Source organism: Calidris pugnax, unplaced genomic scaffold, assembly GCF_001431845.1.
Source record: "Calidris pugnax isolate Ruff unplaced genomic scaffold, ASM143184v1 scaffold4, whole genome shotgun sequence".
NCBI classification, from domain to species: domain Eukaryota; kingdom Metazoa; phylum Chordata; class Aves; order Charadriiformes; family Scolopacidae; genus Calidris; species Calidris pugnax.
The window spans coordinates 8,291,841-8,436,019 of NW_015090781.1; the positions used below are offsets into that span (position 1 = coordinate 8,291,841).

At 40.5% G+C, this 144,179-nt stretch overlaps 4 protein-coding genes across 6 annotated transcripts; 3 read left to right on the top strand and 1 right to left on the bottom strand.

Annotated features, from left to right (window-relative positions):
* The first annotated feature begins 3,501 nt into the window (after positions 1–3,501).
* On the top strand, positions 3,502–25,992 carry CASP7 (caspase 7). The gene is made up of 7 exons (XM_014958567.1): positions 3,502–3,738; positions 6,037–6,149; positions 20,320–20,468; positions 21,336–21,464; positions 21,971–22,146; positions 23,775–23,913; positions 24,545–25,992. Exons 2-7 carry the CDS (start codon positions 6,037–6,039, stop codon positions 24,766–24,768), a joined length of 930 nt encoding a protein of 309 aa, XP_014814053.1. The 5' UTR covers positions 3,502–3,738; the 3' UTR covers positions 24,769–25,992.
* A 1,669-nt stretch (positions 25,993–27,661) lies between these two features.
* PLEKHS1 (pleckstrin homology domain containing S1) lies at positions 27,662–46,764 on the top strand. 3 transcript variants are annotated; one of them, XM_014957341.1, is made up of 15 exons: positions 27,662–27,748; positions 29,695–29,831; positions 30,874–30,965; positions 31,071–31,177; positions 32,515–32,649; positions 34,284–34,359; positions 35,024–35,131; positions 35,791–35,874; positions 39,132–39,242; positions 40,255–40,370; positions 41,523–41,732; positions 41,843–41,944; positions 42,914–43,049; positions 43,830–43,918; positions 45,569–46,764. In XM_014957341.1, exons 2-14 carry the CDS (start codon positions 29,801–29,803, stop codon positions 43,896–43,898), a joined length of 1,377 nt encoding a protein of 458 aa, XP_014812827.1. In that variant the 5' UTR covers positions 27,662–27,748; positions 29,695–29,800; the 3' UTR covers positions 43,899–43,918; positions 45,569–46,764. The 3 variants fall into 3 exon arrangements, with proteins under 3 accessions (XP_014812827.1, XP_014812836.1, XP_014812840.1); XM_014957350.1 differs by having other exon boundaries at positions 41,526–41,732; XM_014957354.1 differs by lacking the exon at positions 41,843–41,944.
* Positions 46,765–57,318: 10,554 nt separating this feature from the next.
* On the bottom strand, positions 57,319–75,427 carry DCLRE1A (DNA cross-link repair 1A). The gene is made up of 9 exons (XM_014960231.1): positions 74,367–75,427; positions 70,831–72,396; positions 70,368–70,501; positions 69,123–69,241; positions 67,272–67,415; positions 66,236–66,381; positions 65,021–65,175; positions 58,751–58,892; positions 57,319–58,094 (listed from the first exon to the last, which is right to left on the bottom strand). Exons 1-9 carry the CDS (start codon positions 74,785–74,787, stop codon positions 57,928–57,930), a joined length of 2,994 nt encoding a protein of 997 aa, XP_014815717.1. The 5' UTR covers positions 74,788–75,427; the 3' UTR covers positions 57,319–57,927.
* A 319-nt stretch (positions 75,428–75,746) lies between these two features.
* NHLRC2 (NHL repeat containing 2) lies at positions 75,747–110,348 on the top strand. The gene is made up of 11 exons (XM_014959060.1): positions 75,747–76,040; positions 78,578–78,730; positions 83,155–83,610; positions 85,950–86,071; positions 87,631–87,760; positions 98,033–98,132; positions 98,610–98,841; positions 99,297–99,419; positions 100,487–100,696; positions 101,822–102,047; positions 104,841–110,348. Exons 1-11 carry the CDS (start codon positions 75,878–75,880, stop codon positions 105,104–105,106), a joined length of 2,181 nt encoding a protein of 726 aa, XP_014814546.1. The 5' UTR covers positions 75,747–75,877; the 3' UTR covers positions 105,107–110,348.
* Positions 110,349–144,179: the final 33,831 nt, after the last annotated feature.

Sequence of the window (144,179 nt, forward strand, 5' to 3'; positions counted from 1 at the left end):
TGGCTTGGCTGGAAGTCATCAAACACATTTTCCAAGTTCTCCTGCTTCTCCCATGTTACAGCATGTTCAAGAAAAGAAGCCACAATGCCCTATACAGCTACTCTCTTTCCCAACCACGCTACTTCCCTCACATCCATTGTGCACCAGTTCTGCTGGAGTCTATTGAAGACTTCCCCACTTCCAAGCACCTCAAAACTGTCCTGTTGCATGGTTTGTTCTTCACCACCCTGGATTAAAACTGAGTTGCTAATAGAAAAGAGAGTTTATTGAAAAACAAGCATTGTATGGTCTCATTACAAAGTACCCACTGCATTTTGATCTTGCAAGGAATTAAATCACAAAACCAGCACAAGTTTGTTATCTTGACAAATCTTAGCAAGACATTTTCTCTTCAGTTAAAAGCTCATTGTGGCTTTTTTCCTCCTTTAGTAAGGCCCTATAAAGGCTTTTTGATATCAATGAAATTCTTAAAAGGCTTTACTTAACAGTAGAACCTTAATCAATGTGGTTTAAAAGTACTGCAGTTACTTGTAAAGTACAAGGAGACAGTACCTTGAAAGTGCAAATTAGTAGGAAGAAACATTGTTACCTCTCCAACCTCCTTAAATTCATTGAATTAACTGCATAGAAAACTTGGAGCGTGTCTGCATCCTGAATGTGAATCTAAAAGGCACGCATTAGTTACACAAAGTAACCTCTTAACAGACATTCAAGTCAGGCCCACCTTATCTGTCGCTGCTGAATAGCGGCTGTGCCCTCCCAGCCACATGAAGAGGGGGAAGCCAGACACTGCAAATTATGGCAACCCTATCTTCCCTCTGTTTGCCAAAAAATGGTGCTGTTTCACTACACAGACTGGGAGTGTTATCCACTGTTAAAATCTACCTGTAAAAGTTCAAACACCAGACCAGCCTCATCATGACCTCCTCTGAACCAGGTGGCTAATTAGTTACCCGGGCTGAGGGCCTTTTGTCTCAGCTGGCCTCTCTGTGCTAATCAAATGTAGCATAGTAGCAAATTCAGCTTGCAAAAATATCAAAAGCTGGAAAAGGATCAACTCCATCAACTCCAACATCAACTCCAGGATGTCCCAGGACATGAGGAGAAACCTCTAAGGGGCTTTGCTTTCCAAACTTGTACAGTAGCTTTTTACATTTTTGCTGTTTTGGAAACCAACCAAAAACTGTTCACATTTCCTGAGTAAAAGGATTTGTGGTTACACTTTCCCTTTGTTGTCAGTGTCAGGAAAACTTGACAGTGTAAGGATTTTGTAAACGTTTCTGATAGAGCAAGAGAAAGCAAGAGAGGGAAGAGAGAGAAATAAAGAACCATCAGGTCAAGAAGGCATCACTGTTACAGAGCAGAGAAAGAACCGGTGAGGATGTGCTACAATTTAAGCTGAAAGCTTGAAGAAATGTGTGCAAATCATGCACAGCACAGCCCATGTGCATACAATGAGACCTCCAGTGTCCAAATGTTGCCATTTACCACGTATTATAACCTAAAAATGACCCAAGTTTAAAACTCGTAAAACATGGCATGTGCAACAGATCATCCCTGCCTGATTACAAAGAAATCCCACCCAAACACAGACACTAAGCTGAACTGAGATGCATTATTCTACCGAATTCCATAAAGTTGTGGTGTGCCAAATCAGACAGCCATATTCCCCACAGCGTATCAAACCCATCCATCCTTTCTTGCAAAATATGTAAAATTCTAACAGCTGTCATTTAGGAGGGAACACCTTGCGAGTCACTCAAATTCTCCAGCCTGAAAGTATCCCCACACCTGCCTCCCAGCTCTCAGCCAAGCCCCATCCTTGTTTTCACAGATGTTGTGCAGAACACAGCACACAGTTATTATTCCAGACAGGTACTATTTAGTTGCCTCAAGCCTTCTAGTTTGTACCTGCCATCTACCTTTCAATTTCCCAAAGGCAGGCTCCATTGTCATCCTGCAGCTGCTTACTGGGTAGTTAAACACTTATTTTCTACATTGCAAATATCCAGTCAAAGGCTTCATTGTTAATGTTTTTAGGGAGCAGAGTAAGTCTCCGGGGAGAGAAAAGGAATGCTGATGCTATAGGTATCACACTGCTGGCTCTTCCCCCTTCCCAGTAATGCATACAGCCAGATGTGCAATATTATATATGAGAAATTTTTTCCTTCCTGACCCTTCCCCAGGCAGCAATCACTCCATGCCCTGAAGCAAGATACTTCCTTCTACTTCTACTATCTTTTTAATTTCTCCCTTACTCATTACTGAAAGCAAGCAAGATTTTCGGAAAAAATCTAGCACCTTATACATCATTAAAATTGGTTAATCTAACATGTAGTTAAGAAAGGTATTGCAGGACACTGAGGAATCAACCTTTCTGTTTGTCAACGCCAGAAACCAACATGAAAAGAAAATAGAAATAGAGGTTTCATCAACAGTTTGAGTCAGAAATTCCCCATACATAAATCTATTAGTAATCTCTTGAAAACTGGCAAGCATTATCAGATATAGTACCACTTTTTCAACTGCAGTACAATGACTTTTAGAAAAAAAAAGCCATTTCTAGGTCTGCTAATTTGGCTGTGGGGACCAGGTGGCAGTGGATAAACTTTTTCATCAAGATACAGAAAGTCACAGCTGGCAAATAGCTTCTGGATTTCCTAGGTAACTCCCATGCACAACATCAGGAAAGCACATTTGGATGTCCTGAAGTTCAGGTGCCACTGCCACCCATTGCTGGTGATGGCACAGTCTCTCTCATCTCCTCTCCATGCATTTACTTGAAGATCTAAACATTTCCAGTATCTCTGTTGTCCACAACGATCCATTATGGATTTGGAAGTGGTGCTGGCTTCTTGAATAGAAGCAGCCTAGCAGACGGCAAGAGAGGAACCGTGGGATTCTGTTAGTTTGACTTTCAGGAGAAAATTTTGGCTACATATCCAACCAGGAGCTACAGGCATAATCCCAGGAAGCAGAGACCAGCCCTGTTGGCAGCACGCAGACACACGGCAAGGGCCACGGCGCCGTTCAGACGCTCCTCCATCACATGGAAGCAGTGACCTGTCGGGAAGCAAAAGGCTGTTTTGTTACCGTGTCTGTGTTTGGTGCCAATTATGAGGCAGTTGCACTGGAAAAATGTCGCTTTGATGTAAATCTCTTCAGGTAGTGAATGTTAAACACCGCGCACTGCTGGGGAGGTGTATGATTTTGCAGGATCGGAGCCCGCATCCAGGAGTAATTAGCAAGACTGTGCCAATCTTCAGTCCGTGTACTGGACTGCTGGGCCTGATGCGGCGGCTACACAGTAGGATATCGTAATTAGCAGAGATGCAACACACTGAATAATTGGAAAGATAAGGAAATGCCACTGAAGTTTATACACGGGGAAAAAATTTCCTTAGATCTAGACAATCTCGTGTCACCATGAAACTTGAGGCTCTTTTTTTTCGCGGGGGTGTGCCCCAGCACAGCCATTAAAACGTGGCCATTTCCTTTTCGCCGCGATGAAGCCGCCGTTACCCGGGAAGCGAGGGGAGGCCCCGGGGGAAGGGCCCAAGGCCCCGGGGACCGGCCCGAGATCCCGGGGAGCGGCCCGGCAGGGCCCCTCGCTTCCCCCAACCCCTCCGGGCGAAGGCCGAGGCCGAGCCCTTCCCGCTCCGGGGGACGGGCCCGGAGCCCGGCCCACCCCGCCGCTTTCGCTTTCCCTTCGACCTCTCTCCGGAGCCCAGCGTCAAGGCAAGCCCTGGCCCCTTCCCCTCCGCGACCCGCTGCTCGCCCTCCCTTTCTCCCTCCTTCTCTCCCTCCCTCTCTCCCCGCTCGCCTCAGGCTGCCCGCTCCGCTCCCCGCAGCCCACCGCCGCCTTCCCGCCCTCCCCGCAGCCCACCGCCGCCTTCCCGCCCTCCCCGCAGCCCACCGCCGCCTTCCCGCTTCCCCGCGCCTTCTCCTCCCCCGTCCCCTCCGGCCGGCGGGCCCGGGACTCGGCCCGCCGATCTCACCTGAATCCCGGGGTCAGAGGGGTGGAAGGAGGCGGCGGCTCTCCCTCCGCACTGCACCTGTGGGCCCTTCGGGCGGCCGCACTCGCTCCCCAGCCATGTCCTGAGGGAGGGCAGAAGCGCCGGCGGTGGGGTGTCCCTCGGTGGGGGTGGCTTCCCCCATGGCCCCCCTCGGTGTGGGGCAGCCTCTCACACTGCCTGCCTGCGGCCTCCTCCACTCTTACATTTATTTTTTTTTTTAAGATGACCAAAAAAAATGTGTTTGTTTGCCAAAGCCCAATCTAGGCTCCAGCTTTCAGGAGCTGCTGTTGCTCTCGGGGAGCACAAAAACCCGGGCCGGTGTCCCGGACCCGGGCAGGGGTAATGCTGGTGGCCATGTAGCCACAGGGCATGGCAGGCGGCCTCAGCTGCTGCTGCCAGGTCACCAGGGTGGTTTACAATCTAGATGTAAAGATATCTACTCTGCTGAGCGCAAGTTTCTCAGCACAAGGACGTGGACCTCTTGGAGCAAGTCCAGAGGAGGGCTATAAAGATGATCTGAGGGCTGGAGCACCTCTCCTGTGAGGACAGGCTGAGAGAGTTGGGGTTGTTCAGCTTGGAGAAGGCCCCAGGCCCTTCCAGTCACTAAAAGGGACCTACAGGAGACATGGGGAGGGACTCCTTATCAGGGAGTGCAGCAATAGGAGGAGGGGTAATGGTTTTAAACTGAAAGAGGGGAGATTTAGATTAGGTATTTGGAAGAAATTCTTTGCTCTGAGGGTGGTGAGACACTGGCCTAGGTTGCCCAGAGAAGCTGTGGCTGCCCCATCCCTGAAGGCCAGGTTCAAGGCCAGGTTCTGGCGAGGTTCAAGGCCAGGCTGGATGGGGCTTGGAGCAACCTGGTCTGGTGGGAGGTGTCTCTGCCCATGGCAGGGGGTTGGACCTAGATGATCTTTAGGGTCCTTTCCAACCCAAACCATTCCATGATTCTGTGTATTAATAAAAGCAAGTTTGATCTGCCTAAATATGGGGAAGGGGGTGCTTTTCCTGAAAACCTGGGGCTGGAGTTGGACAAAGTGGCTCAGTGCACCCCACCATGAGAGAGGGTGGGAGTCCCACACTGCCTTCTTGCCCCACTCTGGGCTTGTGCAGATCACTGCGCTGTTAGGAAAAATGACTCATTTCTCCCTGTAGTTTTCTGCCAGCTTAATGATCTAAGTAGCCTTCCTGAGTGGGCAACTCAGTACAATGGAGGAAAAGGAGAGAGAGACCATTTTTATCATCACAAAAAAGTCATTAGATCAGCTCAGCCTTGTTGTCTAGTGGTGCCCTGTGTTGCTTTTGAGATGAGTGAAGATGTTCCAAGCTTACATTAGAGTAGTGGGAAAAAAAATTGGCTGAAATACAGCAATTTGTTGAAGAGGCTGCTTTATGTAATGAAAATACCTTTTAATTTGCAAGAAACACTTCACAACTGTTTTTTTTCCTAACAACTGTACACATGTGTTAATTAATCATTAGAAGAATATAAAATTTGTATTGTGTTGATACAGACAAAACAGAGAAATGAAAGCCTAAGGTCCCATCCATAGAAGATAATCCTTTTCTTTTTTCCTCTTATGTACATTTGACTGTGTATACGCAAGTAAAAAACAGAAGATCTCTGGGTGTCTTAGTAGTGGATAGGATTGCAGTTACAAATATTTTGATGTTAGTTGTCCTTGCTTTCTTCCCAACATACTTCTTTCCAGACCATGAACATTTTTCTAGGAATTACTCGTAAGATATTTCACTGTAAAATGATTTTTAGTTTTGCTCTTATCTGCATTTTTGAGAGTGATATAGACAAGTCACTTTTGGTAACACTGACAGCTAAACGTGTGCAATGTCACGTTAATTCAGAGCCAGAAGTCTGTAGCCACTCTCACTTGGTGAAGTAGTATACAGTGCAACTGACTAACAACCTCACAGGTATCTGGTGTAACTGTTTGGTTTATGGAAGTATTTACAAAATGATAGTGTTCATTGAGGAACAGTTACGTTCTTGTACCTTTATTTGTAGATGTTGGGAGATGAGCGTGTTGATCACTCTACTGAAGAGATGGCTGATGAAGTCCAAGATGATGATGTTGACGCAAGGCCAGACAGGAGTAGCAGATTGTCACTTTTTGGAAAGTAAGTAACTATTTTTATTCCTGTTATTGTTGTATGAGCTGTGATAATACCCTTCTAATAGAATTTTGGTGTTTAGTTTGCCATATCCACAATGTCATAGGTGGTCTGGATAGGGAGATAGTTTATGTTGTATAGGTTTAATGTATCTAGTCTGTACCATCTTGCTATACTATCTTACTATAGGGGGACCTATAGTATCTCCCATAAGCTTTATTTGGTAGTCAAGAGACCACTAAGTTCATTTAGCATCAATTACAGTCCTTCATCTTAAACATTGCCCTTTGGTGGAGCGGGGAATTCAATATGCCATTAATTATCTATTTTACTGCATTCAGCTCAGCTAATCTCCTGCATCATTGGAATCCCCTGCTGACTATTTAAGTTAGTTTAAAGCCTGGATGTGCCATCTAGGTTGTAGCACAAAGAACCCTCACTGAGTCTAGACATGTAACCCATGACAGAATAAATTAAAAGCCTTTCATTTTGAAACATAGTAGTCTCACTGAAGCACAAGCTTACTTTAATTAAATGTATAGGAAGCAAGAACTATGTACTGCTTGTCTGTATATTTGAAAACACTAGATAAATGTGATTGAAAATGCAAAAGATAAAAAATGAATGTGCAAAATTTACAAATACTGTTGAACATCAGCAAATGGCTTCTTCACATTGTGAACTTCATGGATTTAGAAATATTTTATTAAAGGTGTTTATTACAGAGACTATTGTATTTACAGAGAGGTTTTGATTATATTTTTTTTTTACTATTGGACATTCATATTCAAGTGAACAGTATAATCCAGAGAAAGTACATGGAGGATATAATTTTATTTTTGCTGCTTATTGTATGAGTCTAATGGAGGTAACAAATGTGTGAGAGAAGTGAAGATGCTTTAGTCTTAGAAGACTTTTGATGTGCTGTTAAGCAAATCACTTTACTTTTATTTTCTCATTCTTCAGATATGTTTTATGATGTGTATGTGTATTATTAATTTTAACAGAATCACGTCATGCAAAATAGACAATGTAACATCTGTTTCTAAATCTTGCCAAACACTTTGGAAAGGTTTCTTTTAAACTTAATAAAATGTTTGTTTTAATATCTGGATTGGTCTTCTACTATTAGTACTGTTACTAATTTATTCTAATTGCCTATACTGATGCTATTAGTATTAGTAATACTAATGCTAATACTAGTATTAAATTATGCAACTCAAAGTAAATCATTCCTGAAGGAAAGGCTATAATCAGCATTTCTGTCACTTTTTTCCTATAAGAAAATTTTCAAATATTTTGGCCATGCATCAGTGTGAGGCATTCATCTTTTGGGAAGTCCTTGAAAATACAATTTGAAACATTTTCCTTTAGAAGTAAAAAATCGCTCAGATTAAATGTGAGGTAATTGAGAAGAGTCAACTTAGATTAAGAAAAAAAAAAATAAGTCTGAGGAATCTATCAGAGTTTGTTGAAGAAGGTGATGACTGCAAAGAGGAGTGAGCTGGTTGACAGCGAAGTTCTTAAAAATGCAAGCACAGTGATGAGATCTTTGTCTTACAGAAATTAAAGCTCTTTGGCCTGAAAGAAGATAGGACAGGAATGTGAGAGGATAAAGGAAGGTGGGATATGATCTAAAATCATGATGTAACGGAGGAGAAAGCGAATAAAGAATGATCATTTGTTGTGTCTCACAGGAAATCTAGGGGTCATCCAATGAAAAGTTCATGCAGTAGGTTTAAAACAATTCATTCATCAGTAAGATGTATTTTCACATAGTTCACAGAATGCAATTGTAGAACTTAAAAGTCACAAGATATGCAATGACAAGTTTTTACATGAGTTCAGAAGAAATCAATTGTATTTGTGGAAGAAAAGTCCAGTGAGAATATTGTTGTTAAAATCTTTGGTGCAAGATGTTCCTAAATCAGATTTTGTGAGAATGTATCCTGTATCCAATTTCTTTTGTTCATTTCCTTAAAACTCAGTACTAGTCAAGTACCAGATACTAGCCTAGATGTACTTTTAGCTGGAACCAGCATGGCTCTATGCCTTGATTGCCAAGGCTTCATTTTGGCAACATGAAATTAATACTTGTAAAATAAGATGTCCAGAAAGCTTTAGATTGACTAGTTTTATACTGTAGTCCCTCTCCCTATAAACGAGTCCCTCGTTTTGCTTTAGCAACCCAGTTTTTACCAGCTATGCAGTACTTTCAATGAAATTCTACATAGTATTTCATTTATTTTAGCTTAAAATATATGAGCTCAATAGGAAAACAAGTAATTTGTATTTTTAAATAAGCACATCTATTTTACGAGAACAGAGCAGTGAGAAACTAAATTCAAAGCCATGCAGAAAGACCTGCTGTTTCCAGTAGCTTCACAGCTCCAATTCACCGTTCTCTGGCTGTGACTGGAGATTTGTCTAACAAGAGCAGTAAGCAGATGTAAGGGAAAATCTTCTTCACTTTAGCATATTTCTGTACAAGTCTGTGAGCCTGCTTTACCATGGAGGCCACGAGGCTCAGAACAAGCCACAGAGTGGGCAGGTTCTTCTAGCTGCACCACAGTTTAGGGGAATTATCTTCTATGTATTTCCTTTTCTTTGAAAATTACTTAGTTAATTTTGGGGGGCAAAAGCTGTTCACTGAGCAAAAAAGTTGAAAGAAATAAGTTATGAATTAATAGCTACCAGTTGTGTTTGGTGCAGGGGTTTTTTTAGCCACTAGATGGCAGGAAGGTATTAATTTTGTTTACTGCAAAAAATGTGGGCAGAAAATTAGAGCGCGTTACAGTTGAGCAGAAATAGCTGGATACACTCTGGCAAGGCTGTGTGCAATACAGTTTTAAAAAATGATTAAGCAAAGATTGAGCTGAGGATTCCAAACGTGCATTTGAATTCTTTATGTGATTGTTAGAAACTAATAATTTTTTTTCCATAGAAATTTTTCTTTTTCCATGCTGTATGTGCTCCTCAAGGTTTTAAAAATAGTCTCACTTCTCCACAGGATAATTTATCTTCGTTTGGCATCTTTTGTCTTTTATTGGAGAACTCTATTAGGGAGTTTGATAGCAGATTTCCAGAGTTGCCCATTTTGTACTTTTTGGGCCTTTTGAGAACACTGAGCCTGATCTTATAAATTGCTTTCTTTGTAGAAAAAGTGCTACTGCTGGCTTATGAAGAAACTGTATTGGCCTCCACTGTCTGAATTCAGCTGTTCTGCCTTGAAATTAATGTGTTCAAATCCAGATGATGCTTTGAATTATACTTCATCTTTTTTATCGTAACTTTTACAGTTTTAAAATAAAAAATGCAGTTCTGTTACAGGTTTTTCAGCAACAGAATGTTAAAGTAAAGTAAAGTAAATACTGCTAAGAAAAGTATGTCATTTGTCCTCAAATTAGGTAGAATAAAAAATAGTAAGTTACTTTAAAACAAATAACAGCTGATGAATCATCTGAAGTTATGCTCTAGGCTGCAACTCAGAGGTTTGAACTGAGCTCGTGGTTCAGCCTCAGGTTTCCTTTATATCTATAATCAAATTACTGTGCACCTTAGTCTATCCTGTAAATGGATTATGATCTTTCCTTTTACTCTCCTAATTCCCAAGTCACAATATAATTTTGTTTGGAGTTTGTGGATACTGGTTTGCACAAGCTAAATATCAGTGTATTTTTTCCCCCAAAGTGCTGAACATAAAATTTCAGAAGCAATAGGTTCTGGCATCTATAGTCTGTTAATGTTAATTCCTACAAAGACAAAGAGATTTTAACATAGTGCAATAGGGATGTTCATCATTACTGTCTTTTAAGCTAGAGGTGTTTTTTTTTATTTTTTGTTAGATCCAGAACTCAGCTTCTGAAGAACATTGTTGGATTATTTAGCAATTAGTGAAAATTGTCAGTGCTTGTACTTTCCCTTGGACACTTACTGGAAGTACCACATAGGAAATTCCCAGGTATCTTGAAATAGTATCTGACCTAAAGTGTAAAAGTCATTAATTCACAGTCAGTGTTTGTTTCCAGTCTCTTTAGAGACTTTATCTTGTGAAGCACAGGAAATACTGGGTTATCCATGAACTGTATCTGTAGCAATCACAACTGTGAGGCAATATTCCTTTGTAGTGTAGTAATTTGTTTCCTTCGTTACAACAAACTCTGGGCTGTCATCATACAAAATTTGGAGGAAAGCTATTATATAGTGTCATTTTTAGGCTTTCAAAGGAATCGAAACCAAATTAAGCCAAATTTACAATCATAGAATCATAGAATTGTCTAGGTTGAAAGGGATCTTGCAGATCATTGAGTCCAACCATCAAAAACCATCACTAAACCATATCGCTAAGCAACCATATCACTAATCATAAACCAAAACTGTTCAAGAGTAAATTTATAGGAAATAGTTCCATGGATTAGAATACAAAGAGGTTTTGTAAACTGTGCATGTTAATTTGCATTATTATCTTAGAAATATTCATTGTGCAAATACTGTAGTCATGGTTTTGAGAGAAAGAAGAAAGATGCGTTAAGAAGTGAAGTCTGCTGTTCCATCTCAAGATCTGTGGTGTTTTCCTATGCTCTTACACAGGAACAGTGACAGAATCAGAGCGATGGGAGCCTGTTTTCTGCTCGTCAGCAAAGGTAGATCAGGCCTGCATGACCTCAGCTTGCAGGGTGATAGCTGTGAGGGTTTGAATAGCCCCATAGAAAAGTCCAGCGTGACCCACTGCTGACACATGCGAATCTGTGGGCCTGAGCAGAGGGAGCATCCTGTTCCACTCTCCGATGTAGCCCTGAGCATGGTGGGCCCCTAGCATTAGCAAAGACTATTAGACTTGCTCTTGAGGACAAGCTGAAGCTCTTTTCAGATGCAGTGTGGAGTACTGTTTGATGATGAGCCAAGGTACTGTAGAACATTATTTATCTCCTTCCTTCTCTGCCACCTGTTTGGAAATCTCATGAATGAATGCCCTGAACGAGTTTGGTTTCAGTGCTTATTTCCAGCTAATTATAACTCTACTGGCATTTTGCAGTTGCTAATCCTAGCCACAGTGTTCACTGAGAAACAGTATTTGGGGAGGGGGGGTGGTTTATTTTGACTCATTTTCCAAGCAGTCTATATAGCAACCTGTTAATTGTCTCTTAGTACCTATGATAGATAAGAGAGGCTTAATCTTTTTTTCATATAATTGGCAGTTGACTATGTACATTATACTGCCTGGGACATGCTCATGCAAGATTTAAATTTCCAGAACACCCATGGAAGGTGTGTACGTGCAGGTTTTCCAGAAATGAGCAGAAAGCCTTTCAGCAAGCAATATTCTTTATTTGTAAAATTTTGCCTTTTGAATGTTAATGTTTCAATATTGTGTTGCATACAATATTGTGAGGCCTGCACAGCAGATACCATGCAGCTAATTAGGAAGCTGAAGTACAAATTGATGGTTGAGAGTTTAGAACTTGCTCTGTTTTGGTCCTCTCTGCCGCAAGCATTACACCACAAAATTGTCGTGTAGGCCATAAATGATACTTAAAATATTAAGTTCACAAAGACTGTTGTGAAATGTGGATAATATTAGACATAATAGTCTGTGTTGAAACTTTTTTTTATGAAGTGTAGCTGGCGTAGCCCCAGTGCACTTCATCTGCTTCATTTGTATGTAATAAATAGAATTGCAGCCAGGGTTTTGATTTGAATTGCACTAAGGCCATTGCTAACACACAGTTAAAAGGAGAGGATGACATATTTCGATGTAACTATTAGAACTCCAAAGATGTATAATTTACGAAGTAGAATCATAGAATAGTTTGGGTTGGAAGGGACCTTTAAAAGTCATGTAGTCCAACCCCCAGTGCCCAAAGTTGTACTCTGAGGCTGGCTCTTTCAAACAGCTCAACTCCTTTCCCTACGCAGTGACTTACCCATTGTCCTGGACTGGCTTTCTCTGTTTTCCAAGTTCTTAGGGAAGATTCTCCCTCCTAATTGGAGAAGGGTCTGAAACTAAAATGGGACAAAAAAGCTACAAGAGTAGGCTCAGGGTCTGAAAAATGTCTTATAATGAGGGATTTAAAATGTATTTAGTTTCTCTGACTAAAGTTGAAAGATAATTTGCTTGTATTGTACAAATACATAGTGTACTACATACTGGAAAGAAGCCATGAGATCTGCAATTGTTTTAAGAAATAGGTTTGTTTAGCCTCCATTTTGTAATGGGAAAACTAAGACCAAGAGATGCGGAGTTACTTTCCCAAAGTTATTCCATCACAGAAGCAGAATTCACACCTGGTTTTCCATCCAAACCACAACTAAGTGGCTCTTAGTGGATGACAGCACACACTCCCTACCTCCCAACTGAGCATTTTGGTTTGTTTAATACTTTTCGTCAAGTTAACTGAGCAAAGCATAGCTAGCATATAAATAAATATAAATATTTTAATAAATATGTTTATGGCTTATGTTCTGCTGTTAGAGCTGATACAGCATGCCACAGGAAACAGGGAAATGCCAGGATTTCTTTAAAGGAATTCTAGCATTCTATTTTGCAAATTTCCAGCAAAATCTGTAGCAGTAGTGGTTCATATGTCACAGTAAGAACAAAAGCAGGTTTTTATTATGAAGAAGAATTATTATAAGAAGCTGAAGGCTAAATAATAACTATGGCCCGATCTTGAGAACAGTTACAAACAGGCATTTATGGTACTGCCTGACTGGTCCTCTTGCTTTTATTAGGTCAGTTCCCAGTCGGAAAGTGGGGCGTATTTATTATGGGCTGTGGTGTTCAAGTAAGGACACTTGCCATTTCCCTTTACTCCATCCACCCCTTCCCAAAAATTACTTTCAAGGTTTAGGCACTTTGGCAGAGTAGTATATGAAGATGCAAGGGTTGCACATAATTTATGTCATTGATAAATATGAACTGTAGACTCCGGTATAGTCAATTTGGAATGTTTTACCTCAACTTAATATTTCTTTAACAGACAAAACAAGACCATTAGAGGCAACAGGTATTTAAGACCACTTCTGTGTTTTAGAGTTTGTGGGGAGAGGGCTGTATTGTGTTTGTTTGCTATTCTAAATTGCAGCTTTCAGTTTTCATGCCTTTTGTGTAAGACACCTCTTTGCCATAGTAAGTAGGATAGGTGAAATAATGTTTAGATGCTTTAGGTGGAACTTTTATGTTCATTTTTGTAGGATCAACTTTCTTCTCTCTTCTAAATGAAGACTTTCTGTTATGACAGTCTGACTTGAATATTAGAAATTTTTAAAATTTTCTTTTGACATTTATTTGTAGCATATTTTTTAAAATAGCCTTCTAAGGACTGGTTGTTTTGGTCATGCTAGTCTATCAAAGTCATCAGGCATTTGCTAATCACTTTCAGTAGGGAAACTGAAAGTATGCAATTTACTTGAACTTCCTCCTATATAGTTAGTATTGTTTAGTTATTGTTTGACTGAGGGTGGATCTGATCAACACCTATAAATATTTAAAGGGTGGGTGTCAGGAGGATGGGGCCAGTCTTTTTTCAGTGGTGCCCAGTGATAGGACAAGAGGTAACAGGCACAGACTTGAACATAGGAAAATCCATCTAAACATGAGGAGGAACTTCTTTACTTTGAGGGTGGCAGAATCCTGGAACAGGCTGCCCAGGGAGGTGGTGGAGTCTGTGTCTCTGGAGATATTTAAACCCGTCTGGACACGTTCCTGTGCAACCTGCTCTGGGTGGACCTGCTCTGGCAGGGGGGTTGGACTAGATGATCTCCAGAGGTCCCTTCCAACCCCATATCATTCTGTGATTCTAGGATGGTGCTTTCTTAGTGTATGACCCAGGATCACACCATCAAATGCAGTGTAATACAATTTTAGTATGTGGTCTAGCTCTGCTTAATGCTTAGTCCTTTCCCATATAATTTATGCTTTCTGATTTTTAGCAGAAAAATAATATTCATTTTTATAAAGGACAATTCAAGTAGTGACACATTCTTCTTGTCCAGAAATGTTGCTGCTCTGCCAACCTGATGCAGTATTAATGAGAAAAGGCAACAGGATAATCTATTATTTGCATGCAGCTTTAAATCTGCATGACACGTTACCAAAACAGATCTGACAAAGAACAAAGAGTCTGCCTTAAAGAACTTAAGATCTAAAAAGCTCTAGTCGGGTTTAACAAGTGTCTTTTGCTTCTTATTGCCAATAGGTTTCAAGAGAAAAAAAATACAAAGAGGGGAGAGTGTACAGTAATTAGAGGTGTACTAAATATGGTGGAATTAGACTGGATAAAAGTATTAAAGCTGGCAGTTTGGAGAGAAGGTTATATAGGAGTGAGACATATTAATGCATGATCATCAGAAAAGATCAGACATATGAATAGACCACTAATTATTGAGACTAAGGTAGAAACACAGAACACAATACCGAACCTTGATATGTCTAATTTATGACTTCTGTTTTCTGTTCACTTCTTTTGGAAGAATAACCCTGAATTGGTCTCCAGCACACTCAGTTTTACAACACGTAGCTTGGTGATGCCTTGTGAATTCAAACACAATCCTCTTTGCATTTTCATTGTTCCTGACTGTCACCTAACTACCTATTAAAAAAAAAAAATAATCCAGTCCAGGGTTTTTTTCCAGGAGAGCAAATGTAGCACTTATGTTTGTGACTACTGCTCATCACCCTTTATACTGTGCATGCACTAATGGAAGGAGTGGGTTTTTTTAGTCAGAAAGTGCAGCATAGAACCACACAAACTGCATAAAATTAAATCAGCAATATAGGCCACGTAAGTTTCTTCAGCGGTCTTAAAACTAATGTATTGTCCCCTACACTTTCCCCACAGTATTTTAACTCAATGGAGAATTTGTTCAAATGAAGCCTTTAAAGAGATCCCCAAATTTAATAGTCATGAGGGGAGGGAAGCATCTCAGTTGTTTGCAATAGAATAAAGAGCACTGCAGTTTTGAGATGCCTTGCATCCCACAACGTTAAGTTTGTTAAAGTTCCAGGAGATGTCGATGTGTTACCTGAGAAGATTCGTAATGTGGACTTTGTTTCTGTAGCACTGCTATAATCTTCTTTCCTGGACTCAATGTGATGGAAACTAGAATAAAACTATTCTCCAGTGCCGAAAAGCACTCCAGCAGGGATCCTGAGATGTTGTGTTCTGTAAAGATAGCATGTTTTTTTAGGCAAGTTTTCTTTTTAACAGAAACCAGTCATTCAAAAATTATATATGATTGTACATTGAATTAAAGAAGCGTGCCAGAGTAAAAGCTATCACAATGTCCTGTGATATTCCATATCAAGTAAAGCCCAAATTTACTGAACTTCATAGAGCAAGACAGAGTTCTCTTCTTCTCTGTGTGTACTTTGAATAGAAATTAATGTAATCAGTTTAGCCTTTTCCACTCACCTCTGCATGTCTACTTCCTTAAATTGAATAGTATCGTAATTGTAGAATATTTAATCTCCTTACATTTTTTTAATACAGCAACAAAAGTCCCAAACTTTCCTGAGAGAGAAAGGGACTATAGTTCTTTTCAAAACCTGGATATCCCTCTAGAGTTCATTTTGATTAACAAATTAATTTCCTTGTAGAAAAGCAAACAAACAGGAAAAAAAACACCAAAACAAACAAGAAATGGATCCCATCCTATGAATGGGAAGTGATGATGGTGAAATTTGTCTATATTAATCTAATCCTGTAAGGCGATTTAAGTGACTGTTCTTTTCCAGGAAGAGCTGTTTCTTCTATGTGCTCCGTGTCATATTGCTTTTAAGGCCGAGCAGCTCATGTTTTCAGAAGAGCTCTACTTCTGTCAGTTGCTATCATTCTCTTTTTAATCAATGTTCATGTTGAGTTTCAGTAAGTGGATTGGTGTAACAGTTTCTACCCTAGAGATTGTGTGCTTTCTTCTTAATGTTTCCATTTAATCCACTCTTCTCTTGAGAACTTGCCCTGCATCATGCTGGTACTGTTCAGATAGTTACAGCAGACCAACTTTCTTAGAGCAGATGGTCCTTTCACAGTCGCTGGCCTTTACACCTTGCACAAAGGTAGGCAATACCAGACTACACAGCTGCCATTAATTATGGAATGTGATGGAAAGGGAAGACTCTCCCCATGGAAATATGTCACGCTACATGTGAAGTAAAGCAGCTGGTTCTCACTGAAACACTTACTGCTCTGGAGGGCTGGCAGAGCTGAGCCCCAGAGCCTGGCTGTAGCAGGTGGGAGAAATGATGAGAGACTGCAACACTTACAGAAACTGTTCTCCTGCACATGGATTCTTGGTACATCGGTGTGTTATGTACGGTAGCAAAGAAGATACAGGGAGATGCCAATGGAAAGGAAGCCAAAAGAGAGGAAATCTCAGCTGCTAGGAGGCACTGTTTTCAGTAAAACTGTTATTGAAAGTAATCTTTAGGTATAGTCAAATGTTAACAGTGATATTTTTATCCTTAAATCTTTATATCTGTATATACTGAAAACATAATTTACCCACAGTGTAACAGAAAAGAAAGTTTGTTGTGGTAAGTAGCAGTCCTTTAGACGATCAAATTCACTACTGGTGCAAGTGATGCATCTCCATTGACTTTGACAGAATTTCAACCGCTCGCGGTGATAAGAAATTTGGGCTTTACTTTGTTCAATAACAAAATAATAAATGGTATGGGTAACTTTCATTTTATATTTGAAAAGTGGGAAGTTGATAATAATAATTTTCCCAGGGTTGACACCGATTGAGTCTAGACTTGGTGAAATCACATTCCCAGACATACTGTTGTCAACCCCATGGCCTGGATTTAGAGACACAGTAAGGGTGAAAATGTGCAAGCTGTGTGAGGGTGCCAGAGTGGAGGTTCAGTTTTCCTGAACTCTTGACCGAGGGGAGAGAACATGAAATACGTGAGAGCACTGATAGGAAGACTATTTCTGCCTAAGGGAAAGATCAGAGACCATTAGTGGAGTGAGGACTTACATCACAGTTGTAATTAAAAGCTGAAGAAAGAATAAACAGTCATAAAATTCAAGTTTCTATTTAATCTGGGCAAGTTGGAAACCCAGAAGAGGGAAATTAAAAATGCTGGATGTCAGAGAAGCAGAATGAAATAAAACTGAGGGCAAGCAGTTTAAAACATTTTATAACAGCACATAAGTAACCTGTGGAAACCCTTTCAGAAAATACTGCGATTAGAAAACTTAGTAGGAGCAACAGCAGTAAACATTTATTTTAGTGTGTCCATTCAAAGCTTGGAAAACAAAAATTTAGCTGGAAAGCTTTTGGCTTTTGGTTGTAAGCCAGCCTGTCACTGACAAGGCCTTTTCCTATAGGACTGATGATTGCATATTTATTACTTTATTAGTCATTACTACAAGGATTGATTTAGCTTGTTGGAACTGCTGAGTTGGACCTTGTACTGTCAGTTTAGTCCAGCCAGGCAATTCCCATATTGCCTGCTGCTATGTTGGCACAGAAAATAATCTTTAAAACCAATTTCTCTTTGGACTGCAGGCCCAGGATACGCATACTCCACAACCTTTGCTTCCTTATTTGTTCAGTTTGGACGGATACCAAAAGATTTCTGGAACTTTTTGTTGTCTGCCAGTAAAGAAATGATAGGTGTAACCCCACAAAGCATGCTGTGGTTGCTTAGTATCTCGTTGGCCTGTTCAGCATGGAAGGAATCCTTAGAACAAAACCACACAACCCTCTGTAAAAGAATGGGGAAATGGTAGAGTTCTGTGTGGTACCGCACTGGCAAGGCTGGTCTGGGACACTTCACATTGACCAGCACTGGGCTTCTGGGGTACTTTTGGGAATACCAGCAGAAGTAGCTTGATCCCTGAAACTCCCGAGTATTTCTGCATGAATGAGTGCAAACTATTGAACTGGGAAGTGAAGTGGTTTCAATGAAGTGGTGTGGCTACGTTATTATGCCACTTGACCCCCAGCTGCTATTTCCAGTGAGGCTTTTTGTGGGGTAATGTGGCCGCGTGACTTCTGGACTAGAATTAGATCACTTCCAGCATTTTAGGAGAGCAGACAGTGCAAACACCATACCCTGCTGCTCGTGTGGATCCGTCCTGAGCGTTCACGACTGTTTATGGGTTGGACATAAACAGAAAGTTGTGTACAATCACCTTGAAAATATGCTATTGTGTGTACTATCTGCTGTTAGTCATATGGCTTTTTCAGGAAGTCAGTGAAACCCGATAAATCTGTAGAAACTTGAATCCAGTGTGGACTGAGGAAATTAGCCTCTTCATCCACCAGAATGGTTATTTGTTGTTTTGAAATATCTTTTTTTCTCTCTTTGCCAGAGAACTGTCTAATGATGTAGGACCAGGGGGAATTTTAGGCTAAAATAAGAATCCAAGATCTCTTTGAAAGTCAAATGTAATATTAACACCATCTAGCTGTGGATAATTCTTTAAAATGGCTAAAATCTTTTCTTGAGGCAAAGCGTATTTAATTATTGCTCCCAGAGCCCTCGAGAAGCAGGATGCAAGGAGAATACCAATACTTGCAATTTGCCAGGAAAAGACCTGTGCTTCCAGAGTATCAGACAAAATCCTCAAGCAGCTCCAATTCAATATCTTGTTTTGTAGTCTCTAAGTCTAAGAGAGGAGATGAAATGAGGATGGTCACGTGTAAAAAGTCCAGAGAAAGCCCGCCAGGTGCAGCTGTTTAATTTGGCCCTTTAGAACAGAACATGAGGACACTCAAAGATAAGAAGCTGTTTGAAAATTGAATTGCAGTAGCATTTAGACACGATGCATCACCTACAGAAGCTTTGTCACAGTTTCCAATTAGTCTTGTCCTCCAGTAATCAAAAAGAGGATACTTAAAGCTAAAAGAGAACAATTGTTAAATCAGCAAGGTAAGAAAGTAGATTATCTAGGCAACATTTAATCAATTCACAGCAATCTCATATCTACAGGCTATTATTGAAGCAAATAGCTTAGTAATTCTTCAGAAAGATGTCCAAGGGAGAATAGTGAAAGTACTTAAATTAATTGAGATTATGGGGAAAATCTAATTTTCTTAAAACCAAACTGTATTATACAATTATTTGTGCTGCGAAAGTAGGTTATATTTTCCTCTCAGACATCAGCAATAAATACTATTTGAAGCAGGATGCTGGACCAAGTAAGTGAGAGGTGCTGATAACTTCTTCTGCCTTTTCCTGAGCATTGCTTCCAGCTGGGCTTGCTCCAAAGCTTGTTTGTAGTTCTGAGGTTGAATCAGACCCTTCATAGGCTCCCACTGGCTTCGGTTCTGCTTCAGGGGATCTTACCAACATCTAAAGCCACCTGCTTGGACCCAAAAAAAGCAAGTACTAAAAGCAAGTACTACTGAGTTCCTCGTGCTTATAGTTCAGGTGTGCATGCTGGCTGTAATTGATTTCTTCTTAATATTTCATTTAGAGTAAATTGGTGAGTGATGTCTGTGCTATCAATTTCCATCTCTTTCAAATCCAATGTAAGACGCCTGCACATAGCAGAAAGATCAGTGCACAGTCATATTAACAGAGAACATTTCTAGCTCATTTTGGTATTGGTTTTGTTTGTTTTTTGAAGTGAGGTTCAGATGATTACACTAAAATGTGCTTAGTTTTTTGCATAGGTTCAGACTGCAGTTGGTCAGACCAAATTAACATACAACCTTTATCAGTAGAAACTACTTAGTGCTCGGTCTTAATCTTTAGGGTATTTAGGGGTGATGGTGATTGAATAAACAAATCCTGTCACACCATTGGGTGAACTGCCTATCTTCTTGTGCTTGAAAAAGCTATGAAGGAAGATCTGTCTGTCCTTCCATGAATTGTTTATAGTAAAATATGTCCAGAACCATAGTTTGCAAAAGGTTACTGGCAGCCTGGCTTCGTGTTTAGGCCATTTGTTTTATCTGTGGGTCAGGATCTGCATATACTGCTGCTGGCTGCAGTTTGCTCTAGAGTCGTTTTACCATCATTGGAATCTTATCGCCTCTGGTAATCACTTCAGAGAAATCACAAGATCCTTATGCCTTGATCTGGAATACTAAGGAAGAAAACAAACATTAGAGAAGAAAAAACGTTGGGTAGGGCTGCCTGAACGGCTTGAATTAAGATTAATCGGCACACTGCATGTGACTGGCCACTAACAATAGTTTCATTTGGTTCACCTAGAAAAAAGAAAAATGGAGAAGAAGAACAGCCAAAGTCCTCTCTCAGTAATCAGTACCGAATTGTTACACCCACGTTCCAGTATAATATGGACTACAAGAAAGTTGGCAAATGCATTATTATAAACAACAAAAATTTTGAAGACAAAACAGGTAACGTTCTTCTTTTGATGATACTCATTACAGACTTTGGAATTTTTATACTTTCATTAATCAGTAAGCATTTTATTTTTAGGACATGGAATTTTAATGAATATATTTATCTTTTTTGAGAAATAGTTGTTCCTACAATTTATTCCTGTTCTTTAACACTATTATTAGGGCAGCTTTTTGCAGCTTCTTTGCAGTATATGTTTCAAAGAGCATGTCACCTTGCTCTACCAACTTCAAACTGAACCTTTGTCCCAGAATTTAAGGCTGTGTTCTTGAAATTTGAACTTTGGCATTTGCAGCCTGCTTGACAACTTCTGTGTCCCTGAGCTACAGCTATGAGCTACAAAAGCTAGTACCTATAGCTGTGCTGTTCACACTCCTGCGTTTAACTTTTCAGACCATGTACGGTTTCAAAGCAGACAGATCCTTGTGTTATAGTCAACCTTATAGGTCTTTTCCTATACACTTGGCAAAGACACGAAATGAAGTGTTTACTCCGAAGAATTTCTTTTATGTGGGATTCTTTTCAACAGTTTTTCCATGGGGTGCTTTAGGCATGTGTTACACTGCATAACCAAGAGGAGATAGGATCATCCATAGAGGTCCCATGCTACACGGTGCTGGAGACAAGCCAACATTTTTCAGGATAAAAATACATATTAGCATTGAACCTTGCATTGTTTTGCATTAAACCAAATCTCACAATTTCTCAACGCTGAGCATGCTGTTAGAGGATTGTTTTTAAAATCATGTCACCGTGACATTGTTTAGGTTTATCAATTATAAACCTAAAAATTTACTTTTGAACATGTGAGTTATTTTGAATTGTGTAGTGTGCAATCATCAACGTTCTTTGTTTTCTGGCAGGAATGGGGACACGCAATGGCACTGATAAAGATGCTGGAGATCTAGCTAAGAGTTTTAGATTCTTAGGCTTTGATGTTCACACGTACAATGACCGAAGCCGTGATGATATGGAAAAATTACTGAAGAAAGGTAAAAATTTAGAATGATAGACTAACTTAGAGTGGAAAAGACCTCTCATAGTCACTGAAACTACTCCGTGCTCAAAGTAGGTCAAATTAGAACAGTTTGCTTAGGCCCCACTACATGCTATTTTCTATATAAAATGATTCGCTTTCTGAATGGATTAGGCCTAATTCCCCACCTCTTCCTCCAACCTCAGTTCAGAAATACACAGTTTTCTTGTCATATTAGGTGAAGCGCCTGTCCTGGGTATTAGGTGAAGAGCCTTGTCATGCTAGATAGAGTCCAGCCTGTTGACTCCAGTGGGCTGGGCTCGAAGTCAAGTGAAGGATGCACTCGTGTTCAAGGTACTTATCACATTACTAACAAGTGGGTTGTGTCATCTTTATCTGCTCCTTCTTATGCCTTCCAGTAGAGGCCCAATGTATATTTAGTCTCAGAAAAATGTGTTTGCTAAATATAATTTACTTTTAAAATGTTGCTTCCTTTTGACTAAGAAGTTATTTGGTTTGTAGCTGCTGAGGAGAATCACAGTGATGCCGCTTGCTTTGCCTGTATCCTTCTGAGCCATGGGGAAGAAGGCCTCATCTATGGCACTGATGGACCCATGGCTATCAAGAGCCTGACTGCACTATTCAGAGGAGACAAGTGTAAAAGCCTTGTAGGCAAACCCAAGTTATTTTTCATTCAGGTAATAGCCCTAAAGTAAATACAGTATTCTACTGTTGCAGCAGGGAACACGTGCTCGGTTGGTTGTCTGCTCCAAAAGAGCCTTGTAGGTTAACTTCCTGAATTTTGCTGGAGGTTTTATGAAAAAATGTGTTGAGAGAAGTTGAATATGGGTGACTTGTATTGTTTGTTTTTAAAAGATGATTTATATACAGGATTCAAAGATGTATAGAATACCCAGAGAAGCTGTGGATGTACCGTCCCTGGAAGTGTTCAAGGCCAGGCTGGATGGGGCTTTGAGCAACTTGGTCTGGTGGGAAGTGTCCCCTGCCCATAGCAGGGGGGTTGGAACTTGATGATCTTTAAGGTCCCTTCCAACTCTAACCATTCTATGATTCTATACTGTCATTGTGATTTTGTATATGGTTTGTCTTTGTGCTTAGTCATATATGAACTTCAAAGCAGAAAGATAAACTCCCTTGTGTGCAGACAGAGCTGAGGACAGTACATGATTATCAATAGAAATGATACTGTCCAGGTCTCTCTGAATAAAGGCTGTCTCTACAAATTACTGCATTCTGCTAAAAGAAATATTTTTTTCTCTCCCTCAGTAGCCTAAAAATGTATATTGCCTTACTGCATTAACAAATAATTAATTGTATATTACTTAAGCTTTTGAAGATATCTGTTTCAAACATTATTAACTGGCATACCATGGGTCTGAATTCTCTTTTTTATCATGGTATTATGTACGTATGGGAGTTGCAGCAGATGTGGTTTTCCCTAGGCTGTTCCACCAATTAATCCTCAACCTCAAAGTGAAAACTGTGCCTATTTTAGACTCTTCATACTACTGAAGAGATATTTCTTTTAATTATAAGTCTGGAATGGGTACTTTGTTGCCTTTAAAATTATCTTATTAAAGGCTCCCAACTCCTGTTACATAAGCTATTTTTTTGCAAAAGCTGCCAGTCAAAGCTACTGATGAAGAACTGAAACTCTCCAACCTGGACTGTGGTCCCAGTGTGCCCTTTTGCTAAACCACACAATTAAGAGGAAATTAAGAATAAAAGAGAAATGAAAAAATGTTAAAAATGCAATATACTTGAAATGGGTGGTCAACCACTGGAACAGGTTGCCCAGATTGTAGAGTCTCCATCTGTGGAGATATTCCAAACCCAACTGGACACAGTCCTGGACAACTGCTGTAGCCATCCCTGCTTGAGGAGGGGGGTTGGACTGGATGATCTCAGGATGTGATTTGTTATTCTGTGGACTGCAGTGCTACGGCAGTGCATGGCAGGAACCAAAGAGAATGTGGAGTCCAGTCTAATGAAAACATCCAGAAATCATGATACAGAAGACATTCTGTCATAATTGAGTGCTGAGGATGACTCTAGGCTGGTAAAATTAATCATGGTTAGAATAAGCTGATGCTGACTTTACAGTATGGGATGTATGTTTTAAAATGGGAAAGCTAGTAGCTTTATCATTGAACAATTAGATGTCCCCAGAAGGCGATTTCCGCTTCTAAGATGTGCAAAGTACTGCTTAAAACTGTCTCCATTAAAAAATGTTAACGAATACTTATTTTTATAACACCTTGTTTCTCCTTATTGGATGAGTTCTCTTTGCCTTCACTGCTTTCAGGCGTGCAGAGGCTCTGAATTTGATGATGGTATACAAACTGACTCTGGACCTGCAAATGACTCTCTGGAAACAGATGCCAATCCAAGATACAAAATCCCAGTAGAAGCAGATTTTCTATTTGCGTATTCCACAGTGCCAGGTAAAGAAAAGGGGGTCAGAGTGGGGACAGAAGCCTAAAAATTTATCACCCATATTGACTTGATCGTAGACTGACCTTCATTAATGATACATTGTACATTGGTGAACAAAACACTAAGGCCCAGCGGAGCCAAGTGTGTTGTATCACCCCTTCTACAGCAGCTACAGCAGAAACAGGGGAAAGCCCAGATTTGGCAGGTGAGAAGACACAGACATTACAGATGGTGGAGGCAGTAGTGTTTTCTGAGAATCCTGCCCTTCCATGCTCCACTTTAGCGAGTATGTGGAATATGTGATGAAGGCAGGAAGAGGAACAGTTGTAGCATGGAACTTATTCGAGGGGAAAAACATGAGATCTTCTTGCAGTTTCCCAAATGTAAAAGTATAGAATGGTTCTACGGTAGCGTGAGGTTTGGACAGTTAACACACATTATTCTACACTTCAATGAAGTAGGATATGTGACACAAGTAAAAAGAATTAAACTTTCTCTGTGTGCATTGTTAACTTTTTGCCCAGAATCTTTCACACGAATTGGTACGTATCTCTCTGCAATTCCATGCTTCAGCACAAGATAATAAGAAAAAAGTGGAAGGATAACCCTATATACTTTCTTATCTGTCTTTCCTGTAAGGTTATTACTCCTGGAGGAATCCTGGAAGAGGCTCCTGGTTTGTGCAATCTCTGTGCTCTGTGCTGAACGAGCATGGCAAACAACTAGAGATCATGCAGATCCTCACACGGGTCAACTACGTGGTTGCCACAAATTTTGAATCCCAGTCTGATGATCCACGCTTCAGTGAGAAGAAGCAGATTCCCTGCGTGGTCTCTATGCTCACCAAGGAACTTTACTTCTGAAAGTGTATTTTAATGCAGCCAGTGATGAAAGATCAGGATATGGTTTTGGGTGGAGATTTGATTATAAACTGGAGTAACACATTTTTAATAACAGAACTGTAATTACACTAGATTTTGTATTGTATAAGCTGGGGTATCTGATGGATGGACGATATGCAAGATTTCAAAGAAGAAATAAATGCTGTGGGGTGACCTGACAGCTCATATTAATTACTGTATCTTGATTTCCCTTAGTGTGGCTGTCATGATTTATGGCTACTGAAGATGTTCTGAGAGTCAGCTACCTGACCCATAAAGGTTTATTCCAGAAAACAGATTGTAAATTAAGAACAAAATAATTAAATTGTGAGACTCCATCTTTTCTTTCACTGCTAGCTCATGGAACCATAACCTTCTCAGAAATTTCCAAAGACCATCATATTATGGGTATGTCCAGTGATGAAAAAGTTTGTAGCTATTTAAAAGGGTATTTCTTAGTCTAATATATTCATTTCCTTTTATGAACATTATTGAGATGATTATTAATGGTTGCTCTGTGCTTAATCTGGAAGTCAATTTACTTAGTTATCACTCTAGCATAAGATGGGTAAATTAAAAAAAATCAATATTTGTAGATGATTTACATGAATAGTATGTAAATGTAACAAAGAGAAAAATCGAAATGAAAAACTTTGTAAAAGATTGGCAAACAGTAATTGGATGATGCTTTTATTAAAGCACCATTGTAAAGATTTTTGCCTTGCAAGTTACAATTAACTGATAGAATGGCCTGAAACAGTGGTATTGCAGTTTTTCTCCTTGCAGAAATAAAAACGTCTGGTTGTTGATTCACAAGTTTTGAACCAACAGAAAGTTAAAGCCAAGGCTTTGTTATAAAACACTAAAATTTAATGTTGAAATTATAAAATTATATGTTCCAGTAACTTAGCTTCTATTTGTGAGGAATTTTGCCAAGAATGGAAATACTTGCTTGAATCGGAAACCAGAAGTGCCTTTTTATTTACTGTACAGTCTTGGATTTGTATTTTGGAGTTATGTCAGTGATGTTTATATTCCTACTTTCTATAGCCTATATCAAAGTTGGTAGCTAGCTCAAAAAAGTAAGTTTAATTACTTAGTTAAGCTGATAAATGATTAGTTGTAAACCCTTTTCCCAGTTAATGTACTCTTTTGAAATCTTCTAAGAAAATAAGTGCATACTATTAAAGCTAAGTTATCAAATTAGTAAGTTTATTTTCTTACAAATACTGTGACATAGTGAGGAATATATTTTTTTCATAAGTCAAATTTACAGCTGTTTGAATTAAATAAATTGTGTTATGGATGTATGAAATCAATAAAGACCATTTTTTAATTTTCCTATGAATAACTGCATGTTTGTCCCTCAATCTGGTGAAGTGGAAACCAACCAAAATACATCCCAAAACCTTTCTCAGGCAAGAATGCAGATGGTCTTCGGAATCTTTTCAACATGAGTTTACAGTGTCAGTTGAAAAGTAGTTTAGATATTCAGATACATGGTAGCTCTGAAGCCAGAGCCTTGGGAACAAAAAATCAGCAAGTTTCAGGCTCTGAAACAGATAATTTAAAGTTTTTAAAATAATGCTAAGGAATGTAACAGCATAACAGGTAAGGAGAACATTTCCTCTTGCACAGTGTGTTTTTCTTTAAGGTTGAGAATGATATTTTATCTAAACAAAATAGCTACAGCAAATTTATCTTCGCTTAGAAGCATTGGGAAAATAGAAAAATTGCTAGGAACAGTCCCTGGTCCAGCCTGTGAGGGACTGCTGAGAAAGAGTTGGAGGGGTCAATATTGATGTGTTTCCTCTAGGAATAGGAAACGCTATTTGCCCTGTGGGACATAATGTCTAAAAGAAAAAAAAGGTGGATGAAGTGGGTCTTTATCAGATTTTGTTGGTTTTTTACCATGACAGAATCTAAATAAGGACAGCTTGGGAATTTTCAGTGAGTAGGTGAAATGGTAGCTGTCTGTCTAAGAAAAAAGGCCAAGTAATAGGGTTATTTGAAGCTCTTCAGTGCTCTAACACTGCAAACAAGGCGCACTCTGCTCTTGCAAGAGGTCTCCTGGTAGACCTGGGGTTTCCCAGGAAAAGGGGACAGTATGGCACAAAGAAGCATGGGAATTCTCCCTGCTGACTTCCAAGGCAAGGAAGGTGAGGTTGAACCTCCACCAACCTTTGCACTCGTTCTGATCTGTGAAATATCCAGAGATCAGCATAAAATACCTGCAGGAACTGCCAGGGAGGGAAGGTAACTTCCAGAGGCAGCAGAAGAGAGAGAAAAGACAGTCCCTTGTGCTGGGACCAGTGTCTCTGCTGGACACAACATTACTTTAGATCACCTCCAAAAAGCATTAATATTATATAACATATAACAGAATCCAAACTATTCACCTACAAACGAGACAGACATTGACCCTACAATGACAGTACGTTGTCAATACGTAGGTGGCATAAGAAATCCTGCTTCAGCATTGGATGCTTTAGTAAATGCTGTTCTTTAAATCTGGGCCTGGGGAAGTTTTATGGCACTTTACGATCTTTTAGGGTTCTTAATGTTGCTTTATCTTCTGGTCACGGATATGATGTTTCAGACACAGCTCGGGGGAAATAAAGGGACTGTTCAGAAAGCTGAACCAACAAAAACAAGCAGTCTCCGGGCTTTTTTTCTGCAGGGGAGGCGTTTGTGGCTGCCTTAAATGTGCATATTTTTTCGATTGCTTGTAAGTGAATATTAATCTTCTGGATTTCCCCTTTCAGAACGGTCTTTCATTTGCTTCCCGTGGCAGAAACAGGAATTTCCTTGTGGGTCATATTTCAAGGTGTTTGTTTTTATACAGGGACTATAAGAAGGCAGTCACAACGCAGGGCAGGGACACACCGTGTTTTGCTGCAGGAAGGAACCCAGGGCATCTGGAAATAATTCAAGGTGCATTTCTCTAAGACCTTCTACACCTGTAAGTATTAACACACTTTGTTTTCTTTACCTTGGTATTATATTTTTGTAAGTTTTATAATAGCCTTCATCTTAATCATTTGCAGCATTTTATTTGCATTTTGACTGAAGTTGCTTTCAAAAGGTTGAAAGCAATCAAGTCTTTTAATACCAGGCATACAAAAATCTGAGGAGGTGTAATCATGGAATTGGCATTGTGTGTTCTGAATTAGACATGATCTCTTTAAAATGTTGCTTTCCATCGGAGAGAAAAGACAATGAAATGCAACAATTAAAAACTTTTTCCCAAAATGCAGAGTGAGGTAGCACAACTGTAATCTCAAGGGGGTTTGTCTTCCCACCTGCAAATCTTGACTTTTACTGAAACCTGGAAGAGACTTTTCTCCTGTCATGGGCTCTTGGAACATTGTTTTGCCAGAATTGCATCGTTTGCCAGTCATGGTGGTTCTGTCAGTCACATTCAAAAGAATATTACATTGCCTTTCATTGCAACCCCAGGCAACTATTGACACTAAAATATTGACTTTGTGTGCAGTCATTTTTTGTTTCAGAAATTGCTTTTTTTGTCCTTTTTTTTTTTTTTGGTAGGCAATAGATGAAAACCCTAGCAGCAAATTTTGTACCAGTCTGTCACAGTGTTTCTACAGCAAATCTGTCTCCCAAAAAGGCAAAATCACAAAAGATTCCCCCCCCAAAAAAACCCCATTCTCATTTACAGCGTGGTGCAGCCTGGAACAGGAGGTGTGGAAGGCTGTAGTTTTAGGTGTGTGTCAGAGGTAAAATGTTGTGTGTAACCCACCCCATATCAGGGGAGTGAGGCCAGAACGTAGCCAACCATTTCTGACCACCACTCCTGACCATTACTTCTGGCACCATGGAGTAAATTGCTGCAGAAACAGAAGCAAAGGAAACCCCTTAAATCTCTCCCTCCGGTCAGGGAGCTCAGCAAAGCGCTAGAGAGCAGCACTTGGAATCCTTCAATGTTCCTGGTTTGTTCCTGGTTCCTGCTTTGCAGCTTCAGGTGGGACACAGGTTGGAGACTGTGACCTTGTCGTAGCTAACAGACAACTTCGAGCCAAGTTACTAAAAGGAAGGGATTTGATTTTGCAAGGAATGAGAGTTTTGGGGTAAGGCAAAGGGAAACTCTTGAAAAGTTTCCTAAACAGTGTTACAAACAGACTTGGTATTACAAATTGGAAATGCAAACATAGGAGAGAAACTAGATCTGATTTTAAATAGACAAGGAAGCAACTGTGAGATGATAAAAACCTGCTCAGTGTGCAAAATGTAGCGCTGTGTATGTGATTGATTGGGAGGAGTACAGATTCCCATTTCCCTGGCAATATTGGAGGAGACAGTGCAAAAATAAGCTGACATAAATAAAAACAGATACTCTCTGTTTAACCCTCTGAAAAATCGTAATACCAATCTACCTCTTAGAAAAAAGGTGGAGTTTATTTCATCTCTGTTTATAAATTGCTCTGAAGGCATTGTATTAATGAATGCTACAGACTTGCTAATTATTGTAGTAACTATAGAATTATGATGGGATTTTCTCACTAGATTTTAACTTCTTTAGGCCAAGCTATGCCTATTTTATGCAAGGCTGATCACACTGCTAAGGCAGTGTCAGAAACATCAGGAACATATATGGGATGCAATATTCCTAGGTTACAGATGCTGGCAGGTCTCACCACTTCCTCAGCAAATCAGCTCTTACTAGTCACAATTTTATAATTTAATTATAGTAGAATAGATATAATATTACAGCATATAATGTATAATTTACTTTATAATATAAAATATTATGATGTGTAATAATATGCTTAAATGAGTAATAAGTGTAATTATTTATATAGTTTATTGTAGATTGTTCTATGTTTATATTACATAATTCTATCATCACTATGAAAATAAAAACTTGTGAGATATTTGTTATATTCTCAGGCCGCCACGCATGCAGTGAAATGCTGCTCAGCAGCAAGCACAGCAAAAGGAATTAGCTTCAAGGTTTTTTACTGTCTTAACTATCAGAGTGGAAAAAACAATCAGGATGGCTTCGACAAGTAAAAGAAATTCTGCAGGTACAAAACTTCGTTTATTAAGACTTATCACTAGTAAGGTTGAATCAGGTTTTAATCCATTCTTATAAATTATCCATTATCAATATATGGTACTGTTCTCCTTGCCCTCCACCTGCCAAGGATACTGTAGTAAACAACAGGTGAAAACCAGGGGAAAATAGCAAACTGAAAAATTTTCAGATCTCATCTGGGCTCACGCTGGGTGTTAATTCTGCCCCTTTGCTTCCTTCCTGAAAGAATCTGTCCTAAATACAACATTTCCCTTTATAGCAGAATTTTTCTTGTCCCTGACATGGGGGTTAAACTGTCATTTGTAAAAAATGTTAAAACTGTGCTCCCTTCAGGCACTGGATTCTTAAAAAAATCTTAATTTCCCATACACATTTTATAGCTTCAAAAATGGAGTGAGATCACCAGTCCTTTCATTGGGTGTTGAAGTGCATTAATAAAACTGAGATTATGATCAGAAATCCACCAGTGATTATTAAATGTGAATCTTAAACTACAGCTGGACACAGAGTACACAGGGTTGCGAATAAATACATTCAGGTATTTCCCCATCCCCCCCCCACCCCGAAGGTTTTAGCTCATATTTTACGTGTAAGAGCTTTTCCTCTTGTCTCATTATGACTCACAGTATAAGATGATCTCTCCTTAAATGCGTTTGCAACCTATCCAAATCTGCAGATATCATCAGCGGGCTGTTTACTGGCTTTCAGATCACTAATTGTGAAGTTAAATAAGACCAGTTAAATAAAGCAGGGGCTCACAATACCTTTTGAGCCCTCTACATACATAAGCACTATTATTTGTTTACAGTTTGGGCCAGTTGTCAGGAGTGACTTTGCCATCAGGGCAGCACGACCTGGCCCTATAATTTATAGCCTTGATTTGTGTTTGTCTTCTCTAATTGTGATGTGCTTTATGGCCATTTAAGCTCAGAAACCCAGTGTTCAGCAACAATTTCCAGTTGAAGCAGGTCTCTGGAAGAGATTAATTGGCAACAGATTAAGTAATGGCACTGTTTATTTCTCTTTGATAGTGACAACTCAAAAGACGTTTCTCCCCGAGGGTGGAGTCTGCAAGCACGGATTCCTCATCAAATCACCACCTCTCCAGCTTTTCAACTCACAGGTATGCTAGCACGGATTAGTCATATTCCAGCAATCCCTCAACAAGCATCTGCTATTTCTTCTATCCTGAATTTCGATGACAGATAAATTACTTTCTCTTCGGCAGAATTCCTGGAAAAGGCGGTTTTTCATCCTGTGCAAATCCAGCAAGGGCAATTACATCCTGAAGTACCTAAAAGGCCAGAACATAAAAGGCTCCATAGCTGTTGACCAGTAAGTAATTCAAATGCTTCACCTTTTTATCTTAAGTGGTGTATCAGCACCCTTAAATGGCCACTGATTGTATCAACAATTGCTCCTGACTGAGCTTCTTGATCCAAATCCTGCCGAAGCCCAGAAAAGAGTCCTTTGAGCTTTGGTAGGCTTTGGAGGCAACTTACAGTGTATGATGTATGTAGAAGTGAAAATTCTAAATTGCTTAGATGAAATTTGACACGTTTATGTGAGTAACTGTGGTGATGTGGGATCTGCAAACCAGACTCCTTGGCTCAGAGATCCCAAAAGCTGCATTCCTGGAGTAGAAGGTGTTTTATCTCCTGTGAGGACGGTGCTATGCATTCACTCACACGTGAGGATGGGCTATGCCACTCTTAACTCTGATACATAACCTTTCTCACCTTATGGCTTTACAAAGTGCTTTGGAAGTTGTGCTGAGGTCTCCTGGCTTTGGGGCAGCCCTTTGGGCTGGTGCTGGCTGCCCCACTGCCTCTTACTCCAACGAGAAAATGCTCTGCTTGGCTCATTTGGGTTGGTCATTTCATTCCACTGCAACAAGTCTGGGTGTCACTGGCTTTGTACCAGCACCCTTTGCCATGTCACATGTGGTATGAGATACATAGAAAGGAAACAGTAAACATAAAGGGAAATGTAAAGATTTTACCAGTCAGACCTGGAGCTTAACACTCCAGCCTCCTGGAATGGTTAGGCACGGAGGTCACTGGACTCATTCTTCTATTAAAAGAATTTACATTGTAAAGCCTTGGAAAAAAACTTCCAGCTTGCTCAATGGTATGTGGTTATGATATTACCATCATTATTGTTGTTATTATTTTTACTAATTTAACTTCTTGGAAGTTAGTGGAAGAAGTGCTTCCATTTAAGTATCCATTAAGAGTACTTCTTGTCTGTTCCTCTTCCCCTCATTAAAACACTGTTAATACACAATTATTTTCAGGTCAGATGTATTATTCTGTAGTGGTTCAAAAACACATGCCAGGCATTTTTCTTACCATCATTTTTCTTCTGGATTCTGTCTTAGACCAACAATCCCTTTTTTCAGAAATGAGGGTCCAAAGCCTGTACACGAGTCTTTGCAAAAGTCAATTTTATTTTATTGCTTGGAAGTTTTCTTCATTGAAGGACCATCTGGTTCAAATGTGTGCATTTCTTGAGAATTTTTTCTGTGGAAAAATGTTTACCTTTTCCCCTGCAGATCTCATCATACTGTGCTGTGCTTGGAGTAAATTACCCACATACACATATGTGTGTGTATATGTTTGCGTGTGTTAATGTATAGTCACACAGGACGTTTCGTGTGGTTGTTTTAACAGAATCATAAATATCGAAGTTGGCATAAGCAATTCTGAAATTATGGAAACGGTGAGGAAGATGTTCAAATGCCTTCCTGAACAGGTGATGTCTGTCAGCACTGGAAACAGACGTTACTACCTCATTGGGAGCAGCAGGTGGGCACAGTGGGCTGTGGGAACACAATATGACATTACAGTTGAGGCTCAAGGCAAGGTCCTGCTCCTCCACAGCCGCTCCCATCCCTTCCTGCATCCCAGCTACTGATGGCACAGCCCTGGGATGAAACTGGTTGATCCAATGGAAAACTGCTCTTTCCCATGTTGGTTTTTTTCACCCCTGTGGCCAAGTTAATTTTTGTCAGTTCAGGCTACAACGTCCAACATGTGGAAGTGGTGGGAGCATGCAGCTGGGGGCAGGAATGGCAGCGGCAGCACATCAGCCTGGTGGTACCATGTCAAGCCATGCCAGTTAAGGGTCAAGGAAGAGCAGGGAGCTTTGTCTTCTCACCCAGTGGCTCCTGGGAATTAGGAAAGCTGCTTCTCCTTCTGGATAAATCACAGGAAATAACCTTGCCCTGGAAAGTAGGCTGCTAATCAAGGGAAGCAGATTTAAGGAGAAAATTCCCCCGAGGGAGAACCGGTCCCAGAAGGAATGCCTGGGGCAGGGTGCTGTGCTCCCTGCTCGCCCCGGCTGCAATCCTGTCCTCAGCCAGGGCAGAAGAGACCATCAGCCAAAGCTGGGTTAGGTGAGGGAGGACATTTGGCACAGTGCTCCCCTGCTGCTTCTTCCCAGCTTCTCCTCTTGGGTTTCCCAGCCTCAGGCATGTTGGGTTTTTTTTTTTCTGCCTTTAGGCAGAAGAGCAGCTGATGTGTGAAACGCTGATAAGCGCAGAAGAAAAACACATACCTCTGTGTTACTTGAGCGTGCCACCCCCTTCCAGAACGAACCCAACTCCACCGCAGGCATAAAACAGGGCTTCAGGAGCCCTTTCATGGGGTGCTTAGAATCACAGAATCATAGAATCATCTAGGTTGGAAGAGACCCTTGGGATCATCGAGTCCAACCATCTCCCCTACTCTACAAAGTCCTCCCCTACACCATGTCCCTCAGCACTGCATCTAAACGGCCCTTAAACACAGCCAGGGATGGTGACTCCACCACCTCCCTGGGCAGCCTGTTCCAATGCCCTATCACTTTTTCAGTGAAAAATTCTTTCCTAATGTTCAATCTAAACCTACCCTGTTGGAGCTTGAAGCCATTCCCTCTCGTTCTGTCACTAATTACCTGTGAGAAGAGACCAGCACCAACCTCTCTACAGTGTCCTTTCAAGTAGTTGTAGAGAGTGATGAGGTCTCCCCTCAGCCTCTTCTTCCTCATACTAAACAGTCCCAACTCCCTCAGCTTCTCCTCCTGCTTCCCAAGCCTCCTTAGCTCTCTTTATGGCCGGACTGGGCAGAGCAGCATCACACACAGAAAATGAAGCAGAAGGCACCGTCCCACCTCTCCGTCTCTCTCTCCCTCTCCATGTCTCTTGCACACACACACACCCACAAAACCCCCTGCACACCTTTTAGCTCCCAGTCCTGGGCTACACCCCTCTGGGGTCAAACTTTGCCATGGGGCTCAGGCCACCCCAGCACTCTCTCTTGAAAGGAAGGTGCAGATTTCCCCCGTTGATTTCAGGGAGTGTTATTTTGGGCCCCATGGGAAGAAACAGGCAGGCAAAGGAGGTTTTTCTCTTGTGTTTTACCTGGGAGTAGGTTTTCATGTCTGTTGTTCCAACCCACAGGCAGGAAACAGAGGACTGGGTCACTGCGATATCTTCAATCTGCAGGGAGGCCAGAGGAGGTGGATGCTGCCCTCAGGTGACACGTTACTGCACTTGTTTGTAGAAAGAAAGAAGTTGGTAATTTCATTAGAAACCTGTGCAAAGGAATTATCCTGATTTCCTGATTCTGGCCTTGCAAGTTGGCTCTTGCCTCAGTTAATCAGAAATTAATTTTCCATATGAATCCTGTACCCTGGCTTTATGCACTAAGCAGGCATTGCACAGTCTGTCTGTGCTGGGATTGATTTTTACGTTGAAGGAGTCTCTTTGAAGAGTAAGCCACATGGAAATTAGGAGATGATTGACATTATGCTGCAATGAATTGCACCTTTGATGCCTCAGAATGAAAACTGGTGTGTTATCCTTTCTGTGTGCTGTTTGGTTATATTTACATGCTGTTTTACAAACTGATCCACCTCTAATCTGTCAATGTAGGAGCAGCTGAAGCTCTGGTAGGTGAAGCTCAGGCCCAAGTTTGTCACTTTGTCAGCCAGCCAGGCCTGCTCATTCAGCCTCAGCACTAGGCTACTTCCATCCCTACTGCTTCTACTTGGCTCAGAGTGCAAGCAGGACAATTTATGAAAAAATGCCATGTAGACAACCTCTCTGAGCCATTCCAAGTAAAATATGGACAAATAGGATGTGTTGGTATGTGCCCATCAGGTGCTTGTCTTCTTATGCTGCTGTCATCTTATTTCTAGACGCAAGATCTTCCAAATCCAGAAGTCAGAGGCCGACCCTCCTCTTTGCCACTATTCTTGAATCCCGTAGATTCAACCAATTTGCAGGAAAGGCAAAGCTACCAGAAGGTAAAGAGATTCACCATCCTTACTAATGAGTTTGCTCCTAGGGCAAACAATGACTGTGAAGTTCGGTTTGTCCAGTTGTTTTTTTTTGTATCAAAAGTTCTTAGAGCTTGTGCAATGGGTGTCCGGTCTGTTCTGCTCCCTGGTGGGATTCTGAGCAGGACCTGGGTGATACCACCAGAGAGTCCCCACAATGGAAAGGCGTTTGAGTAAAGTCTGCATGTAAGTAGAGGCAGGTGTTGATGGCAATAAGCAACCATACTCATTAGCTGTCTCGACTGACTGGCAAAGATTAGTGGGCATGAAATAAGCCCCTGCAGATTGGCTTTGACATGCCTTGGCAAAGCCACGCGGTGATTGTTTTGGCAGCTGCCTCCTGCATTCCTCCTGGCTTGTGACTCTGCTTTTCTTTGTCTCTCTCAGCTCGAGAGGGGTTCACGTCCAGTTCTGCTGTGCCTTCCAGATCTTCCCCCTCAATACTTAAATAGAAAGGAAGGAGGGCATTGCTGCTGTCCCCGAGCAGTTGCAGTCCCTGCCCCTGGTGACAGGCTGAACGGCAGCCAAGGGGGTGTTGGTTTCCTCTGGTCACAAAGCCGTGTGTGAATGGCCCAGCTTCAGGAACCTGAACGCAGGTGAAGTCAACGTTTTTCTTTTGCACACAGGAGGATGGTCCCTCAGAAGACAAGAACAGGCCCAGTTCAGACCCTGGCCCTCACTGGGCTCCGAGGGGAGGTTTTCCAAGCCAGGTGAGCAGAACAAATCAAACGGCTCTTGACTTGTTCAGTCCACAGAAGTGACTGTTGGCTCCCTTCTCACCCGAGTATCTGTGACTATACATTGTTCACCTGCTTTCCCAGCACGCTGAGTTGGTTTTAGCTATGAAAGTTTCCTAAATATGGTTATTCTGTTGCCTCTTTTAGCACTGAAAATAACTGTCTAAGAATTTGCTTGGAATGCCCTTTGTTTCTTAGAGGCGGATCCTGAGAACTTCTGTGCAGTCGATGCACTTGTAGCAAGTTGCACTTGATCAAGAAAACTCTGATGATTGACTCCTCCCATCACATTTCTCAGCTGTGCCACATTCTTCCTAAATGTTTTCTTTTTCTCCAGCCTCTGCCCGCAGCAATGGAATGAATGTATCTGAGTTACAGAACAAGGGCTTGTTAAATTGGGGCACACCTCGGGCCTGACCTTCTGTCAGCATAAACATAACTTCAAGTAAATTAGCTTCCATATCTGGCAGGAAGGGTTTAAAAAGATTGCAGTGATGGATGTTATCATGGATTGTTGGCTAAGTGTTCTGACCTGGGCTGCCTGAACAAACACCTGCAGCAGTTTCAGATGGTTTCCACCATTGCTCTGCCCTGGATCACTGCCTTTGCAGCAGAAACAAAAGACCAGAAGGCACAACCAAGGCCCTACCACACCAGCACACAGTTTGGCAGCTGAGTTTAAACCCATCTTTGTTAACAGTTTCTGCATTGGACTATGACCTGGAGTGGCTGAGAAACATGGAAAAGACTTTGCCCTGCTATCACAGCTAACAGGGTGGTAAATCATGGGCTGCAGTCACCATCCACGTATAGAGGCTGGCAGCAAGTATGAGATAATACAACTAAATTTAGCGGAAAGTAGTAAAAAATAGTTGAAAGTAGGCTGCAGTGCTATGGGCAGTTGGCACAGTTCAGCTGATGCACAGTGCTTTATGAAGCTGCAATAATTCCGTTGTGAGTCTGACCTCTGAAATGCATCAAGTCTGATTTTAACTAGTGCTGCTCTGGACACATACCAGGGCTCTCCTTCTGCCTCTTTCTTACACATGCCTTTTCTGTCTCATACATTAACTCTTCTCATACTTACGATGCCTCAGAGATCATGTATTACATGCAGCTGTTGGGAGTAGGACAGACTGACCATGAGGGTTAAACAATAAGGAAATTGGATTTTACCTCTCTAGCCTGAAGCAGAGGGAATAGCAGGAAGCTCATATTTCTGCTTCAGCAGGTGTGAAAACAAAAACATTTGCCATACAGCTAACAAGAAACCAAAATGTTTGTTCATTCGATAAAAATATTTCACTTGCCTCATAAGTTTAGCATCTGCAACATCTCCAGATCTATTCTCTGCTCAGTGATACCTACACAGCTGACTTCCAGATTAATCCCTTGTATTTCCTTCCTGTAGAGGTATGACTCCACATTTCTAGTATCTGATTCATTTTGCTTTTTATCAGCAGTTCCCTCATCCAGGCCCAGATCTTGGAAACGCTTTGGTCCGTGAGCGTCACTGATGCAAACAGACTTATGAGCATCAGCTGAGTCTCATCATTCAGGCAGGGACCCTGAAGGGCTCTGGGGACCTGGCTCCCTCTCAGCCCACGTTTTGGAGCTACCAAACCACATCTGACTCAGCAGCTCAATATCAGCTATTTTGACACACGGCTTTCAATACCTGAAATACATCAAAATAAGGAGCCCTGACTGGCATCACCCCTCAGTGCTCATTACTGCATTGCAGACACCTAGGCATCCTCGCCAGGGGTCTGTCTTCAATAACTGTTACACACACCTGATATTTTGAAAGAGAAGTTCCTCTGTCCAAGGGCAACACACAACTTTCCCAAAGGAGTCTGTAACTAACAATTTCTCAGTTGTTCTCCAGGTATCATTTCCATCTTGTTCTACAGCCAATTTCTTCTACAGCCATAATCTCTTCCTCTCTGATGAAGATCCACACCGTGGTTCGACAGATGCTTTAGGTGCTCATTTAACTGTATGTCTGAGAGTAATTATACACCAAGGTTAACTGCACTGCGCCTGGAGGATCAGAGATGTTGGCAAAGTTCTTTAGAGAAACACAGTGCTTCAGGACAACCTTCTCCTTCCCACTGTCCCCAGTATATGGGATGGTGCCAAGTGAGAAACCCAGCATTTGTCAAAAGGCAGCCACTGTCAGTGACTAAGGCTCTGTTTGGGAAGCTGATGAGTGTTCATCTGCTCTCTGAGATGCCCTAGGAGACTGAGGATCTCAAAACTTCATAAAATCAGCTCCTCTTCCCCCTTTTCCCCAAGTGTTTACTTGTTTGGTTGATCCAAACCCCCTGAAAAGTCCCTAGGAAATTCATTCATGGTTTTAGACCGTGACCACAGAGCCGAGCTCGCTCCTGCTCTGGTTTTTTTTTGCAATTCTTGGAAGGACCATTTGCAGGGTTGCTCCAACTCCTACAGCATGAGCTGCTTTTTATGTCATTTACACTAACAAGGAACAAAAATACATTCATCATCTTTAATTTTTATTCAATGCCAGTTCCTTCTCTTTACATGTAAGAAAGTAATTAGTTTAATTTACTTTACCTTGAAAATGGTAATATATTCTGTGGCATATTTAGCAATTATTAAAATGATTACCATGGAAACCAAGGATATTAAAGCGGAGAGATAAAAAACAGTTGCAAACTGCAAACTGCAAACTGCAAACAAACATGGCATGGAGGATTGCATTGGGAGGCAGCTAAATACTCATTACCATACTCTTCATTATAGTGAAGTCAACAAGGAGACATAAAATTAAATAATTTAGATTTGTGACTTAGAAAGGTAAACCTAGTGGAGCAAGTAATTTCTCCTTGTCATACCAAATTGCCACAAACTAAGGATTTCAGGTATTTATGAAGGCAGAATATCACTCAGAGGACAAAGAATTCAATGTCTCATCTCCAGCCCTCCAGAGAGAGGTTCTTGATCGTGGAGAGTTGTGAGTTAATAGAATTCTTGTCCGTCAGGGAAGTCCCAAATTCATTCTGTACTTGGTAGCAGGTAAAAGGTGCATAAAAAGGACAAATATATTCTGATCCTCTTCTAGATTTCCTACAGATGTTTTTCCTAGTGTAAGGACTTTAGAACTGAGCCCAAATAAAAAGTCTTTTCCGCGCAAGTGACCCTTTATTTTTCCATGTAAATCTGCATAACTGAACTTGTTAAGTACAAACCCATTCTTTTAACAGGATGACAATGTGGGAAAGAGTGAGGAAAATCTGCTGTCGTCAGATACAGATGAAGAAGCCAAAAAGGATGAAGAAGACTATTACCAAACTCCCAGCAGTATTTTAGCAAAGGTGGGTTATCGGTTGTGGGTTCTGCTGGTTTGTTGGGAGCTCCAAGGAGACAGGAGACATTTAATGAGCCAAAAAGGAACCAGTATGAGGAACCACTAGTACCTTGCAAAAGGACTAGGTAGATAAAGCAGGAAATAATAGAGCTTTCAGTTGTACAAGAAAAAATACACTAGAGTCATCCAAAGGATCTTTCTGGTGGAAAGCGGCATTTTGACAAAAACATTGTTGGTTTTGTTGAAATTCCCCAAATTGACTGTTTCTTTGTAAATGGCTTTTGCTTATTGTATCACAGGGTTGGGTGTTGGTTGGTTGTTTTTTTTTTACAAAAGTGAAAGCTTCATTTACAAAATGTGGCTGTATATTATTTTTATATACTTTAAAATGTAATTCTGTTGAAGCACCATTAAGCTGCATAAAACCAAGCAGTAATTTCAAAATGCTGTGAAATGTTTTGGTATCTGCATTTCAGTGTGAAACAAGGGAACAGGAGGAATCATACTGGTTATTTTAAACAAAATTTGGCACCTCGTTTGGGAGGCTAATTTCTCTTGGCTTCCCATACAGTGGTCAGGAGAAGCTAAGTCAGGCTTCTGCAGAAGTCACAACTTCTCCCAAAAGACAGTACAGCTAACTGAAGGACATTAGCAATGTGATTTTGTCATATAATCTAAGTGCTTTAAGTTAAGCACACCCAAAATACAAGACTCTTCAAACTGCTTAAATTAAAACATAACAAAATTTTTGTGATAGTATTTTCAAATATAGCTGGAAATGTCCCGAACTGAAAGGTAAGGAAATGGTAGCATCTGTAACACCAGATAACATTAACTTGTAAGTTTGAACCACCTTTCTAGTTCACGGTTTCTGGGAAGGGAGTTATTTGGGAAAAGCCAAGGTACATTAGCCAATGTGTTTAAAAAGCAAAGGAATGAACAAAATAAGGAAGTTAAGATTTTTTTCTCTAGGTAGGGCAAGGATATTTTTGTCTTATGTTGTCATGTGTTTCCAACAGTGCACTTCTGAAGTATCAAAGCCCGACCATACAGCGGAGTCTGATGTCTCTCTGCAAGAGAAGCCTGTGCAGAAGAACCCAGCAAAGGAGAACATTTATATGTCAATGAAATCACTGTAAGTAACAACTTTATTAAGGTTTGCAAATTTAAAGTGATGTAATGGTACAGATAGAGCCATCATCTATGGTATAACAATACCCAGAGGCTGCATCTTGTTTGAATGAGTTTTGAATGAGTCCTTCTTTGGTCTTGGTTCAGAAAGTTCAGAACTCACAGAAATACCAGAGTGAAATTCAAACTCATCAAAGTGAAATTTAAACTCACATTGAAAACTCACACATTTATACAGGCTCTGACTGAAGAATACAGCACTTTTTGTTTATTAACACTTGTTATAGGTTTTCATGAGTAGGTCACCTCCTTCCTTCCCTTTCCCATCCAACAAATGGGTTTGATGCCCTGTACTTTGAAGGCTCAGTGTTTGGCTTGAGACAAAGAAAGACCTGAACTTTTTACGACAGTTGTAGGGACACAGGGAAACTTCACAACCTCCACGATACAGTACATTTTACTGAAGAGAAGTGTGCCTACATGGTATAAGTCTACCTCCTGAGCCCCAGGAGTGCTCCTTGGCCATTAGCTATAGCCTGCCAGCCACAGACAGTCAGGTCTTATGCCACACAGTGGGAGGCAATTAGAAATGCAGACCAACAAAACAGCCTATTCTGGTAGAATTTTTCAAGCTCATCTGTGTCTGGGAGCCCTTGGGGAGAATTATTGTAGAAACCTCACAAGCCTGTGCCACCTGAGTTAAAATGTACCACGAGTAGCTTTTGCTACTAACCCCAGTCTTGTTTGGGGCGTGGAGGGGAGTTGCCCCCAGCATTATATGGCTCAACCAAATAAAAAGCATTCAAGCACATCTGAGCTCTTGTATCTCCCAGAGAACAGCATTACATCTTTGCAGAAGCCAGTACAGCCAAGGCCAACAATCTGTACTCAGTTTCTTTGTCAAGGCATGTTGTTAGGCAGAATGTTTTCTGGCTTAATAAATAGTCTTTAAATACAGAAAACGTTTATTTTGGGCTTTATGGTCCATTTTTAGAAGGACTGTTTATTTTACTTAGCTGTAATTTTGTCTACTGCATATTCTACAAGAACTTGTTATTCTTTGCTTCACTGACGGCTATTTGATCCAGTTTCAAACACAGCAAGAGCACCTGGAACAGCCAAACCAGTTCATTTTTTTACCACCATTCCTCTTCAGTAGGCTGCTGGATGAGAGTTGCCAGTTGATGTGCAGACGCAATGAGCTCCTGTCTCCTCCCAAATGCCAAAACAACGGCGCGTGTCCAAGAGACTTGGAAGCAAACAGAGACCTAGAACTCCCAGAAAGCAGCACCAGCCAGCAGCCAGCCCTCCAGAGAAGACAAAACTCATTACCACTTTCGGTGGTTCAGTTGTCGATACTTCTCGGGTAAGTGTCCTCTCCATTTTTCATTGCAGAGAAGACAGATGTGTCTTCTTTGTGGGTTTCAGTTGAGGTACTGGTAGAGTGTGCCTGGTCTCTGATGTTTTCTCTCACAGTCAAGTTAAAGACGAGACCCAACTGCAGAAGTTGGATATCTCCATCCCCCTGGCTGATATTAACAGTTATCTAAAACTTACTGAAGCAGCAGGACAAATATGGTAAGTCCTAGATGTCTTCTGATGGTGCTTGTCAGATGTGAATGAGAGACAATCAGTGTAGGTACTGAAGTGAACAACACCACACACCCACGTGCAGTTTTGGCTGTGCAGGACAGGGCAGGTCAGTGTGTGCTGGAACTTCAGTGATTCCTTTCTGCTCTTTCTAACTCTTCATGTACTGGAGTTTCTATTTCAACTGCTGTTGAAAAGGGCTATAGAGAATCGACGCCTTACCATGCTGTGTAATGATTTGTGATGAAGTCCCACCCCAAAAGCTAATCTTCTGACGTTGATGTGAAATCACCTAATCGCTGCTAGCCAGTTTCACCTGCCATTTGGTGGACCCTAATGATGGTGTGTCTCAGAGATACAGTGAAGAGATGTATCTTGTGAGGATAAATAGGGCCTTTAGACCAAAAATCTTGCAGGCTTTGGTATAGGTGGCTAATGACTCTTTGTTATTGATGATAAAGCCAAAAATTAGGAAGCACATACAAGGGATAGAACTTCAAGTGCCACTTATTTGACTTCTGTACCCCCTTATGTATACTTAACTCCTATGAGTTAAGTAGATAAAACACATGATCCTAAGTTTTAATTTTGTTCATTTGGGATGACTTTGGAAATCATCTAAGTCAAGCATCGCACTAAAACATCTGCAGTGCATCTGGCCTGCTGCTTTCGGACTGGAATCCCCAGCTTTCACCGGTGACATTGCTATCACCAATCCCCCTTGTTAACCTGCTGCAACGTCAGTGTCACGTGCACTTTTAGGAGGACACGTTGGGATGGATGAAGCAGCTTGGTTTCGGTTAGAACCAAATCAAAAAGTTGTGAAGTCACTCAACCTGTGTGTTATTTCCAGAGGGCAGCACTGTAAATGCAATCCTGTTGGACCATTGCCATTCTGTTGGCAGTAACTGGGTATCCCATGTGTTTCCTTTATTGTCTGTCCTCCAAATACCCTAGCGTGTCACAGTGGACTGGTCCTCATCAGCTGGGATGCTTGTTTAACCACGGAGACCATATAGTGGCTGTGAATGATCTGCAGCCCCAGGACGTGGAGGAGGCTTACTTCTTCATCAGCAGGTCCACAAGAAAGGAGGTAAGCCTGACAGACCTGAAGGTGACAGTCAAATGAATCAAGCCAAACGAGAAAGTAAGTTGCCTCTTGCTTTTCAAGTGGCCCCATCCAAACCAGTTTACCCTGGTTTCAGTTTGGCATGAATAGCTTCAGTACCAAATAGCTCCTCAGCATCATTCTGATGTGGCACCTCTTGTTGCTGGGCTATTTGGGGAATGCAAGATCAGCGCTGCTGTGTTTAAGGACTTGATCTCAAAGAGTCAGAGCAATCCCAAGAAGTACTACTGGGCAACCATAAATTAGAATTACTTAGTATTTTTTTGCTAAGGCACATGATTGCAAACTTTGGGAAATAAACAATTGCCTCCAGCAGGTGTGTAGCTGCTTACAGTGGTTTTAGGTATGGAGGCTAGAGCCCTCCTGGGAGAGCCCTCCTCAAGCACCACCCATCTCCTTGTGTGATACCACTTTTTTTTTTTTTGAAGAATGTGGGAGATTTCCAAGTGGTGCCTTAACACCCCTGTGATCTGCTACACATTGACACATAAGTTCCTCATATTTCAGTATCCCTGACCCATACCTGAACACATTCCTGTTTAAGTTCTGCTGAGAAAGTCGAGGTTATCAGATGATGTTGCAATCTAAGGAAAAGAAAGCCAGTCTCAGCAAGAAAAAAATACTCATCTCTTAACAGGGTATTTGTATTTAGCTAGTTAAAATACAAAAGTCAGACGGTAGCGCAAATGTTGGTCAGATATAACAAGCTTTGAAAGTTTCTCTTATTTTTTTTCTTTTTTTAAGGTGAAACTTACTGTATGTAGGATTCCACATTCGGGTGTCTTCCATGTTAAAGGCTGCTCGTGTTCCTGAAAAAAGACCTCAATGATTAAGTAAGTGCCAAAGTTCAAGAGAAAAGATCAGGGAGACTAATGTGATATATAGTGTATGGAGGCAATCTTTATCTTCTAGAGCTGCCAGATATCTTTTGTTGCTGAAGTACAAAGAATAGAGAATGTGGATTTAATTTTCATTGTATGTCCTAATAACTTGTTTTTGTTGACATGAATGGCACATGTTTGGCTTCTATTTCATGTTGGCATGTATTTCAGTTACATGAAAAAACCTGCAGGCCAAATCATTTCCTTGGCACTGTGTATACTCTGTACTTGAGTAGAAAGCCTCAGAGAGAGTTCACGCCTCTGCTCACCTCTTTACATTGAGTACATTGATTTATACTGAACTCCTCATCAGTTAGGGGTGTGGAAACAACTTATATTTGGAACGAAGCCAAATATATTCCCCTGCTTCCCCTTAGCTGTGGTATTGGAAGGGAGGCTGGTGAATAGTGTTGTGTAGTGATTCAGGGGGGCCTCCTTTTGTGTTATGTCATTTTTGTGTTACAACCACAAAAATACATTCAAGGGATGACAGGAAAAAGATCAGGCTGGAGAAAAGAAATGTGTCTGGAGCACCCTTGGTTTCATAGGCAGCCAAAAGAAACCCTCAGTGAAGACTGAATGAATGGATTTGTGAGAGAGGAGGGCTGGCCTGCTCTGTGAAAGTGCTACTGGTAAAGATAGCTGGGAAAACTGGGGAGAGAAACGCTGTAGAGGACGGTGTGTGCACTCAGCCCAGAGCAAACAGAATTCAGTGGAAGAGTTTTGATGCTACCACGGGGATGTCACCACTACCACAGCATTTCCAGAGCCAGTGCTCTTTTTTTTTCCCAAACAAGGACATGTCCTGTAAATATTTGTTTGTGGATCTCTCTGACTTCCGTTGCTATCACACAAACATGGCTGATTTTCAGCTAATATCACACCAAAAGGTGTTGGTGCCTGATACAGAACTGCCTGCAGGGGTGCCTTTCCTGGATGCCAAAGGGGAGCTTTGTCCTGTACGACAGTGACCTCTGTTGCTCACAGAAACATGGTGTGACACTGCTTGTATGCAGAACACACACCTGTTCTCTATATGGATATGTACATGTTTGTGTGGGGGCATATTTACATACATATATATTGCTGCAAAGTAGACTGTATTAATATTCAATGATGTGGCAATCAACCGAGTCACTGGTTTTGAGTACAGATAATTTCATCTTGCCAGATACAACCAAAATAACTACTGGGTTTAGCAGGCATAGGATTACTGATATTAAGAGATTTATATAAGCTTTGATTAAGGTGGATTTGGCCCAAAGAAGGTATTTGTCCAGCTTCCAATTGAATTAGGCCAAGTCAGTTACTACAGCAGCGTAGTAGTAACTCCCTAAAATCAGCGTTGGTGCCACTTGCACCAGTAGAAAAATTGACAAATGTGGTTTGTATACATCCTTTAAAATCCAGGCTGGACTTTAAAAAAAAATCATTATAAATACAAATATTTATACAGTCTATTCAGACTCAGCTCCTATTCAAAAGATTAATTTCCAGATTGAACATTTCCACAGCCTGTCTCTTCTGGTTTTGAGATATGAGTGTTTGGAGCGTGTATTTTGCAAGGTGGGAAAGGATTACTTTTAGATATTTCTGTTTCAGTTTTGTTCAGAGACCTGTTCATGCTGAAATCTGCATAAAGACAGAGGGAAACCCCAGTTCTGGAACTACAGAGGCTGAAAATGGAAGAAAAGACGTTCCTTGGGAGCTCTCCTCCAAAGCTGCTATGGGACTCCTTTGCTCTGCGCTGCCCCTTTGAGCTCAACGAATCCTTTGCTGCCTGAGGAGTCTCTGAGGGGTGGGGTGGCTGGTCATCATCACACAAGGGTTATTCCAGCTCCACGACTGTGTCAGCCTCTAGGCCTGAATCCTAAAATCACAGATCATCTCCTTCAAGAGTATCCACTGTAGATGTCACCCTCGACCTTTCCTGCCCAAGGCTTGCCCAAGCTCTTCTTCAGAAGTTTAAGAAAGGGAAGTCCAAACCTTCTTGTGTTGTTCAAAGACTCATCTCTCTGTATAATTAGGAAGTTTTTTTCTAATACTTATCCTAGATGGTCTTTTTAGACAATGAACCTGTTTTTTTTCTTGCCCTGTTTTCAGTGGGCACGGGGAATGCTTGATTTCCACTGCCTCTGGAGAAATCTTCACTCCAAAAGGTATTTTTTTCTGCCTGTTCTTCCTTCTCTTTTTTTTTTTTTTAGACCAAACATCCTGCATTCTTTCAACATTTCCTGAAAGTGGTCATAAGTCACTGAACCATGAGATAAATACCTCATTTTCCAGTTATGGGCAAGCAAAAGAGGTGAGATGGCTGTAAAGCAGTTTCCTGAAACTTCATAGAGACACATTTCCAAAAAGAGGGGAACTAGCCAAGAAGCTGTGACCCCTACATGGTGGTGGGAGGAGACCCACCACGGTGGCACCTGCACGTGGCATTGCCCATGAAGCAGAGGTTGCACAATGCATCCTGCACCTCTCTGCCGTGGAAGAACATTACCTTTGGACAAAACCAGGATTTGGGTAGATATATACAGCCTGCACAGCATAATTCCACAACATTTCAGAAGACTGGGGGACTCATTCTATACGTCGGTAAACAGTTACTGATGTGTTACCCCATAATTGATCATTATGTCAGTTTACACAGGGATAAATGCAGATAATTAATGTCACATATTGGCTGATTCATAACACTTAGACAAATACAATATGGAATTGACATCGGTACAGTAAATTCTGGTGGGGTGTGTGAAGTTGTCTGCCCACATACGATTAATAAATGCCTTAACACTTTACAACACATTGTATTCTGCAAATGTCTCACTGTCTCCTGACACAGCCCCTCCTCATTCTCCAAAAACTACCTGTAGTTGCCCAGTAACCTGCAGCTGAGTCACAAAAACAGCCCTTTTAAAAAAAGCTACCCTTAAAAAACCAAGATAAATCTCATTCTGCAACATTTGTCCCAACGTAAAAATTTTACCTTGCTTCAGATGAGCAAATTCTGCTGAACCTCTGGGCTGCTTCTAGAAGCAACAGCAAAGGGAGATGGCCACATGGAGGGTATTACCCAGTGCTCATTTTTAGACCTGAAGGGAATGTCCTTACACCCATGATGTCTGAGGGGCAAGAGGTAATTTTTTGGATCACCTACCAGTATTGTAAACGTATGGTGTAAACACACACTCTTAAAGAACATAGGTGATATCATAGCTTCTTGTTGCAGTGTGCTCTCTGGTGTCAAAATCCTTTCTTAGCTGGTGTCCAGGTGAGTTTTGGACTAGGGAGGGTTCCTGACACAGATGCTTAAATTCAGGTTTCCCAGGGAAGGAAGGTTGCCCAGAGAAGCTGTGGCTGCCCCATCCCTGGAGGGGTTCAAGGCCAGGCTGGATGGGGCTTTGAGCAACCTGGTCTGGTGGGAGGTGTCCCTGCCCATGGCAAGGGGGTAGGACCTAGATGATCTTCAAGGTCCCTTCCAACCCAAACCATTCTGATTCTATGACATGAGGATCATGTCTGTGGATTCACTGAGTGATTTACATAGACGTACCAGTCTGTGGATACACTGAGTGAATTCACTGGTAAATCTACGTAAATCACAGCCGGAAGAAGGCTGCAGATCCTGAAACCTTCTTGCACCGCTGACCCCATGAAGTCACCTGCTTGGCAGCAGGGGCCAATGCCAGCTGCAACACACACCACTTTGAATCACTCAGCACCTGCCAGCCTGGTGTATGGGAGAGAAAGCCCAAAGAGCAGCAACACGGATTACCTGATTAGCTAATGATTAACATGCTCCTCGCTATTTTATTTCCTGTCATTGATCACAATCAGCACCTTTAGGTTGTTTCCCTGGCTGCTAATTCACAGCACATTCCCATGCTGCACTCACGCATTAGTGGATGTTAATTTCCCCCCCACACACATTCCCAAATGTGTATCATGCTCTTTCTACCACCCTAGTACCCTTCTCCAGCCAGAAAATGGCAATCGTCCAGGAGAAAAGCAAGTTCCAGAACAGAGAGGAAGCGTTGGTAGGAGAAGTCTCCCAATCGGTGTGAGGTCACTGAAGTTAATTAAAATAAAAAGCCCATTGTATGGCAAACACAAACCAGACCACACAACCCCCACACTTCCTCTCAAGGGCAACGCTACCAAGAACTGGGCTTGGAGTCATGCACTGACCGAGAGAGAGAGCAGGAGTCCTGCAAGAGGAGAAGTCCAGTCAGGAAAGGTTGTATCTGTGCTGTCTGTGTCCATCCTGGACCGAGGTGGAGACCAGCTCTGTGCAGTGTCAGGCCTGGAGGTTATTGAGAGGTTGGAGGGACAGCCCAGACAGGCTTCGCTGTGGCTGGACCTTCAGCAAGCGGAGTCCATAGAGGAGCAGCTGCAATAGAGGAGAGCAATGTCACCTCACACACCAAGGAGTGGATCAGAGCTGGGGACACCAGGTGCTTAATCTATGTTTTGCCCCAAATTTTCTGGAGACCTCAGGAGAGCCATTTCCTCGCACACACATGGTAAAATTCCACAAGTGTTTTCAGACACATTCGGGTGGTGCTGTCTCTTACAATGAATGCCATCTCCAGCATCACATTCAACACTGGGAACTGCTGTCCCTCCCAGAACATCTGCTGGAAACACCTCCTGCAGACTTCTACTCTACAGCTGGGGGGGGGGTTGGTTCCTCAATGCCCCATGCTATGGAGAGATGCTGATGTGCCCATCCAGTGCTAAGGGAGAAGCCATCCTTAATGCCCTGCAGACACACAGCTTACCCTCCATCACCCTTCAGACAGCACCAGCACCAGAAATCATTAGGTGATGCTCCCCCTTCCCTGCAGGGAACTGGCTCACCCCCGTTGGGTGCTGCTCACAGGGAGCTGCACCGAGCAGGGTCTATAGAAATCTCCTCATAGAATGGTTCGGGTTGGAAGGGACCTTAAAGATCATTGAGTTCCAACCCCCCCGCAATGGATTCATCCAGTATTTCAAGCCCCATGAGGGAAAATACTAATATCTACAAGGGTATTTGCTTGCTGGTGCTCACTTTGCCAGTTCAGGGGCTAGAAGGAGAGCGTACTCACCTTCTGCAGAAAGCCTTCACCACGGGACCGTCTACCTTCGCCTCTGGGGAGCTGACAATGTACCCTGAGATGTTCTGAGGGCTTTCTTGGTTTGTTTCCCAGAGAGGAACAGTCGTCCCACGTACGTGCCTCACCACAGCCAGCTGCTTCCCTCCTGCGAGGAGCTTGGAGCGTGCCGGGCAGTTCCTAGAAACTCCACTGGAATTTTAAATGTTGCCTCTGGCCCCTTATCACTTTCTAATTTATTGCATCATTTAAAGAAGAGGAGAGGCCAGCCAAGGTTGATACAAATCTTTCATTCAGCAAAAACACCTGAAGAGAAACAGGGAGGGTACTCAGGGGCCAGGAGCCCTTCCCTTGCTGCCAACAGCTGCTTGGGGACTCAGCCATCCCAGCTCTTCAGGGGCCACCAAGCCACTGCGGTGGGAGCAGGACTGGACTTACAGCAGTAAATGTCTGGCCCTGCTGAGTTTTCCCTCCTGGGGTGCCTGGGTCACTCTGTGCCAGGGAACTGGGTTCTTTTATAAGCCAGCACCAGAAGGTGAAGTTAAACACCCGGTGGGCGTGCTGGGACCATGGCTATCAGTGGTGCTAATCTTGTGGTTTAGAATCAGAATGGTTTGGGTTGGAAGGGACCTTAAAGATCATTGAGTTCCAACCCCCCTGCCCTGGGCAGGGACACCTCCCACCAGACCAGGTTACTCAAAGCCCCATCCAGCCTGACCTTGAACACCTCCAGGGATGGGGCAGCCACAGCTTCTCTGGGCAACCTGTTCCAGTGTCTCGCCACCCTCACAGCAAAGAATTTCTTCCTAATATCTAATCTAAATGTACCTTTTTTCAGTTTAAAACCATTACCCCTCCTCCTATTGCTGCACTCCCTGATCAATAGTCCCTCCCCATCTCTCCTGTGGGCCCCTTCAGGTACTGGAAGGCCTTTATAAGGTCTCCCCGGAGCCTTCTCCAGGCTGAACCCCAACTCTCTCAGCCTGTCTTTCATAGGAGAGGTGCTCCAGCCCTCTGATCATTTTTGTGGACCTACGCTGGATCTGTTCCAACAGGTCCATGTCCGATGCTGAATGTTTGCTATTATCATCATTCAAGAGTTGCTCCAGAGCCTTAGTCACAGGCCACCAGCCTAGGGGTCTCCTCCCTGAAAAATTCAAGACAGAACTCACCAAAGCAAGCAAACCCTCTGCACAGGACCGGTCTGCAAGGTCTTCTTAGACTCTCCTTCCCAGTTCAGTTCAGTTCTTTCATCGTGGTGAGGAAACGGAGTTGACAAAGCTGATTAAAGGAGAAAAGAGCCAAGAATAAAGTCTGGCAAGCGGTTCCCAGGTGGCCAGAGAGCAGATGAGCCACCCACACGCCTGCTCCACCTCCGGCCCTGACACTTGCAGCGACAGAAGCCATCAATGCTGATCGTGCCAGACCAACTGCTGCTATAAAATGCAGTTCTAAGCGTATATAATCCCAGGCAGTGCTGCAGGATAATTACATGGTTTATAATTGTAGGCTGAAAATCTGAGACAGCTGCTGCCGTGAACACTCAGGGTGCTGCTGCCTCTTCCAGCAGTGTTAGAGCAAGGATTGGCCAAACAGCTAGAGATGGAGACCATCTCCCCTGGGACCCCACTCCTGCTTTAGCTCTGCTCTAGACAGCATCTACCTGGAATCACCATGGCATGGTGCAGGCCTGGCTCCCATGGCCCTGGGAACTGGAAAAACAACACGCACAAAAAAAAAACCCAAACACAAAAACCCAAAGCAAAAAGGATTCTGACCTTTCTCCACAGGACAGAAGTTGCTTGTACAAGTGAAATCCCCAAGTTCTTGCTCCAGAGGAGAAAAACAAATCAATCTGAGCCTCCATCTCTTGTAATCCCAGAAGAAAAATGGGACAAGGGGAAAAAAATCTTGGAGGAGTTAGACATGTGACTTGTCTGCCCTCACTTTTCTGTGAAAAGCGCCAAATTATTAGTTGTATGCTGAGAAACCCGTTTGGAAAAGGCCCACTACGTGTTCACATTTCTCAAACATGTCCTTTCCCACCTGGAAATGTTATTCTGGCAGACTGAAAGGATCTTGTACAGTTGCCCAGGATTTCTGGGCACTTGAACATCCCAAACCTGTGTCCAGACCAGCTCCAGGGCTGTAGGAAGCATCCCTCCCGGCGTGTCTGTGCTGTGTAGAGACATAAGAACCAGCAGAGCCCAGGGGGATGTCCACCAACACGTTCCTGTGCAAATACTCCTGGCTGGGGAACCCCCACCTGAAACTCCCAGCTTCCAAGTCACTGAGAGGAGAGGTAAATTCGGTGAGGTGATGGTTTGAAGCAGCGCTGGAGGCGGAGGGTGCAGGGATGGGAAGGAAAGCAGACAGCACACAGCCCAGCAATGCTGCTGCTGTTTGCACTGCAGGACAGAGGGAGGGAGCTGCAGGTTTTGTGCAGCAGAACAGACATCAAAACGCCACAGAACATCCTCCTGAAGCCCAGACAACCACGGCGAGTCATCACCGTGCCCTTCAAGAGAGCTACAGCCATCCTTTTTCCTGTCCCCCTAAGTTTTCTCATGAAATCTCTTTCTGTCTGTGCCTACAAAATGCAGCTTAAACCCATGATTTATGCCTCCCCGAGGGCTGTTGGAAGGATACTGCCACCAGCAGCCATGAAGGTGACACAATATTTTCACCCAAGAGCTGGTGAAAACTGATCAATTGCACATTCCACACCAGGACTCATTTTGCCAAACTAACCTAATTTGCATGCTAAATGCCATCAAACTAATTAAATGCCCTCCAGGAATTCTGGCCTTCTGCCCTCCAATTTGCCCTTCTTCTACTTTATTCCATGTCCAACGCCCACGTCGTTCTTCTTAGTTGTCATTTTGCTTCCAAGTGAATGTCCTTGTGGTCCGATTTCTATGAATAAAGGTGAATTCTGACAGCATAATGTTTCTGAGAAATCCCCAGTAGTGGAAAGGTAGCTGGAGGGGGGGGAGAACAGAGAGGAAGGAAAACTGAGTCATGAGGAATAGTTATAAACAGCAAGAGGGACCGGGGTTAGGAAAAAAAAATCCAGTCAAAGACAGTAAAACTGGAATTCTGTGCTGGAAATATATTTTTGCTATATTTGGTGATTCAAAAAAAAAAAAAAAAGTAATTCAGCTTAAGGTTATTCTGTAGCATCAGACAAGTGGCAGCAGTACCTGCTCTTCAAGGTCAGCTAAAGCACTGAAATAACTCTGGGTAAATGTGTGTCTGGTCTCTCTGGCTCTGTGCTGGAACATCCACCGCTCCATGGTCCTGGCACCCAGCTATAAGTGATCCTGCTTTGGCAGCAGGGCTGGACTAGATGATCTCTGAAGGTACCTTCCAACCCCTACCATTCTGTGATCTCAGCAAGGGGTGGTCCTGGCTGATGGGCTCCTGCTCACCTTCACCTCCTTGTGTTGGTTCTTGGTGCTTCCTGATGAACAGCCCAAGGTCACAGCCAAATCTGTAGCAGGCAGAGGTAAGATGTTTGCTGTCCCCAGCAGGCACAGGAATCAGGCTGCTCGTTTGAATGAGCATCACAGGAGCAAACTGGAAGGCACCAAACAGGGACATGAGAGCCCAAACACCTGCTGGCTTCAAATGAAGTCACTCATTATTCATTTCTGCCACTGTGTAATGCCCTGAGGGCACCAACAGACAGTAAAAGCCCTGCACAGCTCTTCCAGGGTGTCCCCTGTGGCCCAGGACCCCATTTCTGCTCCCCCAGGGCCGTCAGTCCCTGCCCCAAGTGATGCCATGGGATGCAGCTCCCCCCTGCCCGGCCATGGGTCCCACCAACCCCATCCCTGGGGAAGAGCTGGGAGGAATGAGCTGTTCTGAGAGCACCCATGGAGGTGTTAGAGAAAAAACAGAGCTCAGTTCCTCGGATGGTCGCTGGGGAGCAGCACGAAAAACCAAATTAACAGCTTCACCTCCCTTGTTCCACCAACAGCTGCCGGAGAGGAGGGCAGAGCACCAAGCCAGCAGCACAGCTCCGGGACCAGGTGAAATCCAACCTGCCTTTGGCTGATTGAGGAAGCCCTGCTGGGAGGAACGCCCCAACATGTCTCTTCTCCAAAACAGGAGCTGGAAAGTGGGTTAGATCCTGCTGCCAGCAGAGCCGCATTCGAGAAGGTCTCTGCTAGAAGGTGACAAATGACTGGAGATCAGAAAAAATAAATGTTGCTTCTCGCAGCAGATTTCACCGAAATCTCTGTCTCCCCATGCGGAGGAAGGGGGTGGGAGGCAGTGGGAGTTGGTACAGGCAGAACCCCACAGCCAGCCTGGGTCTTGCTGAACTCAGCTCCAAAGTCACCCTTGGTCATATCTGTGTCCTTGTGTCACCTTTTCCTCGGGGGCACTGCTGCTATCTTTTCCCCTGGGATAGTGAATTTTTTTCCTCTTCCATCCCTACCAACCCACACAACGCACAGAAGGGAAGGTGAACACAGCTAAAAATTCAAACGCCAAATGGGAAAGCTCAGAGGTTTTAAAAAACTATTTGTTTTATGTAAGTACTTATTGGAAACTGGCACAAACAAGTCACTATCTGCTCCGAGATACCAGAGCAGATGTGACAGAGTGGAAAAGCCTCTTCCCTGCCAAGGTATTTGCTAGAGATTGGATAACAAGGTGCCGTCGTACAGCAGCGGGTAAAGGTTCAGAGTAGAAAGGGGAGAGAGAAGGCACCCGGGGGAGGAGGGCTCTGCCTGCCCGGGCTGCAGCTCCTGCCCACGGAGAGCAGGGCAGGCTGGGTTGGACCCAGCAGGAAGGCAGCTGGCTCCTCTGAGCTGCTGTCCCTACCTCCTAACACTGACAGCCCGTCTTGTCCCCTTCATTTCCTTAAATCCAGGACTCCAAATGAACATTTAAAATCTGAACCAGCATCTGAAACTTAAGCACGAGAGCTCCAAATTCCTAATGTTTGTATTGACAAACTTCCAAGGATTCCTGTGAAATGCATTCATTCCTGCCATCTTTCCCCCTAGATACCAACAGTCAGGTTGGAATGGCAGGTACCGAACACAGTTTCAACTTGCATCACAATAAATCCTGAAGACAAAAAGCAGCCTGTGCCCCACCCTTGAAAAATGCTCTTATTTGTTTCAATTCTGAAATGAGAAGCTGCTGCTTTTCTGTAGCTAAGGGAGGATGGGGAAGTTTGGGCTGCATTCTTTTGTTCTCAGAACTCACCTGCTTTTTGTCCCCTACCAAAAAAAAAAAAAAACCTCACCAAAAATTATTCAATAGACAGAGAAAACACATCAAAGCAGTAACTGTATCTTCAGCCTGACATGGTAAGAATTCTCCTGCAGAGTCCCCCTACGTAGTCTCCAAATTCAAAACACAGTCTCAGTGAAAATCAATCCCAAATTGTTGAGGGTGTATCTGAAGCCACGTTATCTTAAAAAGCAAACTTAAATGGCAACTTATCCTAATAGCCTTTCCTAAGCTCGTATAAGCAGACAGGTTTGATCAGATAAGAGAAATGCTTTAACCATCCCAATGACACCTCAGCTCCTTTCTCCGTTCCACGTTACTGTCAATTGTTATTTCACATCAAGATTTAAAAAGATACCCCGCACCTTGAAGCTCTCTTTCATCACCTGTATGCTTTTATTTTGCAATGTCTTTGGACTTGCCTTCCCAGAAGCCTCCTCAGAGGCCACCGTGGGCCATGGGCACATGTCACTGATTTATCACAGCCTGCAACTGGCTGCCTGAGTCAGCACAGCCAGCGAGCTGCTCCCCCCCTCTCCCCCCTTTGCAAACAGGGTTGCTTTTAGCTCATTTATCTGCCTATTGGGGCGATATGTAATCAGAGCAGGAGTCCTGATGGGAAATACAAAGTGATTCTTTGGAGTGGTTGGCTTTGAAAACCATTCTGGGCGCTGATCAAGCGAGTGTCACAGCTGCCCCTTTCCTTTGCTTTGCCTTCTGCCCTCAGCCTGTCAGCACCAAAAACACCAGAAGAGCCTTCAGGATGTCCACAGGCCCATCTTGCTTTACTGAAATCTGGTATTATTTATGTCAGCAGGTGACACCCATTTGATGTCAAAGGACACGGACCGACTCATCCACCCCACTGTCCAGGGGACCCTGGTCCAGTATTTCTGAAGTGCAATGGAGACGTAAAATCCTTGCCTACTGACTTCAAAAAAGTGGTACTTTCGATGTAGTTACAACCCCAACTCTAAACCAAAATAATGAATGCTTTCACTCCCCTATCTATAGTGCTAACGCCACCCAAAGACTGAAAAGAACATTCACTCCTTCATTATGAGAAGCGGAGCCAATCCCAAAGTCCTAATAATTACACCAGCTGAAACCAGGTTTATCATAGGTCTGTCCTCCAACCTGCTGTGATCAGAGCGCCATCCCTTGGAACAACCTAGACAAGGAAGAGAAAAGGTCCTGCTATAAATCTTCCCACAAAATTCCTGTTTAACTAAATGGTTTCCCGTATCTGCTTATTATACTCTCCCTAGGTAATCTAAGCAATCTAATCCTGTCATTCTTCCTTTACAATATGGAGAACAAAAATAATAATTTCTTCCCAAGTTTGGATTCTGAAAAGACCTTTTTCCACACGAAGGAGGCCACCTAACTGGGTAACATGAACATCTCCTAACATGAAGGTGGATGAAATGCTGCAGAATTCGAGTCTACCCACAAAAATCAGCCAAGAGAAGTGCAAATACCACCCATAAGGAGGGAGGAATGAAAGCACCCAGCGGGCTGAGGCAGGAATACCTACAGCAGTGCAGGAAACTGGAACCAGACCCCAGCACAGAGAGAGACCAAGAAGGAACCCGGCCCAAAAGCCATTCTGCTTTGCCAGCTGAAGCGAGCCCATCAGCATCTGTTCCAAATCAGGACAACATTAACTGGGTCACTCTACCAGATGCCAACGTCAGTGTCTTCCAAGATACATCATTTATTGTGGTTAGTTTCAGAAATGAGTTTGCTTTTAAAAGAAAAAAAAAAAACAAAAAAACCAAACACAAAACCAATCCTTCACTCTGGGTAACAGGGTGGAAAGTGAGGAGCCCCAGAGGCAGCAGGTGCCTCACACCCACCAGCTGCAGGGCAAGAGCAGCAGCGTGTTGAGAGCCTGCACACCGACTCATTCCAGCAGGAATATTCCTTCTTGAAAACACAACTACGGAACAAGAGGATGTCAGAATCGCCATTAAGATCTCTGTCTTTGGGGTGCTTAACCAGCCCCTCATACCTGGTGCCAAATTAGTCAAGAAAAAGATTTGGAAGGCCAAAAACCCATGCGTAATGCCTTAACGATTCACCTGCTTGAGGCATTTGCCTGCCAAACAGAACGCTCAAATTTGCTCTGACTTGTACAAGGCATTAATTCAGGTTTGGTGTTTTCAAGAGCTGTAAAAGATACTTTTTCACACACCTACTTCAAAAAGTTGTGGAATCTTAGGAATGAGCACAGACAAGTTAGCAGCTCTTGCAGTAAAGAGAGCTATTGTAATGCATTATGCAAAATAAAACCAATGCCATTATTTCAGAGAACGTACTGAAAGAATTGTGAATCAGTATAAAAATTTGTTTGCATCAGAGTTTGAGACAGTTATTTCTCTTAGAAGACAGAAATAAAACAAAGTGACTTCACATTACAGAGCTCATCACTCAAAGACAAGAATCTGTTTATACTTACACTAATGGTTAAAGAAATGTTTTCCCGACAAAAAAATGGCACTGAAGTTTTCAGATGAGATATTCTGGGAGGTTTAGAGATGATTCTTTATGCATGATGCAACTTCTGTACGTCCTAGAAGTTTGGAATGGTTTTTATTTTAGTGCTTATAATTATACTAGTGCCTGCCTGCAACCACGTACTTCAGTATCATAAATACCAAGCTGATACAGAAAAAGCAGCACTGATAATCTGGTAGGATTCAGGAGAAAAAAATGCAAAATGAAACTTACCTTTCTGCTGCCAGTACTAATATTTGCCTTTGTTCTTCCAGAATTCAAGTACACACAACCCTGCAAACCCAAGTGCATCGTAGGAGAGGAGAGGAACCATTTCTGGGCTTTAACCACCTGCTGAGAATTTGCACCACCAGGATGCAAGAGCAAATCTATACAAGCAACATAGACAGAACGTTCACCAGGGGTATTTCAGTAGGTTCCTCAGATTAGCAACTACACTACTGAAAAGAAATGTATTTTGCTTAGAAAAAACACACAGGCTTCATGTAGGTTCTTTATTTATTTTTTTAAAAAAAGTATCAGAAAATCTTGAGCGGAATGTGGGTAGCACTGTCTTTTATAAAAATCATCCTCCAAAGTATGTACCCTGCAAGAGCCCCGGCCAACCCTCCTCACAAAGTCAATTTTGTTTACAAGGTTTAAATCACAATACCCAGTTCTGCCTCCTGACACAAGCTTCTCTGAAGCCTGAATTGACAGCATGTGACATAAACTTAGCATTATCTCATTTATTACTGTAACTTCTTTTCAGAAATGATTATCCTGGAGGTGGCTTCTCCCCCAGCATTATACATCTGGGCATCTCCATAATCTGAAGAAAATTAAGAATGAGTAAAAAGGAGCAAGACAAAAACAACCTGGAATACGCATTTGCAAAAAAGTTACTAAGTCATGGGGAAAAAATAGGCAGTAGGTATATGAACAAACAAGGTGCTTTTTCTCTTTTTTTTTTTTTTTTTTTTTTTTTTAAATTCAGCTCTCTCAGGAGAATAGCAGCTTGGTTTCCCCCAAAGATAGCTCTGTGGAAAAAGGAGTTAAATGAAACTCACTCCCACTCCAGCCAACCTCCTTTGAAATATACATTCTTCCTTATATTTATTTACGATTACTGCCCTCAATCATCCAGTCTCTAAAATGCTTCTCCATCAAGCTTCTGGCTCTCCAGTCACCAACATTTACAGTGGGGATGATTTTCTGTGGCTTCAACCATTGAACAAAACGCTTCATTTCCAGGTAACTGCTGTGTTCACTGTAAGGAATCCCTGAAATGAAACAAATCACAGCGATCTGTCAGTCTACTTACCTTCTTGCCAAAATACTTCTGCAAGCCTTCCAGCTAAGAAACATTTTAGATAATATTTTTTTTAAAAATTCATATTGGAGATCTAAAGTTTATAGCTAATGTAAAACGAAAACCCAGATTTTCCTTCTGGAAAAATTACCTTGCGTTAAGTTACCAAGTCATTCATCAGTGCAAACTGAGTAACACCAAGCACTTGGTTAAACAAACGTTAAAATTTTAAGAGATTCAATTCCAGCCACCAATAAGAACTAAGAGGAAGAGGAAAACCCACAGACTCTCTTATGAGTGAAGTATGGAATGAAATATCGGTGCTGGAATTGAACTGCCACCAGGATCAGTCAGGCCAAGATTTCACCCCTGAAGCCTCTACATATATCAGGTAAAAGCCTTGATTTGCAAGAAGAGGACAGGAGTAAAATGTAGGTAAAAATCTGCATTTACAGTGTTCCTGATTACTCAGTTCACAGATCTCTCCTGGAGAGCTCCATCTGTTTGGTTTATCAACAAATTATCAGAAAAAGCATTGGTTGCAATGAACAGTAGAAGTTTCCAGAATAAAAATATGAAAAGCATCCATATAAAACTAAATGCACTGAATCTTTACCACTCTCATACCATATATGGTGATCTTTCCTCTTGTCTGAGGTTTGATATCCAGCAGAGAAAGGCATGAATCAGAGAAGGTCCACCCAGTAGGTTTGAAAGCCAGAACTTGATCAAAATTCTCAGAAAACTTATTCAAGTGATCTTGCAAGCCCTGTGAGAAGAATATTGTGCACACTTAATCCCATTAAATAGCTCATTAGTCTAAAGGTTGGAGATTTCATGATGGAGAAACTTTGGACTAAATTTTATTTTCGTGGTTTGATATGAACTTTTTTATTTTAAATACCATCTGCCTTGAAATTATTAATGATAAATACTTCCATTTGCAGAGCACCTTGTGCCTTCAGATCTCAACTGCTTCATCTGAGTAAGCACACGTTAACAGCTACCCATCACAGATCAGAACACATACAACACAAGCACTTTTTCTTACAGATTTTGCCCCCCAAGTCACTCATTTCCTCCTCTCTGCTGGAGGTCACCACTCCTGCAGCTGAGTGGTGATAAAAGATGGTGAAAACCTGCTTCGGTGCAAAATCATCTGCTTAATTTAAAGTGCCACTGACATCTGCTTATGCCCAGAAGCGCTCACAGTTAATTAACTAAACTATTGAAAATATTGCAGCAAGCCAGTGCATGAGTTGAGTATTGCTCTGCACACTAAACCACGTATTACCACATCTCCATTGGCGATAGGAGGGAAACTATTTCTCGTCTCTTTCCTCTAAAAAAAAAAAAATTAAAAAAAAAAATTAACTTGGAAAAGTTTCCAAGTTGGCTAAGTTAGCCCTCAATGTTGTTTAAGCTAGGATTGGGAAAAGGATGAGAGGGAAGTATAAGGAATGTACAATCCTATTCCTGGATAAAGTGAAGTCAGTATTATTTTGAATCAAAACCAGAAAATCAGTTTCATGTGTCCTGTATAAAATCTCAAAGGTATATTCTCCATTTGAAAGCCCTACAATATTATAGAACTCAAAATCCTAAATTTTTTATCAGCAGCAGGAAGAGGAAAAAAAAAAAAAGGACTGATTTTAAAAAAAGGTGGGGTTAGGGGAATAGATCCGCTGTGATAAAACACTAACTAACCTGTCAGATACCTGATAACTATTAAGCAGGAAAGCGGAAAGCTGCCTGTGACACTGACAGTTTAAGTAGCACCTTCAGCACAATGTCCAGCAGGAACATACAGAATCCATCAAATTAGGCACATAAAAGAACAAAAAAAAAACACCAACCCTACCACAACACACATTTCATTCAGCAACAGGGATTATGGCCAGCTGCCATGACTCTCAATACACTGCAAACGTTCAGTCCTCACTAGATTAAAGCTGTAACTGTAGCAGTCTAATTCTCCTTCACTTTTCATTTTAGGAAGATTAACACATCTTAAGGTAGTAATTCACATATTTGCTCCCCTTGCTTTAATGAAATCTAAATACAGTACTTCAAATACAGTGATTATTATATTAAGCAATGTTAATCTGTCTTCAAATTTTTTTATGAATCAAGCGTGCAACATTCACATTAAGGGTGCCATTTCAATCTCATCAACAAATTATTTGTGCAGTTCAGTCAGAGGCACTTTTGAAAATCCCACCTCAGTGCTAGTACAAGGTATTACTGAGCCAAGCAACAGGAGAGGTGCACACACCTGAACACCCCAGGTCTCTGCAAATCCTCCACTGCATATTCAAGTACCAGAAGCCTCAATTTTTGACTGTTGCAAAAAATTGTTTGTTGCAAAAGAACCATCCATGCATTTTAGAAAAGATGGCATCTTTCAACAAAATAAATTACCAGTGTTTATTTATAACAAGTCCACTTTAAATTCCCATTCCAATTTCCCTTTTTATTGCTGTAGCCACCGCTGTTCTAAACCTTCATCCTTTTAAAATGGAAAATACATTTCATTGCTAAATCAACTTTCTCCTATCACCATGACAGCCTGTTATCTACAGTGTCGCTGAAGTCAGCAGCGCAGGCAAACAGATTCCATAGGGTACGAGAAGACTCAAACATGATTAAATATTTAATTTACAATCAGCCCTAACACCACTGAAACTCATCTGGCTTATTCACAAACAGCTATTCATCAGTACACACAGCAATCCCTGTATTTTACTCACTAAACCCAAGTATTGCAGTGAAGTACCATATCTACGTCAAGTACACTTGCAATATTGCAGCAATTCACATTTTATTTTTATAAATATTAAGATTTAAAAATCAATCATATTAAAAATAGATTTTTAATTTTTTTTTTAATTTATGTAAGTGTTATAGATTAAGGCTATCCAGAATATTAATCTAGAGCATGTCATCTCACTTGTGACCCACGCAGCACCTGAAAAAAGTTTGATACCAACTGCTAATAAATAAACTCAAGAAAGCCAGAGCTACACCTAGGGAAAAAAAACCCCAAATGAACAAAAAGAACCCCACCCAGTCCAACAGTAATACAAGGCCACAAAAAGCTTATTCCTCTGCCACTGCATTTTCACTACCTCTGATCCCCTTTGGCTTGTTCCTTCTAGTTTTACCCTTCTAACCTCACACAACTTAGGCAAACACTCAAGTCCTGGTTCTGTTCAAAGGGGCAGTCATAAGGGCTGGGTAAAATACATCAAGTCTGGTGGTATCTGGCCAGGTATTCAATATTATAACGGGACTGCTTTCATCCTAACTACAGATGGAAATTATCTATATGCATTTATAAAGCAGAAAATACATGCTTTCTTCTCAAATTTGAACTTGTTTCTTCAACAGGTTTTTGGGACAGTGATGCAACTGCTGATGCAGAGATAGAAGTCACCCAGAATTCAATATTCAAATATACATTTGAAGATAAGAAGCGATGGAAACGTTCAAGCCAGGAAGCACAGTTTCCCTCTGGCTGCATTTGTACAGAAACTTGCATCTTGACACAAGACAGTTCAAGCAGAAAAGGGAAACACACCACACAATATTGTCACCAAGTCTTTGGCCAAGTGAAGATCTAGAGTATAGAAGATATTCTGAGGCTGCTGTGGGTTTACAAAAATCATCCTTTCAGTCTGTCAAAAAACCATTCACTGTTTCACCTGTTTTTCATAGTAAATTTAACACAAGTATGGTCACTATTTGTTTTTGTTTCCTTCAGTTCTAGGTAGAAGGTACCAACATTAGTCTTTAAACTCTAGTAACTAAGGGAAAGACAGAGAGATATTTCTGTACTTTTCTAAGTGCCTGGGGCTTTTACGACGCTCTCTGCTGAGTCAATAGTGTTTATAAAACATACACGAACAGCTAAGCTAGTTCTTCACAAATATTAAAACAGCTGACTCCCAAATGAAAAGAAATGTGTTTGACATTACTCCTGAAAATCAACATGGAGAAAAGATAGATTTCAGAAAGTCCCAAAACTGGAATTAAACAGCTGGACAATGCCACCAAAAGGAAAAAATATTCACAGCACAGACACTGTAAAAATACTTCTAAAATTCATGAATACGCATTCAAAAAACCACCAGTTTTATTAAAAAAAAATATTCCAATATTTTCCAGCAATCTGGAGATTCCATGATCAGGGAAAAAAAAAAAAAAAAAATCACAGCAGAAAGCCTGTGAACAAGGAAGCATATGCAGGAGCATCTCAAAACGATTTCCTTTTCTACTGAGGGTAGAAAGGAAAGCTGTGGGCATCCAGATTGAGTCCTGGGAGCTGTCAGCTCTGGAAACATGGAAGCTTTCCTTGGGCAAGTACGGTTGGATCAACAGTTACTGCAAACCAGGCTTCAGCTGTGGTAAGCACATGCAGCTTATGCAGCTTTTTTTTTTGTTCTTTATCTAGAAATAGACCAGAGAAGTTTTTCAACGATAAAAGGCAGAATAATCATGCTACAGTTCTTAAAACTATCAAGCCTAGAGCACAGACAGGTTTGGTTTATCTTTCTATCAATAAACAGCAGAACAAGCAAAAAAATGATACCAAACTGGGATATACTATAATATACCATCGGGGTTTGGCTATTTGCATTCCACTAAAAAGACAACTGATGGACAAGACCACAGATGTACTCAACTTACTAAATAAGGACTGAATCTGAGCTTTTGACTGAGACTACTCCCATAAGGATTTCATGGATTTGTAGGTTCGCAGCTGAAACTACAGAAGCAGGAAATTAGACAAAATTAAGAAGCAGGATTGTGTTTCTGAGTGGGGCTAGGGGTCAAATAAAACAGAAGTGGTAGCAGAGACCCAGAAGATAATGAAGACATTGGCATTCAGTGATGAGGATCACTAAAAAATCCTGGCTTTCCCAGTAATTCAGGACAATGAGCCAGTAATTCAGGACAAAACCTGTATAATCCAGCAGAAGGCAAAAACACTCAACTGGAGATGACGACATCAACATTTACATAGTCTGTAAAAACAGGATGATAACATTCATCGTTCTTTAAAACAAGATTGCAAGTGATCAGATAATTTATTCTTAAAAATATTGTCTTTTCTGAGGTCATGTTTACTGATTCTGCTGAAGGAGAAATAGCATAGGAGGTCATATTAACTCATCTTCAAGCATTTAACATCCTCCCCATTTCACTGATACTACATTCCACCTGAGCATTCATGGAGCTACTGACCTCATGGGATGTCTAGCCCTCTGGAACTCTACCTCATGGGCCTGACTTACATGGACACACAACTACTAATGACAGCATGAGACCACATTCCAACAACTTCACATATGAAGTCAAAGCCCCAGTACCAGAAGGACACAACTGTTACACTCTTGTCCACTACATCACTGTGCCCTTAATCTTTCCCAGCCTTTTCCAGGGTGCAGGCATTGCTTCTGGCATGCTGTGGATTTACCCAGAAACTCCTGTTCTCCAAGATGAGACCCTGCACGTGATGAGACTGCTTCTCTCCGAGAAGTAACGCTGTCTAGACATCCTTGTGGTACAATGGCATCCTCTGCCTGAAAGTCCAGCTACGTGACCATGCCATACACGCTGGGACATGACAGCCAAATCACATAACAACCCAAAAATATGCAGAAGAAACTAAAATATATTACCGTTGAAGACAACACAACGCATTAAAAATAAATCCATACACATTTCCATTACTCATTTTCTGCCCCACCGTGGAAAAGATTATACAACACTAAAACATGAAGATATGAAGTTCTATCTCCTGCAGCTCCCATCCAAATCATATAACCTCTTTTTCTCCTTTTTAGGTCAACTCTGACCTTGACTGGTCCTGGAGCTAAATACCATCTTGCTCTGAAGGATTTGCTTGAGATGGCACAGCAGGCCTGAAGCAAAGCAGGAAAATGAATCCAAGTCCATAAGGCCGTAAACGACCACTGTTTTTCTTCCAGGTTACCTTTAATCTCAAGCTTGAGGCTTTGTCTTAATGCCATTGTGTATTTTGTAGTCTATTTAGAAAAACTTTCTCCCCGCCCCCCTGCAGGAATAAGCCACCTTTCCTAAGTGAGAAATCCCCACAATAACTCTTAAAATCCTAAACCCACTGTCTCAAATCTTGACTGAAATGTGCATTTGAAGTCAACTTAAATGAAACAACATCTTAAACTGCGTTACTTGTTTTTGCTATGAGTATTAAAGAAGATTGTGTGGAAAAACATGTACATATGAGGTGTCCTTCAATTAACTCAATGGGTCGTTTGTTTATGCATGAGTTTTTCTTGATTTTTCAAGTATCTTTATCTCCATGTAAATCTTCAGAAGGGGAGAAAATATTCTTTTAAAAGATGAAACTATGGTGATAAACACATGGAACTGAGAGGAACACAGGGAACCCTATTCCTTTTTTATCAAACACCATGCTCCCAGGCTGCCTCAAAACAGAGGCCCACAGGCAGAAAAACCTTTGTCTTTTCCTACATCACACCAGGTAAAAGACAGGCTGAAAACAGGGACTCCATGTCACAACATATTAATTGCTAATAGGACAGATCCTGCAGTTATTACATAAATCTACTTCAAAAAGGCCCACAAAGAGCAAGCCTTTGAACAAACCTCAACTTATCTTGTACAAGCACCGCATTGAAGTGAAATTACACTTTCTGTGCATCATGCTTGGAGATAGACATTAATGTTTAATTGCATTTCATTTTCAACGTATTGCTACGTGTCAAAACTTTAGTAAATAAATATGATCTGACAAGAGGTTAAAAAGCGCCAAACACAACACTGGTTGGGAGGAGACAACAGTATGATTAGCCAGCAGGTTAATTGCCAGACTATATTTTCTGAACTTACCTTAAAATTAATTTGCATCATGGGAAGAACATGAAGCAAAGTACCATTCCAGTCCACACTGATGAGGGAATTAACAGCTGCTGACTCCAAGCACTGCAACGTTTTGTACTTATCCCGGGACATACTTGCTTTTGAGCCCAAAACTTCAGCAATTGCTTTAGGATTAATTGGGAAGAAACCACAGAAAGAAAATTATAGGAGTTCATTCTTTCCTTGTTTTGGAGATATTCCTAATTATTGCACTGGATTATTTTTACTATTAAAAAAAAAAAATTCAACAGGATACAGTGTTTCATATTCTAAAATTAAGAAGAGAAACCTGTAACAGCTATTAAAAACTCTGGCTCCTACAATTTAGCACCAGAATTGTGTATGACAATTGGAAAGAGGAGGAGAATAGAAGTACATTGATAAGTTCTAAGTCATATCTCTTTGGCAGAATGTTACCGAGGTGAACAGGTACTTATTTCAAAGAAGCCAGAAACACATGCAGTTTTTGGAACACCACAAACAGCCCACGTTAAAGACAGACTGAATTTCAGTGAAAATAAATCTTGTATTGATGACTTTAAATATACTCAAAAGCACAAACAGTACACAGTTGCCTGCTCTAGAGCATCCATTTGAGCTATCGTGTTGGTTCCTAATGCTGCAACCGAGTGAACAACACTGCACAAGATTTTCATTAAGTCAGAAAATATATATTTTAGTTTGGGGAACACTTTGTTAAAATTGATTTCATTAAAACTGATTACTATAAATATTTAGGAAAATAAGTAATATAAATCTTGAAGGCAAAACTGTTAGCAAAATTGAAGTTTAAGAATAATTATATTCCATTGCTGTTTCTTGACAACATGAGATTATTAACACCAAAAGTGTCATAAAGACCTCATTTATGGGTTTTTTAATTGCCATTAGCATTTTTCTCACCACAATCAATTAAATAGGTTCATTCATTTAGTATCCAAATTGGCCACCTGTGTATTCAGGGGTGTTGTAAACATGGCAGAAAAATATTTCTTTTAGAGAGTTAAAACTCATTAATTAGAAAACTAAAAAATCAGCAGTAGGATTATTAAATATATTTAGTTTCTTTACACAATATGTGACCATCAAGACTAAGTGACCCTTTACATCTTCAAGAAAAAGGTCTTTTAACACTGACTTAGAAATTCAATTAGTTATTTTGCCCAGTACACATCTTTTACATACCTAAGAAAACTTTTTCTTTTCCAATGGAATAGGTGCCACAGACAACCAGAGTACGTGGGTTTAAAGTCACGGTCTCAAAGGCAGTATTGACAGCAAACTGGATAACTTCTTGTTGAGAAGGAAAAGTGTATTCAGGACTGCAGTATCTGGGGCGTGGAAACAAGATATATCACCTTGTTACACAAGATAGAAGACATCTGAATTTACCAAGAAGGCCCTCAAAACTGCATGCATACAACAACAAAGTCATGAAAAAGATTTTATCCTTCTATAGAATTTCAATCTACTTGAAATCTCCTTATTAGAAACCACTGAGATGCCCAGATGAGATTGGGCAATAAAATTAAGCACATCAGACTTTTCTCTTCAACTATTCACTTGTCTGACACCGACACCCAATTCTGCAGTTTTTTCTCTATAAATACCAAGTGCTCTTTCAAGCTAGATATTTGTATCATGTACTAATTACATCCTTGTGTCTATTTTTTGTCATGCATACAAACCATAACATAAGGCATTATTCATTTGCAGAAACATATGGAACAGAAGTAAAAGACTACAGCTGGGCATTAGTCATCATACACAGAAAAACAAGTTTATATACATGAGTCAGAGAAAGGTCTAACGAAAACCTGGCCAACTGATTTAACCATTTGGCATTCTTTCACTCTTTGAATTCCCCCACCCCCCACTTCATAACAGAGTTGAATCCACATAAGACCAGTGTTCCACAAACCTCTCATTTTAGAGCTGAACACAATGTATGAATTTTGACACCCGGAATTTATTACCATTTATAAATAATAAGGCCACCTCAGCAAATACTTCAGCACCTTTTCCACCACCCACTTTTATTCTCTTTCACGTAACAGCATAACAGATGAACAAGTCAGATATACACAGACTTTCAATAAATGTCTGATTTTATATAACAAGTTTAACAAGTGTTAAAACAGTACAGTTACATTTATTTGGTTCATATAAAGCCTTACAAAATTGAAAAGAGGGTTACACTGAAAAATAAAGCACAACTTACGTGGTATCAAGGTAAAGGGTATGGACTTGTTGCCCAACCAAAGCCGGGTAGCGCTCCATAGAAGGATCTGCCCTGAAGTCCCCTGTGTGCAGAATAACAGTTCCACTGGGCAGATAGAAAAGGATCATCGTTGCACCTGGACAACTGAAACAAACAAAAACCCCACAGGAATTACATTAGATCTCTGTACTGATCAACTGCCTCAGGAGATACACTACCCTCCAGCAGCAGGAAGGTGTGCAGAACAGCTTTTTAAATCACAGCTGCCACACAGCCTAATTTAGCTAGAAAATCACGATTTCTGAAGAAAATCTAAAGCTAACCCTTTGGCCACAGACAATCTAGACTTGAGTTCTCAGCTAAGGTGGAGGAAAGAGAACGCACCACACCAACAGTAAAGTAATCAAGCATTAACTGTCTTTTTGGGATGCTCTGTCTTCTAGGTGTGACAAAGATGCTGCCTCAGTTGCAATCTCTGAGGTTCTACTACTTGATTTAAAGTGGAAACAGCACACCAAAGAGAAGCAGCATTCTTATTCAGAAGCAACAGAATTTTATTATTGCAGATGCATCTCCATTCCTGCAGGACTTACTGAAGTATTTCCTTTTAAATGCTATTTGCAGATTTTAAACGTTATCCTCCATCCAGAATTCCCTGGTTATAAATACAATTTCTCTTATTGGCCACGGCAAATCCATTACACCTTCTGCAGTTCCTCGCCAGAGCTGTCTGAAGGGCAAGTGCTCAGACTGGAAAACCAAAGTGGGACTATTTCAGACATGAATCATCTGTAAAGGGCAAATGAAGTCTCAAAAAAAGGGAAAAACTGGCATGAATCAGGGCTACAAATAACAGAACTGATGAACTCTCCAAAAAGTTGAACTTTGTACCTAAGGTTTATATGCCTTTTAAATTGAAGCAGAGGATCAGAGAGACAAACAGGAAAAATGAGAAGTAGCCAAATTACATAAGCAACAAGGCTTCCTTCATTCCCAGAAAGGGTTCTCAAAGGACTTCATGGAATCTTATCTCTCCAACTATAAACAAATCCGAAGATAAGTAATATTCAAACCAGCTGTGACACAGTGCTGAATTTCAATATATATTTCAGGGAAAGGACTTTTCCTCTAGCCCATCACCAAATAAGGTACCAAGAGGCAGAACAGCAAAAGCACAGGACTGGAAGTCAGTGCTACTTAACTTTAAATCCAGCATTACCACACAGTGCCAGCATTAAGGTTGGACAAGAGTCTAACCCTTTATCACTGAATCCAGTAGAAGTCTTGTTGCACATTTCAACAGGCTTTTCTTTAAAGTTCAGGTTTCAAAATGTTGGCTAGGCTTTGTCTCTCCTGGGATCCAAAGGACTACATTTTTATTTAGATGAAGATTTCACTATCTTCAGTTGAAGCTACAGAAACCTAATGCATTTGATAGTCAAATCTAGGGTGTTTCCAACTAGAAACCAAAAGCTAAAGTGTCCAAACAACTAGAATAATCATTCAACCTCTCAACAAGGTTAAAAATGATGGAGCATGTATGGCTAACACTATGTACTCGTTACAACAAAAAAAAAAAGTTAAGATAAAGTTATCAAAAAAGCTTCAATTTCATTTTCAAAAACAATTAACCTATTTCAAAAGCTAACTACTTGAAAGAAATTCAGTGCACCTAATTCACTTCTGAAGTGAAAATGTGCGTTACTAAGCCAACTCAGGAATGTAAAGTACTATTTTTTCATTTCCATTGCAACCTAAAAATAATGAAAACATAAAACTTTATCTGTACACCTACTCATCTTTAATATTCTACATATACAAATATTCCACAACAGATGCAATGATACATACTGATTGGCATCGAGCAACACCACTTTGATCCCATTCACTGTACACTCTGTGTCCATGGGCAGCACATGGACGTACTGCTCTCTGACTCGAAGTTTGCTCTTCACCAGGTTGCCAGTTATCTGTAACAAGGAAAGGGTTTAATATGGAATAGACACAAAGTCTAAAAAGAGCCTTTGTTTCTAAAATAAACAAAGGCTCTCAAAGCCAGACTGTCTGGCTTAGAGAGAAACTATGAGATCCTGGGTATAATCAAGCTTTTCAGTAGCTTTTCGCCTCTCAAAAAGCAAACTGAAAAAAAGCTGTTCTAAAAAAAGCAGACTTTCAGAAGCCTGTCAACAGGTTATGGATTGGAATCAGAGAGGAGGCAAACATGGGGAAATAACATCTTGTTACAGACTGCCGAGTTAAGAAGAGGAGCTGGGTAAAGCCTTCTCACACAACTGAAGAACTCTGCAGGTCACAGGCCCTGGATCTTATCACAGAGGACTGCTGTCACCCCAACACCTGCTGGAAGAGCAACACCAGATACAAGCATTCCAGGAGGCCTCCAGAGTAAATCAGAAAAGTTTTTTGATGCAGGTTCTGGGTAGGATGATTAGGCAAAGTACCCAAACTATGAGTAAAAGAAGAGTTGGTTAGACATATGGCAGCCTTGGCCATTCAGCAGCCTGAAGCACAGGACACACAGGACCAAGCTAAAACTGCACGTGGAGAAGAGATGGCTTAAGTGGAATCTAATTTCTCATCACTTGAATAGAGTTATAGAGAAGATGGTGCCAGGTTATTCTCCAGGATGCACTCAAAAAGAACAAGCTACAGGCTCAAGTTGCAGAAAGGGACATGTCAACCATGTATTAGGAAAAAAAATCAGAGTGGGTAAGCACTGCAACAGGTTGCAAGGAGATGCAGTGGAATCTGTCCTATTTTCAAAATTTGACCAACAACGGCTCTCTGCAGCCTGATCTAACTCTGAAGTTAGACCCAGGAGGTCAGACTATATGACCTCTAGAGATCCTAGAGATTTTAAACCTGAATTTCTTCATGGCATCTAGACAGAGAAGTTTCACTAATCTTCATCAGGGTAAGAATTTCTCACAGGGGAAACCCAGATTCCCCTACACATATCCACTGTGCCTGACTGACTCAACAGTGGAACCTCTGATCTTCTACTTACTCTCATCAGTACACAAGGGATTACAGTTGCATATGGATTTGATAATATCTAGTGAACTCAGAAAGCCTTACCTTATTACAGTAAATTGGAAACATGAAGTTTTTTGTCAGCCCACAATAGTGGTCAGAGTGAAAATGAGTAAGGAAATAAGCTGTGCAGCCTTCAATTTCACCATACTGGAAGGCATCAACTGTAAAACCAGTTCCTACACCAAAAAGGAAGAGAAGCCAGTCAGTAAACATGCATATCTCAGAACTAGTCAATCCTTGAAATGATTGTCCTGAGATAAGTATTTCACCGTCCTTCACTGATGAAGCCTTTGCTGACTCTAGTTCTGGAATCACATTTTTCTGGAGATCTGCACCTACACCACATTTTATCAACTTAGATGGAGGAAAGAAAATTCATTATGAGCTGCCGTCTAAATGGTTAAGAACAATGTAGATTGCTGAAGCCTAAAATTAGGATTAAAAAAACCCCAACATTCAGACAAAAATTAGTTAACCTCTACAAAAAGCAAAAGTTATCTCTCACCTGGTATTTTCTTGTAGAAAGGGCAGTGTTTTTTTCCTGTTCCTTCACCTGGAGCAGGTAATTCTTTAAATTTTTTCCTCCACCGTCGTTGGCCACCAGAACTCACTTCTGCAAAGGCTCCGTTTTTACTTGAATTTTCTATAACTGCTTCCACATCTTCTACAGACCCCTCAGCCTTCCTTTTTTGCTGTCTGGCCCTCTTTCCATTGGGAGTTACTGAACCCGATACCTGCTTTCCCTCACTCAAACGAGTCTCTCCTTTGCCTTCCTCTTTTACTTTGGGTTTTAACCCAAAGAAAACACCAATGTCCATTTGTTTGAGTTCTTTGGCAGGACTGGATTTCAAATTCACATTTGAAAGAGATGACACTGTTTTAGAGATGGGGCTGGGAAAGCAAACAGCAGCTGTATTACAGTTTTCTTCTTTCTCCACTACTGATTGCAAGCTCTCCCAGCAAAGTGTTTTTTCAATTGCACTAGCAGTCATTTTATCTGTATTAAGCAAAATGTTACTTGGGTCCCTCAAAACATTCTTTTTCTGTGTCAGAAGAGATCCAGCACCTTCCCCAACTAGCAGCGATGATGTCTCAGTAAGACTTACATATGCAGAATCCAAAGCACAAGCACCAGTATCTTCTGAGTCCGTGTTACCTGCTTTAGCAGCAGAGGAAATCAATCCTGGCTGTTTAGCCTCCTCGCAATTAAAAGGAAAAGAGGATCCACTGGTTAGCACCCCTTGCTGATGCTTATTGTCTACACATGCTGAATTACAGGACTTGCTATTCACATGACTCTGAGAAACAGTTTTTTCACTGTGATCTACATACTTCAATGTATTTACTTCCTCACAGTTGGGTTTTTTAATTACGAAATTTCCTATTTTGCTATGCTCATGCTGAGGCTTCTGCGGTAAGAGAACTCCATCAAGTGTTTTAAACACCAGAGCATTAGATTCTTCACCTTCAAAGTTCTGGACTTTGAATAATTTATTTTGTGATATTTCAACTTTCTTCTCCTCTTCCTCAATTTCCTCTTCGCTTTCCTCAAAAGTACTCAGTGGAGAATAAGAAATTTCACAGTCACTGAAGTCAGCTTTTGACTGGAGTAGACTCAGCTGACTTGTATCTTTCTGACTACACACATCGTCTCCTGTTCCACTTTCTTGAGAGGATGCAAAGTCATAAAATTCAAATTCACAACTATTAACTGTGGTTTGTGTAAGCTGACGTGTCTGTTGAGGCTTTTGAACATCTGCAAAAGAGGATGTGCTTTCACTGACTAGATTTAGAGACTTCATTTGCGGTGAACTCCGTACCATCAACACACAGTCATCATTTGGGACATTTTTTACATTATTACACGGTTTCTCATTCTGTGACATTTCCTCTACATGACTTGGGGAACAGCTGGGCTTTATAGCAGTGCAATACATTGTCTTCCCTTCCAAAGTGTTTACTGAAGAGTCTACAACATAATCTCCTGCCCTGCTTGCTGCAAGTAGAAAATGGCTATAGCGCTTGTAGTGGGATGGAATGGTGGAATTGCACAGTAAACCATCAGGACACTCTACAAAAAACAGTTAAACGGGGAAACAATGTTAATTTATTTGCAAATACAGTTGGCATAATCATTAAAATAAAAACCACACATGACACACAATTTAAAAGCTTTTTCTTAGAAATGAAGCTATTGGGGGACAGAAGGCATAATAAGCAAAAAAGAAATTTTCAAGTTGCCAAGACCTTCTGCCCTGAGCTGGCCAGAAATGAGAATGCTTCCAACCAAAAAACAAGCAGCTGCTGCTAATACAGGGCTATGCCTGAATTAATACAGCCCTCTAACAGCAAAAGTACTTAACCTTGTTTGAATACTGTGCTAATGTAATCACATGGCTTCTAGTTTAGAATCATGTCACACGCAAGCTATGAGCTCAGAGCAGCAGCACCAGAAAAGGCCAGTAGACATGTTTCAGAAAAAACCAAGCCTTGGTTCAGAATCAAGCTGAAATTCCATGTGAAATGTTCTGCTGGGTTACGGGATAAATTAAAAAACAAAACGAAACAAAAAAATTCAGGTATTTTCTTATGTGAAAAAAAGCATTCAGGATTCATATGTCAGCAAAAAAGCTGTGGCTGTTCCCTAAGACGTTTTTGGTTGAGAGTTTGCTAGACTAACCTTTGAGGATTTTAAGGTGAATGCAAAAATCAATCAGAAGGATTTTTCATTTGTTAATTATGGAAGTAATAGATGAAAATGAGGCAATAACACATCTGCTGTAAGTTAAATTCATTGCCAAAATAAGGATAAAAGGGCTCACAGTTACAGAATCACAGAATGATATGGGGTTGGAAGGGACCTCTGGAGATCATCTAGTCCAACTCCCTGCCAAAGCAGGTCCACCTAGACCTGCACAGGAACATGTCCAGGCAGGTTCTGAATGTCTCCAGAGACGGGAGACTTCACCACCTCTCTGGGCAGCCTGTTCCAGGGCTCTGCCACCCTGAAAGTAAAGGAGTTCTTCCTCATGTTTAGGTTAAACTTCTTATATGCAAGTTTGTGCCCAGTACCTCTTGTCCTGTCACTACGCACCACTGAAAAAAGACTGGCCCCAGAATGGCCCCATCCTCCTGACACCCACCCTTTAAGTATTTATAAGCATTGACAAGATCCCCTCCCAAAGTTCATTCTTCTGAAGAAGAAACTTCAATGAAAGTTACAAATATATAAAAAGAAAAGTGACTGTGTTGCCTAAACAGCCTTGACTCAAGTTTCCTGACTGTATGCTTTCCGTTTTTCAAAACTTATGAGGTGTGTTAAGAATGAGAAGTTGGATACCTGGATCTGTTCAGACATGGTATTTCCCCACATGAAACTGGCAATTGGAATGAGTCAGTTTTATTTCTCTCGTACAGAACTCAAAGCAAATCTGTGTTGTCTTATGAAACAGGAATGTTCATGTGTAATTCTGTATAAAATTTCTAAAGCATACTGGATCAAAAGTTAACATTTCAAAGAAATTAGCCTAACAGACTAATTGCAGCTTCCAACTGTCCATTGACAACTGGACAAGTTACACAGCAACATAGGTACAGGATAATAAAATTTATACCTAAGGAGAAAGAAATCCAGTCCAGAAGTAGCACTCTCTTAATTGAAGGTGTTTTTTTGCTGACACTGACTTAGTAATTGAAACAAGTCCCGTTATTTTAAAACAGTAAATATGTACCTTCAATTTCTTCAATAAACTACTAAAACTGGAGCTTGATAAACAACTATGAAACTTTATCACTACTCTACAAACTTTTGAGATTAGATTCTCATATGAGATTTTCATCTCAGATTTCCATGTTGTTCACAAAACCCCCAAAAATATTAAACAAAAATAATACTGATAAATTATCGTTAATAACATTCTAAAAATCACACCAACTACCCTCTCAGATTTTGAACTAAATATGAAAACCAAGGTTTGCAGCAATATTGCGTCACGAGCCTTTAACTTTTCTCTGGAGGCTTTTTTCCTACTCCATTCGTACCTTTTTCAATGGATCCTGGAGCATCCAAACATTCAGCAACGTGCCATCGAGGTGTCTGGACCAACAGCAAAGAGAAAGGCATCTGGCAGCTGGGACAGTATCCATCATGAAGGGGCTTGGCACTCTGCGAGCTCTGTTCCGTCACGCTACTCACGCTTTCCTGGGAGTGCTCACCACTGTCATCTTTGCTTTGGTCTACATCCTGGTTTGGCCTTGTTCTCTGCCCAGTTTTCTGAGGTGTATCAGCTTTTTCTAGGGATGATTTTTTATTATTTCTATTTCTCTTTCTTTTTGGCCTGCCCTTGCCATCACTTACTTTCTCTGCTGGTGTAGAGCTGCTCTCTGAGTTACCTTGGTGCTTTTGCTTCCTAATGGATTTGTACTCCCAAATGTCCTCTTCCAACAAAGCATCTTCAGACATGGCAACTCATTAAATATTCCCCTTGCTTTTAAGCAACAGTTCACAAATCTCCCTTTCTTTCTGCTAATATATTTTCTCTTCCCTCCTCTCTTCGCTATCTGAAGAAAAGCACCTGAACTCCATTTTAAAAAAGCAACACTGGCCCACAAACCAAACCACAGCCCGTGAAGGGACAGAAGCATGGTGGATCCTATCCTAAAAAAAAATAATTTAATTAGCGTCTCTCTGAATATTTGTAGCTGCTGCTGTTACACAAACCCCCAGCCTGTCGGATGCAGGAAGACTGACAGGGCGGGCCATGTCCCTCAGCTACCCCTCTCCTCAGCACCCAGCCCGCCTCGGAGGGTGAAGGCCCTGCCTCACACCTCGCTGCTCCGAAGCGGCAAGATTTTAAAAGAAAACGACGAAGAGATCAGCTGCCGGGAGTCACCACACGGCAAAGGCCGACACCGCTGCGGCGCTGCCGGGAGGGGCCGCGCTCCCCGCCGCCACCGGACCCGCCACAGCCACCGAGGGCGGCTGCCTGTCGCCGGGCCTGCCTTCCGCCGGTACCGAGGGCGGCTGCCTGTCCGCGGCCTCCTGCCCTCCCGCCGATACCGAGGGTGCGGGCCGGCACCTCCTCGAACCCGCGCCTCTCCTCAGCCGTTCCCCGCCACAGCAACGCATTCGCTTCCGCAGTTTCGCCACCGCGGCTGATGCTCAACTTTCTGCTTCTCTCGTAGCACCCACCCACACACCCCAAAAAAAAAAAAAAAAAAAAATATAGGTGCCTTGTTTGGACTTGGCTCGGTACAGTCCGATTTTCGCATCTATCCCACTGAAAAATTTAAAAAAGTCACTGGGCGGGAAAAGGAGGCTGTGTCGAATCTGCTTGAGCTGGAACCACCGCCGGGGATTCTCTTCACGAATGTGCTTCTGCGAATAGCAAAGCTATGTCAAGACACGGAAGGAATGAGGAGGTTCCCCTTTAAGGCAAACCGGCTAATGCGTACTTTCGCTTAGGTTTGATTTTTGGTGATTTACGGTTTCCCTCCCCGGCGGTGCCGAATGTGCGGCGGCGAATCGGCCGGCAGGTAAACAGCGTCCCGTCATGGCGGCGGGGGGCCTGGCGGGGCTCCTGCCCGCCCAGACCCAGCTGGAGTACGCCCTGCTCGACGCCGACACTCCCCAGGAGAAGGAGAACTTGGTCTACCAGTACCTGAAGAAGATGGACAGCCGGGAGCGGGACCTAACGGTGCCCGAGCTCGGCGGAGGTGGGTGGCGGGGCCCCAGCGGGTCAGGCCCCGCGGCGGAGCGCGGTTGGGAGGCCCGGGCTGGCCGGGCGGGTGGGCCGGCGGCTGAGGGGCCTCCCCCGGTGGAGGTGGCTGAGCCCCGGCGGTCACAGTGTGGTGTCTGTCATGAAATGCCGCTGCCTGTGAGGGCCGTGTAACGACGGCCCCGTTAGCGGCGTTTTCAGAAGGCGGTTCTAGTTACAGGAAGTGTCACTCCCGAAAGTAACGGGCGAGAAAAAAGAACCCCTTTATAAATGCTCCCTCTCTTACTACTTGCAAAAAAACTGTTCTTTAAAGCCTCCCTGGAGGGCCTCGAAGATGATCAGAAGGCTGAAGCACTGCTGCTGTGAAGACAGGCTGAAAGACTTGGGGTTGTTCCGCCTGGAGAAGAGAAGGCTCCGGGGGGACCTCAGAGCCCCTTCCAGCCCCTAAAGCCGCTGCAGGAGAGACGGGGAGGGGCTTTTTGCGAGGGCATGTAGCGATAGGATGAAGGGTGATAGCTTCAAACTGGAAGAGGGAAGGTTTAGATTAGATATTAGGAACAAGTTTTTCACTCTGAGTGTGGTGAGACACTGGAACAGGTTGCCCAGAGAAGCTGTGGAAGCCCCATCCCTGGAGGGGTTCAAGGCCAGGCTGGATGAGACTTGAGCAACCTGGTCTGGTGGGAGGTGTCCCTGCCCAGGGCAGGAGGATCTTTAATGTCCCTTCTAACCTAAACCGTTTTATGATTCATTACTTTCCTCTTTTTTTTTTTTTTTTAATAAAACCTTTCCCTTCTGTACAATACACTGATATCTCTCTGGTCATAGTGAGAACTTTACCAGCTCTTGCAGCTTCCTCCAGAGCTCCTTGGTTTCTCAGAAGCTACAGGGAGCTCTCTCTGTGACTTATCTGTGCTTGTCAGTTTTCACGTCCCGGATAATACAAACTGTGCTGAAGGTGTCATCCTCCTTCAGTGGTGTGCCCATTTCCCTTTCACACGTTTTACACATTTCTGTATCTCTTGTGATAAGTGTGAAATCAAAGGTTAATTCTTGTAAGATCTTGCAAATCCTACTTGGGGTCCTTTTATCTTTAACGAAGCTCTGCAACTGTGGGAGCAACATCTGACTGAAAGACCTTGGGCCGGTGAATTTTAGGGTTAAAATCACATGTGTATCATGGGAATGAATTCTGACTTGTAACCAATGGGGCAAAGTGACTACTTCTGTCTAGATGTGGAACCCTGATTAAATTTTCACTTTTGTCATTAGTATTGTTTCACTTTGTGTGTTCTGTCAAAGCTTATTTTCTCCTCTAAAAAAGTACAAATTGGTAGCCAACATTTTTAATTTCCAGTAATTTTTTAAGAAAGGTATTTTAGTTCTTCTGAAAAGGGGAGCAATGCCATAAAATAGATGTTACTCTCTCCTTTAAAAAAATAAACAGTAAAGCATTGCTCTTATGAGGAAATAATGCATAAACTTGATAAATTATTCTCATTATTGTTACCAAATCTGAATGTGTGTACATCCGTTTATGTTTATAAATATATGGAGGTAGAGACCAATCCTCCTCAGAGTGAAACAGAAAACAAGCCTCCTTCTCGCTTCAGCAGCAACAGCTTCTTCTGGGTCTCGAAGGACTTAGTTTGTTGAAACTGTCAGGGTGGAAGTTTTGGGGATTTCTACGTCTGTCAGCATACGTTTTTGAAACATAGTCCTTCCAAAAGTTTGTTTCAGCTTTGCACTGTATCACATCTGTTTTTCCCTTCTGCTATTTTCGGAAATGTTGAGTGATAATTATGGCAGACCGTATTCTAGGATATTTATTTCTTAGCTTGATGCCAGTTTCTTATGGGATCAGAGGAATATCGGTTACCAGTGAGAAAACAATGCTTTCATGTCTCATACCAAGTGGTTAAAATAAATGACCAGGTGTGCTACTGGGTCACGAAAGGGTTGTGTTTCTTCGCATGTAACAGGATTCATTTTTACCTGTCATTTCAAACTTCGAAAATCAAGATAAAAACTATTCACACAAAAATACTTCAGCAATCTCTGAAATCTATCCTTTATAAAACTGTTGGAAAAATCATTAAGAGTTTAACAGCTTTTTAGTTTACTAGAATTTATCTGAGTTTTAAATAAATAGTTGTTACCCATATGACATTATTAGGAGTTGAATAATGTAGGTGATGTTTTAAAATGAATGAGAATTGTTCTGAGGCTTACATGTTCTTTCAATTAAAAGGTGCCTATTTAGATATATAAACAACAGTTTCAATATTATGTTAATCTTGTAAATCTTGTTAATAATATTTCTTTTCATTTTTTTAATTATGAAGAGTTGTGGAATGTAAGGAGTTTGATAAATAGAAGATTTTGGTCTGCTTTTCTACCTGTTTGGAAAGTGACGTTGAACTGGTTTTTTTAAGTGAAATGTACAAGGATCATTGTGTGTTGTTGCGCAAATTAGTATAAGTGTCTGCCTTTCCCTACCCTTCCCCTAACTGGGTATCTCTGTTCTCTGTATTCTAGATCTACAATGGTTAAACACTGAAGGTCCTATTTCTCTTCACAAAGACCTTTGTGGAAAAGTTGTGGTGTTGGATTTCTTTACTTACTGCTGCATCAATTGCTTGCACCTGCTGCCTGATCTCCACGCATTAGAGCACCAGTACTCTGATAAAGGTAAAAGTGCTTTGGCTGGCTTGGAATAGAATTTCCTGGCAGCGTTGCAGGCGGAGTAGCTGAGTCACTTTGTTGCTGGTTACTAAACAGCTGGCAAAATTTCAGGGGTGCCTAAAAATGTCTTCTAATCTTTTAAGCAGCCTAAAAAAGGTGACTGTGTATACTCCCATCACATTTTTGAATGGGGTTAAATGAGGTATCTGTTGTGTCTGCATAATTAAAGAAACAGGATATGTGCTTAAAGCCCAAATCTGATATCCTCATAAATAAGGCTGTTTGCAAAAAGCTGCAGAAGGACGTAAGATACGGGCTCAAAGTTAATCTACATCTATAATCCTCTACACTTGACTTAGGAACCAACTGTGAGCAGAACGCTGTAAAGGTGGTAGAACAGATCTAGTTAATGTTACTTCTTTTTCTCCATTCTAACTGAAGTAACAAAATATGTAAGCTTGGTTTAGAATTTTTTTCTATTGGCGTCACCTTGTATAACGTTAGTAGTCCTGGATTCTGGAGAGGGAATTAAGCTCTTTAGATTTCATCTCAGACGCGAGTTTAGGTCTCTCTCCGAGTGACTAAAACCGCAGGGTATTTACTATTTAGAATGCAGTCTCTTGTCATCATGATGACCTGTCAGAGATAAGCTCTGGTCTTACACAGGATGTATCAGCTGCTCACTTATCTTGGATATTTTAATAGACTGAACAGTGAGATGAAGAGCAGTGTTACTTTCACCCTAAAAATATTATATTAAGTATAGCATGTATGTAATAAAAATAACATTATCTTACAGTGTTTTAAGTCTCTGATTCTCCATTGGCGTTTCTGTTTGATTTTAATTTTGGCAGCATTTATTGTCATATGTTACCTGCTTTCACTAGAAAAAGAAATTACAATGTCTTTGAAATTTCCAGTTCTTTAAGTAGTTCACTTGCATAATGTAGGTTTACAAAGCACTTTACAGAAGACTCAAATACACTGATTTTTCTACCTTGAAAAGCTTAGAAACTTGAGATCTGGTAAAACATTTTAGGTATGAGGAACTGTAATAAGGAAAAAGGTCATGGCACTTTTTTGAGAGGGAGGCAGATTTAAGTGGAAAGTGATTAGCAAATGATAAATGAACTGCTGAGGATATCAGGCATGCTGGGAAGAAGGTCTAGATTGAGATTTCAGAAGATAACATTAATCATATAATGAATAATGTCTTTAAATGGTAAACATTTTGTAGTACAGTGTTATTGTACTAATATAGCTGTCATAGCTTTAATGTTTTTTAAGACCAAGCTGTTAAATCAGTTGATAACAAAAAAATATTTTTAACAACCTTTCTGCACAAAGCTTTCTCTTTAAAGCATTTGAACGTTTCTGTACTGGTGTAGAAGAGGTTGCAGTACTCTGAACTGAACTGGAGGTCCACCTGGAGACACTTTTTGTTGTTTGACTTTTATCAAACTTCCTGTCAAAGGATTTAATACCTGAGGAAAGTACTTTGCTGAGAGGTGATAAATTCTTTCTGCATTTGAGCTACCCTAATAAGTTCTTTTTGGATTAGAGCTATCCTGTTCCTACAGGAGCCGGAGTGAGAAAAAAAAAAATACTTGGGATGAAAGTGGAAAAACAAGTGGAGGTAAAAGGAAAGAAGAGCAGGTGTGTGTAACATTAATCTTAAATTTAATGTGTTAGGAAACAGAGGATAGCAATTACATTCAGGGAGAGATTAAAGTACTTTATGGTTCAAACAAAAAGAAAAATAGTGTTTGTTTTTTCACTGTAGATCTCCCTTTTGGTTGTTTTCTGTTGTTTTCATGTTTTGATTGTCAGCCTTTTCAGGAATATTTCATCTTTCTTTGTTGTGCTAAGTGTGTAAATTTTAGCATTGAAATATGTATGTATAAGTATATCAAAACAGTAAGGGTTGTGTATTTTTAAGCCACAGAAAAATACTTCAGTAGATGGTTTTATATCAATGTGCATCTTCTTAACCAAAGGCAAATATAATTTACTAATCACTAGGAGAAAGAGGAGAGTTGTTGACTTGAGAATGATAAAAATTGGAAGAATAAGACTAAATTAGAAAGGATGCCAAATATATCAAAAATGCTTTAGGGATGTCTAGGTATATTAATACAGGTATCTTGATATTCGGCCTTATTCTGGAGTTTGATTCTGTTTTAATCTACTCTCTGCTTTAGTTAATAGTCTCTTCTCCCTTCAGGGGATGGGGGACAGGCTCACTTTTGGTTGGGTTGGTTCCAAAAATCTTTGAGCTCCTTATTGCAAAAACTGATTTTGGTGCAAAAGATGAGTAACACGATTTCTTCTGGCAGCAGCAAGTCAGATTAACTACATAGTGAAACTGCATCTTTACTGGAATTTAGATTTGTAAATGTAGCATTTATTTACACATGTAATGTATATATTTATCGTGCTATAGAAGTGTCAGAGGGTGCTGATGTAGCAGACAATGTTAATCCGAATGAAAACAACATCTTACTGTGCCAAAGCATCTGTCTCAATGTGTTTGGATTGTTAACCTGTTGTTTGAATAATTGATGGACTGTTGCCTGTATTATAGGCATAACTGAGAAACCTCAGTATTGATGTAATTTACAGCAATGTCTTTGATTGTATGTTATGTACGTACATTTTTCATACTCTGATAGTTTTTGTAATGTGGTTCAAATGCCCTCTTACCTGGAGTACATTGAAGCTTCCGCAGTGCAATCATCAGACCTGAGAAGTCTGAAGACAAAAAGCTGTAGTTTTAAGGTTATTCTAAACCATTATAACATATCATTGTACGTACCCACATAGTTCTATTGTCTGGAACTTCAGGAGAGCTGTTTCAAAATGAAGGCTGCTTTCCATAGGATTGAATGTCGCCTACCGTCTTTATCTGATATGTTCTCGCTGCTATCTTCAGTGGTGCTATTTCTGCTTTTCAAGTGGCATTCAGAAAGTTATTTTAAACCCCAGTGCATATTGAGTTCATGTTATCAGCAGTTCAGAAATGACTTCTATAAGAGGGAGTACTTTTTAATATTCAGAAATAGCTTGGCATCAGTCCAGTGTTGTACTCTGGTATTATCCTTCAAACAAAGCGTTTTCAATGGTCTGCATATTCTTGTATTTCAATATAGCATCCATCAATTTCCACAAGAGTTTTCTTCATGAGGGGATATTATAACTTACTTGTGCTGTTCAGGTATTCAGTACAGAATTGTCTTTCTAGCTTTAAGGTGTTTTTGAAGAACAAATATAAGTGCTGCTGCTGATGCTATTACAGTTAAAATGTTTGGCCTGCTGTTTGGAGTTCAGCAGTTAATGATACTGCAACTTCAGCTGTCTGATGCTGCAATGTGCTGTGCCTAGAGGATTTGTAAAGATTGTATCAGTTTTATAGTGATGCTTGAATTCTCTTATCTGTGAAATTGTTATATTCGACTAAGTCTTTTATTGTGCAACACTTTACCCTTTCCTGTTGTCGCAATGAAATACTGACTTCAGCTGCTTCCATAATTGTCTGCATGGGGTGGAAGTACAATTATTTCTTATCATAAGGGTCAAGCAGCTGAAGTCTGAGCCATACTAGGGTTTCAAGTGCAGTTACCCTTGCATGGGAAACCCTAAACTCTTCGTTGTCTTTATTAACCAGATACAAAAATTAAGTTAAACATTTTAAGGGGAGGGGTAAAAATCAGTGATTTAATCCTCACCTACCCCTTTTTTTAATCTTTTTTTTTTTCTTATTTTTAAGGAAAAGGGTTCAAGCCTGCCTGGTTTGTAAGAAGTGCTATTTGTTATTTTGTTGCCTGTTGTCAATGGTGCCATTTTGATTTGAAGTACAGAATACTGTATTAATTTCAGAAGCTTATACATATTTTTTTTACTGTTTTTCTAGAGTTAGATATGCCAAGGTAGCCCTGGACTTCCAGAGTTCAGTGTTACATTTGTGATTCCTAGTTAACTGTGGAAAAGAATTCATTTTCTAAAACAATGTAGTTCTGTACAGGAATTAAAAGACAAAGAGGTATCATAAACATCTCAAAAAAAAAATCACAAAGTATCAGTTCAACTGTTGCAACTTACCCATAATTATTTTGAAAGTATTTTCTACCCTGTTATGTGGAGGTTGAGTAGCTAAGAACACTTTATGACATATTAAATGTCAACCAGCTGGGGAAGTAACAGTCCTAAAGTTCAGTAATTTTACTGAAATATTATTTCTGAGTTTCAGTATTTTGTATACCTAGCTATCTATGTTCCTACTGAGACATAACTGCTTTTTGTTTGGTCGAATCCTCTTTCATTGTGGAAAGCAACCAGTCACATTGTGAATAACTGTGCTTCGTTTTAACTTTTTTTTTCAATTTATTAAAATGCAAATGTGTTTCAATCCACGACTTTATTTTTCCTTTCAGATGGTCTTGTTATTGTTGGTGTCCATTCAGCGAAATTCCCCAATGAAAAAGTTCTGGATAACATTAAAAGTGCCATTCTGAGGTATAATATTGTCCACCCTGTAGTGAACGATGCAGAGGCAACACTGTGGCATGAACTAGAAGTGTCCTGCTGGCCAACTCTGGTCATTCTTGGGCCTCGTGGAAACATGCTGTTTTCGCTTGTTGGGGAGGGACACAGAGAGAAGTTGTTTTTATTTACTTCTATAACATTGAAATTCTACAAGGAGAGAGGACAAATCAAAGATAACAGCATTGGAATAAAGCTCTACAGAGACTCCCTCCCGCCTTCTCCCCTGCTGTTTCCTGGCAAAGTGACCTTAGATAGTTCAGGAGAAAGGCTGGTCATAGCAGACACTGGACATCACAGGATTTTGGTTACTCGAAAAAATGGAGAAATTCTACACATCATTGGAGGTAAGAGTATATAAATTTATTATAGTAATTTTAGTTTAGGAGTAGAGTATGTTCACTGGACCCACTGGGTTGATTCTTTTCTCAGAGGACTGAGCAACTTATAAGCATCACCAAAAATTTTTACAGGATATGCAGAGATATAGCATAGTACCATCAGTGGGAAACTCTGTGAATGCAACTTTTTGAGAAGTCTGATTTCTTCTTTCTGTATTCCATTGACAAAGTGGGTTTTTTGGTGAAGTTTAATACGAATTATAAAAAATACATTCTGTATTCTTCTGAAAGAGTTGCAGATAGGTTTAGATCTAAGTGACATGGTGACATGTATCTACATCCAGCAGCAAACAAGAAGAAGAATAGAGACAATAATGCCTTACTTTCCAATAGAAAAAATTAATGTTGGATTGTGATGGTGGTGGTGTGTGGGGAGGTTTTTGGGATGGGTTTTTTGTTTGGTGGTTATTGTTTGTTTTTTAAATCAAGAGCATTCCTCTGTAGGATCCCCTTTGTGGTTCTAGAGAAGAGGAGAATTATTAAGAACAGTGGCATTGCACTAATGCATAAGCACCTGAAAATGAAGTTACCTCAATATAGATGAAAAGGCCTGTGCTCTCACCAAAATTGAGGTGTAACAGATAATCAAAACACTGAAAGTATTTTAAATTTAGTTACATTTGTTACAAAGTTTATGTAAGTAACATTGTTGCTTTATAAAACCATTCCCTTTAACTGCTTTTGTAAAATTAATATTTACTTTACATTGCAAATCCAGAAAATGTAGTTAAGCTTGCACACTGTTTGTATGCTTTACTCTTTCATAATGAAACATTCAGACTTGTTCTTTTTTTTAATCTGTTACAGTGGTCAAATCTTAATTCACCAAGAATATAGCTGTTAGGACATTCTGGCTGTGAGCAGCCATAATAGACAGATTTAGGAAGTGGGTGAATCCCCAAATCACTGAAAAGAATGGTTCATTTCTGTCTCAGAATCAGGAACTGTATGCTGATGTGTCCTGTATTTCTTTGTCTGGTATTTAGTAATCCCTGTCCCGTGGCAGGATCCTGCAAACCTCATCAAAATACCAGTGGCACTGCTTGTGAGAGAAAGGAAGAAAATCTCTTGCTATTTGAAGAGGGCATTAGATGGACTATCTATCCAACTGAACCTGATAAAGGCATTAGTCTTAATACCCCTCTCTTATGGGAGTACAAACAGGATTTCTTATGACAAAATTCTATTATATCGAACTCTCTTTGGTATGTGAGACAAAGTCTCTGCTGATAAGGTGCCCTTTAGTCTTCTGGGGTAGTAATTAAACAGCAATTCAGAGGGAAGTGTCCTCACCTCTGGACTCGTAGCCCTCCTTCCTCAGGCACTCTGTGCTATTCCCTGCCCTGGGGGTGTGCACCCTAACGCTTACCAAAGGGGACTACTGGTACCCGACACACCAGCACCTCAGTGTTTCATGTCTGTTAAGGTCTAAATTGTCTTCTGGCAGTAGGTTGTAAAAGTGTGTGTATTTCAGTGACTCAGTTAAATGATTCAGTGTGCAGAAAATAATGTAATGAGGTTGATAATACGGTAATAAATGTGAGCATGCAGAAAGGTTGAAATGGCTATATTTGCATCATAAATCATGATGTACACATAACTCCTGTCTAAATGTCTTCTGCTGACACATACTGCTAATGCACTTTAAATGTTACTCCCTCTGAAACACGATGCTTACCTTCATACTGTTACATTCAGGTCATGTTCCTTTCTGTTTCTTGACTTTTCAGTGCAGAAGACTGTCACTCCATCATTCTCACTGTTCTTCTGTGTAATTAGTTCCATGTCATCTTTTTCCTAATTATTATTATTAATGAGAAAGTGCTACTAATCAAATATTACTTTCAGTTTTGATTACACCATGATCTAAACCATTGAAATGGAGTTGATTTTGGAACTTTGAGTTTTTCCTGTTGGCTTGCTTTGATGTAGTCGAGAATAAAAGAAGGTGTAATTTTTTATTTCTTCTTTTGTTACTGTGGTCCTTTAGTGCAAGGGAGAAGGAGCAATTTTGCCCCTATTAAGACTTCTCTTTGGAAGATGAGCTCAAAGGAGCCAAGAATTTGTGGAGAACGAGTTCAAAACTGAGCAGCACCAGGCTATTGTAATTACATAGCACAATCACCAAAATGAGACTACACAAAATATTAATAATATAAACCATACAAGGTGCTATGAAAGCATCTCTTAGCATATGCAATTCTCTTACAGATTTAAATGTATGCACTTTATTTTTAAGATTTTTTTCCTGAATTACTTTTGAGTTTGCTTGGTTTTATTTATAGGTCCAAACAGTGGAAGGAGAGATGGAAGATTTTCAGAGGCAGCTTTCAACTCACCACAAGGGATCGCTATAAAAAATAATGTTATTTATGTAGCTGATACAGAAAATCACCTAATTAGAAAGGTAAGTTTTCCATAAGGAAGTCCAAAATTTAATCTCTTATACCTTCTTCTACTTAGATGAAAATCTACAGCAAGTTATTTACTCTTTGAATACCCTCAACATCAGGAAGGAAATTTGGTCCAATATCATATAAATAAATGCTTTGTGCAGTTTGTTACTTGAAGGGCAACAAATAGTTTTGTGCTTCCTTTCAAACGAAGATGATATGCGCTACTTGTTCTAGCATAACTGATTTCTATTTTTTTTTTTCCTAGTGACTCTTACTTTCTCTTGTGAGAAACATCTATTCTTAGTACTGGAAGCAAAAAATGTTTTTGTTTCATTTCCAGTAGTATCAGATTCTTATCTAAAGTGATTGTATTACAATGGTTCAGTGAATATCTAAACTATTGTTAGCTGGTCCCTAAAATACAGTTAACGGTTTTAATTTCAGAATTGCCTGAATATGGATTTTTGTGATTAAACGCTTGCAAGGATTTAAGTTGTAGTGTGTTACTCTTTATATATATTGTCATCGGATCTTATATTTGGTTAGGTCAAGTTTAGAATACTCAGTTTTTGTTGAAACAATAGAAAATTACCTTATTATTAAAAGTATTTTATGCATCTCAGAAAATCTTGGACTCAGATCCTCACCAACAGGTCTGACTCATGATGACAGCAGGTACATCCTTACTCAGTTTTGGGTGCCTTTGTACTGTTAAGTAGGTTTATTTTGTGTTTCATTTCAAAACACTGGTCCACAAACTCTCTGCACTGTATTCCTTGTAGCTGGCTACCAGGTTTTATTCTGGAAAGGACCAAGGTAAAGAGACATAGTTACTAAAAATTTGTAGCTTTCTCCAGGGTCCTCATCCCACTAATATTCATCACTGTATCTTGGTGATCACAGGAAGTGGTGCAGGTAGCAAAGACAGCACAGAGACATCTGAAGATCTGGATCATACTGCTTCTTTCATGTTAATTAGCTGTTCCCTGTTATCTCAATGTGCCATGAGGGTACCCAAGAATTAAAATAATACAACAGCTACAGGATGTGCTTTCAAATGTTTGTGCAGGGCACGTGCCTTGCAGAAAGAATGCATTTACTGGTACGAAAGTTAGAAAATGCTGGGCACAAAAGGCTCCCTTTTTACATGATCGTCACAATAAGTTCATGAGAGGGAAGTCACTTAGAAAATAAGCAAAAGGCGAAGGAAAAATAAAGGTGTTTAGGTTGCAGAAATGAAATAGGGTATTTCTCTAGAAAATGCTTATGCTTGCTTCTACAACTGCTGAGCAAACCTTGGAGCAGTGTTAATTTTGCTCCATATGGAAGAGAATTCCAGGGACATGGGTTTCCCGCTGCCCGCTGCTTCCCCCTTTTTCCCCCTGCCCCCACATCTGGAAGCATTGTGGTAAAATTATTTATTTTCCTACATAAACAAATACCTGAAATTTATCAGGTCGGGATTTTTTTTATTTCTTAGCAAAAACTATCTGGTTTTGACATCTAGCTCAAGTTAACTTCAGTGAAGTAAGTGCTGTACATTCAGTGTGTATAATTTTGCTTGTTGTAGATTGACCTGGAATTAGAGATGGTGAGCACTGTAGCAGGCATTGGGATACAAGGTGTTGATAAGGAAGGTGGAGCAAAAGGAGAAGAACAGCCTATCAGCTCTCCGTGGGATGTGGTCTTCGGAAATTCAAGTATTGTATCAGTTGAGCTTTTAACATCTCATGTTTACATATACATGACTGTTTGCTAAATGCTTTCCTGTTTTGGTAATAATCTAAAATGTGAAAAAGTAAAGACGTACTTTACAACTGAGTCTTTAAACAAGTGGTTTCATTTGCAAGTGATCCCTGCAGTTCTGCTTTGGATCCTGAAAAAATGTGAACTGTTATTTGATGTGAAGAAAAATTCTTTTGTAGCAAGTTATATAGTTACTGGGACCCAATACAGCAGGAAGTTGTGATTGCTTTTGTTGGGCTGGTGCTTTATGCCAGGATCACTTAAGAAGCATCTACATTTCACAGGAAGTGGGCATTGTCTAGAAGTTCCTTTCCTTGACTACACAGACATGTTTGACCACTTGTAAATATTTGAGTTTAGGAAATAAAAATATTTTAGTTGGGGCCTATGTTTATTCCTGTTTAGGTGACATAAAATCATTAGACTCAAGATCATGATAGAGTCAATCAGATAGGAAAGGAATAACTCAGAAAAAAACCCTTGCAAGCGTCAGGGGGTAAAAATTAAATCTGTGCGTAATAGGATGGAAGAATCATCTTCTGAGGATTTAAGTAGCTTTCTTTCCTGATTCACTTAATACATATCTGAGCCTGATATCACATAACTGCAGTGTTTTCAACTGTTATTAACTGTGAGTTCATATTCTATTTTCTCATTTTTCCATTTCTATATAGGTTAGAAGTTGCAGATGCCAGTTTCTTCTGACTGTTTCAGTCAGAACAACACTTTAATGTGGCATAAAACCCTTAGGTCAGTATTGCAGGTGTAAATAGTGACTTCCAGTATTGCAGTTTCTTGAATCTGTAGATGAATGGTTTGGGGAAGTAGCACAATTTAAATCTGATATCTTTAAGCAGAGGTGCTTTGCAAGATTAATAAATTAGAACATTTTACTGACCTGGAAGCATTTGATATAATGTTGGGTCAGTTACAAGGGAGCAAAACACACTCAAATTAAGTTTAAGGGAGCATAAGCAACTGGTGTCAATTTTCAGATGTAATGCTTTTGGTAACATGTCGTCTACAAAAAAAAAAAAAAAAAAGAAAAAAAAAAAAGGACCCGTCATCATATGCTATTAATTATGTGCCCTGAGTAGTTCCTTGGGAGTCTCAAATTAGCCCTACCAGAAGCCAGGGCAATTAAATGAATAGATCATATCTGCAGGAATGGACTCTGCAACATTTCCGGAAAAAATGAAGCACTTTTCGTGACTGACAGACAATTGTTTAATAGCACAAGAAGAAACTTGCTAAGTCTATGGTGGGAATCCGGTGAAAAAACAATGCCAAACATTTACCTAGAGTTCACATGCATTTGACAGCATTTATGTTTCAGTAAATTTGTATTCACATTCTAGTCATGAATACAAAACTACATGGGACTTCAAACTACACGGTTTTGATTTACTACAAACCAAATGCTTATCCTCTCTACCACAAAACATCTTTAGTCCTCTCTTGTTGGGTACCACAGCATAAAGGTGTTTTACTGGGAAAAAACTGAGAGTTCAAAATGTGATTTATATTAAGAATTGTTTTATACATGTGCTGGACTATGCTGCAACTTGCTCTCAACCTTCACTCTTCTTAGGGAAGTGTATGGTTATGATATAATTCTCAGACAGATGCAAATTTTTCCCTTACAAGGAATCCCTACATTATTTACACTCTGGCATCCGCATTTCCTAACTGTACTCTCATCGTCAGGAATCCCTGGGATGCCATAATTAAGCGTTCCTCAGATAACCTGGTATTTTTTATTGTTCTATAACTCAGGTTACAACACCTACAAAAAAAAAAAAAAAAAGGAAAAAAGAAAAGGCACCTTTTTGAAAGGCTTTGTCACTGACCCTTACAATGTGTGTTAAGCATAGGGAACCCTACTTGGAAGAGAAAGGAGGAGCACCTGAAAGAGAATCTCACTGGATGTGGGTTGCTATTTATCAAGGCATGAGTTTTTCTGAATTTTATCCAATCTGATTTTCCTCTTGTGAACCAGTAGACTGTTGTGTGACAGTCTACAGGGGGGATATAGTTTTCAAGGTATTTTGAACCAGCAAGCTGATCTCCCTGGGATGTTACCGCAGAGCTGTTTCGCAGGTCAGCAAAGGAGGAGACGAATAACTCATCAGTGCTTCAGAAATTTAAGCTGGTTAACAGGAGTATTCAAAATATCCTATAATTTTACTTATCATTTTTCATGATTTCTGTTTCTGCCAGTAGCTGTATATGGGTTGATCCTTTTAATTTTGAGAGTTCTGCTTGTTAAATGTTAATTGATATGGTTGTTATCAGCATGAACATAATCATTGAATTACTCACCTGTAGAGGATTAGTCATCTGCACTGTTCAACACTGAATTTTTATAAGTGTTTACATAAAAAGCAGATCTGAATGCACTGTGTTCAGACCAGTATAGATTTTTTTTTCATACACCCTTAGAACCTACCAGTCAGTTGTCTATCTAGATGCCGACAAAATATAATAGAACCTGTCAGTTAAGAAGAGTTCGAATCAATTTAATTCCTTCTTTGAGAGGGTAGTAAGGCCAAATAGATAAAATGAGGGGATGGAGGGCATTGCTTTCAGTTCCTTTTTAAAATTTTTTGTATGGTTTTCTGTGAGTAAAGTAAGCTAGGAAAAAATTAAATTACTGTAATAGCTGTATAAAACTCTTTAGATAAATTTAACCAGAGCGAGTTGACAAAACAGAGGGATATATTGAGCAGAATGCTACCGGGAGTCTGTCCCAGAGCCCGAGGAACCAGGACTGTGTCTCGTAGTCTGCAGTGCATTTGTCCTATGGTGTAGATACTGTCATCAGCTGCACTGACTTAAGTTTGTTGCCAGACATCACAATAGTTTGTCAGGACTGCAAGGATGTTCCTCAAAGTTGTACTCTTACTGCAAATTGCTTGAGTCTTGTTGGATCTTCTGTTACAGCCCGGTAGGTCGTAAAGATGCATTTGTGATTCAGTAACTGCATGCAAAGCACAGCTGGGCAGGAGATCTTCACTCGCCTTCTGTTGGTGATTCTCAGTTTGTAATCCTACAGCTACGTACCCTGTTGGCAGTCTATTAAATCAGGGTGCCAGTGTCTGCTTAGGCGTTTGGATGGATGAAGTAATTGACGAGAGTTTCAAAAATTGCTTTTGTTCACATCCACACAACAGTGCCCATTCTTTACCTAAGTTTATATTTATCTCTGTGCAAGTTGCAGGAGGTGATGTACGCTTCGACAACTTAGGCTCATCATCACAAAATTCATAAGTCTGACTTTTGTGTAACTGGCATGGTATATGGGAAATAGCATCATCCTTTCCCATTTTCCTTCGATCTCTGTATCGTAAACGGTGTGCAAGAGGTATTTTTTCTTTTCAGAAGACAGGTTTATGGATTTTATAGTTTTTAAACAAGTGATGCTTCTGTGAGTTTCCTTTTAATGTCCAAAGCCATGCTATCCACAACCTGAAAGGGAGAAAAAAAGTGTAAACGTTTATGTGGTACACTAGATAGTATTGAACAACTTGTGCTGACCTTTTTCCAAGTCTCAAAGGAAAGGGTTACCTCTTAAGAGAATTTTTTTTTCTCTATCATTTATATTTTTTAAGATTACTCCTGCATACAGTTAAGAGTATGTATTGATCGATTAAAAGACTTCGTTGTTTGCGTTTTAAAATTTTAATGTATAGTTTGTTGTGAAATTAAAAATATCGAGAAAAAATGTTTATACAGGCACAGATAAGTTAATATGCAGAACAGATACTACAAAGTAGCAGGCTTTTTAGCATCTTTATGGTATTTCCATGAGATAATAGACTTTTGTTTCCCCGTTTTATGCAGATGCTGAACTCTGAGGCAAAGACATTAGGTGAAATACTATTTAAAAGAAAGTTGTTACAGATGTCTCTCTTTAAGGGGCGGATTCAGGCAGACAGTATTCTTCCTTGTCATCTTTTTTATTTCTTTAATTGTGGCCAGTGAGCTTGTATTTTACCTTCCCCTTTTAAAATTACTGAATGAACTCCATGGATTAAATTCTGCCTTTGTTGAAGTTGGTGCTGAGATTTGCATTGACATAGATTGTGCAGGAAATACAGGAGGAGGGCCAACAGTTTAAAAATACATTATTAAATTACTGTGTGCTTTTTTAGCTTCCTCTGTTGTCCCCTTCTATATTTATTCAGTGAGTGTTGAAAGCAAGTGATACTTAAATGCACAGTTGATCTGAGCGCGAAATGTTCTTGATAGCTGCATTCTTGCTGGAAGGAACAGGACAATGACCTGTGCTTGGTGACATAACTCTGTGCTTCACATTCCAAAATCTGGTCTTAAATTGCGTGATTGTAATCTATTTATGGAAACTCTGAAGTACAGTATTGACCTGTGCTTTCAGTAAATTTGTTGGAAATTTGTACGTCAGTGTAGGTTTTACATAGATATTATTTAAATGAAAGTACAGTACCTTATCATACTGGTACAATTTTTATAGACCTTAAAAGGCAAAGGTATGTAAGATTTTTTTTCTCTGTTTCTGCTAGAGGATTATTTAGTACCACTGCATTCCAGAGGAAACACTTTTTTTTTTTTTTCTGAATTACTCATGGTGATTCTTCCCTAATTTTACAAAAGAACTAAAGCAATAACCACTTCAGCAGCAAGCTGTTAGCACTCCCTGGGTGAGCTCAGACCATATATGAACTGTTTATGTCTGAACTGTCTATATCTTGAAAGTATGCTTTCTACATGTCACTTTTTTCTTCTAGTCTGGTCTCATTCTGGCACTGAGGCTCTAGCCTTCGCTGTCCTGGGAAAGGAGTTTTCCTTGGTAATAGCTGAAAATAAAAAGAGCTGCTTTTATAAGCACCAGGAAGTAATTAGGAATCATTTTTCTGGACAACTCAAAATTTGAATTGCTCTAAACATATGTTGCATATGTCATATGACTGCATGATGTATCAATGTAGATTTACTTGGAATGCAAAATGCCTTCTCATCTCTCTATAGCGGTTTCCTACGCAAAGTGCAAACTCAGAGATACCCCAGCCAGCTTTGGGCTGCATCTGCCATCATACAAGTTCAGTAGCACAGAAAATCATGTTAGGGATCTCATTGACACAAAATGGCATTTTCTGCCTTCTCTTCTTGAACTAGGTCCTAAATTTACTTGTCAATGGTAATTATTTAAAATACTTGAAATTTCAAAGAAAATTAAATTCTTCATTAAAGATAAAGGTGAAGTAGAAGACGATTTACAGGATTTCATTCCTGTTTAAGACCTGTTTAAGGAGAAAAAGTCGTATGACAAATATGACATCAAGAAGTTCCAGTGAAGGACTGTGGTGAAGCAAGTCATTAGCCAGTCTTGCTTCAGAGGACTTGAGAAGGACATTGTTTTCATCTGCATATTGTCTGAGTTGTTCAACCAGCTTCATAGTGTTGGCAGAATCACAGGGAGGGACAAATAGATTTAGCTGAAGTTTTCACATGTTGGAACGTATTTTCTCTATGGGCTTTGTCACCTCTAAGCAGCTTTCAGTCCTACTCCTAAACTGGTTTTTTTTGTTCCTTTAAACATTTGAGAGAAAACTGAGGAGGGATAAACTTTCAGAACTAGTAGCTTTTTGTACGATCAGCCCAACAGACTTTATCTTTACAGAAACCCCGTTAAACTGATGACTGAATACTCAGATTCTGTATTCCAAACCAAAACTAAGAGATTAAGGAGTTTGTGGTATTGCTGATAATAATAGCAACAAAAATTACTAATATTTCATATGTTCACTATAGAAACAGGTCAAGAAATTAGTTGTTTACATTATTATTTTGGTATAAACAAGCCTTTGACAGAAACATACAAAGACTAAAATCTTAACGTAAGGCTGTAGTAGGAGTTGTGACTGGAATATCCAACAGTAATCCCACACAATTTAGTTTGACAGGCTAATTTTCTAGTAAATTGGACTTTTTTACAGCTTGACAAAATGGATGATGATGATTACTTTCAGCAGTAAAAAGAAGCATTTGGATTAGCAGAGTTGCCATCTTAACAGATGTCAAATTTAGTTAGGTTTTGAAGTCCATGAGTTGAAATGCGCTGTATAAAAGTTTATGATATTTGTACCTGGAATGATGATTTCTCATTGTCTTTGTTCCACAGCCTGCAGTGTTGCCCTGTGAGTTAAATGTATGCTTATGATAAAGAAGTTACAACTACAAATGAGATCTCTAAACACTAGTTCAGGTATCAGATACTGGTTTTAATGAAAAATGCCAGATGCAGAGCAGCTGAAAATAAGCATCCCTAACAAGCTGTACAGAGGCTTTGTCGGGCCGGGGGGGGCAGAATGAGACACAGTTTTTAACTGTTCTCATTTGATGCTGAAAGTGCTTTTGAATATGGAATGTGGATGTTGAGGGTTAGGGGAGACTGTGGTGCTGAAGTACCTTCAAGTGTATGCATTTGCTGGGCTTCAGTAGGAATGAATAAAATGCATAACCAGACTTAGCTTTTTCTATAGTTACAGTGATGCATCCCAACACTAAATAATCTAAATTAGTTCTTCAGTGTTAACAAATGCTAGCATTTCTACCTTGGGCTTTTTGAAAGTATTTACTGCCATTACAGCCAGAAGGCCTGACTTAGAAAACTCGGGAAAGAAAGAGAAAACATTTCAATATAGTTATCATTTTTAGCTCACTTATCTCCCCTTGTATGATACCCCCTTGGTATCTATGTCCAAGGATTTCCCTTGATGAGAAGGCAGGTATGTTAACTAAGGAGGAAAATTCCAGAAGCATTTTGTTTCATAAAGGGTTATGCTGTTTGCGTGTTGCAGCACTATGTCAGAGTGCCAGGTTGAGTGGAAAAAAAAAGAAGAAAATTAATTTTTACTTCTCCAAAAAGGATGATGTGTACTTGTAACAGTCCAGCCTTAGGGTGCTAAAGCATTCCTTTGGGGCTGTGCTATCTGGATCTCACTGAAGAAGAACAATGATTCTGTAGTTGTGTAGTTGTAGTCAGATTTAGATTTAATTTGCTAAATTTCCACTGACTTAAGTGAAGAGGAGACTTGGAGGCAGCGTGCCTGTCTGTAAACCAGAGAGCATGTTGTGTAGCCATTTTTGCCTCTGCTTTTGCAGAGAATGGGTGTACCAACAGACTTTTTCCTTGTTATTCTTTTTTTAAAAATAAAATTAATAGACAGGAATAATGTTTTCAAACTTCAAGCTCTTTCGAAAATGTCAGTGGTGCCAGCCACAAAATGTGACTTTGATTCCCAGGCTTTCAATTCCCAGACTGGAAGTAAGCATGCAGTCCCCAGGCAGGGAAGCTGGAAGTGTGGGTAGTCCTGGGAATGGAATCTCTTCAAACAGATACTGCTGTTGACTGGTACAAAAATAAAGTCTTTTTTGTGCGCTCAGTCTGACTCACAGTTAAGGGTGAGCGGTATTACTGAACTGTTTAAAGTTGAGTATGTGTACAAACAGGACTGCGAATTCTTAAAACACAGATACTTAGCAGAGGCAGATTCAGGAACTTGAAAAGCATGGAGACATCATATAATATGGAAAGCCAGTGCATTCAGAGCTTCAGTACATTATTAGTGAATCTTTATATCATAAGTATATCAACATTTGCAAGCCATACTTTGCTTTGATACAGGCAGTGCTAAAGATAAGAAAGTGCATACCCTAAAAAGGAGAAACAACACTGTTTTTTTAAAACCGCTTAAGATAGGTTGGAATGTGGTGCCTAATTGAATAAGTGTAAAATAATTGCTTTGTTCTTTTATGTTGTTTTACAATAAATTCTTTAAAAATAAGTTCTTTCCATTCAAGGATGATAAGGAGTTATGATAATGATGGGTTTACCATAATCTTAGCATGCTGGTTCTCCCTGGCCCCTTTCTCCTGTGAGAACAGCACAAGGATGACAATGGTGACACATCCTCAAACTGTTCTGTCCTCAAAGAAGTGGGTTCTCTGTCTTTTTTTTCAGAACATAAAGCATTAAACTCTAGCCTCAGGACTATTGTGTGATAAAATACCGTAGCTGTGCAACTGTAGGCATTGGTTTTACTGTTCCGGTTTTGGATTAAAATTTTTTATGAAAGTTCTGACATATTTTCCACAGTTCAATGTGATTGTCCTGTTTCCACGCTTGCATCCATTCTCTTCTTTCTAATTGCCATCCAGTAGAAAATATTTAAGTTGCATTAAAATTTATGATGGTTATGGAGCTCTTACTTTTCCTATCTTGCTCTCTAGTTGAAGAAAGGATCTCTTCTCTGTATTGATCTTACATATTCAGTACAATTTGAAATTAATATTGATACCTTTCTCCTGTGTCTCATATTTGATAAGCCTTTCAGTGTGCAGAATTAGAGTAAGAAACCTTTTCAATTTTTCAATGTATAGCTGTCACGAGGGAGTTTTCAGTGGGTGGAATTACAGCACTGGATAGATGAAGAACAGAATAGATTTTTCTAAAGTGCTCAGTTCTAGTCTTAGTCCTTCATTTCATTGGTGGATGAAGTGATTACTAAATAATTAACAAAGCACTTTTTGAGATCCCTCAGAATGAACTGCAGAGTATAGCAAGATAAAAAGCCCACTTTCTGAATTCACCTGTGATTTTAGCATTGTTCATTCTGGGGCACTCAGAATAGTAGCATCTGAAAAGTGCAAGATATGCATCACAGAAACATAAAGTCCTGAAGTTGAACACGTGCTATACCGGAAGCAGTGAAATGAATTTGTAGGCCATTTTCTCAATTAAAATCTTTTAGAAACAAGCTCTAATCAAAGGTGATTCTGCAGGGTTTTGGTTTTGTTTATTGGGATATTTTTGGCATAGCCAATACTTTGGGAACGTCTCTGGTGACTCATAAAGTGTGTGCTTTCCAAATCATTTTGCAAACCTTCCTGCTCAACTAAAACCTTTTAGGTACTTTGGAAGTTTGTCTTTTATTCTTGGAGCTTGAGTTTGCATCAAACCAGGGAGCCACATGGAGGTGTGGGGTACAGGAGAGGGTCAGCAGAGCTCCTTTGTTCACAGTCTTGGAAATTTGTATTTTGATCCAAGAAACAGAAAAGGCTGAAGATAAACTGCATTAAAATCATACCAGTACTACTCTGAAGAGGGCTCACAGCGTGAGGAAATTGACTCTGGAGACAGAAGGATGCTATTTTTTCCCTCTTGCAGTGTGTAACGCAAGAAAGGTTTAGCATTGGAAGAACAACAGCAGGATCTCAGTTGGGGAAAGAGTGGTAATTTCATTTTAGGAAGACTGGACTAACTTGTCACATTTAAAATGCTTGCAAGCTTTTTGTATGTAATTGCTTTTCTTTTCTGAAACTCCAAAAGGGGGTGGTGGTGTGGTGATGTATCCATTAGATTGTTTGCAGAAACAGCTACGAGCAGCATAGTGTTGTATAATTTCATATGAATAAAAAGTTTCTGTGAGCAATTGGAAGGTATTTTGCTGCTGACTGGCTAGCAGTTAGCAGTGAATGGCAGTGTTATACTTTGAACATTTGTGATACCACATGTACATGTGCCTAGAGAGTACAACTTAGAAACTGGAGGTTAGGTCAGGGGGAAAGTAGTAACTGCCCACATCACATTTAATCTTTGAATAAACAGCAGTTGTTGCTCTGCAGAGCATCAGTCTACGTGACACCCAAGCATCAGGTACCCTTGTCTTAAAAACATTATGTACACTCTATATAATGTAACAAAGGTACTGCCATTATTATTTCTCTCAAAATGTGTATACAAATTGACAGAATTTTTTGGGAATATATAATTTTGTCACTAGTTTAGTAAAAAAACCTACCAACCCCCCCCAAAAACCATGCTTAGCAAAGATATGTACGTGTTTGTTGGCCAGTAATGAATCCAGTGAAACATGGACCCAATAGAAAGTGTTACAAAGAGCAAATCCCATTTGAATTATTGCCTTTATCAGGCAGGGATATTAAAAGCACAATTTTTATATCTCTGGGAAGACTACAGAAGAAAAATAGCAGACTTCTTGGTAGATTAAAGACATTCTTTCCTCCATTTTCTCTGGTTTTGGTTGGGTTTTTTTTTCCCTGTGGCACAAGGTGAGCTGGAGTAGGGGGGACGGCAGGGTTGGTTTGTTGATTTCTTTGTTTTATAAAACATTCCCAAAGATTTTTTTTTTTGTCATCTGTTTTTATACATCCATTTTTAAAAGTTTCAGGGACCCAGGAAGACGATGTTTTATGGATAGCAATGGCAGGCACTCATCAGGTGTGGGCATTGATGTTGGAAGGTGGAAAACTACCAAAGGGAAGGTAAGCAGCCGTAATAAGAGACATGTGAAATTGCTGTTTGTTTTGATAGCCAGCTTTCAAACCCTGAAGATAGAGGTAATCAAATTAGGTTAAAAATAATTTTTCTCAAGCTGTACTAAGCTTGAAGCTTGCTGCTTCTGTTCAGACTTAAAAGGCAGGTGTGCTTTAAAGTCCGCCTGCTTTTTCCCCACATCTGTTCGATGAAATGGAAGATACTACTTTTGCTATAAAATGATAACTTGGTAGGGTACATTCATGTAATTGAATGTTATTTTTCATTGCATTTGCTGAATTATCTAGTGATGAATGATAAACTGAGGGGAAATAAAAGTTAGCACCAAGGCATTGACTAATTCCTTGTGCCGCAGTATAGTTGGTTTTATAACTGTAAAGTGCTTTGTGTTGTAACTTCTGTTCATGCATGACATCTGAAGTATTTCAAACGGATTCTTGAACTGGGGGACTATTTTTCTGTAGCAATTTGAAGAAAGGGGTCTGCCTGCGTTTCGCTGGGAGCGGAAATGAGGAGAACAGAAACAACGCGTACCCGCACAAGGCGGGCTTTGCCCAGCCCTCGGGTCTCTCGCTGGCTCCCGAGGAACCCTGGAACTGCCTCTTTGTCGCAGACAGCGAGAGCAGCACCGTGAGGACCATCTCCCTGAAAGACGGAGCGGTGAAGCACCTTGTAGGAGGAGAGAGAGATCCATTGGTAATCACTTCAAACTTCCCCACACTGCCCTACTAATATTCCTCGAGCCTGACCTGGAGGAACCACTTTTGGGGTGAGAGGGTAAATCAGTTTCCGTGGCCGTCAATTTCTTAACTTCACTGCTTGGAATGCAAATGTGTGCCGGTTGTGATGCTCAGGTTGTAGTGCAGGTTGTTGCTCCTCAGATAACAAATTACTTCACTTATTTCTTAGAACAGCCAATCTGATTCAGCATTGTGTGGTCGTTAAAGCCAGCTGGTTTCATATTGATAATTTACATGTGAGAGTTTCCATTTCCATGGTTAGCATCCACACTTCCCAGTTTTCAGTATCCTTGTTTTTAAGTTGTCTTGACTTTTTATTTTTTACATCAACGAATTTCCATTTAATTAGTCATTTAAATTCATGCCAACATTAATAATCAAATGTATTAATTTAATAAAATATTTTTTCAGAATTTGTTTGCCTTTGGTGATGTGGATGGAGCGGGCATTAATGCAAAGCTGCAGCATCCCTTAGGAGTGACATGGGACAAGAAGAGAAAACTGCTCTATGTGGCAGATTCCTATAATCATAAGGTAAGCATGTAGTAGCTTGTTATATACAGGCTTTGCTGTTGTCTCTACGACAAGGAGTTATTTTAGAAACATACAAAGATTGTGCTTTGATCAGTTAAGCTGAAGAAACAAACGATATGAGCTCTTTTGTGGGTTTTTTTTCTTTCCTTCCTTCCCTTGTGGGTCCTCTTTACCATTGTTTTGCTGTCACACGCTGCTGTGTTGATATGATGGTCCCTGGGGGAAGATGAATTTAAAGTTCCAAGTTACAGTTCAGACTAAAGACCTTTTCCCTTTCTTTGGATGATGCTGAACTAGAGCAAATGAGCTAGGAGTGCTTAGCAAGGAATGATGCAGGTTTGATAAAACTGGGAGAATCAGAGGAATTGCTTTTCCCTTAAAAAAGCTACCCAAGTTTTGAGAAATATTGTGGGTTCCCTCTGTGAAACTCTGAGATTGTTTTGCACAAGTGTTCTTCTGTGATGTTGTATAAGCCTTCATGTCTAGAAGGTTAACTGTATGTAGATCAAATTCATTAGAAGAGAATTAATTTGTTTTAATTTGAAGAATGAAGTTTATAACACTAAATGCTTATTGAAATTTATGTGGCAAATGAAATTTTGTTTCAGATAATGTATAAAACATAATAAACTTTTTTGCTGTTACTTTAAGAAAAAAACCCTCATCTATTTTTAGAGAAAAAATGATATAGAAGTTAGCCTGCCAGTTTTATTATGCTCTTATTATTTTGCAAATGTTTCCGGAACAGCAACAAACATTAGAAAAACAAGCCATTCATCATACTTTTTATACCAGAGGAGTGGGTGCCTTAGAAATTATGAAAGAGAACACTGAATGAAGTCCAAAGGAAGAAATAAAGTCTGGCAGGGAATGGTGGAGGGGGGGAATATGGGAGATGTCATTTGGTAAAGTATGATAACTGAGCTTCTAGGACACAGGCTTGGTAGCCAAGGTGCTCAGAGTTAGCGCTGGCTTCTGAAAATGTGGGGCGTAAGATAATGCAGAACTTCTAAATCCTGGTGGCTTTTATTTCAGATAAGTTTTTTTTGTGTTTTTGTTTATCTTAGATTAAGGTTGTAGATCCCAAGATGAAGAACTGTGCTACGCTGGCGGGCACAGGAGAGGCAGGAAATGTTATTGGTTCCAGCTTCACACAGTCAACTTTTAACGAACCAGGGGGTTTGTGTGTGGAAGAAAATGGCCGCTTGATGTACGTCGCAGACACAAATAATCATCAGATTAAAGTGCTGGATTTGGAAACAAAAATTCTTTCCATGGCAAGTAGTACTTATTTAACAGGCTGATAGTGGTTTTTCTTGATATAAATTACTATTACAGATTTCAGCTACCGATATAAAAATCATACAGCTAATAAGCTTTTTGGGCACAGTAGCTCTATGCACAGAGTGTTTTGTGATGACCTGGCAAATAAACATTACCTGTTAGCACAGTTCTTGAAAGTCTTAATTCTTTGGAAAGGCAGCTTTTGCACGAAAACAGAAAGTGATGATCCTCTAGAAAAGAATAATACAAACCCATGAGTTATTAAAAAATACAGCCCAGTTTTGCAGTATGAAAAGCATTTCATAAGCAGGTGCAACTCCCTTTGTAACAAGTGGGAGCTGAAATAGATAGTCCTGTAATTGAGCCATAAGGGATGATTTTGGGAGGTCAGTGACTTAAAGCAGGATACACAGCAGACTTCCAAGTTGTCAAATCAAAACCACTGGCATAACTGAGCGCTGCTGTGTTTGCTTATAAACATGAAGGCAAAACAAATTTGTGCTCCTGTCATTCTTACAATGGCACTATGTCTCAATGTTTTCATATATGTGTATACATATATATAACATAATGGTCCAACTGTCTTCCAGTATGTTTCTTGCATTTAGCAGTACACAATCTTGATGTGTGTTTAAATTTTCATATCATATAACATGTTGGTTGGTTGCTTTTCTGGGAAATTACCGTTAACTGTGCAACAGTTAAAATCTTGGATTTTATTACCAAAGCATGTATCCTACCACCAAATTAGAAGAAAATACTTACAAATTTTATTTAAAGTAAATCTATAATGCAAATGTTAACATTTTAAATTAAAAATATACTCTAAGTAGCAAATACCCTAAAGTAATTGGGGATTTTATGATCTTAATAGTAAATACTATTTTTATTTGGATTAATCAGTTTTACCTTTTTCATTTTAAAAAAAATCCTTTTGTCCTTCCCTTTTCTTTGTCACTGTAGTGTTGTTGCACTGTCAGAAAGTTTTAGTCCAGTAGCCATATTATCATGTGTTAGTTTTCCTAGTCTGTGTCAGCTTTGAAACTGATTGTATTGTGAAAGCCTGTTTGCTTTCAGTACAAATGAAAATAAATATTTTGTTTGATTTCTTCTGGTAGTTGCCTATCCTGAATCCTGAAGCATGTGATGTTCCAGATAACCTTCCTCTGCAAAAGGATAAAATAAAAAGCCTTCCAAAGCTGCCTAAATCTGCACCAAACATTCAGCTTCCTTCACTAACTGTGGCTCCTGGCCAGACAATTCAGTTTTTATTGAAGTTGACTCTTCCTCCAGATTCAAAACTGAATGAAGAAGCACCCAATTCCTGGTTTATCACCGCAGAAGGTAAAGTGCCTGTGTTGTTGCATCAGTTGAATGGGAGTAGGTAAGATACAAAGTGGGTTATATCACGACGTGCCTGCAACACAAGGGACCTCAGTCTGATGAATCAAAATGTCCCTCTGAGTCCTATGTTCCCACTTGACCTTGTGATGCAATACATGTTATTTAGAGTTGATACGTTTAACAGCTGGAGTGGGAAGATTAAAAAAAAGAACCCACCTGGTAGGCTGCTTTTTGCTTTAAGTACTACATGCTGAATTTATTTTATTTTTTAACTTTCTTGGAACAAGCTGCCAGTGAGGGCTTGCAAAGGTGCTGATCCCAGAACAGTGGAGCTTCTTGCTCCTTGGATGCTTCTCCTCTCCACTCTGTATGAACACCTCATCCCAGCCCTACCGTTTGTTTCTGGGGAAAAGCTCACCATGAAGCTGAAGCATAATCCTGAAAGAGATTCCTTTGCTTTTGTCTCTTCCAAAAAGTATTTGAGGAACTTCTATACGTAATCACTTTGAACCTACTTTGCTATAATTCATATTTGCATATTCCTGTTATAAGGCACACTTTCTTACGGTATGTCAAGGCAGCAGAAATAATTGGCCTTTCTTGCAAATTGTTTTGCTGCTTTCCTGTGTGACCCTGGACAACTCTTTCAGTCACTATGTACCTTGGTTACTGTGAAATGGGAATACTATTATTATATTGGAATAATGGAAACAGTATTTCAAGGTATGGCAGATTTCCTGAGCCTAAATTAATCCCTCTCAACTCTTAAGTATTCTAAAAGAGCACATGGAACATGTTTGCATGGTGTACAACTGGAGTGGTTTAATTCTAGCCATTGTTGCCATCCTTACACTGGAGATTGCTATGCCCATAACATGACTGGTAGAACAGACCGTGTCAGAGTTCCCTAAAATTCTTTTCAGTACAAAAATAGCATGGTTATCTGAAACACCTTGTACGGGCTGACCATTAGTGGGTGTTCAGATACAGGGCTTTCCAGTGGTCCAGCTGTACCCAAAAGGGGGAATCTACTTGTGCCTTTGGAAGTACTATGTGAAAGCCAATATACAAAATAACCCATATTTTTTTGATGCCCTTTGTGCACTGAAGGAGTTTTGCCTGGTTATGAAGTTACTCAGGTGTGACTCATTTGATTTAAGTTTAATAGATTTATGCTCTAGGAGAAAAATTTTTATCTCACTGGAATGTCAGTACTTCTAAAAAGTATCCCAAAGTAGGTGCTGTGTGCCTAAATAAAACCATAAACTAGTGTTCTTGAAGGTGAAGGGAGGACACTTCGCATTAACACTCTGTGAGAAATTTCTGAACCTTATAAACATTTGCTGTTAATCTCTGGGCACCCTAAAGCAACGAACGGTACAGAGAACTGTTACCTCTTGAACAAGATGCTCACAAAGCCAGCACAGAGCAGAGAAAGCTTAACTGACTGTTTAATGAGTTGCTGAACAGTTTTAAAATAAAGAAAAGCCTAGAATTTCACTTTATTTAGTGTCTGTGTCAAGGTTTTGATGTTGAAATGGCATCATTTGCACTTGCAATAGATTTTTGAAAGCAATAGAGACAGCAGTTATATTTCAGTTATGCTCACTCAGTTGTTGCACTGCATTGGAAAACATTTATTTTTAGAAATGCTTCTAGATTTTAAAATTATATTAATTTCTAGTAATTGTTCTCTGGCTGAATTTACATGCCATATTGGCTTCTGCAATGATAAATACTTCTCAATAGTTATCCCTGCTTGTAGATGCAGTTAAACTGATCTGCAAGTAAACATCTCCTCATCTGCTGACTCGGCTTTTGTTGGCCAGCTTTCAAAGTGTCCATGTGGTAGCTTAATTAAATTGATTGCTTTTAAAAGCAGTCAACAAATACTGCACAGGCCCTGCGATTTGTTTATATGCCTCATGATTTAAAGTAGTTTCTCGTCCCAGTTTGTGCTTTTGGAGCACAAGTAGGCTATTTCCAGGAGAGTCGGCACGCTCTCTGGCCTACGGAATCTCCAAATATTGTTGAAGTAAAGATATATGTGATAGCTTCAAGGGGTAGTAAAATTGGAGAACGTATGCAACCTAGACTCAAGAAGTCATTTCGAGCTTATACATTCTAGAGCCAACTTTTAGGTACTTTCTGAAAAATGCCAAAAAGAGCACTTCATCCATCTCACCGAAAATCAGAGTACAATGCGGTGAGCGAGGTACGTTTATGGTGCAGTTCATTTTTCAGTTCACGTACTCTTAAATATTTAAATAAATGTTAAATTCAAGTTTTGTTGTAACAGTCGGCCTGAACACAGCTAAATTGCAGCAACCCACTGGTAAAGCCAACACTTCAATTTGGAAATGTCATCATTTACCTGCAGTTTTATGCATTTATCTTACCTGGAGTATAACACCTCTGACATAAATGTATAGCAGCCCATTTATTTACGGAGTTATGCTTGCATATCTCAAAATAAATTTTAATATCCTCTTAAGAGCTTATAGGACAAATTGCAGATCCATTGCATTTAAATAAGATGTACTGTATTTATAGCTATAGTTTTGAAGCAAAGCTGTGGATCTTTACATCTTTAAGTGAATGCTAAAAAAGCATTTGTAAATTAGTTTTTTTTTTTTTTTACCATAAATGGAAAAATCAAGAAGGAAATTTCCCCTGATGTTGTGTATGGAAAGAAAGTCCATGTTGTCCTGTAGGTAAAATTAGTGTTTTCTGTAGGTTTCAAGCACGATGTTAAATATCATCCTAATGATAAAACTTGTGATTCTTTTACAGATAACACCTGGTTGCTTCAAGGACAGTGTCCGTCTGGAGAAATAAAGGATGTTTCTTGTCAAACTGTCATTCCCTTTCAGTTACCCGGGCACTGTCTCTCGGCTGAGGCTCTCCTGGCTGTCAGAGCGTGCCTCTACTACTGCAGCGCAGGGAGCAGTGCCTGTATGATGGCAGGGGTCTCCTTCAGCCAGCCTTTACACATCGCTGGTGCAAACCAAGGCAACTTGACTCAAGTTGAACTGATCCACACCTTTTTAACCAACTAACCCAAAGGCAGCTCACGTCACGCTTTATTTTACTCTCCGCTGTTTCTGCAGGAGGAGATACGAGTAGATAATTGTCTGTCTTCTGACAAAGCTAAGAAATAATATACTTGGTAAAATGAAGTAGAGTTCCCTACAGCTTTCTGTGGAAATTTTATCACCACAACCTCATTTCTTTTCATTACAGTAGCAGCAATAATATTGTAATACACTAGACTCTGTTGCCAGTTGTGGATACGTTGGATGGATGCCATTCTAAGCAATGAGCAACAACTTTGAGAGTCCTTTGGAAAGAGCTGGTGTTACTTTGTGATGTTACTGTAAGAAGTTCTTTGCACTGCACACACTGTTAGAATAGCTAGATCATTTTTGGACTAACACTTACAAATTCCTTTTGTGCCCTTATTAAATTTTAATAGAATGTCAGAACAAATAGTTTCTTTCTCTAGGTTGCAAAAGAAATGTCTTGCTTATTTTTCTGTGATGGCATTTGACACGTATTTTGAAAATACATCTTAAACTAGGTGCAGCTCTAATTTTATGCAAACTGAGTGTTTTGCTTAACTAGATACGACTGCCTTATGTGAAGAGCAGAGTTTCATGGAAGAATTTCTGTGAAATGAAGTGTTCAAGTTCCTACAGAAGGATTTCATGGTGATTTCTAGCAAAGAATGTGCCTCTCTAATCTGTACATATATATAAAGTAAAAAACCCACAAAACCATGCTGGAGTTTTTCTGATACGTACCAATTTACATTTTGTAGTAAGTGGTAGATAATGGTTGAATATCTAAACTGCAAAAATTAAATGTCAACCATTTCAAGCACAGTGAATCACTTCCCTTTCCTACTATTATGATTTCTCTGTAAAGACTTGTCTGAAGACTTCTGTCTTGCAAATACATAATATTAAGAATAATATTAAGAATAATATTATACTCTTGAAGTCTGATTCAGAGTCTTTTGAAGTCACTGTTAGTCCCCCGGTTTGTAATAGCGGCCGCTGAACCAGAACAATATATTTAATAATGGATTATTTACATTCATATGTAAAGGTTATGGACCTTTGCTAGAAAACTGGTAACCTAATCTTTGAGTAAGGTGTTTTAAAACCATATTACAGAACAACCTTTGGTGGTTAAGTGTTTTGCAAGTAAAATTCCTTCAATTTGCCATTGTAAGTAGCAGGAATACAGGAGAGAATGCAAGTTTTTTACTTGAACTGGAAGAGTTTTCACAGTTCTTAAGTGGAGTTGGATTAGGCTCCGTGCTCTGAGAAGATGATTTTAAGTTTGAAGTTAGTATTTTTACATATATTAGAAAGTACAGTAAGGAAAGAATTTTTATATAGTCGTTTCTAAAACAATCACCATTGTTCCTGACACCTGTCAGTAAATCCCCAGCATGATTTGTTGTTGCTCTTTATTACTTAAAGGCTGACTGAAATGTTGGTCATGAACCCAAGAGGCTTTTGTTTTAAGGGAACCATATGGACTGGTGTGGTTTTTCCTTCCATTGAAATGCCAGTCTATCTGCGAGGTCTCTGCAGTACCAGAAATGGTTATTATCTCACCTGTCAGCAAGGCAAGGGCTGAACTATTATTTTTCTTGTGTTTGTTTTTAAAGCAACTTTTCTAATTCAGTGTTTCAGCACCTTTGGTTAACCCTCTCAGTTCTTACATGCCATTTTGAAGAAGGAGAAAGTTTTGCTACTTTGATCACAGATTGCAAATGCTACTGGAAGTATGAAAGTAAAGAAACCAATTTGGGCATTTATCATGTTTTAGATTTTAGTACAACTCACTCCTTCAAAATTTTTTTGGTATTTTTTAACTTTGGATTGTATCCAGGAAACTTTAGATAAGCTTCCAGCTAACTCACAAATTTTCTGTTGCTTACTGAACAAAACAAGCATTAGTTACAGAAGTTTAGAATAGTGGACTAAGCTCTTACAGTTATCTTGAAAATATAATTCAGCAAATGGATTTTTTCCCCCTCTCATTTTCAACTAGAATGACATTGTATTTGTCTATCTCAATTTGATGAGATCATGAAGTTCTGCCTGAATTCCATTATTCCAAAAAAAAAAGGTCAACAAATCTGTTTTCTTATTGACACTTTTTAATTACTGTATTGCTGTGGGGAAAAGACCATGTATTCCTAACTTTATTTAACTATAGAGTGTAATGTTTAAATATGGTATTGTAGATATGTTTTTTCTAACTAAATATGTAAATACAAAAGTGTGTTTATGTCATATCCTTCTTGGTTTCAAGTTTTGACTTTTAGTAACTGTGTGTAGACACACTCAGAAGCTCTAAAAGCTTATTGGGAGAGGGTGATAGTAGGTAGTAGGAAAACCGTTACACAAACATGAAGCTGAAATCGAGGATCAAGCTGTAGCCAAATTTTACACGATTATATTTCAAGGGAAATAGTTTCAGCTTTACTAGTGGAGAACAGGAATGTATCTGTTTGAACCCATTTTTTCTTTAAGTCCGTGTCTTGTGGCAGATGACTGAATCTTATAGAAATTAGGGGAGTGGGGGGTGGTATACTATATCTGTGCTACCATTACTCTTTCTACAAAACCTCAGAGCATTTCTGCTACTGCACCATAATGGCTTTATGCTAAAGGAGAGGCAGAAGGTGTGATACCATCTCAAAAAGACACACAGACCACTATTTACAAGGAAAGACTGTATATCCCAAAACGCTTTCCCCCCCATATGCAGTAAGTCCTAACCCCTTTTAGGCAAGAACCCTTTTAGTTTTCACTGGAGATCTGCTTTTCCTGACTCACTTTAGTGGGTTTCACACAGGGACACTGCTCCGATTGTTCTCTTTCATCATCTTAGGAGCATTTCATTCTCAGTGTGCTCCAGCTCTCGCTGATGAGGTTACTGGGGTTCCTCTGCTCCTCGCGCAGTCTGTGTGTTCACTGGCATTTAATACTATGTTTTGTTTGTCCAAGAAATAGCATACACATTCCTGGAGTCATTCCTTCTGTTTCTCTTGTGGTGTACAGACATTTGAACATTCTACAATTAGAAAAACATGTTTTTTAGAAGCTCATGATGTTTAGGGATACTATTTCCTTTGCTTCCTCCAGGGTTTACAAGATGCTTTTAACAGCAAAGCAACAAGTGCCATAAATGTAATGAGGCAGGCAAACAGAATAGCTTGTACAAGGTACAGAAAGTTATTTCAGTTAAGTACCAGAAAGCATCTTCAAAATATTATTCAGAAAAATAGAAAATGTTATTGCTGTGTCTCAATACTGAAAAATCAGATATACTGATGACTGCTCTCTCATTGTATAGTGATCTAATTATTAGTGTTTCCTGATAGAAAAATTCTGAGCAGGTTGGCTCAGCACTCCCAGATTTGTATCCTGCAGTAAGAGTATGTGATTCAAAGCCTTTTCAAAACATGTCTTTCTGCTGACTTTAATAGGATTTGCATCAGACCTTAATAAAGTAGTGCATTACTATAGTACATCTCTATAGCAAATCTCCAAAGAATATTGGTCGTGGTTGTATTGTATAATGGAAACAAGTTCAGTGGCATTTGCAGTTTAGTTCTAGTGTTTACTTTCCTGGAACAGCTTTTGGTTTTGAATGAATATATTAATAGTTCCATGAGATGTTTTTAGAAATTTAATTTAATTATAGTACAATATTCTTCATTATACTAGGAAAAACATAATGTGGTTTGTAAGAGGGAGCGTAATGTATTTTAATAGCTTTTTCATGTTGTTTGAATTCTGTAGTAACTTTCTGTTGTTTGTTCCCTTCTGTTTAAAGAAGAGGGGGGATGCTGGCTGCGTAAACCTAGTGGTGGGCACATATTTTATCCATACATTTTTAGTTGATTCCTTTTTGTGTTACAGTCTCACATGTCATTTTAGGCTTTTCTACTGGATGCACTTCTTCATAGTTGGTGTTTCTGCTTGTAGAGCACTATGTTTGTGTAACACTGTGGGAATGCCATGATACAAAGCAAGTACAGGTGAGATGAGTAACACATGAGAAAGTAGTTTTATAGCATCATGTAAATGCCTTATCTGCTTACCCTTAAACAAGGTGCATATGGCTTCCAGCACATTGTATATATTCTTATTATACTTTTTTTATTCCGATGGGCAAATCTTGTAACTCAAAACAGTGGGTAAAACTATTTTTTGTGAGAATGTCAAGAAATACTTATTCTTGATCTCTTGCTCAGAGGAGGAGGATGATCAGAATGAAGTGACCTTCCTTCTCATGCAGGGGCATATCCTTCTCTTCCTTTAATTATTATTTATTTTAGCAAAGAGACTTGTATTATTGACCATAAATTCTTTTGAAATTTTGATTCTTGACAAGGTTTTCTACATACATGGAAGCTTTAAATGCCTGGCTTTGTAGAGTTACGAGGGATGGCTTATGGTTTAGCAGACAGTAATAGAGATTTATGTACATTCTTAGATCTGTACTTTTTTAAAATCGCTGTTATTCATTAAGACTTACCTCAGAGACATGTTGCAGCTAAACCCCCACAGAATTGTCTTAGTAAACTCTGTATTGCAGCTCAAATGTAAGTTTTCCTGCGTGTATAATGTGCAAGAGCTGCTGTGACATGTTGTGTGTGTGTGTCCTCCAGGCTGCATTTGTGCTACCTGAAGAGAATTTACCATGCAGCAGCTTATCAGCCACACGCAGTAACTCTCAACTCAAATCTGCCACCTTACTTGTTCATATAATCAATTAAAATTACTGATTTATGTTAGAAAAGATTTAGTACTTAGAATTAGTCATCATAATTTTAATTTAAATTGGTTTGTCAGGGATTAGAGGAGCTTCTCTGTCCTGAGCAAGGAAAGTGTAGGAACGGTGACAATTGTTGCCGATAGTTGTTGAAAAATGTGAGACCTGGTTATTTTTTAATTAAACCACCATATCTGTCTTTGTATTCTACAACAGATCATGAATTTACAAATGGTATTTATAATATTTTACATTCCGTTGTATTCATATAACCAAATAGGATTACTGTCTTCCATCCAAAGCAGCTGTTCTTCCGTTTTCAGGTTTCTGTACTATCGTATGTAAAATCACTTACTCTAGTTAAGGATTAGGATTTATTCTTATTAAGGATTCGGCACACCTGTGATTGAGTTTCTGGGTTTATCTTAGTTTCCTCTCATAATATTATGGGGGATTTTGGTTAGGCTTTTTTGGATCTATTTTCTCCTCCTGTAGTTTCCCCAAGAATGAAATGCAGCCAGTATCTTGTTCCCATGGAGAGATGCAAGTAGGATAAATCCCTCCACCAGCTCCTTGTCCCTCCCCTGCTTCAGGACTGAGGATGTGAGCACTAAGTGTATAAGGCTGTCCCATGTAAAGATAACACTCCAAAAGGGTGCAAATTCAGGGACTGGAGCAATAGGACAAGGGGTAACAGTTTTAAACTGAAAGAGAGGAGATTTAGATTAGATATTAGGAAGAAATTCTTTCCTGTGAGGGTGGTGAGAGCCTGGAACAGGTTGCCGAGAGAAGCTGTGGCTGCCCCATCCCTGGAGGGGTTCAAGGCCAGGCTGGATGGGGTTTGGAGCAACCTGGTCTGGTGGGAGGTGTCCCTGCCCAGGGCAGGGGGTTGGAACTCGATGATCTTTAAGGTCCTCTCCAACCCAAACCATTTTATGAAATGAGGTGAGGATTTCAGGGTGAGTTACACCACGACACTGTTCCTCAAAATGCACAGCCCTAGTGCAGACTGACTTTCTGGGGTTTCCTGCTTCCTAGGTCTACTTCTCTTTACAGCCTGTAAGGTCTTGCTCCATAAAGGTGAGAATTTTCCCTTTATTATTCCTGCAAAAACCTTTATTTAAGATAACCTGGTAATAATTACTGAAATCTAGGACCTATCCAGACCTTCCCCCGTGGTTCTAGGTAGCATTCGAATCACATAATGTCCTCAGGTCAACTTCATCAAGCTTCACACTGATGCAGCTACCATCAAAATTTTTACCTTTACCTCTGGCCCTCTCTGGTGAGGTCCTGAAGGTCCTTCTAGATCTCCCAGAACCATCCCATCAAGCTTGAGTAGTTTATATAGGGATTATGATGGCTCTTAGTTTCAGGAAGCTTTGATACTATAAATGAATTACTTTGGCTATTAGGTGATTTAAAGGATGCCCCAGTTTGGTATCTTCTTGCAGATTGTGCTTAATTCTTCTCAGAGGGTAACACATTTCTGTCACAGCTGCAAAACTGGAAACCTGGGGTATAAGTTGAGGAGTGTTTGTGCAGCTATAATTGCTTGCTGCTGAGCGTACCTCTTTGTTGGTCCGTTGCTTTCAAGCCTACCAGAGAACTCCTTGTCCAATTGCAGGCCTTAGGGCTAAGCAAAAGAATTGCGAGTGTTTTTCAAGTTTTGCCTAATTCCTTTGAAATAATTTTGAGCTAAAGAAATCCCACTTGTACAAATCTGTTCATACGTCGGCCTTAATTTAATGCTCTGTACTCACCATGCCTCAGAAGAACAATATTCCACACTGTATTTTCCCCCTTTTGGCAAAGTATTTAGAAACTCAACTCATCTGGCCATTGTCAGACTTCATAGAAGGCACGATAATGATTTTACATTCATGTTTTTTAAAAATAAGAGCTTGTTTTTCAAGCTTTTGGTTAAACTGAACTACCTGGTTTTGAACCATCCATTCAAGGAATCTGTGCTGAGAGTTGCCTGGCTCAGGTAACTGGCTTCCAGATTTTAAAAATTTGGAGTTGATAGTCAAGCAGAGGAACAGAATTGCTAAGTGTTTTATATTTTGAATGTTTAACTTCAAAGCTATCCAGTTTCACTTTTAAAGGAGAATTAGTGCAATTAATACTTTCTCTTCTGTAAATCAGCATCAGTAATATACCATTAATCTTTGCATCGTTAAAACCTGTGATGGATCTGTGGGGTTTTGTAAAGAAATTAATAAAGTAAATAGGGTGGTTGTAAAACTGCAACTGGGTGAAATCCAGGCGCTCCAAGGTTAGCAGCAAATATCTTTAGGGCCAAATGGGACAGAAATTCTGCATTTTTCATTACATCGTGATGGCTGAAGGGAAAAAATCAGTGCCTTTCATAACAATACTTGAAAGTGTATCTTTACAGAGGAGCTGGAGTGCTGGTTGAAATAAGGTATTTGTTCTTCTTGGTTGGCAAGGGTTTTTAGTTCTCTACTAATTCTGAAACTGTGAAGAGTTTTTCTTCTCCTCTATGTTTTTGAATTATGTTGAAACTAAGGTGCTTTTTGTTCAAGCTACTCTTTTTACCAAGTACTTTAATATGTTTTTTTCTCAGTGTTGTGAAAATAGTTACCTCTTTCCTACAATTCAGAACAGACTTGACAAGGAGATTTCAGACATCTTGCTGAAATTGTGGTATGAGTGAGACAGGAGGCAAACCATTCATTGATCTAAAAGGGCGAGGGTGCTGCTGCGTGGTGTTTGAGGGGTGGAAGGTTGGTCTTTGGTGTGGGTTTTGTTTTCCTCCTGTACTCTACGGATCAGCAAAGGTTCTTTAAATGGCAGAAGGTTGTGTGTAAAGGCTGTAGGGAGAGGTCAGGTTCTCTCATTGTGAAACCTTGTAACTTCATTTAGTGTCTGATGCTGGGATGTCTACAAATCCCAGCAGTGTAATGCTAGTGAAGAAAGTCACATCTGAGCACTTAACACCTGAATAAATGTCTCCATATGGTTTAAGGGGAAAGACGTGGAGTTTTTTTCTTCCTTGAGAACTTCAGTGTTGCTTTGTGGATATTGGAATATTTTTGTCTGCTCTTTGAGATACTAAACCTCACTTTTTCCATTGTATTTGATACAATGCCTTTCAGATATCTGAACATTTAAAAGATGTGTTTTATGTTTGTTGCTACAAAACATGCGAAGAATTGAAACTGAAGGCACTTCATCTACAGCTGCTGTAGATTGTGTAAATTCTTCACACACTGCATTGCCTACTAGCGTTCTTAACAATATTCATGGATTATGATCCTTTTGAAATAAAAGGTAAATGTCCTGTAATATTATGAGAACAAATTAATACACTGTAGAAGAAATGTCAGCCTCGGATATCAATTCAACAAATAAACAGTGATTAAAGAATGTACTCCTTCTCCTGTGAAACCTCTTTCTCCTTGTAAAGCTTTTTCATTGAAAAATAAACATCAAAAATTTTACCTTTTCTTTCAAGGCTGGGTTTGTCTGTCCGTTTTTACACGAACGTAGATGTGGAAAGTTATTAAAAGCGTCGGCCATAAGGGGTTACAGCGTGATTAAAATCCTTTTAATTGACAAGTGCTGCTTGTTTCCCAGTCCCTTTCCCCGGGGGCTGGGCAGTCGTGGGTGTGAGCGGCCGTTCGGCCACACGCGGGTGGGTAAATCGCTGTGCGGCCGGGAGGGCTCCCTGGTTCCTCTGTTCTGTGGTGGTCTGAAAACATGAGATCTGGTTTTATTCCACGTAAGAGGATGAGAAATGAGTGTATTGCATGAGTCATAGACCGACTGTTCTGTAGCCTTCAGTTTATTGCTCAGCCCGGAGAAGAGAAGGCTCCGGGGAGACCTTATAGTGGCCTTTCAATATCTGAAGGGTGCCTATAGAAGAGCTGGGGAGGGACTCTTTGCCAGGAAGGGTAATGATAGGACAAGGGGAAACGGTTCTAAATTGGAAGAAAAAAGATTCAGATTAGATATCAGGAAGAAATTTTTTACTCTGAGGGTGGTGAGACACTGGAACGGGTTGCCCAGGGAAGTTGTGGCTGCCCCATCCCTGGAAGTGTTCAAGGCCAGGTTGGATGTGGCCTTGAGCAACCTGCTCTAGTGGGAGGTGTCCCTGCCCAGGGCAGGGGGGTTGGAACTAGATGATCTTTGAGGTCCCTTCCAACCCAAACCATTCTATGATTCTATGATTGCAGAGGCCCCAGAGCAGGTTTAGCTGCTGGAGCAGATCTCGATGCATTGAGCTCCCTGTCTGTAGCCGTGTAACTGTAGTTAAACTGTGCTTCAGTTTGCAGTGTGTGGGTGTCTGTTTAATAATTACGGTTGAACCATATTTTTAATAGCAGCTTCTAAAAAAATATAATCATTTTTTTATAATTGTTTTACCTCAATAGCACTTTTGCAGCTTGGACTAAGAAGAAGCGGATACAGAGCTGGTGCTAAGACCAGCTTCTCGCGTGCACCGGTGCAGCTGAGGACTGATACCAACACACCTACACAGATAATCCTGTATTTGTGTTGCTCATTGAACTCTAGGTGAGCCCCAGCAATCATAACTGTAGCTCTGTTGAATTTTTTCCCCTTGCTAAAGATTATTCCTAATGGCTATTCATCCATTCAAATATTTAAAAATGTTGTACATACTGCTTATAAAACTCACCTGACTTTCTCTGATTTCCATCCAGATTAAATACATTCATTTTAGCCTGATGCAGTAAGTCTGAATTTGACATTCAAACAAATTTATTTGCAATTTCCAAGTTTTGTTGGAGCTTCTTCCAAGCCCAACTCATCCCCAGCTGTTACCTTAGTATTCTTAAAACAATAAGCCTGTACGTACATAGCCTGGGACATTCTATATGTGAACTTATAGTGTGTGTAGTGGCATTTGTGTGACCGAGCTGGGCTCGTCAGAACCCAGGGAGGCACTGCCTGGTAGAGATTTCTATGGTTGCAAAGTCGCTCCTCTAGGAAATAATTAATTAGGTTGTTTCTAAAAGCAAGGGAAAGGAGCCTTTCATTTGAATTTCGCTAATGGGGCCAAGATATTTTCTTGTTATTGCAAGGGATTCTGCAATCTCCTGCCAAGAGGAACTTATCTGGAGATTGGATAGATGGGGCTTTAAAAAGCTTCGCTCCCTGCCCTGTCCTTCCCATCTGAAGTAGTTTCCTGTAGCTGTTCAAAATCATGACCCTGCTGCCTCATCTGAATTTTATCTTTTCTGCCTGTCACCCTGATATTTCATACACACAACCCCACCAGAAACTGAAAACAATACCTGCTGGCTATTGTATGTGCCACTGTGTGTAGCAAAATTCTCCCCTGGCTGCAACTGGGCTTTCTGGAGCTGGTTTGTTCTACTTTTCCCTCTTCCTTAAGCACAGAAATCAAAGCAGAGGTGAGGATCTCAGCCTTCGATGGTAATAGAGAAACTGTCTAAGGTATTGCTACAGCAGCACGTGGTGTTTCTTTCATTTTTTGGAAAAGCATTAGCAAGTTGTAACTTTTTGTCAAATCTCTCCATATTTTTCCTATCTCAGGCATTCCCTTAGGCAGAGTATGTGGGTTTGCAGTGCTGGGAGCTCCTAACAACAGCAGAAAAGGAGAGTCAGCGGTTTAATGGTCACCATCAAATGAAAGCAGCTGTTCCATCACAACCTCAGCACTTTCCCTCCCTCTCCTTGTGCACAGACACACTCTGGACTTGACTGAAGGGGTGATGGTTTCCAGGCTGTTTTTTCTGGGTTTGATGCTAAAATACCGAGATGGCTAAGAATGAGAGAGGCGACTCTTTTTTGGAATCTTAATGCATCCAGCAAATGGAATCACGGAGGAGAACATCAAACTGCAATGCACCAAGCAGTGTGTAGGAGCATCGGTGCCCAAATGGCAGTTAAATCCCAAAGAAATTTGCTGGGGGCTACTGAGATGCCCGTCATGTAAATTTTTCTCTCCTTTATGCAGTTGAGTGAGGAAGATGGATTTAATTAGCATTTTTGCCGTGCTCTTAGCAGTGGAAGTGCTATGAAGTGCTGTTGCTGTCGCAGACTCGAATCAAAGGAGGTGTGTGTGTGGCAGAACTTCTTAAACTGTACATGGGAAGTGCAGAGGATGTACTGGGATGCTGGAAATGGAGTCCCTAGTAAAGAGTGACAAAATTTGCCTCCCAAATTCACTGCTAAGTGTAAAATGAAACATTTACTAAATCGTAACAGGATTAGTTATGAATTTAAACTAGCAGAGGATTATTTTTTTTTATTTACTTGAAGATGCTGAACAGAACGTTTCTCTTACAGTAGACTTAAATTACATGGAAGTGCATGAAATACAGGAAAAATACAGAATTTTACCATGAGAAGTGAAGTAGGATGGATGGTATCTTTTCAATAGGAGTGTAAGCATGTCTTTTTTCTTACATACAGGAAGCTTGCTGATTTTAAAAAATACAGTTTTGAAATGTTACTGAGTGGAGAGTCTCAGCAACTTTGTGACCTGCTTCTGGTCTATGTAAGTACATCCCCTATAATCACAAGATTATATATTTTTCTTATGTGCTTGGTACAGGGTCTCTCCTGCTTTCACATACTGTGGTGGCCTAATCACAGCGATGCATCTGGGACTCCACACATCACAGGTTTGGTCTGTCTTATAGGCATCTGACAGCAGGCACACATCTGTTTTCCAAGAGTCTAGCTCAGATGAACCCATCACAGCAATTGTTTTCCATCCTCTCCTGACGTGCAGAGAGCTTGTGGAGTACCTCGTACAGCAACAAGCCAAAAATGATCAGGATTCTTTTGGCTTTAATCCGCGTTGAAGCTTCTCGCAGTCTGGGAGGAAATCCATATTTATGTTTCAAGCGGTCCCGGGGAAGAGCTAATTTGCTGTTTGCAAAAAATCCCAACGAGTTTATGCTGTCAACCTAGAAAAGTTGTATATTTTAAACTGAGAAATGCTTACAGTCAAGGAAAGAAAGTTTCAGAAACAAGTATTCCAGATATTCTGTAGCAATTCTGACCTGTCAGCTTAACAATATGAAGACTATTGTAAGCAATTATATATCCTATCCATTTTTTTCTCAGCTAAGGAAATTAGTGAGGAAAATCCACTAGGATTGTGTTCCAGCAGGACGCTTCAACAGCACATATCAGCACTAAGGTCTACTGAACTCTCCTCAATTTGGGCAGAGACTCAGATTCAGCAGTAAGCTTGACTCTGTGGTAGAAACTACGTGAAGGATGAACCCTTTGGTGGAACAAATTTTCCTGCTTCTAACCAGACAGTGGAGTTTATACATTTATCCCAGGCAGCAAATAGATGTGTTTATGGTTACATTGCTGCACTCCTCTCGCTAATCTCTGCTGAGTTACTTTCTAATCACTTGATTCTTTTCAGTCTACCTTCATCTCTCTAATTAGTTCTCTCAAAGCTTGCAGCCCATTGACTGTCCACTTGTAGCTCTTTTCACTCACAAAAGAGAAATAATTTAGTTTCTCTCATTTTGGAAAAAAAATATTCCTAACCTTTACATCCCTTCCCCTTTTCTTTTTACACTCATGAAATGTGCTATTAGCAGGAGCTCCTGCTTCCCCTGTTTCACTTCTATATTGCATCCCACTAATTTGGCTGTCCCCATGCTGGCCACTGAAATTGCTCTCAGCAAGGTTTCCAGTGATCTGTTGCTAGCCAAATCTCTTCCATCTTGTTGCCCTGCCAGTTGCCTTCAAAATACACAACCAGTGTTTTAGTTCTGAAATTTTCACTTTGTTTCAGTACTTCCCTTTATTCCAGCTCTTGACTTACTTTGGAAACTGCTCCTTCGTTATGTCCTTGGCTGAATAGTCTTCCTCTTCCTCATCTCCAGCTTTTGGTGGGAATTCCCTTGGACTGCCACCCTTCCTTCCCTCTTCCCATTGCACACTTTGTCTTCAGATGGTACAAAGTTCAGCAGCCACCTGCTGAGGGGTCAGAGAGTTCCACCTCTCTCCTCCAGAATGGTCTCTTTCTATCAAACTTAAGCTTCATCCTTTATCTTCCCTTGACTTTATACAATTTAATAGAGCTGAAAACTCCCGATCATCTCTTCACTATTACTTCATGTTGCTTCATTCCTTTATCAAGCAATCCTGCTGATCACAGACAAGCCTTAGAACTTCAGCATTCATTCAGATTATGGCATCTCGCTAGGTCCTTGCATTTGGACAGTATCTGAATTTTTGCACTTCTTTTTTTCCATCTTTGGTCTTCTCTCTCTCTAGACTGAAAATGTTTTTTTGGAGGTTTTCAGCCTCATGTCTCAATTGCTGCAGCACGTTATGTTAGTTAACAGAATCTTGTCCTGCTCTTACCTATCCAAAATGCAACTTTGTCACATGTTGGTTTTGTAGCCCAAAGGGTGATGACTGAAACGTTACTTTCTTGAATCCAACTGCCAGCTCTTCCCACTTGCTTGTCTCGAGCATATGCTGCACCTCCGCATATTTCAATATGCCATTCACAGCATAGTCATGTCCTATCTGTGAGGTTTAAATAATTTTCAAGATACCAACTCCTGCCTCTGATTTTTTCATCTTTCTTCACTATTATCCACTATTAATATTGCAAACATTGCAAAAAGTACCTCTCAGGTTTCCCTTTATTTTCAAAAGGACTTCCTCGTCAATGCTGGTAAAGCCTTTCTTACAACGCTGAAAAATTGTCAACATTTAGGCTCTGCTGGACTGAGATCACTCACTCTTAAGCCAACAATATCTCATTGTTCCTTGTTAGACTCTGTCTGTTGGCTGCACTGTGTCGTTTGTTGCCTGGTGTTGTAGATGGGTGTAAGTTCTTGGTAGATACGGGACTTTCTTCTCCCTGTCTGTTTACACAACATCTAATGCCTTGGAGTTTTTTCCTGAGAACTCCCGGGCACTACGGTAATAGAAATGATAATAACAGTTGGTATGACAAGTTTATTTCCCTAGCAGTGTTTAATCTTAGCAAAACAGCTTTTAAAATAGATTCGGAAGCCAGAAAAATAAAATAAATGGTTTCTACAGAATTTGAAGTTCTCCTTCCATCATTCCAATGTCTTGCTGTTGCCTATCTGTTTGTAGAGGGATGTCCCGTTGCTTGTCCCACTGAAGTTTCAGCAATGTGCAAGCAAATAAATTAAAAAAAAACCTTCCTGAACTGGGGGGATTATGTCCTTAGTCCAGGAATTCCGGAAGGGCACATGGAGTTCAGATGAGCTGGACGTCTCATCAGGTTCAAGTCCTAAAGGGTCCAAAGATTTTATCATGTTTTTTATAGGGATGTTTGATCACATGCTGAAAAAATGTTGAAGCTGGCTAGAGATGCATCTGTCTTCACAGTATTTATTGGCTTTTTTAGTTTGTTCTGGTGGATAAAGAAACAATTGATTGGAATGGATAAAAAACAAAAGAGCATTGGACAAAAGGTTTGATCCTGCACAGTGGTGCCTCAGTCTTCCACCAAAATAGAACAGATCCTACACATACATGAGTGAAGGGATGGGCCTGCCCATTGTGGGCTGTTGCAAAGGGCACGTTTGGAGTGTCTGTAGGAGGTGAGGTTTGTGGCTGTGTTTATTTCCCATAGAATTTGACTCCATGGCTTTGGACAAGCCAAAAGGATGTCTCCCAAACTGCTGGTTGTTTCTCTTATATGAGGATTTGCATGACTGATCGGTCATCTTTCCCAACATCTACCTCTCTTTTTTATGTTTGGCAGTGAGCATCTGGAAGATCACGAAAAATTTCATGGATTTTACTTGATATTTTGAGCTGAAGGACTCAATCTCCTCAGCCACAGGTCTACTCTTCTGTATAAGCTGTTCTCTCCCTACTTCCCCACACTCGGCATCAGAAGCTGCTTCCCACCAGTCCCGTATCTTTTGGGGGACACGTGCTACTGCTGCTCCTGCAGAGTGGCCCAGGATGAAGTGGATCATCCTAAGAAGTTGTCAGCTCCCTCTGCCAAGGGGAGGCTCTTGCCTGTTTGGACTGTAAACTACTGTAAGTCGTTTCTCCTGAGGAAAGGCAGTCCTGTTAATGCTGGTTAGATGACACTCTTCCATGGGAAGCCCATGGAAGAGGAGGGAGCCATGTAACGACCTCTCCTTTGGTTTGGGACACTCTGCTGTGCCGTGACTTTGCTGTAGTTCATGAAACAGTGATGGTTTCATCTTCAGTATCACACAGCTACACGCAAGAGGTAGGAAAAGGCATTTGTAACTGCGGCCAGAGGTCTGCCAGGATCAACATCTCCTGCTCAGCTGGAGAAGGTGGGAAGCCTTGCCCTGAGGTGGAGCAGTGGGAGACCTCAGGATCAGTGAGGAGTCCAGGTGTGGTGTGAATACCCAGGCAGACAGATGGTCAGGAAGCCTTTTCTTGGGGAACTTCTGCAACTGTACACAAATCTTCTGGCCTGGCCTGGTTTGTTTTTACCTTTAATCCCGAAGAATTCCTGTCTGATATTCTAACCTTATTTTCTCATCTTTTATTAGAACTGACTTGCAAATCCTCATTCCAGCATGTGTGGGATCCTGACCATAGCTCTTCACTAAAAGCTGCCTTTTTAACTCTTTCACACCTTTCCCTAGTTGATTTTCCTTTTAATATAATACAGTACCTAAGGAAAATATAGGAAGGAACAATATGCTGTTTTCCCTTCTCTGTAAAATGTAGCAACTTGAAGTGCAAAGCACCTTGTACATGACATTAACATTGGGAAATAAGTATCTAAGACCCATAAAATTCAGCAAAAAATTTAAGATATTATCTTAGGAACATCATTATTTTTTTTACAGATTCCCTAACTTTGGTTTCTTTGTTTTACACTCCTAAGAGAGTTGCACATGTGTCTCTTGAGACTAAAAAAAAACCCCTATAGCTAATATAATTAATATTTTGGTCAAGAATGTAAGGCTGCATAACCAAAACTGTCATAAAACACAACAGAGCAGAAGTGGAGTCTTGTCTGTTATGGCAGTGGGACTTGAGAGCACTCAGCTCTCTGTGATTATATGTCAGTGTCCTAATCCCCTAGACCATAATTAAGTATTGTTCTTGTTGGTACTGGCTTACTAATATTTTTGGCAAGCTTTTCTGCTTATTGTTTCATCAGAATCAAATTTCTATGCAAACCTGACAATTTCTCCTTTTTTTTTTTTTTCAGTTAGAAGAACATAAACAAAGTATTTGAGCCAGATTTCTAGAACACTTTATCTCTCCCCACACCCCCTGGAATATTTAGCTGTTTAACTTCAGCTGAAAATATCTTTTGTGTTTCAGGGGGATGTTCTCAGTTTTGACTTAAGAAATCCCTTCTAAATCAGAATTTCCATATTATTTTTTTCCTACTGGGAAAGAAAAATCATTTTTAAGTGTTATCATTTCCCCAGAGAAAAAAATAGCCTGTCTGATGAACTGTACATGGCAGACATAGAGGTGCTGCACCAGAGCCCAGATGCCCCAGCCCAGCCATGGCAGGCGAAGGACTGCATGTAGCAGGAGCTGCCCAGAAGAACCAATGGTCTGAGAATAAACCAAGAAGCAGGAGCTGGACATTACGCGCAGAGGGAGTGCAATAAAATAAAATGAGATGCTTCAGATCAAAGCAAGAGCAAGTTGTTACAGTAGTCCTTGGGGTTCCTGATGCCTACAAGTGCCACCGCTCTCAACATTTCCAAGGTAGGGTTGAGTTGTTGGTGGGACCAGGCAGCTGACAAGCAGTGAGTCCAATAGCATCTCTGCTGTTCCATGCCAGGTCCTCTCATTGCCAAGGAAAGCCTTAATTTGCTACTATAGACATAGTCTCTGTGACTGAATATCCTAGAAGACACATTCTACAAAAGATTTGTTTTGAAAGACATGGTGTTTGTAGGATCTACTTGTTGGCCCCCAGTTTTTTCAAGACTATGTACATGCTTTACCATCCAGGTGCATTGCAGCTGATGGCAGAGAGCTTAGTCACTCTGGTAGAGATCTGCCCATAAATAAACCTGCAGCTGCATACACATACAGTAATTTTTTCATGTGTCCAGCACAGCGGGGCTCTAACCCTAACTTGGGGTTGCTGAGTGCTGCTTTAATAGAATTAAATGATGAAAATTACAGATTTTTTTCTTAATGTCCATTATAGGCTTTTAAAAAATCCTACACTCTTACTTATTTAAAACCTTTGACTGCAGATCACCCCGTCTCCAGGAGAACTGGCACCCTGTTGTAAGCAGACCTGTATGACGGCAGGTATGTGATTATATTTAAATAGCCCTGTCACAAAAAGCATTTTCTTAGCCTGATATTTGAAAGGTTGCATTGCATTTTCTATGTTCTTAATGAAAACCTGCAGTGTGAAAAAGGAGTTAAAAGCCCTGAATTAAGCCTGCAGGTACCATTTACCATACAAAATAATACGTAAAACTTAAAAAAAAAGTCTATAATGTGTCTATGAGAGTTTCTCATGGTGGCAAAAAATGTTCCAGTCTGTTCAAAGAACAGATGAATTTGAATCTCACTTTGAAAGGAAGGCACGTGTTGCTAATCTCCCGTGTCCTGCTGTTTGAACTCATCAACTTCAGAGATTATAAGAACATGTTGTTATGCAAACTATCAAAGTTTATTTACACAACTTCTTAAAACAGATTTTTTCAGTGGTATGGCCAGGTGGTTAATATCTATTGTCAAATTTGTTATGCGTGCCAGCTTGGTAGTACACATTCTCCATCCTGTAAGCAAGATACTGTCCACTGTAAAATGCTCTGTCATCCAAAATCTGAGGGTTTAACACTCTCTCATCTTTAATCTCCTGGAATCCTTCTTTTCCTTTGATTTTGAAATTTATGAACACTTTCACAGAGCATATCCTTCAATAAACATAATAAAAAATCAAATAACCTTAGCAGCTTTAAGTTAAAAATTAAATTATATATTAAGCAGGAATCTGGCAATGCAGCGCTAGTCTACCATAAAGTCTTTAATCTTTGCAAATCTAGATTGTCAGGTGAGCTCTCTGTTCTAAACATTTTCAAGTTTTAAGCACTCAATTCTGGGACTCCCAACTTAATGTTCCCTCAAATGGATCTAATTTTTAAAGGATGGTCGTTCAGCACTCTCTGAACAGCAGGCTGGTTTTCTTCTGGTAGCTATAAACTCAGGCAACAAAGATCACTCATCTCTTTTTTAAGTGTAGAACATATTTTTATTATGTTTATTTTAACTACCAACCATGTGTAACAGCTGCGCATCATTAGGTCTTCTCCTATATTTAAAAAGCTTTGCTTCTGTGTGGGACATAAATCACAGAATAAAACATATCAGGAAAAATGGGAAATGGAGATATCAATTTATATACAAAAGAAAAACTGAATGTTTTATTATCAGTGATTTTCTTAAATCTGCTTAGACAGGAGGACAACATTTTCCAGAATAGATGTGGCTGCAGTTTTTCCCATCCATAGGTCAGCAGTTTATGGGGGATCCTTGGAGAGCTCAGACTTGAACTAAAGGGCACCAACACTGGTGAAATGTCTTCCAGTGAGCACCAAACTGCCAGGGGCTGCTGGAAATCACCCCGTGAGGGTCTTGGTGTCACACCTAAACCTCGCTGCAGTGGTGGAGGTGCCAGTGGGAGCTTTGTGTGCGTTGAGAATGTCTCTGACTCACTGTCACAGGGATCAAGCTTTAACTGGGGAGAGCCCTTGGCACTTCAGAGCCAAATTTAACAACAATTAGATGTTCTTATGTCCTAAGTCAAGCTACGGCAACTTAAGAAGACCAGTTGGACATTTGTGGCCTATGTCATCAGCAGGGTTACTTGGGTGAGCCCACACTGGGAAGGCCACAGTAACTTGGATTCCTTTGCGATTGCTGTGGACTACAAGACTGCAGTTTCCAGGTGGCAGCAATAACAGAAGCAAAGGCACCTGCATGGTATTACAAATTCCAGACAAATTCTGAGAAATTTTAAGCAACTTGACTGTTTTTCACAGAAAGAAAAAGTGCAAGAGAAATGCCACTTTTAAGAACCTTGCACAATGCAATCACTGAACAAGCACTTCCACAACCTTGGAATCCAAGCACAATTTTCGCTTCCCTGTCTCTTTTAAGGTTACTTCCCCTGCCAATGGCAAGTGCCTCAGAACTGTATATTGCTTTCCAGCTAAAGCCTGACCTTTGCTGCTTTTCTTCCTCAACAAGTAACACTGCTAAAATTGTACATCAGACAAGAAAGTGAATGAATCATCCAGCTATGAAAGACTTATTTTGAAACTGTAGGAAAATATGTACCTGGGCATGTGGTTCTGGAGTTGATTAAATCACCACATTTGCAAATCCTTAGACCTTCTCTCCCTGTAAAGTTGATTTTAGATTCTGAGAGAAAGACCACAAGCAAAGTTTGCAGAAGACCATGCAGCAGGTATGCAACAATGTCCATGAATGTTCAACCCAAGATTTCTGATAGTTCATGTGGGGTTAAGGAGGACAGAAGCACTGTAGAATATTAGTATCATAGAATCATAGAATAACTTGAGTTGAAAGGGACCCATACTATCGCAGGTTTCATTCATGTAGATAACATTTTCAGCCAGGTTACATCTACCAAAACTCTGCTCCTTCATGTGAGAAACCAGAACCTTTGTTGGCTGGCAGACTTCCAAGAAGGAAGCGAACAAGCATTGCCCACTTCATACCTATTTAATAGCTATTATTGTTGGTGTCAATCTACTCTCAGTGATTACTCAGCCACCCTCCAAGAATATATCCCCACAGCTAACTGGTGGTAGGTTTGCATTGCAGAAAGGCAAAAAGCTGAGAAAAGTGGGGAAGAGAAGTGCCTTTAAGCAGGTCCTTCCAGGACCGAGCTGAAGCACCGTGCTGAAGAGACAATAACAGCCATTTTTATGCAGCACATTTCATCCCCAGATGCGGTTAATCTTGAGTAGCTGCTGCCAGGACTGGGCCTGTTCTGTGGATGAGAGGACTGCACCTCTCTGTCCCAAAACCAGAAAGAATGTGCAGAAAGCAAAGATACACAAATTAAATCCAGCCAACATGCTCATGACTTTATTTATGTTGGGAAGGTGGAAGACAGAGCAGACTTTCTAGACTATTTTGGTAATTAGAATGATTTAGAAATGTGGCTAGGCAACAGAGTGTACAGACCTTAGGCTGTTCTGCCAGCTCATCCAAGTCATCATCTGCAGCATCACTTGCTGTTTGGTTACTAGACATCCTCAGGGTTGAGCACTTCAGTCATGCTGCAGTGCTCCAAAATGTTTCATTTGGGTTTTTTTTTGTTTGTCATTTAAAATAGGACTCGTGCCCACGCACAATATAATTTGGTGAGCAACTTCATTTGCCTTTGTGGTCTGCTCTCGACGTTGGACCTAGGATGCCATGACAAACCAATGCTAGATGCACATGAGTAGGAAGAGAAGTCATTAGGAGCAGTGAGGTTCTGCAGAGATTGTGGTTCGGGCATGCTGTTTGAAGCTGAAAATCTTGGGTACTGTGACAAGGAACGAGCAGCAGCGAGGTAACAGCCCTGGCTTCTGATTTTCATTAGAGACACTACACAATGGGGGAAACTTTTTTAATCTACTGCAAAGTGGGACAGGAAATTTTTGTCCTTATGTCAAGTGTCCCTCCTACTGTGAGAGTCTGGAAAGTGAGGTATGACACTAATAACTGCACTAAACTTTGCAGTTCTTAATGTGTACTTAAGTTTACATAGCACCTTTCATCTGAGAAGTCACTTAAGGGCTATACAAATGCAGACCAGCATGTTAATGTGCCACTTTATCATATGGAAATGCAATCCTATGGCCCATCATATGGGAATATGACCTACATAAGAACTTAAAATGTATTGCTCCCTGCCATCCTGTGACATGGAAAACAGGGGTAAAGTGAAAGTAACTGCCTTAACTGGAACCTGGAGATAATACTCCTATCATTGGGGCTTTTCAGGAGAGCAGAACTTTTTACTGGAGTGTCATTTGACAGAGGAATGAATGTAAGGGTGTTAGGATAGATGCTAGCTCTGTGTTTAAAATAGACTTCTCAGAGGACCCCATTGTGCCAGTTGTTCTGTCACACACCCCACTTTGGTGACCTATATTCCCTAAACTGTAGAGATGCCTCATCCCACAACTGCTAACTGATACCTACATCTATAAATTATTGAGAATACCTAAACAAAAGGCCAGAATTTCTCTATGTGATTGTAGGAAATTCCAATGGTACCTAAGTGGAACCCTCTTCTCTTCTTATAAGAAGAGCACCTTATAAAATAAGGTGCTTACAAATGCCTTGGGTGCAAAGTCCGTCTAAAATGCAACTTTTCTCTTGTCATTATCCATTTGCCCACTTGAGACTCAGAGCATGAATGTGTTTCACTCAGATGACAGAAACATCTAACTGAGCAAGGACCCAGCCAGGGCTCCCTGGCACAAGCCCTGCAATGGAGCAGGAGTGCCCAAGCAGGGGTGGGCTGTTGGACCACTGCTGCTGTCCCAGGGGGAAGGGAAGCACAAGCACCTCCGTACCATGGCCCTCCCAAACACACGTGGGTGCCTAAACTTATTGTCAGAAACAGAGGTGGTGGTTGGGTTCTTCTGGGGTTGGGTTCTGATCGAGTACAAGCCATCTGATTGCTCTCCAAGCCCAGACTCACACACCACCTGAGTAAGCAGTCTGAATTTCACCCTTAACCACGAGACCTCATTGCAGTCCTGTCTGAAGTCCTTCTTGAGCTTTTAAATCCTTGCCCTGAAAACATTTTCTCTTGATAATATACATGATTTAATAACCCTTTAAAAATATAATAAGAAAGAAAGAAAATTGAGAACCCAAGTTCTGCACAGTAAGGTCAAATACTCAGCTCCTTCTCCAGGCTGAGCTCATCAGGCTTGGAAAACTCAGGACATAACTGTGTTGCTCCAGCTTTTCTTTAAAGAGTTTTAACCTGATGTCCAAAACAAAGCAGTAAATTAAATGAACCTGTCAGCTGAAATTCAATGTCCTTAGCTGAAACTTGGCATGTAGCTTTGCCAGCTCAGTTATAGAATTTTTTTATGACTATTTGGCTTTTTATTTCTCTCTGTGCCTTTTTTTTATCTCCTCCTCCTTTTCTGCCTTAAAATGTACTTTCCATCAGAATACTTGAGCAGAGGAAAGCACCACCTTACTAACTTCTCTAATTTAGTCATTTTACCTAAATATTCTAGACACTGGAGCCATTTTCTGTTAAACTTAAAGGTTTCTTTCTTTCATTGGAATATGCTTTTAAATGTAAATTATTTTCTTTCTAAGGTGTATGGAAATGAATGTAATGTGGAAATTCACTTTGCTCAAGTGAGGCTGAACAGAGCATTAAAAAAGGTACAAGAGCATATGATCCTGATCACTGCAGGGACATTTGCTGATGATGCTGAGTTCTGTAATTCTAGCGCCTATAAAATTAAGTTTTCTCCAAGTAGATCTTAGTTCAAATGCTGAGTAACACAGTGTATTTTGAAGATTTAAGTTTCATCGGTGGACATTTTAGGAGTCACTTCACATCAAAGCTAATAGCGTATCGTTTAGAATTACCAAGGAAAAATTTATACAGTCAATTTGTTGCCTTTCCTTTCTCATCTGGACCTCCTAGTGATGATATCAGCACTTTTAAAAGCCCTATTTGCTGCTTGCTGTAACATTTGAAATATTACATCTTTAATTTGCTTTCAGGTCATTACCATCTTCAGAGGAGTCTGAAATGCCACGAGAATAGGTAGCTTGAATTGTCACTCTATCCTCAGCTGATTGGGAGTGATGCTGATTGCTAGGGATAGTCAGAGCTGCTTAGAAATTTTAAAACTGCTGCCCTTTCTCTAACTTCTGGATTTGCTGGCTTGTTGCTAGCGGTTCTAAAGAAGCCATGGCTCTCCAGAGTCCAGAGAGCAATATTTACCCTCTTTTGTTGAACTTGCCATGACTTCTTCTCAAATTTCCTTCAATACCAGTAAGGAAAGCAGAAACAAATAAACAAACGGAAAAATCTAAACTTTAAAACTGTTATTGTGAGGAAAAATAAGCTCAGGTATCTTTCTAAAGAAGTAGAAGCTGAGTTGAAGCATGTTGGATTTGTTAGAGCCTACTTTAAGGCTTGACATTAAGTTCTACAGGTCGCATGAAGAGCAGCAACATATCTATAGGCATTTTACATATGTGTCCTGTTGCCATATTGAGTTCCTAATAAACCCCAAAGAGAATGACATCATACACTTTCATGTGACTACAAAAGGAAGTTTGAATCTCCAGCATTGAGCATTTGAAAGGTTTCCTGCAAGCGATATAAATCTATAGACATAGCTTTATCTGTACCCCTATACTGAGTGAACCAGAATTAGACCCCTCAGCCCTTTTATACTTACAGTCATTACTTAATCAAGGTGGTCTCTCAGTCTTATTTATGACTGGGAGAATGCATAACAGTCCCACTAAACACAATGGCATTATTAGAAGATTGTATATGAAAAACAGTTATCAGTGCAGCAATGATGTGTATGTATCGTAGGTTAAATGCAGATATATCTTTCATATATATTTAAATACCTCTTCAAACATTAATGTATCAAACTTCAGCTGTATCAGCTGAAGTACAGCTGTCTCAGAAGGGTGTACCTCAGGTACTGAGATATGGAGAGAGAAAATAACTGGCTCACAAAAAAAAAAAGAGAACATAACAGAATTCAGACTGGAATCTCATCTCCTTTCCAGCCTGTGCTGTTATCATAGCACCTTTTTTTTCCCTGAAGCTTGGAACAAAAGAAATATAGCCTAATGCAGATTTCATCTCATGCAGAATACCTGCAAAATGGCAGCTCCACAAAATCACTGTCATTTGCTTGGTGGGAGTGACTCATTGGCAGTGCCAAGTGTCGGTTGCTCTTTTGATCTGCTCACTTACAGACCTGCATCCAGCAGCCTGCTTGTTTAGACAGGACTATGTTAATGTTTATTATTTTCTGTTAATAAAAATAACAGAATAATATTTCTCTCCCCCCACCCCCTAGCTCTTCATTGCTGGGAGCTGGTACACTCCAGCGGCCAGCTGTGAGGTTGTGCCCAGCCACTGCTGGTGGTCCAGCACTCACCGAGGCTCCTACAGGAACAGGCAGATGGTCCGTGTAAGTGGGATGTTAGAGTGGCATTTGAGAATACCAGCAGTTTTAAAAACTAACACTGACATTTATTTTGGAAGTAGGGCAGACCCACTCCATGGCTTTTGAATCTTAAAGCCATCTGTAACTTTCCAGAGTTTACGTTTTCCTGCAAGAGCATCCAGCACATGCCCACTCCAGGGCTCCTTGGCTCTTTGTGTGTTTAAGTGGATGGCTGACTTCAGCTGAAGGAGCAATCCCTCTGTTGCCATCACTGAACAACATGCAATAAATAAAAGAGTTAAGGATAATCGAGTCATTAGGAACAACCTGACTCCATGTCTTTGCCAGATCACTCTTCCTAACAGAAACATATCAATCCACATGAGGAAAATACGCCACCCTTTGCAACATTCATAGATGGTGATTGCTCAAAATCAGATTTTATGTCTAAGACTCATCTCTAAAAACAACAGCAAAATGAAGAGCTAACAAGCAGAGCTTGAAAGGAGGAGAGCATCCTCTCTCTCCATCATGCTTCAACTAAAGTTGGTTAAATTGCACGTTACTAGTTTATCACAACTCAGCCTAAGGCTCTAGAAGTGCAAACACTCACATAGCTTTCTCCCTTCTACTAAAAAGTCTGCACTAGTTATTACATGTTGGTTTTGTTCTTGCTACAACTCTGTAGACTTCTCAGTGGGAAACCTTTAATAGCACCAAATGCATCTATTTCTCCTTTTACAGCTTTTTTTGCTGTCTACGCATTTGGTTACACCAAAGTTTGAAAATGAGAAAGAAACCTCCCATAAGCATTCCCAGCTGGCAGACTGTTAGAGATGAAATATCAAATCACAAGTCCTGTACAGAGATTTAAAAGGGGAGAATTAAAAGCTGCACCATCTGATTAACCTCTGTGTCTCACATGTGAAAATTAATGATAATGAAGTTTACTTTCATGTAAGCCTAGCAATAATTCTCAGAGCATTTGGGAGCCCAGAGCACTGTCATTTACCTAGTGTTGAGATTCTCCAGTGTGGTTTTTAATAGTTTATACACAAACCCATGTCTTTACAAGACAGTATCTGCAATATAGATGCAAATTTCCACTGTAACTGCTACCTACCACTGTTCTACAACTTTAATGTTGAACAAGACTGAAATGGAAAGCTGATAATTTAGTTTAATACTGTAATTAGGTGGTGGCTAAAGTCAAGTCCCTGATTTTCCAGGGACTCTGTCCTTTTCCTTTCTTTTCTTTCCACGGAATAGAAAGAATAGAAACTCTCAGGTGAACAGAATTTTCTAAAGCAAATTAGTTTAATGATGATGCCTTTTCTGCAAATCAATGATGCACATTAAAGATTCAGAATGCACTTTAGAGCCATCCAAAATGTGGAAAATAGCAAGGTACCAGGGCAACCCCCTTCTAAATTATAGATTGAGAATTAGATTCTGCTCTCAACCAGGCAGGTGCAAATCCATTAATTTCAGAGCAGCTGCTTCAGGTTGACATTGAAGTGACTGAGATCAGAGCTCAGCTGGGGAGCTGGCCCTTTCCCATTGCTCATGGTAAGTAGTAAGTACCTGATGCCTAGAGTTGTCCTACCAGCCACCCTCTTCTCTGCCATACTGAATTATAGCATGCATACTGCAAAAAATATGGGACGTTATAGATCCATTTATGTTGTATCAGGATGTGTGGGGACTTGAAGAATGTATCTTTGAGCAGCATAATGAAATATTTGGAAATCTAGTTCAATTGTTTCTACCTAATGATCCACCAGTCCTTATCTTTTGGTGGAACATCAAAGCTCCTTGAAAGTGTTGTCTAATGTGGGTCTGCTTCAATTTGTAATAAATGGATCTGTGCATCCACTGGAAGACATTTTACAAATACACAAATAGAAAAAGTATGTGAAACAATGGCTTAGTTCTCTTTTTCTCCACCACATATTTTATTTAGCTTTAGGTTGGAAAGCCTTCCACTTAAAATATTAGTATAAGCTTTGACAGAGTTTTCAACCTTTCAGATAGACTCCAAAGAAATTCTAGGTAGTTTTTAAATGTATGCTAACAAATCATATCTGTTCTTAAAACCCCCTTTCCTGCATCCTTCTGAATCAATGAAGCATAGGATTTTTGACCTTTTTAAGGGACAACAGAAGGACACATTTAAATTATGCATTGCTGGTGAAGGAAGAGCTATTATGAAAATCTTTGACACTTGTTTGGAGAGATCCTCAGCTGTGGTAAACCGAGAAAAACAGCCAGAAGTCAATACTCACATCAAAAGGAGATCTAAGTCATACGCTCTACTGTCACATCTGAGGAGGTCATAGAATCATAGAACAGTTTGGGTTGGAAGGGACCTCTAAAGTTCATCTAGTCCAATCCCCTTCCAGTGAGCGGAGACATCCTCAACTAGATTGGGTTGCTCAGAGCCCCATCCAACCTGACCTTGAATGTTTCCAGGGATAATGTGCAGGGTAAAAATGCATGTTGTTCCACCATTTTAGATATAATAAAATTGAGTTATAAAGGATTTGCAGGGTTTTCCCCCCAGAATTAAAAAGTGACAGTTGGGAAGAGAAACCAGAAGTCCCTTTTTTGTAAGTTTAGAGCATTTCCTATCATGAGAGTTAGACTGGGGTTCATCAGCCTCAGATTGCCAGCATTTGCCTCTGTGGCTGCAGTAAAGGGGAGTTTTCAAACAGCCTGATGAGCTGCCTGGCTTGCAACTTCTGAGCAAATGAAAACCGTGATGTTTGTATTCCCTTTTGCAGCTAGTCCCAGACTCCTTCATCCTCAGACAGCACAGCCTGTATTTGCAAAAATTTTCAGATAGATTTAGATAAATTTGTCTGAGTAACAAAATAACACGAGGATTAAGAATTGCCTATAAAATGTGAGCTTTGGTAATAAACCAGAACGTGTGGGAGTTCGGCTCTAAGGCAGCAGCGTGTCTTGAGGCGAGGAGACTCAGTGAATAAAACCTTCTCAGCATGGTATTAAAATGAATTTCTTACTAATTTTGGCTTGGCTTCACATGTATGCGACAGATGAGAATACATTCATTTCCCATAAGCAGGAAAGCCTTGCATGTTTTCCTTTCAGTAGTTATGGAGGTGACAATGCATTAGAGGGCTGTGAGAAGGCAGAGGGAGAGAGCAGAGATCTGTCAGCTGCTCTTTGGGCATCCATCTGGGATGCTGCTGCCTCTTCTTACTCCAGGCTACAGGTCCAGAAGTGGTAGGTAATGCCCATGCTCTGAAAGCTGCCTTGTGGCAGCCTGTCCAAGAATGAAGTTTATGGAAATTAATGGAGAAGACCATTACAGCTGTGTTGTCTTCTTGCACAAAATGTTTTATGCCTCTGAGCTTCATCCTTCTGCTATCAATGAGGGCATTCCAGATAATGTGATTTTAAAGGGAAAAATATCTAAACAACTCGCTTTGGTATGCCAGAAACAGGCCTAATTATCAGGAGATTTGCTGGATGTGTCTGCAAACCATTACAAGCTGAATTAAATCCTTTTGAAAAGCCAGGTCTTATTCCCCTTTACTGTTCCTTACATCTAAACACCCTGATAAGGCATGCATTTTTGTGTTAATTAGGTGAGTGTTCAGCAATCTTTTTGTTGCTTTTTTGTTTTGAGGAAAAAAGCCCAGTTGCCTGAGGAGCGTCCCAGGAGAACAACCTGTTCACACCTCCTTCACAATGAACATCACCATGGCCAATTACATGGGCCCCAAGCCTGAACAGGAGAAATTACAGAAAAGAAGTAATGTGCTCTAAAAATACCTATTGTCTTTAATCAAGGGAAAGAGGCATGTGGAATAGGAAGCACACAGAGTATCTGGGCCGTGGGCGATGAAGTGCATTAGCAAGAACTTTGTTATATGACAGTTCAATGCAGCCTGAAGTTTTGTTCAAGCTGCTGCAGAAGTCAACACCTCTGATGTTCCCTCCGAATTTTCTCTTAAAATGGAGCTTAAACTTCTATTTGGTAATTTGTATTCATAGTGTGTGCGTGTTGGATCGAAATGATACTTTCCTACCAAAGTTTCTCCAGTGACTCAATCAGTTTCCAAAGAGTCTAATTGAAGTAATTATTCACGTCCTTTTGTGTTGCAAAGAAAACCTGAATATAATGGAGGGGGTTCCTTCTCCCCAGGCTTTTAGCTTGGATAGAAACACTGAAGTGGGTGAGGCTTGATATGGCATTTCTCCAGCTCTGCCAGGAAGAAACAGAGTTTGAGAAGCACGAACTGTCCTACTCCACCTCGGTTGTGCATGGATTCAGAAGCCTGGCTAAAATTCATCAAAGCTGGAGAGCTCATCTGATCATCAGCCATGTTTTCTTCACCATTTTTGTCCGCCAAAACCAAAATTTGTATAACCAGCAATAACACTTCTAAAGAATCAGACTGAAAGAAAGTAACACTCAAGCTCGACCTCACACGAGAAATTAACCTGGTTTCTGAGGGACTGTTCCTGTGCTGCCTCTGCCACTGCCTTTCTCCTGCCCTTCTCTCCCCAGTGCTGGAATTCGTGATGCTCCTTGCCAGTCCCACCTCCCGAGAGCCGCCAGGGAAGCTGCAGGCTCAGTGGAGCTGCTGGACTGACTGCCCAGGCTGGAAAACGCTTGCTGTGGGTTCAGCTCTGTAGCTCTGATTTAATGCCGTGCTGATATTAAACATCTAAGGTCATATAATGTGGTTCTAAACCAAGTAATAGCCTAGGAATAGGTATATGAAAAAAAACTTTTTTTTTTCATTTTCAAGCTGGAGGCAGGTTATGAAGTAAGACTGGGAACAGTTTGTCTCCAGCAGTGACCAGTGACTTAGGACCAGAGACAGAAGTCTCCTTTTTGCAACCTTTTGATAGACTATTTCATGAAACAGCTGGAGATCTGCGGAGACAGCAGCCACGCTCAACTTGCTTGCTGTTTTCCACACATTCATATTCCCTCTTTTCTTCTTCCATTACAGAAAGCAGGTTGCAAAGAAGGTCATCTGAGAAATCAGGATCAGTCCGAGAAGCCTTCCTGAAATCTAAGTTTGCTCTTGCATTACTCTGAATACATGGAGCAGTGCTTAAATTCCAGGCTCCCTTTAAGCCTTTTAGAGAAAAAACATGGAATTTCACAACCTTTGGAGCTTGTGCACTTCCAGATTGCTAGAATTTGACAAATGACAGAGGTGGAACCTATTCCTGGATTTATAGATCTGGATTTGAGTATGCTTTTACATCAGCCAAAGTTCGTGCTGGTTGGTGGTCTGGTTCAGAACTGTCTGTGATCCAAGTGTTAGGAGAGACCACACTCTTCTCTGGAAAGAAGGCATCAATTAAAATAGAATTCTTTGGTTTCTGCTGGAGAAAGCCACACTGTCAAGTAACCACAAACTGTCCAACTCACTGTGATTTAACTCCTCTACTTAAAAAAAAAAAAATTTGAACCATCTATATTTCTATAATAATGGACACTGGCCAGGATCAATTTTTCATTTTAAACACAAGCTATTAATTATAGGACCATCCCAGGTTTCCTGGTCTGTCACTTACTGTTCTCACCAACATGTGACACATGTAACAAGCCAACAGTTGAGGCACGGCCAGGCTGAGTGACTCCTGAGGATTTCCCTGGCCATGGTTGGGTCCACTCCACTGCCTTGAACTGGTTTGTGCTCCAGCCCAGAGCTGTGCTGTGGAGCCCACCCCAGACTGGGACATCAGGTTGATCTGGGGTCAGATGACAAAACTAGCCCCACCTGACCTCAATTGGACCCAGAAAGCAGAGATAAACATCCCCAGGTTTTATGCTGAACTAGTTAGATCAGGTGTTCATAACGACTCAACAACACTGTCAGTAATCTAAATACTAATCAGGTTGAAACTTAATTAAAGTGCTTGAGGGATGTGCACTGAAAGAAACTTGATTTGGTCAAAATCAACCTACCAGGCCAACGGTGATGTTAAAAATTAAAGCCACCAATACTTCAAGAATCCTACTACACTGCTCGTCTGCTGGGCACATGGAGCAGAAGGTAAGTGTTCACATACACACACACAAACAACCACCATCCCTGGAGGTATTTAAGAAATGTGTAGATGTGGCATTTCAGGGCATGCTCTAGTGGCCAAGATTGTAGGGGGTTTTTTTGTGCATGTATGGTTGGACTCAGTGATCCCAGAGGTCCTTTCCAACCATGACGATTCTGTGACTCTGTAATACATGCAATCACCTCAATTATAAACCTATAAAATACTATACGAGGTTGCTATTAAAACTGCCACTCTCCTGACATTTTTTAGTACTCATTTAGACATCTAGCAGAGATGTTTTCTTGTTGTTTTAGAATCATTTTCACATTGCTGAATAAAAATGAAATGCAATGCATTCTACCTACAGGCTGATCCCCCTGTATTTATAGTAAATAATACCATACTGACTGATTTGCTGAGTAAGCTGTTGTGACTTCTTCATGCATTATGTTTCTCAGCTGCACAAAAATTTACTATGGCAAGCTATAAATATCAAGTCTATATAGGGAGGACTGATAGAACTGAGTAACTTTTTTTGCTTCATAAGGGGTAGAAAGATAGTGATTTTATAGATACTGTCATGTGCTTTTTTAGCTATTGGGTAAGTGGGATGTGAAGCCACTCTGTGTTATACAATACAAGCCAAGACAAAGCTGGCTTTTCAAAGCTGATGTCAAAACTATAAAGGAGGAAAAGGACCTTCTGATCTCCATGTAACATGGATAAATATGCTCTCTGAATCTCCAGATAAGGTTGGTAAAAATTACTGAGTCGATCACTTTGTCCATAGAGGTCCTGGGACATTTGTACTCCCCAACTCCTGTACATCAAGAATGTATGTGATCAAAGTCAGCTTCACAACTACAGTGAATATTTAAACTATGTGAGACCCCCAGAAGTCAAACCTTCACCACTGGCTGCAAACAGAGAAAAGAGCCCTAGCAAATGTAGCGTCTTCTGCAGGACCATTTTCCATTGCTGATGTGCTCCTGTGTGCTCCTACTGCCAACGACACACAGCGTCCCAGCTTTCCGAACCATTTTACTTCAGCTTCCTCAAATGACATGATCTAAGAGTGGCCAGGGTGTATTTTTGCAGCAGTCTGTGGAAAGGCTTATTGCTGCCATCTGTCTCTGCTCAACCTTTGCAGAGCTTAACCTCCACTCACGTTCCGAAGCGTTATTGATGTCCTTTACTCTATAGAAAAATATATGGGGTTTTTCACTCAGTGTATCCCAACTCTAAAAAATGTCAGAGGAAAATTGTTTAATTCTGCACAAAATGAAGCGGGAATGTTTCAGGGACACAAACATTTTATGTTTCAGTCCACTTTCAGCTCTACTTTTTGAAGAATTCTGTTTATTTAATGCTCTTTTTTGAGACATTTATTTTTAAATGCAATTTTAGCAAAATATGCCTTTTCAAAAATGGGAAGTTTCATTTGGAAAACATCAAAATAAAAAATGCTTCGCTGTTTCCAAGAGGAAACATTTAATTAAAAAAAAAAACTGTCAAAGGAAAATATGTTTACATTTAAGAAAAAATCCTCAATCAGCTTTTTCAGCAATAAGGTACAATCTAGCTCAACACGAGTTACAGTCCCCCTGGAAGTCATCATATCCAGGAATAGGTGCTGACTGTCTGATACCTCAATCACCATCCTCCTGAAGTTTTCCAGCTATCTTGTTCTGCACCTTTCCCAGCTTTAAACCAAAAATAAGGGCAGACTGAATCTCTGCACCCTGTGCTGCTTCTTCTTGGTCCCCCCCAGCCCCCGGCTACTGCTCAGAAGCCTTTGTCAGCGCCGCACGTGTACACTCGGAGCAGGTATCTGCCATCACTTAGCATGTCTCCCTGCCACCAGGGCTCAGACGTGCGAATTCAGCGTCTCACACCCCCAGTGGGTTGCTGTGTGAGGGAGGAAATTGGTTGGCTGCAGTTGGTGGAGGAGAGTTGTATGAACAGTCGTGGGGGCACCAACCTGTTGCTCTTGGACCACTTGCCAGCACAAGCTTTGCCCATCTGTCTGTAACTCCCTCTGCCTGGGGCACTGCTTATAGGAGTTACATTTTCCTGCCCATTCTTCCTGGTAAAAGAATACCCTGTGTGGTAAAACGCTCTGTTCTACAGACAGATGGCTGCTAAGAATTAGCGTAAATTCAACAAAGTCTCAGAGACCGATTTGCAGCCTCAGGTGAAAACAACTGCTGACCGTAAGGAAGCAGGATGGCATTCAAAATATTGCCCTGGCAGCACAGCTTTTGCGTAATACGAGTCTTGTTTCCCACGTCTAATCACTTCGTGGCCACCAAATGCCTTTCTTCTCGATATAGCTAAAGGCACCTGCTGCTTCTCTGTCGCTGGAGGGGCAGGATAACTATCATGGCAAAATGTACTCTGAGAACCAGCAACACTGCTTTGTTTCCTCTGAGGAACAATTTTTCAGCTAAAAAAATCCCAAACTTATTTTCTCTTTCTTTTTTTAACTGGCAAGTATCTCAAAATGCAGATGAAAGCTGCTCACTCTGATCGCCGATGCCATCAGTGCCTTGTGATGGGGGGGCTGTGTAGGCAGACACAGCATCATTTCAGTAAATTTCTCATTAAGACACAGCTAGATACACCAGGTCAGCTTGAAATGCAAATTATGTTTGTCTGTGTGATTCACAGGCGCTGGTGACAGACTTCTCCCAGCTCAGGCTAGGTCTTCCCACTTGCTCAACTGAGATGAGTTTGCTGCAAAAACACTCGAAGTGAACTTCTGTCACCTGAATGCTTCAGAGCTAAATAAAAGCTTTCCAGATACATGATGCACAAAAGGAAAAGAAAAAGGATTTTAGAGGAAGAAGTAGGATCTTTTGGGAACTTTGACTTATACCTGATCCTACCATTACTGTGGAGTCCACCATTGATCCACTTCTTTTCCTTAATCTGTCTGGGATGTGTAGATGCTAAGACGTTCAACACAAAGGGGCAGTTTAATAGCTCTAAGTGTGGTATCAGCACAGAGGGATGTGGTCTCCTTTGATCTAGCAATAATCCTGGAGTGACTGAGGAGTAAAGGAGGAAAAGTGAGAGAAAAGAGATTGTGCATTTAGGAATGTTGAAGTACTGGAAAACATATGGGGACCTGAGTTTTAGTTTTGTTAAAGTGACTTAAAAAGCAGTATTCAGTCCGAAACAGCAGAAAGGCAAGAGGTAGCTAAGGACTCTATGAAGGTCAGGAATGGTGAGTCTGTCCTTCCATGCCCTTATCCTGCACAGCACCAAAAAACGTGTTCTCCAAGATGTTTACCCACAAGAACTAAAATATTTTGTTTAACAAACTGATTAGATGCTGGACAAGCACAGAGGGGTGGATGAGATTGGGAAATAAAAGAATGAAATGAAAAGAGGAGACTATTTTTTTCCATTACACCTGATTGTGTCAACCTGGTCACAGCACATTCAGGCATTTGATATTTACTTTGCTCGAGGTGGAAGAGCAGTATCATGCCTGTTTCTGTTTGAGGTTGCTAAGTTATGAAACCACAAGTTCCACAGCAGACTCACAGATGAGTAGGTTTTTGCTGCCACCTCAAAAGAGTCATGCAATGGTCACGAGGAACAGCAACTCCACAGTGGCCTTACCAGGAAAGGTAAAGGAAAGAGAGGAGCTCAGCTATACATGGCAGAGAGAGACAAGACAGTATAGTTGTACCTGAACAGTGTTTCTCTCTGTACATATATTTGTGTGGAGCAATGCAGATCATTGGGAGTATGAAGACAATAGAGATCCCTGAATGGAGATACCTATAAACACAGACTCCCAGAGCAGTCCTTTTGCAGTTCTTGGAGTTTTCCATCACATAAATGTTGATTCAAAGTGAATTATTTTTCATGATAACCCACAAGGAACTAAAAAGAGAAGGGCATATTGCATATTTTAAAACCACTAGAAATGTCAGATGGACATTTTACTCTTTTCCTGGAGATTTCCAGAGGAATTCAAAAGTTCTTTTTCACCTGTGGATGTAATTCTCCTTCTGAGGGATCTAGTTCTCCTTCTAAGAGGGATCTATGTGCTGCCTTCTTAAGAAACAACCTAAGGATACAGCACCATACATAGTCTTATAGTCACAGAGAAAATAATTTGCAACCCATTGTCTTTTTAGATTATTATTACCACCAAAATTAACTGGATTTAAAACACTTTTCAAATTAAAGTTTTATTAAGTGTCTTTGCATCAGACCAGAATATTCTCTGCAGAAAACTTGCTGTTCCAGTACCAGGAAGAACAGTAAACATTTGAACGGGTACCCTTGTTTCACAATTACACTATTCAGAGATACGGTGTGCACGGTCTTCTCTGGAGAGTTGTAGCAACACTGTGGTAATAAAACTAGGATTGAGGAAACGCCCCCCTGAAACGTCTGATGGTTCTGAGAAGATCTGTATTACATAAGTTGTTTTCTCCAGACCTTTTTCAGTCTCTCCATATTTTTGAATGACTAAAGAGAGTCATCATGTAAGAAAGTTTCCTGATAATCTACTCAACAAGTTATCACCCTCCTTCAGTACACTATTAGAAATGGATGGTTCACTTTTACAGTTCACTGGCATTTACTGCTCCTGCTGAGAGATTTCTGACAGTCTTGCAACAATATAAGACCCATGTGGAAGTTCAGCTAATACAAGATGGAGAAATAGCAGCATTTAGCTGAGACAAGCTTAATAAAGTCACAGTTTTTCAGGTTTCAGAGCAATTGGACTTCATATGACAAACTGCAGCTAGAGCCTTATCTAAAATTGTGAACGAGGCACCTTTCTGGCAAGTCCTGCCATAAAACACTCAAGTAATTCATCGATGCTATTCTTGTCTCTCGGAATGAGTCACCAGGCACGGTGGTCATACCTCCGTACACAGACAAAGGCGAAGGAGACAGAATACTGAATAGGTGCGTGGCTAAATTTAGTAAAAGATTTTGCTTCAGGCTGTTACTCAGATTGACGCCTTTGCAGCAACGTTGGGTGGCACGTCCAGTCTTCTGTGGCACGCTTGAATACGTGCAGGTGCAAAACAAGTGGCCACACCTGCCAGGGCTGATTAGGTGAGCAAGGAGGTGCCTCATCTGCACCCACGTAGAACAAAGACATTTTGGACACTGGCTTTTTGAGGTTTGTGGGAGATGTAGCATCCTGGACAACACACCGTCACATGAAGCTTTGAATGATCTGGTTCAGGCTAGGGGTCAGGGGTGGGCAGCTTTGTGGGCTGTCTTCCTTGAGACTCTGACTCACTCTTTTCAGACAACTGGGCTCTTCAGACCGAGTAAGAATGCAAAGTGACTCCAAACTCCCACCCTCACCTTTTAGAATAAAAAGGAAGAAGAATGGTGTATGATTCCAACAGGATTTATGAATTAAAGGTGCCTTTTAATACCTGTGTTAACCACAAGATAGTTTCCTGGGGAACTGTTACGTCTCCTTCTTCATTTTATACAGTTGCTGCATTTTGCCCTGCTGAGAGAAAAGGTATTGCTTTATTTCTTACAAGAGCACAGAAGGGTTTCAGTACCCTCTTTAGGTTTATGAATCTCTGTGTGCAATGTTGATCATTACTAAATATAGATATGAAAAGCGCCAATCCATTTCACGGTGTTTAAAACACAATGGCTCTCCAGCCTCTTCAGCTTTCCTCCCATTTCAAGTGGGAAAAAATATTCAGTCTGCTGTATGCTTGTTGCCTCAGAAAGATGTATGTGTCTACAGTAAAATCATAAATGCTTGGTTGCCTGAACCTTTTGCCCACTGCAAAAGCCATTATTTCATTAGCCCAAGATATACAGCTAAAATAAAGATGATATACATTGAAGTTGTTCTGATTTTGGCTGGATTCTCAGTCTGTAGGGCCCTTTTACTCTGGCAAACAATAGATATTCTTTTCTGTTTGCAGAACTAGTGATAACTTACTCCATAGAGGACAGAAGACTTAAGTTGAACTTGATTTCAAAACATTGCTTAATCTTGGGGCACTGTCTAGAATGGTCTCTGTTTCAGCTGAGGTTCAAGTTCACGTCCCTTTGATGCTGTAAATGGAGCATGTTGGACTGGCTGACGCAGTATGAAATGTACTGCCTGCTTTTGTAAGAGCAAATTAACAAATTATCTGAGAGCTAGCTTGCCCTGCTTTGTGTGCTGAAAATTCAGAAGTAGTGACTTTAAAAGCTGATTTGTGTTTTCTTTCGTGCCCTAGAACTTCATTCACTCGTGTTGTCGTTATTGTTCCTTCTGCTGATCTAGAACCACCTGCTGATCTAGGCCACCTCAGCAGAGTTTATACACAAATGGACCACAAAGCTCAAGTGAGAAGTAGGTTGCAAACCCTTATTCCAGTGTTGATCTCCACAGTTGCAATTCACATGGTAATTGGAGTAGATTCACCCACTGGACAACCTGCTGTAGGTGACTCTGCTTGAGCAGAGGGATTGGACAAGGTGACCTCCAGAGGTCCCTTCCAATCTCTGTAATCCTGTGAAGTCCACCTTGCCCCAAGAATCAAAGCCTTGAGCTTGTTCTAGTATGATTAAAAATAGCAGGATTGCTTTATCAGATATATTTGTGTTCCCTTTCATTAAAAAATATTGAGGATATGAGTGAATTTTTAAATCACATTTTAAAAACATAGAAGGAAAATCAGTGGTATCTCTGCAGTTCTTCACCCCACCCCCCCCCTCAATCACTCATTTAATCAGCTGAGGGTAGTTTTCTGCTTTTTCCAATTAGGGTGCATTTTTAAATTTCATTAGGAAAATGTTTTGAATATTTCAGGATTTGGCTTGTTCTTTTCTGCCCACAGTCTTATTTTTTAACCATATTTTCACTTGGTGTCCTTTCCCAGTAAAGCAAAAGGAATGTCAAACCTTTCTGTGTTCACTGCCAGTGTCAGTATAACCACGGCACGATTACAGCCCCAGCACCAGCCGAGCAGATAAAAGACTTGTTGAGCGTGAGACTCTCTGTTCCAAGGCCGGTTGCTTTGATACCTGCTTTTCTCTTCCCCCGAAGCTTTCTGCTCTGTATCTTCAGATCTCTGTAGGCTCTGTTTCTTCTCATAGATGATCCTCATCATTGCACGTATTGTCTTCATCCAGGAAATACAGCACTACACAGACTTAGCAAGCCTCTGAAATACTTGTTATGTGCCCATTTACAGTAGGTAGTTCTTCTGGAGTGATTTATTTTTTTTTTTCCACATCCAAAACATTGCTGCAACAGGCAAAAAAATTGCATCAAATATCAAGGAGGTGTTGAATTTTCAGCAGTAAGCTAATTGCTGTGTGATCTTTTCTCCATGCTTCTAATGATAAAAAGCTTAAGGTTTCCCAGGTACTGCAAGAAGAGATTTGTCACCCTTTGGAGAATTTTCCCATGTGCAGCTGGTTATATACAACGCTGTGAGAAGACTAAATCACGAATTTGCTGTAAATTCTCTCTTAAAGACAACATGTAAAATTGTCTCTTAAAGGCACGATTTATTCTGCAGAGGGCTAGAACCCTTGTTGAACCTACCTGGTTCTCATATTGATAAAGTGATTTCTGTCATGTGCCTTCTAGTTATAGGCGGTTTACTTTCGTACAGTTTCAAAGTAATTTTTCTTTTAGGTAAGAAAATTCCTGTGGCTGAAAATAGTATCACAGGCCAAGGCACGTATGTTAAAAAGATATAGACAATCACCTGGATTCACAGCAGAGTCACCAAAGATAAGAATCCTGTCTTTCCCTTCCAAGACAGGTCATGTGGCTGATTTGTGATGAGATGCCTCTGGATTTCATTACTGCACCATGAAGAAAAATGCTGTCCCAGAAAAACCAATAATATCCACACCAGAGGACCGAATGCTGAATTGTGGGGTCCGTTCCCACCCCTACATGGATTTCTTGGGTCATCCAGAGCAGTTCCTCTATGCCTTACTTCTTCTTTAAGGAGAAAGGGAACAATTCCCTGTCTGAGAATGACTACAGGAGGTGTTCAGATGTTTATAACAGGAGGACTATCTACTGACACACACATATAAAGTGTGTAAGTGTCCAGAGAACCTTAAAGAAGTAAGTTCAGCTGCAGCCCTCAGAAAGGTCATCTACAGAAAATCCCATTAGGATTCAAAAGCCTGCTTAAATACCACAGAAAGCTTCAGTCTTTGGTTCCTTCCTATTCTAGAGTAAAATGCAGCACTAGAAGAATAACATCTGTAGCCATAAGGGTATGTTACTATCTATGTGTCAATGTAGGGTTTTTTATAGAGATGATTAAGGAGCCCAGAGGGAGCTTCTTAAGTTATAATGAGCAATCCAGGGAATATTAATTTGGGGTTATTTTCTGTTCTTTTCCACTCCTTAATGCCTAAGATCTACTGCTGATCTTTGCAGCAGGCAGATGCCAACAGAAATTTCTATTCTCTTTTCCTTCTTTATTTATGTCTGACATACCAGAAATGTAATCAACTCAGCAGATACAACTTCACTAGTGCTACCACAGAGCTGGTAACTTGCCCTGGTAGGACTACACAGCTGCTTGGGTTGACTGGTCTATCAGCCTGCTTGACAAATTAATTTTTTTTAACTGGTTAAAGGCGATAGCCTTTTAAAACTTTGGCTGCAGAAGTTTGCCCATATTATAGTTACTGTACGAGGACCACTAAGTGAGATGGTGAAGGAAGTGGGAAAGTCGGTGCTTTTAGAGTAGTTTGGCAGTGGCTATTTTTCTTTTGTTATTCAGTTTACTGTATTAAACTCTCATCAGAGACGGACCAAACAGGAGAAAGAAAGAAGTCTCAGGCAAAGAAACACCCTGCAAATCCTGCTTTGTTTAGCACAAAACTGAAGAAACTGGCCTTCTGGCACCTCGGACAACACAGGGTTTACACTGGAGAAGAGGAGGATTTGCCTCCTTATTCCTAGGGATTTGTGTGCATAAAACAATACAAGTGTATTTCTTAAGCTGGAGCCTTAAATGACAAAGCTTTACACCCTCCCAGTCTGACCTGCTACTCATCTTTCAGCAGTACAGGAGTTATGAGGAAGTTTCTTCTGCCTCCCAGTAAGGTCCCACGGGGAGGCACGATCTGAGGTGACACTGCC

Bases quoted from the DNA above. Each gene is read 5' to 3' on its own strand.
- CASP7 (XM_014958567.1), top strand. From the start codon at position 6,037: ATGTTGGGAGATGAGCGTGTTGATCACTCTACTGAAGAGATGGCTGAT. The intron at 6,150-20,319 runs GTAAGTAACTAT...TGGTTCACCTAG, and splicing joins AGATTGTCACTTTTTGGAAA to AAAAAAGAAAAATGGAGAAG. The intron at 23,914-24,544 runs GTAAAGAAAAGG...CTTTCCTGTAAG, and splicing joins TGCGTATTCCACAGTGCCAG to GTTATTACTCCTGGAGGAAT.
- PLEKHS1 (XM_014957341.1), top strand. From the start codon at position 29,801: ATGGCTTCGACAAGTAAAAGAAATTCTGCAG. The intron at 31,178-32,514 runs GTAAGTAATTCA...TTGTTTTAACAG, and splicing joins GGCTCCATAGCTGTTGACCA to AATCATAAATATCGAAGTTG. The intron at 41,945-42,913 runs GTAAGTCCTAGA...CAAATACCCTAG, and splicing joins GAAGCAGCAGGACAAATATG to CGTGTCACAGTGGACTGGTC.
- DCLRE1A (XM_014960231.1), bottom strand. From the start codon at position 74,787: ATGTCTGAAGATGCTTTGTTGGAAGAGGACATTTGGGAGTACAAATCC. The intron at 72,397-74,366 runs GTACGAATGGAG...TGTTTTTTGTAG, and splicing joins TCCAGGATCCATTGAAAAAG to AGTGTCCTGATGGTTTACTG. The intron at 67,416-69,122 runs GTATGTATCATT...TGTTTGTTTCAG, and splicing joins GTGTTGCTCGATGCCAATCA to TTGTCCAGGTGCAACGATGA.
- NHLRC2 (XM_014959060.1), top strand. From the start codon at position 75,878: ATGGCGGCGGGGGGCCTGGCGGGGCTCCTGCCCGCCCAGACCCAGCTG. The intron at 83,611-85,949 runs GTAAGAGTATAT...TTTTATTTATAG, and splicing joins AATTCTACACATCATTGGAG to GTCCAAACAGTGGAAGGAGA. The intron at 87,761-98,032 runs GTATTGTATCAG...CATTTTTAAAAG, and splicing joins TGTGGTCTTCGGAAATTCAA to TTTCAGGGACCCAGGAAGAC.